Source organism: Sarcophilus harrisii, chromosome 4 (genome assembly GCF_902635505.1).
Source record: "Sarcophilus harrisii chromosome 4, mSarHar1.11, whole genome shotgun sequence".
In the NCBI taxonomy this organism is placed as follows: Eukaryota; Metazoa; Chordata; class Mammalia; order Dasyuromorphia; family Dasyuridae; genus Sarcophilus; species Sarcophilus harrisii.
Window position 1 is genome coordinate 145905718 of NC_045429.1, and position 144179 is coordinate 146049896.

Sequence of the window (144179 nt, forward strand, 5' to 3'; positions counted from 1 at the left end):
ACCACATGTGAGGTTATACAAAATATTTCCATAAAAGTCAAATTGTGAAAGAAAACATAGATCTCCCACCTAATAAAAATTAAAAACCCTCAATAAAAATTGTTAAAGAGAGAGATAGTGAGAGAAATAGAGACTACTTCAAAATGTATTCAAACATTATCAGTTCCTTCTCTGGATATAGATAGGATTTTTCATCATAAGCCTTTCAGAATAGTTGTGGATGATTATACTACTGAGAATAATAGTCATTTATAACTGGTCATCCCAAAACATTGCTATTACTTTGTATACAGTATATTTCACTTTGTTCATGGAGTACTTTCCAACTTTTTTTTTTCCTGAGAGCATCCTGCTCATCATGTCCCAGAGAACAATAATGACATGCAGTTTTATAGCCCTTTGGGCATAACTCCAAATTGTTCTCCAGAATGATTGTATGCAGTATCTTTGACAAGAAAACCCTACATGAAGATTTGGAGAAAAAGCAATAACAATCAATAATCAACAACCATTATTACCGCCAACAAACAATACTATTTATTTTCAGGAAAACCCAGCAAATTATCAGATCTCCCAGCATCCACCTATTTCTTCTAAAAATGGATTGAAATTAAGAATAACTGAGTTTTCAAATGAACTACAAGCAATATAATTATAGGAATGTATTACAATGTTTTGGAAGACCTTTTGGTTCCTTCTTTTAAGTTTAAACTTTATGTTTGATCCAAAGAGAAATAATTTATCCTGGGACTTCCATGGTCACTAGTTTATCAGTCTCTGGTATAAAGTTTCATTTTACCTCTTCTCTGAGCTTCTTTTAGGTTTTCTTTTGCTTTTTGAGTGCTGTACAAATGGCAAATCCTTGCAAAATACAGTTGTCTGATTGGAAAATAACTACTACTTTCAGGTCAGACCAGGGTCTGAAGATACTCTCAAAGTTTTTTAAGAGGATGTGTTAAATTTGGATAGATTTGGCTTTAGAGAGTGGATGTCTCCAGGGATCCTCTGAGTTGGTATACTACGACAACTTCTGTGTTACACAACTGTCTGATAATGCATTAAGTTTGAGATCCCAAGGTTTTAGCCAAATCTGTAGGGAACTTTTTTTGGCTTGGAAATACATAAATCTGACATAAACTTGATTCTTCAGTAATCTTTTTAATTTTTTCTTCTGTACTTTCAACCTACATTTAAATAACTGGAATGGACATCTATTTACCTACTATTTATACAGTAGATCCAAGTTAAAATATCTTCAAACATCTACTGCAATAAATAATTTGCCCAATAGTTAATTTTAAGGATTCTAATGGAAACAGTTTTAAAAGAGTTTTGGGAAAACATGGTATGAATCTTATGCATTAACAGCCACATAACTAAAGGACCTTTAAAACAGATGGAGCATTGGATTTGTAGCAAAGTTCAAATCCTGGCTCTGCCACTTATTTCCTGAATGACCCTGTCAAAGTCATTTAACTTCCTGCATCTCAGTTTACTCATCTGTAGTGCAATGGAGTTGGACTGGAGTTCTTCCAACTCCAGATTTATGAGCCTAAGAAATTTTTTTAAATAGCTTTTTATTTACAAGATATACATATGGGTAATTTTTCAGCATTGACAATAGCAAAACCTTTTGTTCCAACTTTTCTCCTCCTTCCTCCCACCTCTTCCCCCAGATAGCAGGTTGACCAATACATGTTAAATATGTTAAAGTATAAATTAAATACAATATATGTATACATGTCCAAACAGTTATTTTGCTGTACAAAAAGAATCGGACTTTGAAATTGTAGATGGCTGAAACTATTGAGTCGATGCACTGAGGTCAGGACTGCTGAGCACTTGATTGGACAATACTCTATGGGCATATGCTTGGAAAATGGTCCTTTCCACTATCCGTGCTGGCTCAATGATTGGTGTATATGGAAGATTGTAGGAGGGACTAGGGGGTGGAGTAAGACTAGCCAGAGTCACTCTTTGGTGGTAGATGAGGGAGAAGGTGGTCACGAAGATTCTGCTCCCATCCTGTTCAATTCTGCGTCTAAGGACCAAGAATAAAGACTGAGGACTTTTGCTTATCCTGACTCTGGCTGATTCTGAAGTATCCTGGATGCTAGCACAGTCTTCACATTTGGTGCCCAAGTGTGGGGCTCAAGGACCCTAACTTCACTAAAGAAGTCTCCGGTGACCAGGAAATAGGGTGAGTATTTAAATAGACAAACAGGGAAGTTACTTTGCTAAGGGCTAAACTAGTAACCTTTTCTGGCTGAAATGGGGCAGATATTAGGAAAAGATTCTCCCCCAACTCCAGTCCCACCCCCAACCCCAATCCCAACCCCACCCAAAAGGAGATCTGCAGGAAGCATACTCAGACTGATAAAGAGACAGGAATCCAGGGATTCCTGGATACATTAGAACATAAGTCCCCTTGGTTCTTAGGAGAAGAAGAGATAAGCCTAAATAATTAAAAACTTGTAGGAGATCAACTATGGGAATATTATAATGATAATGGTTCCCAGTCACTTTCCAAAGAAACACTATTTATATATATACAACATAATACAATTGACCTTAAAAAATCTTGCAAGTTATAGAAAAAAGAAAAGTTTTCAAAATGGCCAGATGAGGAAATATGAGGAAAATGAGGAGGACAAAGGAGGGATTAAAAGTGATATCACCAGAGGGCATGGGTAGTTAAGTGAGAATGAAGGGCATGGTGAAGGGGGAGGTGATTCTCACTCTTGCAAAGCAGCTTCAACCCTGCTTAAACTGGAACTGGTTCTTGACACACACCCATCAACTTCACCTTCTGGGATGGAGGGGGGAGGAGTAGTGAGAGAGGCAGTGACACCACCAGCACCTTTCCCCCCCACACCAAATCACCACTTCCTATGACTAGATTGCAAAAGGCAGTACTTAAAGCCAAGGAAGAAGGCCAGAATTTAAGTGATTTGCAACTGGAAATGTATCCAGTGATTCAAGAGTTTGACTCTTCAGGTCAAGAAAGTAGAAGATATGCTCCTTTTGATATAGAAATCCTCAAAGACTTGAAAAAGGCTTGCACTCTTTATGGGGCTACATCAGCTTATGTTAAGATGTTAATTACAGAATTTGGCTTATGAAGTCTTAACCCCTAGTGACTGGAAATCTATAGCAAGGACATGCTTAGAATCTGGACAAAACTTGTTTTGGCTTTCTGAATATAGTGAGCTCTGTAGGATACAAGCCCAACAAAATAGTCATAGTGAACTTAATCCTCCAATCACCTGTGACCAACTAACTGGTGTAGGTTCTTGTGCAGAAATTTCAGTACAGATTAATTATCCCTTAGCAGCTTATGGGCAAATTGCTGCTGCTGCTATCGAAGCATGGACTGCGTTGCCCAATAAAAACGACAAGGGTGAAGCCTTCATAAAAATAACACAAGGGCCAAATGAACCCTTTGCTGATTTTGTGGGACGTTTGCAGACACTTATTGTACGTACTAATGGTGAAAATGCAGTAACAGACATTATAATAAGGCAACTTGCAAAAGAAAATGCTAATGAGGTTTGTAGAAGAATTATATTAGGACTGCGCAAGGATGCTCCTTTACAGGAGCTCATAAGACACTGTGCCACAGTGAGCACAAATGCCTTTTATAGACAGGCTATAATGCAGACTTCCCAAGATCCCAACATGGGAAGACAGAGTTCCATTTGGCAAGGGACTTCCAGAGAGACTCATCAATGTTTTCAATGTAGTAAAGTAGGACATCTGAAAGCTCAATGTTGGCATAGAGACAGAGTGAGAAAACAGGTGGGAGAACAAGACCCAAAACCCCATGTTGAAAATGCAACAGAGGCTTCCATTGGGCCTCAGAATGTAGACTGATTCAGGGAAATGGGATGAGGGGCCCAGCCGCAGGACCCAAGACAAAAACATTTGGGGCATGATGGCACCCGATGCTACACCCAGAGAGTGCCTAGAAGTCCAGTACCCAGCCATGACCAATCAGCCAGGAATTAATCTTATGGGAGAAAGGGATTACAATTGGGGAGAATAGAGTTGTATGCAGCTGGGACAACTGAGATACCCACTGGAGAAGTGAAATCTGTTCCTCTCCAGCCTATGGATCCCTTGCCTCCAGGCACAGTAGGCTTGGCCATTTCAACTCCTTTTTGTACATACAAAACAGTGTCCATCCACACACTGATGTGGGAAACTGGGGAATGTGTAGATAATATTCCAGTCACTAATACAGGTAGACAATGTGTGACTTATCAACCAGGAGAAGTAGTAGTATCAGGTTTACTAATACAGACTCCTAATAAGCTCATGATAGTTGCCCAGATTCTGACTCCAAGCAACAAAATCCAGGAATATACTTGACAGCAGCTGTGACAGCTGACCAACCTATGCTCAATATCTATATAAATGGCATACAATTAGAAGGATTGGTAGACACAGGTGCAGATCGTACAGTCATTAGAGGTGCCAACTGGTCCAGTCACTGGCCAAAGATTAAAGCAGACACCTACATGTCTGGTATAGGGGGATCAATAGCAGCTCAAGTTAGTGCTACCCCTTTGAGATGGATATTTGAAGGTGAAACAGGAGTTTTTATTCCTTTTATAGTTGATAAAATCCCCATCAATCTGTGGGGAAGAGACATTTTACGACAATTAGGATTAAAAATTAGTACTTCAGTTTTTTAGGCAGGGCTACTGTTGAAGGCCTGCCACCACTTTCACCTGTTCCTATCCAATGGAAAACTGATACACCAGTGTGGGTAGAACAGTGGCCCTTAGGTAGCAATAAAATTCAGGCCTTATTAGATATAGTACAGGAGCAACTTGACCAAGGACACTTACAACCTTCTCTAAGTCCTTGGAATTCCCCAGTATTTGTTGTAAGAAAGAAATCTGGAAAATGGAGGATGTTGACTGATTTAAGAAAGGTAAATGAACAGATGGAAACTATGGGAGCTCTTTAGCCTGGGCTTCCATGTCCTACTCAATTGCCTAGAGAATGGTCTCTTTGGGTTATAGACATTAAGGATTGTTTCTATGCTATCCCTCTAGATAAGAAGGATATGAAAAGATTTGCCTTTTCAGTGCCCAGCATTAACTTAGCTGAGCCTTATAAAAGATATGAATGGACAGTTTTGCCAGAAAGAATGAACAACAGCCTTACTATGTGTCAAATGTATGTTGCTGCTGCTTTTACTCCAGTAAGAAAAGCATTTCCAAAAGTTATGTTATTACATTATATGGATGATATATTAGGATGTGCACCTGAGGAACAAATGTTAGAAGCATGTCTACAAAAGACCATGGAAATACTAAAATACTACAAATTGCACATAGCTCCAGAAAAAATTCAAACACATGCTCCTTTTCAATATTTAGGATATGAAGTATATCCTAAGGTTCTCACAGTACAAAAACTTTTCTTAAGAACTGAGAAGCTAAACACCTTAAATGCCTTTCAGAAATTGATAGGAGATATCCAATGGATGAGTCCAGTGTTAGGCTTGACTACCTATCAATTACAACCATTATATGACATTTTAAGGAGAGACAGTGCTTTAAACTCACCCCACCAGCTTACAAAAGAAGCCCAAGAGGCTTTGAGAGAAGTTGAACTGGCTTTATCCAATGTGGTTGAAAGAGTCACTCAAAAACCCTTGGAAATACTGGTTTTTGCTACACAAGAGACATCCACAGCAGTCCTTCATCAAGGAGATAGTGTGATAGAGTGGGTGAACCTCCCAGCATAACCAGAATAAAGTCTTACTCTTTACACAGTGCTTGCGGCTAGAATTTTATTAAAGGCCATTAAGCAAGCAGTACAATTATCTGGAATAAGACCTGACAAGATATACACCTTTTATACTAATGCACAAATTAATATATGCTGTGAAACCATCCCAGAGTGGCAAATTTTATTGGCTATGGCTCCAAATTTTGCACATGGGTCTTCATTAAAGATAACCAGACTATTACATAATTGGCAATGGATTCTTGAAGAGAAGGTTTCTAAAGTTCCTCCTAAAAGACCAACTATCTTTACAGATGCATCCAAACATAATATTTGCATTGTATACTCTTGTAACTTAACTATAAAGAGAGTAGTCAGAACTCCTTTTCAATCCACTCAGCAGAATGAATTGTATGCAATCATTCTAGCTCTTACTTATTATCCCAGGAGATATAAATATAATATATGATTCGGCCTATTCAATAGGTGCGATACAAAGAATTGCCACAGCCCAAATAAAATTTGTAGCCTCTAATATATATCAGCTCTTCTAGTAACTACAAGATTAAGTGAGAAAGCATCCAGGTAAGATTTATGTTTTGCATGTCTACTCTCATAGTGGACTTCCAGGTCCCATTTTTTATCGTAATTCAAAGGCAGATAGCCTTCTAACTATGCTGGCCAATACTCCTTTATTTCAAGAAGCCCAAGAATCTCATTTTAAATATCATTAGGTTGCTCGAGCTTTATGTTTGCAATTTGGAATAATAAGAGAGGAAGCTAGGAACATAGTAAAAGCCTGTACAACTTGCTTTCCTTTCCATGCTCCTACACTGCCTCCAGGGAAAAACCCTTGTGGTTTGAGACCCAATGAAATCTGGCAAATGGATGTGACCCATTATAAATCTTTTGGTCGTCTATCTTTTATCCATGTTGTGGTAGATACCTTTTCAGGATTCACTTTTGAAATACCAGCAGCAAAAGAGACAGCCTGAGTGGTCGCTGAATTCCTTATACAAGCATTTGCAATTATGGGTGTGCCACAAGCCATAAAAAGACAGTGGACCTGCATATACTTCTAAACATTTTGCACACTTTTGTGCACAGTATAAGATTTTACACACCACTGGCATACCCTTTAATCTTCAAGGACAGGCAATAGTAGAGAGGAGAAACAGAGACATTAAGATGCTCCTCCAAAAACAAAAGAAAGGGGGAGCCACAGGTAACCCTTAGAGAACGTCTAAATCTAGCTCTTTATACTATTTCTTGATTTTTGACAAAGATGCACTGGCTCAGGCAGACAGGTTATAAAACCTGTTTTATAACCCACTTGAAGGGCAGTGTCCAGTGCGAGTGGCTCCATTATCTTTAAATAATCACCAGGTGATATGGAGAGACCCAAAAAGTGGTGCATGGAAGAGACCAGATAGGTTAACTGCTTAGGGGAGAGGGTTTGCTTATATCTCCACAGGTGGAGAAGGAATCAGATGGGTACCAATGAGCTGTATTTGCCTTGTCCATTGGAGAGAGCCAGAGCAGACCCTTGAAACAAAGGAGAAGACCCAAGAAACATCGAATGGTTCCATTGCTGACTATGCCCACCACTGAAAGAGCATGGCAGTTATGGTATTTGACTCATGGACATCAAAAACTCTTAGACTTCAAAACCCTCAAGAATCATTGGATTCTCTGAGACATGATAAGATTGTTGTAGGACTTCAGAACCCTCAGGAATCATTGGATTTTCTGAGAAATGGTAATACTGTTGCAGGACTTCAAAATCTGCTGGGATCATTGGATTCCCTAACACATAAAAAGACCATTGCAGGACTTCAAAAACTTGTGCGGATCATTGGATTCCCTGACACGTGAAGCAATGGACAATAGATTGGTTTTGGACTATTTCTTGGCTGCTGAAGAAGGCTTATGTATGACTATTGTTTACATACCCTCCTTCTAGGACTTCTGGAAATCTCTTATAATACCATATTAATTTATATTGTTCGTTTTATCACTACTTGCTTATACAATTCATGTTTGTTGCACCACATTGAGCCTGCACTGGTTGTGGGGAGAGTCATCACTAATAGCCTCTGCGTTATTATTATGTGCTTGTGTAATACCTCCCATGCTGATGGGTTTGTGCATACCTGTTTCTAATAAGAGCCTTCAGCCCAGAAACCCACTAGCAATTCCTACTTCCCTTTGGTGCTTTTCATCTCCCTTCCTGAGATGTTGGGGAGGGTGTAATCATCTCCTTTTTAGTGCTTTCACCTCCCTTCTTGAGAAGTCGGGGGGGGAGGGTGAGCACCTCCTTTTTGGTGTTTTCACCTCTTTTCCTGAGAAGTCAGGAAGGGCGTGATCACCTCCTTTTGGGGGCTCTCACCATCCTGAGAAGTCAGGGATGGCGTGACCACCTGTGTTCTAAAACAAAAGAAAGCAGATGTAGAGGGCTGAAACTATTGAGTCGATGCACTGAGATAAGAACTGCCGAACACTTGAGGCTAACTACCGATTGGACAGTACTCTATGGGCATATGCTTGGAAAATGGTCCTTTCCACTATCCATGCTGGCTCAATGATTGGTGTATACAGAAGATTGTAGGAGGGACTAGGGGGTGGAGTAAGACTAGCCAGAGTCACTCTTTGGTGGTAGATGAGGGAGAAGGTGGTCGCGGAGATTCTGCTTCCATCCTGTTCAATCCTGTATCTAAAGACTAAGAATAACGACTGAGGACTCTTGCTTATTCTGTCTCTGGCTGATTCTGAGGTATCCTGGGTGCTAGCATGGTCGTCACAGAAATAGTGTACAATTAGCCTGTGAAGGAAATAAAAAATGCAGGTGGACAAAAATAGAGGGATTGGGAATTCTATGTAGTGGTTCCTAGTCATCTCCAGAGTTCTTTCACTGGGTGTAGCTGGTTCAGTTCATTACTGTTCTATTGGACCTGATTTGGTTCATCTCATTGTTGAAGAGGGCACATCCATCAGAATTGATCATCATATCATATTGTTGTTGAAGTATATAATTATCTCCTGGTCCTGCTCATTTCACTCAGCATCAGTTCATGTAAGTCTCTTCAGGCCTTTCTGAAATCATCCTGCTGGTCATTTCTTACAGAACAATAATATTCCATAATATTCATATACCACAATTTATTCAGCCATTATCCAATTGATGGTCATCCACTCAGTTTCCAGTTTCTGGCCACTACAAAGAGGAGCCTATGAAATTTTAAAATGCTTACTGTGTTCTTCTGTTAAATGGCAATGTGAATTTACTAATAATAAACCCTATTCTTCCTTCCCCTTTTCAGCAAAAGTTACATATATAAGTCACCTACAGGTTTATGTATCACTTGAAATTTTTTTTTTTTTAAGCAAGGCTGTGACCCAGAAAAATATGAAGGGGTATAGATATCCTATGCACTTTACTGTACTCTCTTCTTATGGTAAATAGGTACACAGAGACTTAGAACAATGATAATTCGTGTTTAAAATTCTAAATTTAGAAGATTGACAGAGGCTACTGAGGGATTATAGAAGATAGGGAATTTAAGAAAGACTCATGGAAAGACTAGGGAGAGTTGGGATGAACAAAATTTCTCTCTGTCTATCTCTTTCAGTTCTAGCAATAGCAGTTATCAATATCTGAACCTGACAAGTAGAATTGTATTGAATACTTGGTCTGCCAGTTAATGTCTTTGACCTTAACTTAGCTACTAGATCTCTCTTCACTGTAAAAACCCAAGATATCCAGATATTGGGTAACTCAGTCATCACAATGTCAATCATCATTATCATCATCAAGATTTATTACATATCTACTAGGTGCCTGGCACTGTGCTAAATGTTGGGGATACTAAGAAAGGCAAAAATAGTCCCTGAACTCAAAAAGCTTAAATTATAAAAGTGGAAACAACATGTAAATATCTCTATACATGCAAGATATACACAGCATAAATGGGAGGTAGTCTTAGAGAAAATACAAAATGCTCTGTTGGCATTCAAAGTTCTTCATGTTGAGTTGATTTAGCTATGCCTCCCTGAGGGCATCGGGGTCAGCCAGAATCAGGATGAATTAAATTTAGTCTTTGGTCTTTTGGGGGAGAAGTGAAAGAGGCAGACAAGCAGAATCTTGGATTCAGGAGTCCAGAGTCACCAACTTCTCTCCTCCTTGTCCTGCGGCCAAGTACCTCTCTGGCCCCTTTCCCTCTGCCCTTCAATCCTTGACTATCATTATCTTAACACCAAACATTGAGCCAGCACCAATGGTGAGAAGAGCCATTTGTCCAAACATATGCTAATAGAATCATTGTCTCATATCAAATAGGTAATTAGCCATAAGTGCTCAGTTGTCTGATTCAAGCACATCTTTTTGGAGTTTCAGCCCTCTACAATTTGTCATTTCCTTTACAACTTATTTTACATGTTGGGAAACTGAGGCAAACAGTATTAATTGACTTACCATGGTCTCATAGCTAGTAAGTGTTTGAGTATGGATTTGAAGTCAGGGAGATGAATCTTTCACACTTCAGGCCTGGAATTCTATCATAAACTCTATCATCTAATTGCCCTCTTCATAATCCCCCTCCTACCTTTCTAGTTTTCTTTGACCTTACTCCCCAATATATTATTTATTGATGCAGTGACACTGGACCTCTGAATGTTCCACTAATAAGACACTGTCTCTCAGCTTTAGGTAATTTCTGTGGTTTTCCCCCATTCTTGGGCTGTTCTCCCTCTTATTCTCAGACTACTGATTTCCCTAACTTCCTTTAAGATACAATTCCTCAATTTCATTACCTTTCATCTGTTAATCATCTATTTATATTTTCTCTCTCTCTCTCTCTCTCTCTCTCTCTCTCTGTCTCTGTCTCTCTGTGTGTCTATTTCTCTTTGTCTTTCTCTGTGTCTGTGTCTATGCCTCTCTTTATAGACACACACATATACATATCTATCTTGTTTTGTATAATTTTTTTTTACATATTATCTCTCTTATTATATTGTAAGTTCCTTGAGGGCAGGATATGTCTTCTTTCTCTTTTGTAGCCCCAGCACATAGTGCCTTGCCTAGCACATAGTAACTGCTAAATATATATTGATTGTTTGACTGATTGATAGATGAGCAAATTTATAGAAGCTTCTGATGATTCAACAAGATTGATTTATAGCCCCAAAGAGGAAAAGAAGTCTTTCTTCGAAACTTCACATTTTAAAGGTTTGAGAGAAAAAAAGCAGAAACAGACAGAAAAAAGTTTTGTAGTACCATGAAAAATGAGAGACATTTCAAAAAAGAATTTGTGATTTTGGAGATGATATAATGAAAAATGAGGCCAGCTGAAAGTCCTGCTAGGTTGAGCTACTAGGAGGAGACAGAGGGAGAAATTCAATTTGTGGAATAGTCATTAGGCAAATAAAGATTAAAAACTTAATAGTGCCTGCCCTCAAGGCAATTGCTATTTACTTGAAGAAATAGAATGAACTCAGAATAAACACATACAAAATAATACCATGTCATTTCTTTAAATTAAAAAAAAAAATACTGTTGCTACTACATTCTTAAATCCAGGTGTCCTTAACTTTTTTTTTTTTTGGTGGGGGAGTATCATGAACCCTTCTAACAGTCTAGTTAAGTCTATGGACCCCTTTTCAGAATAATTTTTTTTAAGTAATAAAAGAAAAGGTTAAATTATAGATTAATAAAAGTATTCTTTTTTTTTCTCAATTAAATTAATGGACTCTGAAATGTATTCATGGATCTCAAAGAATTCATGAACCTCAAGGTGAGAACATTTGCCTTAATTTTTGAATTTATCTTATTTGGGAACTAATTCAAATTATCCCTAACAACAACAGCAAAATATATAGAAAAAAGCAACTAACAAAAACCCATCTTCTGTGGGGGTGCTTTTCTTCATTTCTTTTGCAGAGCAAAATTGCTTAGATACCAACAATTTCATTGCAAACTCAGGAGAGAGACAGAGACAGAGATAAAGAAACAGAAATAGAGTCAGAGAAACAGAGAGAGATAGACACAGAGAAATACAGAAACAGAGAGAGAGAGAGAGAGAGAGAGAGAGAGAGAGAGAGAGAGAGAGAAGAAAGAGACGAAGAAGGAGAAGAAGGAAAAGAAAGAGAAGAAGAAGGAGGAGGAGGAGGAGGAAAAGGAGGAGGAGGAGGAGGAGGAGAAGAAGAAAGAGAAGAAGAAAAAGAAGGAGAAGTAGAAGAAGAAGGAGAAGAAAAAGGAGGAGGAGAAAGAGAAGGGGAGAGAAAGAAACAGAGGAAATGTTAATTTTTTTATAGTCTTGGGCACAAGTTGATTTATTAGACTGTGAAGTAGTTTCTAAGGGAAAGGTTATGCCCCAGTGAGAAACTGGCAAAGCTGAAGACTGAAAAGGACACAATCCTTCCACTAAGATAGTGTCTCCAATTGCTTATTTTTTTTTAATATCAAAGTCTTTTTTATTCATCTGAATGGAAAATCAATACAGTGGTCTGAGACAGCTAAGGACATTGCAACTCTCAGAAAAAGTGAGGCTTTCTACAAGGTTCTGGAAAATGTCCAGTGCTTCCATTGATTCCAGATTGATCTCATGTAGAAAAGCTCATCTCCTTAAACATCAAAATTCTGTCAGGAATACTCTATGAATACAACCATGGTCTCAGAAGAATTAAAATGACAAAGAACACAAATAGCAATGGAAAAAATTGTAGTGCACATACATAGACTGCAACATGCTACAAAAGATTGTTTGCATGCAAGAATTGTTATAAAATTTATGAAAGAATCTGGGTGCCTGGAAAAAGGAGATGGACAGCTAAAACACTATTGGGATGGTTTTTTGTTTGTTTGTTTATTTTGTTTTAAATCAAGAGTAAGGCCTCCGGAGTGTTGGCTAGCTCCTCTATGGAGGACAAACTGATATGATTACACTAAAATCTTGTTGGAAACATATTAATAAAATTGAGAGGGTATAATAGCATTGTCATCTGCATTGATTGCTATAGTTAGTATCCATACAGAGGAAACTGCAGATCCAAGGCATCTAAGAGAGGAGAGGTAGGGAAAAGATGAAAAGAATAAGCATTTAACTGATAACTGTGTGCTAGGCACAGAGGTAAGCACTTTCAAATATTATCCCTTCTGATTATATAGGATTTTTAAAATAGATCCTTTTCAGAATTCTTTTTCATTTATATTGGCATAAAACAACTACAAAATGATCTGTTGGATGTTGCATAGACAGAAGCCAGTCATTAAAAAATGTTGACAAAGCTAACCATGGCTTTGCTCCCACTTGCCTGAGTGAATTCCATCTTAACCAGTTCTTGCCCAATGGGGCGATTCTACTTCAAGAATATTGGTCGCAGAGCAGCATCCCCAACCATCTGTGAAATCACCAGAAGGCACCATTGGTAATTATCCTGTTTTCTCTGAAGTACTCTTACCTTTAATTTCCTAGATCTATGTGGGAGAATTGGGGGTAGCTGAGAAGGTAGGACAATGGAGATGCAAAGCAGTTTCATCATTGGTGATACATTTCAAGATCAGGTGAATAAAAATAATGTATTGGAAGACAGGAAAACATTCTTCCTGTGTACCTCCTCGTGAGAGTGAAATCCAATCATTTCTATATGGCCTTGACAGACATTTTTCAAGGGAAAATGGGTATTCACAGAAATTTTAAGTACATTTTTAAGTTTTTCTTTTCCTTCTTGGTTCCTTCAGGTAAGAGTCTGTGGTTCTGAAACTAAACTTTGAATTGAAACAAACAGAAAAGCAGAGGGCTGTGTTTTGTCTTTCTTTGTATCTTCAATGTTTAGCAGAGTTCATGGTACATAGTTGGCACTTAATAAGTGATAGTTGACTGACTGACATTTTACATGAGGCTCATTTGTATATGTAGTTTGTATATATTAAGGACAGAATTTGATGTATAGCACCACAGAATCTGTGGAATAATTAGCCACAGCATAATCAAATCATTCTATGAACTAACAGAAATGCTTTCTTTTGTCAGTGACTTTTTGCTTCTTCAGTGAATATTTTATATAAGGAACTGATTTTCCACTGTATCAGGGCATATATACAAGAGATAAATGTAGCTTTATGATGAAACATATATAATTCATTATTATAATGACTACAAAATTATTCTTATCTATTTTGTTTTTTACACTTTCAGGTGATTATTGCAATCCATTCTTTACTGTGCCTTGCTTTTGCTATTCCGTATAGTCCCCCCCTTTTTGAGCCTATGGTGAACCTGTAACACTCATGAAAAGAGTTACCATGGCAACCTGTATTGATGTCACAAGCTCAGAATTCTGACTTCATTGCATAATGCAGTAAGCCAGTAGATATTGCAGGAAAACTGCCCTGTTTAACCATCAAGTTCCTCGATTTATACAGCAAAGGAGAGAAATGAAAACAAACAGTGGGTTGAGCCCTGCATTGTGAGTTAGATTGTCTGAGTTTTCCTTTTGACTCTGCCTTTCACTTGTTGCATGGCCTTTGATAATTCTACTTAATTTGTCAAAGTCTCAGTTTCATTGTTTATGAAATGAAGGTTATGTGTAAAGCAGACACAGCAGGGAAATCTCAGAGTACCTAATACTCTATCTGCTTTGGGCTCAATAAACCTAAATCACAAAGCACACCAAAATAAAAATTAAAAAAAAAACTGCCTGGAAAGAAAGCAATTCAACAGCATCTGCAAAAGGAGAAATCAATAGCATCTGTTGATAAGAATCCAACCAGCTGCCAAAGATAGAGGAAACTTCTAAAGAAAAAACCATCAGGAAATTCTTTGGTGAGAATAATGGATAAAGGAGTCAAGAAGTATGCTTAAGGTTTGTTCTTCTGATCTTTAAATAAAGGTATTATAAGCTGTCTTATTTCTTTTAAAATTACATTTGTTTATGGTGAAATTGAAGGTATGAGAGAGACCAGCGATTATTATAGCCCCAATCTCAAGACCATGCTGTATATAATAAATAAGGAACAAATGCTTCTGAGGGGGAGGGTCCTTCATAAATTTTGGGCATCATTAGAAAGCAATTGAATTAATGAAATGGCTTTGCTAATTCTAAATGAAATTCCTCAGTAAATACCTAAAACTAACCAATCTATCTATTTAAAAAAGGCCTAGAAAATATAACTTTCCTCAGAAATATCATTCATTCCATTTGGTTTTTCTTCTTTAGTCACAATTATGATTGTCACTATATGTCTGAAAATTTGCTTATCCTATTTAACTTCCATAATTAAAGAAAATATTACCTTTTGCATATTTTTACATTGCACATTTAAATTGAAAAGAAAGTTGAATATTTTTGAGGGAAAAATATAGTATTATTTATTTTCTAGAGATATGCCTCAATCATAAAATGGCATTTATTATAATCAAAAGAAACCTGTTTGAGGCAGTTTTAGGTTTATAAAAACCCCTACCAAGGAATAGAGAATTAATTCATCAACCTTTAGCAAGTCTGTTGTTACTGCTGAATGAATGATAGCAAGGCTGGAGCTATTTTCATTTTTAGAGGGATTTAAAGAAAATGAAAGGCTATATTCTATCATAACCTAAGAGTTATTTTATCTAGAATGCTTTAAGAAACGTTTAATTTGTTTTTGCTAGAGTAACAAGAGTCCTTGTGAGGTTACCCAAAAAGGTATTCTCACATTCTTAAAACTTGCTGATTATCAGTTGGTTGACATGAAACTTGAAGATGTAGTCAAATCTCAGGTGATCCATTCAGACATTTATCTTTTCTTTGTTTTAGAACTTGAAGAATATTTTCTGAGTTATACCTTTGGCCTAGAGTGTTATGAGTTTTTCCTCTTTGTTAAGAGCCTGACTACTTAGCTCTCCCTTGGTGATATCTGAATTATCAATTAATACCTCTATCTTCTTTACTTGCAATGTTAGTGTGATATAATAATACCCTTTACCCCATCTTAACTCAAACCAGATCTTGAGAAAGTGGGCAGCACAAGGTTGTGTTGAAGAGACAGATTTCTGTTGTTGATTCTAATTGATTCAAAACTGGAATATCTTTGGAGGAGGGGAGGGACATTCCTTTCTGCAATAAAGTTTGGCATACAGATGTATAATGTTGATTCCAGTTCTGAAGGAGATACCTGGGAGTATATGACTTGCCTGTTGGAAATATTTGGACTTGGTTTAAAGATACTCAATTTGACTCAATTCTTTATCTTTACACTTCTCTATTTTCCTCTTGTTTGAGGAGCAGAGTTTTGTTTTTTATGGGACTACTTTTCTGCTGGATCTGTTCTTTCTGTCTTTGATCTTTCTCTGGTAGTTAGTAGGAGATCTTGGTTGACCTGTGTGACAGATAAGGATGTGGATTGGTAATTCAGTTCCATCTTCTTTGGTAGGAATGTCTATGTGTCCAACATATCTAAAGACTTCTAAAGATTATCTAAAGGATTGCTATCCTTAACTTATCAATGCTATTTTTTGATGTATTATCATATTTTTACTGAGCTTGGAATTTCTCCTAAAGTCCACATGCTAATTAGTATCATTCTCTTTCTCTAAAGAAAAATCTTCTCCTTTTTGGTATTCACCAAGCATCCTACTAATTTTAACCTAAAATAGCCAAAGGAACTGGTCGGGAAGGGGAACAGAGCTCAATTTAAGGTAAAAGTCATTCTCAGAGAAAGATCATAGTCTAATGGAACTAATAAATAAAGGTAGAGCATTTAACTCCTTCCCCTTCTGGGATAGATTTAGTGTTACATTCTGTCAAAAATCACATAAACCTGACCTTGGTCCTCTTTCCAGTATACGTGATGTGCTATTGGATAATGTACCTCTAGCAGGATGCAAAAATAAGCAGATATTTATTAAATACTTGCTTTCTAACAGAGAATTATACTGGTGCAGATTGAACATTGTGATTCCTGCCTTCATAGAATTTAGAATCCAGTTATTTGTTATTTTTGCGTTGGTCTAATATACCCTAGTCTTTCCTCCTTCAAGGGCTGTATCTCTACACAAGTCAGCAGATAGAGTTTGTGAATAGAGTTACTCAATTCAATTTGCTAAGCATTTATTGAATGTTGGCTAAGCATTTATTGAGTGTTGGTTGTGTGCATAGCCCTGTTCCTGGTGTTGGTAGGGATACAAAAAAAGTCTCTGAGATCCCTTTTTAGCTATAAAATTTTATGATTCCAGAAGATTTTCTTTCTGCCTCAGGGAGCAACAGGTAATTTATTTGGGGGATAACATGACCCACATAAAGGAAACAAGTAAGGAACAAAAGCAAGTGCATGCTATGATCTTATTGCAGGCACACTATGCTCTTGAGTTCTGAGTGAATGTAAAGTGAGAGAATAATCAGTTTGCTTTATTAGATGAGGCAAGCCAGGGAAGACTTCTTAGAAGGCACGAGTCTTGAACAGTGCCTTTAAATAGATTGGTAGCAAAGAAATAGGGAGGCATCATAAGGGTGTTGGAAATGTACAAGCAAAGATATAAGCAAGTAGGAACTAGCAAGACATGTTTTGGAATGAATTCCAGGATATGCTGGAGGTGATTTGAAATAGTTCCAAAAAGTCAATTGTACAATTTTCAATGTGAGCACTTACATTTCAGAAATCAACAAATATTACATATCATGCCTACACTTAAGAAAGTCATGGAAATGTTAATAATGAAGATCAAATTTAAAAAGGTTGTCCTGCATTTTTGGAAGATCCAGTGGTTAACCATATACCAGCTTGTCCCCAGGAATATGAGTTTTTATGATTTCAGATCTGGTACTCTCTCCACTGTACCACCTAACTTCCTAATAATTATTTCTTATTTATCCTATATATAGCCTATATATTTGTTTGCATAGTGTCTCTCTTATTACATTGTAAATTCATTAAGGGGAGGGACTGCCTTTTGCCTCTTTTTTTATTCCCAGCACTTAGCATAATGATCTGCACATAGTCAGCCCTTAATAATATGTTGATTGATTGATTTTGATCATGATCCCATGACTTTTGAGAAAGGCATTCCTGAAAGAAGAGGGAAGAACTCTAAAGATGTAAAAGAGCAGTTGTCATATTATGACAGAGATATAATTAATCAAACTCTCATGCATTCTCTTTACCCAAAACTTCAGTTTACAACGTGATTCAGGTAGCCTGGTGTTTCTGGATACTATCTTTGTGGACACTATCTCTGTGTTGCACATGTTTCTGGAAGAGTACTATATATATCATGCTTCTCAATAAATTTAACCAACAATCCAATTAAAAAAATCCAAGGGAGTACATATCTTTTATCCTGAGCTAAGATTTTTTTTTTTTACTTAGATGATATTCAGTTAAGACAAAAGAAACATTCAGTTCGCCTGAGTTACAGATTCCTCAGTCAACAGAAGGATTTGGTGATGTCAATGTATCTTGACAATGTTGTCTAAAGAATAAAGATGGGCAACAGAATTGTGAAATTATTTTATTATTTCAGTGAAGAAGCAGACAGGTTTTTCTACTGGCAGATAATAAAGGCAGAAATCTAGGTGAGGAGGGTAGAGGGCTATAATCTTGCTTCAGTTACTTCTTTTGTATTTCTCAGGTTAATTTGCATAGTAAACTGGTGGGAATTTTGAGAGACAGAGACAGAAAGACAAATAGAGGAAAATGAGAGAGAGAAAGAAATGAGAGATGGGGAAGAGAAGGGAAGGAGGGAAAGAGGAAGAGAGAAGGAGGGAGGGAGAGAGGAAAAGAGAGGAAGGGAGGGAGAGACAGAGAGAGGCTGGGGGGCAGGGGAAAGGGGAGGGGGAGAGAGAAAGGGGGGGGATGAAGAGGAGAGGGAACTGAGTTCCATAGTCCAAATCTCATTATAGTTCTTAGGCACTGTTTTATGTCATTCCTAAAAATGGGTTTGGGAAATAAGAGTTACAAGGAATTTTCTAAATCTAAACCAGATAGTTTTCTGGGACAACAGATTTAATTACCACTAGGCAAAAAAAAAGTATTAATAATTAATAAAAAGAGTTAAAAGACTTATTTTTAGTCTAAAAGCATGTTTGGCTTTTCTTTAATTGCCTTCAGTTTGTTTAGTGAGTTATTTCTTCTTACTGGAAAAGTAGATGGTACAGTAGATAGAGTGCCAGGCCTGAAATCAGGAAGATCTGATTGATTCCAAGTCAACTTGAGTTCAAATCTGCTCTCAGACACTAACTGTTTGACCCTGAGCAATTCATTTAACCCAGTTTGCCTCAGTTTCATCATTTGTAAAATGAGCTGGAGAAAGAAATGGCAAAACATTCCAGTATCTCTGCCAGGAAAATTCCAAAGGGGGGTTACAAAGAGTTGGACAAAAGTGAGAAATTAATGAATCACAACAACAAATGCTATTTTCCATTTTTGCACTTAAAGAATTTTTCTTGTCCTTTTCAAGGAGTCACCTTCTAGCTACTAAACTATAGTTGATGAGCTCAGATAATGCCAAACAGAACTCTAAATTCAGCCCATGAGTGGCTCTGATGAGCTGAATGCAGCCAAGAAGGGCAGAAATATGCTATTAAGGGCCATTAGTTAGGGCTGAATAAGTTATGGTATGTCAATGTAATAGAATATTATTGTTCTATAAGAAATGATAAGCAAGCTGATTTTAAAAAAGCCTGAAAAGATCTACACGAACTGAAGCTGAGTAAAGTGAGCAGAACCCAAAAGACAATGTATAGTATAACAATAAGATTATGTGATGATCAACTGTGATGGAGTTAGTTCTTCTCAGTAACATGGTGATTCAAGACAATTTCAATAATCTTAGAATGGAAAATGCCAATCATGCAGAGAAAGGACTTTGGAGACTGAATGTGGATTGAAGCATAGCATTTTCATCTTTTGAGTGTTTTTTCTCTTTCTTTTTTTCCTTTTTTTCTCTTTTGGTCTGATTTTCCTTGCAGAACATGACAAATATCGAAATACATTTAAAAGCATAGCACATACCTCTATCAGATTGCAGATTGTTTGCTGTTTTGGGAGGGGGAAGAGAAGGAAAAAAGGTAGAAAAATTTGGAACACAGTTTTCCAAAAATGAATGTTGAAAACTATCTTTACATGTATTTGGAAAAATAAAAAAAACAACTGAGAATAATTTTTAAAAAGGCTCTACCGATCCTTAATTTTTTTTTATATTTTTAATAGGAATATAGGCGCTATATTTTGTTGAAAGCTTTTTTATATCTATTGATATATGTTTGAGATTTTTGTTGTTTTTCTATTGATGTTGATATTGATTATCAAATATACTTACAATTTTCCTAAAATTGAACCAACTCTGCATTACGGGAATAAATTTCACTTAGTCATCATATATGACCTTTGTGAAATATTGCTGTCATCTCTTTGATAGTATTTTATTTAAAATATTTGTATTGGTATTCATTAAGGAATTCTCTGTTTTTGCTTTCCATGGTTTAGGCATGAGAACATATTTATTTCATAAAAGAAATTTGAATAAGACTCTTTTTTTTATCAATTTTTTCAAATAGTTTATACATTGTTGGGTTATTTCTTTCTTAAATGTTTGATAGAATTCACTTATAAATATAGATGACACTAGGGATTTTTTCTTAGGAAGTTTGTTTATGACTTTAATTTCTTTTTTTTTTAAGATAGGGTTATTACTTGTCCATTCAATTTCCTCTTCTGCTCATTTGGGCAGTTTATAGTTTTGTAAATATTCACCCATTTCATTTAGACTGTCAGTTTAACTAGCATGTAAGTGAGCAAAATAACTCCTAAAAATATAATTTTATTTTCAGTCATGGTGCATTCATTTCCATTTCCATTTCTTATGATGGTGATTTGACTTTTTTCTTTCTATAAAAATGGAAATCAACCAATGGCTGACTTGTTTTATTGGTGGGTTTTGTTTTTTTTATAAAACCAGTTTCTTTTTTTAAAAGAAGTTTTTCTTTTTCTTTTCTTTTTTTATTTGCTTTTTTCTTAATGTTATTTTTATATAATTTTTATTTTTCTTTATTTTGTTTTTTAAATTTTTTCAAAATTTTTTTTTATTCAAAGAAACAGAATAAACAAAAAGAGAACAGAAAAACAATACAAAACAAAATGAAACAAAACAAAAAAGAACATTATTGTGTGCCCAGCAGAACATCAGGGATGATTCAAAATATATGACAATAAATACCAATTTAAGAAAGTATACATATACATACATATATATATATATATATATATATATATATATATATTAGTAGAAGAAATTATATTCACAAGTGTCCATCTTTTTTTTACTTCCTTGTAAATTGTTCTTTTGTTCTGTGCTGCATACTTTATTTACTTTATTCTTTCCCCCCTTTTCATCCTCCACTATCCCCAAGCAGGCTATAGTTAAGAAAAGATATATTTATGTTTTCATATGTAAATATATACATATATATACACACTCATATACACATATCTAAGAGGTACATGTCTTTCTTATTCCTGCTGACTCTTTTTTTTCTTTTCTGAGGCAATTGGTATTGTGATTTGCCTAAGGTCACACAGCTAGGAAACATTAAGAATCTGAGGTCACATTAAACACAGGTCCTCCTGACTTCAGGGCTGGTGTTCTCTCTATTGCACCACCTATCTGCCCCTCCTGCTGACTCTTATTAAATTCTGTTCTATAACTTGACTTACTATTACTTAATCTCCCTCCCCCACCCCCATTCAGGTATCCCTTCCTTGTTTTCTTTCCTTATCCTTTGCTTCACCATCTACCCATCCTTCCCTACTTATTTCTCTATAGATTTTGGAGGGGGCTATACCCTTCATGGCATATATGTAGTATTGCCTATTGAATCCATTCCTTATGTGAGTAGTTGAACCTAATTTCTAGATTTAGTAGTTTAATGCTTATTTTTTACTTTAAATTTTATTAATCTCCTTCAGTTTTAGGACTTCTATTTTGACCCTTATTTGGAAATTTTAAATTTTTTAAAATGTATATCAAATTCATTGATCTGCTTTGTCTCTTCTTTTTAATTGATTTACATATTTAGAGCTATAATTTTCTTCCTAAGTACTGCTTTGACTACCTACAAATTTTGGCATGTTGTTTTATTGTTGTCATTCTCTCTATTTTAAAAATTATTTTTATTTATTTTTAATACACGTTGTTTTATGAATTATGTTGGGAGAGAAAAATCAGAGCAAATGGGAAAAACCATGGGAGAGATTAAAAAAAAAAAACAGAAAAAAGAAGTGAATATAACCAGGTATTGATTTACATTCAGTCTCCTTAGATTTTTCTCTGGTTGCAGATGACATTTTCTATTCAAAGTCTATTAGGATTTCTTTGGATCACTGAACTACAGTGAAGAACCGAGCCTTTCATAGTTGATCATAACACATTCTTGCTGTTATTGAACAAAATGTATTCCTGCTTCTCCTTGTTTCATTCAGCATCAGTTAATATAAAAATTTCCAGACCTTTCTGTAATCAGCTTATCATTTTTTATAGAATAATAATATTCCATTATCTTCATGTACCCCAACATATTCAGCCATTTCCCAATTGATGGGTATCCAATCCTTTTCCAATTCTTTACTACTACAAAAAGAGCTGCTATGAACATTTTTGCACATGAGTCCTTTTTTCTCCTTTATGATTTCCTTGGGATGTCATTCTCTTTAATAAAATTACTGGTTGTGTATATGATTTGTTACTTGACCTACTTATTAGATTAAATTGTTTCATTTTCAATATTTATTTTTACAAGTAACTTTTTTGAATAAATTTTTATTGCATTATAATTTGAAAGAGGTGCATTTAATATTTCTACATTTTTTCCATTTATTTGTTAAGTATTTATGCCCTAATACATGGTCAATTTTTTAAAGGTGTCATGTGCAACAGAAAAAGATATTCTCCTTTTTATTCCCTTTCAATTTTCTTCAGATATCTATCATATTTAACTTTTCTAAAATTCTTTTCATTTCCTTTGCTTCTTTTTTTTTTTTTTAAGATTAGCTTTATTTAGTTCTAAGATGGGGAAATTGATGTTCCATATTAGTATGGTTTTACTATTTCCTCCTAAAATTTAAATTTTCTTTTAAAAATTTAAACACTATGTTATTTGATGTATATATGTTTAGCATTAATATTCATTGTTTATGGTTCATTTTAGAAAGATGTGATTTCCTGCTTATCTCTTTTAATTAGTCTATTTTTGCTTTGTTTAATATCATGATTACTTTTCCTCCCTTTTTCACTTCAGCTGAAGCATAATATAATCTGTTCCAACTCCTTGTTTTAACTCTGTCTCTCTGTTTCAAGTATGTTTCCTACAATCAGCATATAATTAGATTCTAATTTCTAATCTATTCTACTGTGTCCTTACATTTTGTAGTTGAGGTAATCCCTTTCACATTCATGGACTGTGAATTTTGCTCCATCCTGGTTTCTTCTGTTTATCTCTGTTTGTCTGTCTCAATTTGTGTTTCTGTTTCTTTGTGTGTGTCTATGCCTCTAGTTCTCTCTTGTCCCTCCTCTAAAGTCTATTGTGCTGCTTTTGGTGACTGCATTCCTTTGTTTTCCCCTTTTTATTACAGTATCCCCTTTGCTCCTTCTTCCTATTCCTTTCTATTACCCTTTTAGTTAAAATATATTTCTATATCTGAGAGAGATAGTGTGTGTGTGTGCATGTGTGCACACACACGTGCATGAATATATTTTGCCTCATCTGAACTAATTCAGATGAAAGCAGGGTTCAAGTGTTGCCTAGTTCAAACTATTTTCCTCTCCAACATAAAAGTTCTTGTTTTCACACCTCTTTCAAGTAAGGTTTCCCCAATCTTCTTCTCCCATCCCCCTTTTTCTCATCCTTCCATTAAAAAAAATTGATTCATTTCTGTATCTTCTATGTAGAATCCTTCTAATTGATTTAACAATGATAAATTATTTAGAAGTTACATCTATCATCTTTATAGAAATCTTATAGAAATCATATAAAAATCTTAACAATTTAACCTTACTGAGTCCTTTATGATTTCTTTCATATTTTACTTTTTATGCTTCTCTTGAGCCTTGTATTTGAAAGTCACATTTTCTATCCAGCTCTGTCTTTTCATCAGGACAGTGTGAAAATCCTCTATATCATTATATATCATTTTTGTTTTTGTTTCTGCTTAAAGGATTAAGCTTAGTTTTGTTCAGTAGGTTTTTCTTGATTGTATTCCTAACTGTTTTATATTCTGGAATATTATATTCTAAGCCCTTTTCATCTTTAATGTGGTAGCTGCTAAATCTTGTTTGATACTAACTGCAGTTCCATAATATTTGAATTGTTTCTTTCTGGCTATTTAAAATATTTTCTCTTTTATATAGGCTCTTTCATTTTGTTTTCATTTTGTGACGTCTTTCAGGTTGGGATTGATGGATGCTTTCAATTTCTATTTTGTCCTCTGGTTCTAGGATATCAGTGTAGTTTCTTTTATAATTTTTAAAAATTTTTTTAAAATAATAATTTTCAATTAATCCAATAATTCTCAAATTATCTTGCCTAGATCTATTTTCTGAAACAGTTGTTTTTCTGATGAGAAATTTCACTTTTTTAATTTTTTATCATTCTTTTGACTCTGTTTTATTGTTTTTTGAAGTATTATGGAGTCATTAGCTTCCACTTTTCCAATTCTAATTTTTGAGCAATTATTTTATATAGTGAAGTTTTGTACCTCTTTTTTTATTGGCTCAATTGAAAAAAAATTATCGAATTTCTTTTTATTTCCAAAACATATGCAAAGATAATTTTTCAACACTGATTCTTGAAAACCCTTGTGTTTCAATTTTTTCCCCCTTTCCCCACCCATCCACTTCCCTAGATGGTAAGTAATCTAATATATATTAAACATGGTAAAATATATATTAAATCCAATATAGGCATACATAATTATCCGATTATCTTGCTGCACGAGAAAAATCAGTTCAAAAAGAAAAACAATGAGAAAGAAAATAAAATTCAAAGAAAACACAACAAAAAGAGTGAAAATACTACATTGTAATCCACCCTTAGTCCCCACAGTCCTCTCTCTGGGTATAGATGGTTCTCATTAACCCAAAATCATTTGAACAGGCCTGAATCATCTCATTGTTGTAAAGAGCCACATCCATCAGAAGTGATCATCATTTAATCTTGTTGTTGCCATGTAAAATGATCTCCTGGTTCTTCTCATTTCATTTAGCATCAGTTTATATAATTTTCTCCAGGTCTCTCTGAAATCATCCTGCTGATCATTACTTATAGAACAATAATATTCTATAACATTCATATACCATAACTTATTCAGCCATTCTCCAACTGATGGGCATCCACTCAGTTTCCAGTTTTTTGCCACTACAAAAAGGGCTGCCACAAACATTTTTTCAGATATGGATCCCTTTCCCTCCTTTAAGATGTCTTTGGGATATAAGACCAGTAGAAAAAATGCTGGATCAAAGGGTATGCACAATTGGATAGCCCTTTGGGCATGTTTCCATAGTGTTCTCTGGAATGCTTGGATCAGTTCACAACTCCACCAACAACATATTAGTATCCCAGTTTTCCCACATCTTCTACAACATTCATCATTATATTTTCCTGTCATCTTAACCAATTTGAAAGGTTTGTGGTAGTACCTCAGAGTTGTCTTAATTTGCATTTCTCTGATTAATAGTGATATAGAAATGATTTCAATTTCTTCATCTGAAAAATTTCTGTTTATATTCTTTAACAATTTATCAATTGGAGAATGGCTTGAATTCTTATAAATTTGAGTCATTTCTCTGTGTTTTAGAAATGAGGTCTTTATCAAAACCCTTAATATAATCAAAAGTATCTATTTTGTGTTCAATAATGATCCCAGTTCTTTGTTCACAAATTCTTTCCTTTTCCACAGGTCTGAAAGATAAACTATCCTATGTTCTAATTTGCTTATAATATTACTCTTTATGTTTAAAACATGAACCTATTTCACTTTATCTTGGTGTACAATGTTAGGTATGAGTCAGTGCCTAGTTTCTGCCATACTAGTTTCCAATTTTCCCAGCAGTTTTTGTCAAATAGTGATTTTTTATCCCCAAAACTGGGGTCTCTGGGTTTGTCAAGCACTAGATTACTGTAGTCATTGACTATTTTGTCCTGTCAACATAACCGATTCCACTGATTGACTACACTATTTCTAAGTCAGTACCAAATAGTTTTGATGACCGCTGCTTTATAATATAGTTTTAGGTATGGTAAAGTTAGCTTTATTTGCATTTTTTCATTAATTCCCTTGAAATTTTTGACCTTTTATTCTTCCAGATGAACTTTATTATTTTTTCTAGATCTGTAATGATTGATATGGCATTGAATATGTAGATTAATTTAGGTAGTATTGTCATTTTATTATATTTGCTCAGCCTACCCAAAAGCACTTGATATTTTTCCAATTGATTAGCTCTGACTTTATTTGTGTGGACTTTATAGTGTTTTGTCATTGTGTTCATATAGTTCCTGACTTTGCCTTGGCAGATAGACTCCCAAATATTTTATATTATCAGCAGTTATTTTAAATGGCATTTCTCTTTGTATCTCTTATTTCTGGACTTTGTTGGTAATATATAAAAATGCTGATGATTTATGTGGATTTATTTTGGATCTTGCAACTTTGTTAAACTTGTGAATTATTTCTAGTAGTTTTTTAGTTGATTTTCTAGGGTTCTCTATGTATATCATCATCTGCAAAGAGTGATAATTTGGTTTCTGTATTACCTACTGTAATTCCTTTAACCTCTTTTTTTTCTCTTATAGCCAAGGCTAACATTTCTTTTTCTTGTTATTATTATAGCTTTTTATTTACAAAACATATGCATGGATAATTTTTCAACATCAACCCTTGCAAAACTTTTGTTCCAACTTTTCCTCTCCTTCCTCCCACCCCCTCCCCTAAATGGCAGGTAGCCCAATATATGTTAAATATGTTAAAGTATATGTTAAATCCAATATATGTCTACATATTTACACAGTTATCTTGATGTACAAGGAAAATCAGATCTAAAAAGAAAAAAAAAACCTGAGAACAAAACAAAAATGCAAGCAAACAATAACAGAAAGAGTGGAAATGCTCTGTTGCAGTCCACACTTATTTCCCATAGTTCTCTCTTTGAGAGTAGCTGATTTTCTTCATTACTGAATAATTGGAACTGATTTAAATCATCACATTGTTGATGAGAGCCACATCCATCAAAGTAGATCAGCATGTAATCTTCTTGTTGCCGTGTATAATGATCTCCTGATTCTTCTTATTTAACTTAACATCAATTCATGTAAGTCTCTCCAGGCCTCCCTGAAATCATCCTGCTAGTCATTTCTTACAGAATAATAATGTTACATAACATTCATATACCACAATTTATTCAGTTATTCTCCAATTGATGGACATCCATTCAATTTCCAGTTTCTAGCCACTACAAAAAGGACTGCCACAAACATTTTTTGCACATGTGGGACATTTCCCTTCTTTAAGATCTCTTTGGGATATAATCCCAGCAGAAACACTGTTGGATCAAAGAATATGCACAGTTTGACAACTTTTTGAGCACAGTTGCAAACTGCTCTCCAGAATGGTTGGATCCGTTCACAATTCTACCAACAATGTATCAGTGCCCCAGTTTTCCCACATCCCCTCCAACATTCATCATTATCTTTTCCTGTCATTTTAGCCAATCTGAGAGGTGTGTAGTGATATCTCAGAGTTGTCTTAATTTGCATTTCTCTGAACAATAATGATTTGGAACACCTTTTCATATGACTAGAAATAGTTTCAATTTCTTCATCTGAAAATTGTCTGTTCCTATCCTTCGATCATTTATCAATTAGAGAATGGCTTGATTTCTTATAAATTTGAGTCAATTCTCTTATTTGGAAATGAGACCTTTATGAGAACCTTTGAATGTAAAAATGTTTTCCCAGTTTATTGCTTCTCTTCTAATCTTGTCTGCATTAGTTTTATTTGTATAAAAAACTTTTTAACTTTATATAATTGAAATTTTCTATTTTGTGATCAATAATGATCTCTAGTTCTTCTTTGGTCACACATTCCTTCCTCTTCCACAGGTCTAAGAGATAAACTATCCTATGTTCTTCTAATTTGTTTATAATATCATTCTTTATATCTAGATCATGAATCCATTTTGACCTTCTCTTGGTAGATGGTGTTAAGTGTGGGTCAATGTCTACTTTCTGCCATACTAGTTTCCAATTTCCCCAGAATTTTTTGTCAAATAGTGAATTCTTATGCCAAAAGCCAGGATCTTTGGGTTTGGCTTGACTGATTCTTGATGTCTCATTGAGTCATTCATTTCTATTTGTTCAGTTCTGATTTCTAATGAATTATTTTCTTCATTTACTTTTTTTTTTTTTTTTACTACTTTTTTTAATTGTCCAATTGCGTTTTTAAATGAGTTGTTTTTGTTCTATGGAATTTTTTCCAATTCACAAATTCTGTTTACTGGGAGTTCTTTACCTTTTCCATTTCACATTTCAGGGAGCTGTTTTCTTTTTCCACTTTATCAAATCTTTCTTTTAATAGGAATAGGTGTTGGATTTTATCAAATACTTAGTCTGCATCCATTGTGATACTCATATGATTTTTGTTAGTTTGGTTACTGATATGGTTAATTATGCTAATTGTTTTCCTAATATTGAACCAGCCCTGCATTCCTGGTATAAATCCTACTTAGTCATGGTGTATTATTCTGGGGATGATTTTTTGTAATCTCTTTGTTAATATTTTATTTAAGATTTTTGTATCTATACTCATTAGGGAAATTGGTCTATATTTTTCTTTCTCTGTTTTAACACTACCTGATTTAGATTATCAGCACCATATTTATATCATAAAAGGAATTTGGTAGGATCCTTCTTTCCTTATTTTTTCAAATAGTTTGTTTGTATAGTATTGGAATTAATTGTTCTTTAAATGTAATCCATCTGACCCTGGAGATTTTTTTTTAGAGAGTTGATTCAATTTTGTATTTTAAGATTTTGTTTTCTTCAGCTGTGTGTGTGTATGTGTGTGTGTGTGTGTGTGTGTGTGTGTGTGTGTACAATGAGTTAATTTTTTTCATGGTTTTTCTTTCATTGTTTTTATTTATTTATTTATTTTCTTTTTAATATTATTAGGTTTTGAAGTTAATTATTTTTAACATTTCCAGGAGTTTTTATTTGCTTATGTTCAATTTGTGTTCCTCCTTCCCCTTCTTTGATACTGTGCCTATAGTTATTTTGACTTTTCTTCTGAGTTTGTGTCTTGATCTTCCCTGTCACCATACTAGCTTTTTATGTTTTTTTTTGTTTCTTCATTTTCCAACCAATTTCTTCACTTTGAATTTATTTTGAAAATGAACTTTGTTCCCAGAGTAAAAAGGGAGGGACATTGGCTAAGCTTCAGACTTCTCTATATTCCTGTTTTCAGGGCTGGGTTTGAGATTTTGAAGCATCTGGTGCTTCCAAAGTTAAGTGATGTGTGGAGAGATGTAGTAACTACCCTTTACTTTAGTTTTCCATGGGAAAGGCTCTTGATCTCTTAGGATTATAATCAGCATTATTATTATTATTTTTAAATTCATCAGCTCTTTTTTATAGCTTTTTATTTACAAGATATATGCATTGGTATTTTTTCAGTATTGACAATTGCAAAACCTTTTGTTTTTTCCACTTTTTTCCCTCCTTCCCTCCCCCCCACCCCCAGATGGCAGATTGATGTTAAATATGTTGAAGTGTAAGTTAAATACAATATATGTATATATGTCCAAACAGTTATTTTGCTGTACAAAAAGAACTGGACTTTGAAATAGTGTACCATTAGCCTGTGAAGGAAATCAAAAATGCAGGTGGACAAAAATAGAGGGATTGGGAATTCTATGTAGTGGTTCATAGTCATCTCCCAGAGGTCTTTAGCTGAATGTAGCAGTTCAGTTCATTACTGCTCTATTGGAACTGATTTGGTTCATCTCATTGTTGAAAAGGGTCACATCCATCAGAATTGATCATCATATTGTATTGTTGTTGAAGTATATAATGATCTCCTGGTCCTGCTCATTTCACTCAGCATCAGTTCATGTAAGTCTCTCCAGGCCTTTCTGAAATCATTCTGCTGGTCATTTCTTACTGAACAATAATATTCCATAATATTCATATATCACAATTTATTCAACCATTCTCATCCACTCAGTTTCCAGTTTCTGGCCACTACAAAAAGGGCTGCCACAAACATTCTTGCACATACAAGTCCCTTTCCCTTCTTTAAAATCTCTTTGGGATATAAGCCCAGTAGTAACACTGCTAGATCAAAGGGTATGCAGAGTTTGATAACTTTTTGAGCATAGTTCCAAATTGCTCTCCAGAATGGCTGGATGTATTCACAATTCCCCCAATAATGTATCAGTGTATCAGTTTTCCCACATCCCCTCCAACATTCCATGTTATCTTTCTCTGTCATTCTAGCCAATTTGACAGGTGTATAGTGGTATCTCAGAGTTGTCTTAATTTGCATTTCTCAATCAGTATTATTTTTAGAGTCCTTGCCACCTTTGGACAAGAAGTAATCCTATTCCTCAGGAGCCTGTTCTCCACTAAAGCAAAAGTGATCTTTCCACCCTTGAACTGTGTTTTCATAGTAAATATTGGCAGTGAAATTGCCAAACAGCTTTCAGTCTTATATTCATTGCTAGCATAAGAGTCCCTTGGTATTTTTTTCTGACCATTTGTCACATTCCCTTACTATCTCTAGCGTGAAAGCTCCCCAAATTCTGCTGCTTCTGTTATCTTTATAGTTCCACTACTGGTGCTATATCCACATGAGCTCTAGGCCAATCTCAATGCCCATGTCACAGGAGTTTCTTTCCAACCTCTTAAGTTATCTTGAGCCGGAAGAATATCTCACCCTGATCTTTTATTGGCTCTGCCACTCCAAATTTTAATTTGTTGTATTATTTTAAAGTTGCTTGGAGAAAAATTCTGGGAAAAGTCAACTGGGTGCTCCATCTATTCCACCATTCTGGTCATAAATCCTTGATGACATATTTTATATCACCATGTGTATTAGTCAACACATTATAGCCCTTTTATATCAAGCACACATTTCTCCATTGCTGTTTGAATGATCCATAATTTTGATTCTTTAGAATTGTGATATTCCATGATTCAGCATCAAATAGTAAAATACTTAGCACAATAGCTGATATATAGTAGGAACTGCATAAATGCTGGCAATGATGATGATGATTAACAAAAGAATATTTCTGATTAAAGAGAAGAGTTTAGTTTTCAGAGAAAAGTTTTGGGTCACCTAAAACTATTACCATTTATTCCCAAACTACTTTTATTTTGTTCTTACTTTACATTTTTAATATTGCATGCTTAAGGAAGGAAATATAAAATTGAGAATCTCTCACTAACCAAATAAGGTTTTCTTATTTATATCACAGACCCCCCCCTCTCCTCCCGTTCTCTTTTCCTTTCTCTCTCTCTCCCTCTCTTTTCCTCTCTCTCTCTCTCTTTCCTCCTTCCTCCTCCTCTCTTTCTTTCTCTGTCTTCTGCATGTCTATCACTCTCAGCTTACTTAAAGTTTATTTTAATGCTGCATCAGATGTTTTATACATATATTCTCTGCAAAGAACTATTATAAATTCATTAAACAAGATCCATATATTCCTTAATAACTATGATTTAAATAATCATTTCTTTAAACATGTCAAAGGTCCATGAGAGTATAGGCAAAATACATGAGAATAGATGAAGAAGTGGCAATAAATAGAAATTTTGTTATATAGAACGAAATAGGAACATTTTGACTTGGCAGGTTTACTGCATCAAAATCTGGTCTTACATCCAAAGAATTATTCACATGCATCAGTGAATAGCACCCTCAGAGAGTCCAAATTCCTTTTACTCTAAGCATTTCAGCCTTTTTCTTATCAGTTCTGTTACTAGTAGGGAAAAATTAGTTTGGTTGGCATAAAAACCTCTGAACTTGTGCATAGAAAGTAAGTACAGAGGACTTACAATGAAATAATGCTAATAAATTTTTAATAGAGTATTTGACAGTCAGAAGTGAATGAGAAAGGACAGCCATCTGGTCAAAGAGTAATGGTTGCAACATCTTTGTGACATTGTCTTCTTGGTTAGACATAGGTTACATTGTTTGAAGTTAACCTTGCCCCAAGCCATTCCTTACCTCCAATATTTTATATTTTGCTAAGCAGAGCAACTAAAAAAGAGCTGACATTTTGTAAAGATTACATTATAGATCCAAAAGCCCAATATAAATGTGAAGGTATAATCTTGAGATAAAACAATGGGAAGAAATAGACTATTCTGCCAGCCTGTCTTATAGTTTGTCAGTAATTTAGGAGTAGAACTATTAATATAGGTAGCTGTTCCAAACTGTATCTGATTAAGCTCCTCACTCTTCTGTTAAATCCTAACAGAAGCCATACTTTGTAGATTTGGTTCAGATTACTTTTTTTTTTTAAATCCCTTTAAAAATTTTCCATAGTGAATTTAATAATTATCTATATACAAACACCAATATTTAAATATTATTTATTATTATGTAAGAACAAAGAAGAAGATTGTATAGAAATTAAACTTGTCTAATTAATTCATTTTTGGTTTTTGTTATATACTTTCCCAATGGTTTACTGCAATTTTTACCTTAAAACTGTATATAGACATACATGCAAATATAATATACGTATAAATTAAGAGTAGTAAAAAAAATCATTTTGTTAGTTTCTGTTACCCACTGTATTTCTTTTTTGCTTTCTTGAGTGAATTTTTGGAAAAGTGCTTTACTGATTTTTTTTTATTTGCATCTCTATCATCTTCCCATATGCTCCCCAAATCCTCTCCAAAGGCCTTTATTTTTAATATGTATAAACATAGCAAGTTAGTACAAAATATACAAGAGGAAGGCCATAGCCTTCAATAGGGACACTGAAGAGTGATCCAGAAGAATATATCAGGGATCAGAAAAACAGGAAAAATGATTTAGAAGCTGGGTTCTTCATTTTCCTTCACCCACATGTGAAGTTACCTTTTTGGAATTCTGTGATTTATAAGGTGATTCCTAATTCCTGGAGCAGGGAATCTAGATAGTAAATGGGTGCAGCACTAGACCTGGAATCAGAGAGTTCAATTCTGGCCTTAGACACTTCTTGCCTATGCGACCCTGACCAAGTCTTCTAGTCCTACTTGCCTCAGTTTCTTCAACTGTAAATATGAGTTGGATAAAGGAATGGCAAGACACTTAAGTATTTTTCTAAAAAAAAACCACTAAAATGGGGTTATGAAAAATCAGAAACAATTGAAATGATTAAACATTTCCCAGAATAAAACCAAATTTAAAAAAATGGTGGGGATCAGGGATACCTGGACAGGGTGGGCAACAATGCCTGTCCTCTTCCTGTTACTATGGGCTTTACTTAGTTTTTATCAGAAAGCTTTCACATAATAGTTACTGTGGCATTTAAATGAAACTAAATATGAAAGTGAATTGTTCCGTTTCCTTGATGGAAAGTTTAATTTCATTCTACAGTATGTTGTTCCTCACTTGTTTGGAGACTTAATTGTTTATTAAATGAGGATATACACTTCCTTTCTTTTAAAACGAGTTTCCATAGATTTACATAAATTCCCTGGGGAATCATCTTAATTTGAGCAAGTGAGGATTTGTCCAGATGTGCACTGATTTTTATGGGATTGTGAAACTTTAGGGTGAGGACTATGGGAAGGACAATTTGGGGAAAATAGTCACTCCAACTGTTTGGAGAAATGGTTCAATGAACATGCTTTCACTATTGCAGAATGGAAGTTTGAAAACTAGCCTCAGTAGCAAATATTTATTAAATATACAAGAGGAAAAAAGCATGGGAAATTGCCATACAGTTTAGAAATCACTTCTTGTATTTGGGAATTATAACGCTTAATTAAAAAAAGAAATTTGTTTCATTTACTCTCCAGTACATTTAATTAATAAAAGAATGAAAAGTTAAAACTCTATTCCCACCTTGTCAACCTTGATCTAATATGACCCACATTCTCTGCTCCTAATAAACTGCATTTTAAAATTTTTTCTTCAATGTAGGGTAATTTCCTCTACAGAGACTGAAGACAGACAATTATTGCTGTTTTTAGAAAGCTGTCTCAGGCTCATAGTCTATGTGCTATCTGTGGGCATGCAACTAGTTAAGTATCAAAGGCTAAATGTAGAATACAGATCTTCCTGATGTCAGTTCCAGCATACTGTCTTTCTACCACTCTACACTTCTTCTCCTTAATTTGTATACAGATATATGATTTTATGTAAAAAGGTAAAATGTAGGAGAGAGAGCAATAGAATGATGGAAATAAGAGAATCAAATTCTGGATCTGTTAATTACTTACTCAGTGGTCCAAACACAAACCATTTAATCTCTCTAGGTTAAAACCTCTCACTTTCTTTCTCTAAAATGAAGGGACTTGAATTAGAAGACCTTTCAATTCTAAATCAAGGATCTAGATGTGTATCAGGTTCATTGTATATTTCAATTTTTTTGTATGTCTTTCACATATTACTTTCTGTGGTTTGTTGTCTAACTTGTTTAAATAATTTCTTGGGATAATTTTGTGGGTTTAACTATCTTTATGAAGACTGGTATTGAGCCACATATATTAAATGCTAATGTGTGTAACTATTAGATCATGTGGTTAGAATATTTGCTACTAAAGCCAAGGTCATGGTTCTGTCCCCACTTTGGTAATTTTGCTTTGATTTGTTTGTTTTTGTTGTTGTTGAGTTGTGTCTGATTTCTTGTGACACTTATTTGGTGTTTTCTTGTCAAAGATACTGGAGTGGTTTACCATTTCCTTCTCCAGTTCATTTTATTGATGAGAAGACTAAGGCAAACAGGGTTAAGTAATTTGCCCAGGTCACATAGCTAGTAAGTATCACCAGATTTGAACTCAGGAGGATGAATCTTCCTAATTGCAGACTTGGCACATTATACATGTTACCTTCTAGCTGCCCCTTTTGATCTGTTAGGTGACTATAGATTGTCTCTTATTCCTAAGCAATTGTCTTATAAGATCATATTTTTGAAATATGAGGGGGGGGAATACAGAGGGGACCTTGTTGAAGGTGCGAATCAATATCAATTAATCAGCACTAGTGGAAAATGAACTCCATGTCACATTATTCTCATAGTGGGTCCACTTATTTCTAGAACTGAAGGACAGTGCATCAATTAATATGAATCAAGTACCTACCGTATGCCAACCATTGTGCTAAGCCTTAGAGATACAAAGAGAGTCAAATGACAACCCTGCCTTCAAAGAATTCACAAAAGAATGGAAATAGATAGCATGCAAACAACTATATACATGATAAATAGGAAATAATAAACAGAGGGCATTAGAATTAAAAGCAGTCAGGAAAGGCTTGTAAAAAAATGGGATTTTTGGTTTATTTGTTAGTCCTTCATTTTTGAAGAGGAATGGGAGGATGAACAATATGTTCCAACAGTCTCGATGGCAGGATTTTGGTTGTTACTTAATGAAATCCAGGGAAATCAGTAGGAGGAATTGAAGAGGGCAAGCATTCCAGGAATAGGAGATAGCCAGAAAAAAAGGCCTGAAGGCATAGGAATCACAAATTTATTAAATATCTTCTCTGTGCTTAACATTGTGTTCAGCACCTTAGTAAAATCATCAATAATACCCACCCCAGAAAGAAATTGACTTTACAAGCATTTTAAAGTTGTGAAGTTCTGTATATCTATTAACTCATCTGATCCTATCAACAGTACTGTGAAGTAATAGATGCCTATTATCTCTGGTTTACAGATCAGGAAAATGAGGTAACAAGAGATAAAGTAATTTACCTATGTCACATAATTATGAATTATCTTGGGTGAGATTTGAACCCAGGTTTTAGATACTGTATTTTTGTAAATAATAGCTTTTTATTTTCAAAAAATAAGCAAAAATAATTTTTAACATTTACCCTTTCAAAAACTTGTTTCAATTTTTCTTTCTCCCTTTCCCCTCTCCTGTACAGCATGCAATCCAATATATGTTAAGCATGTGAAATTCTCCTATACAGATTTCCACATTGTCATGCTGAACAAGAAAAATCAGATCAAAAAGGAAAAAAAAAAAAGGTGAGGAAAAAAAGCAAGCAAGAAACAACACAAAAGGTGAAAATACTGTTGTGATCCACATTCAATTCCCACAGTCCTTCTGTATGCAGATGGTTCTCTCCATCACAATAGAGTCTATGTCTTACACTCTATCTACATTGCTATCCAGGAAAAAAATGATATGTTATGTTATAATAAAGATGCCCAGATGGAGTCATGTACACACAAAACATTGTGTAATATTTATGAGTATAATCTTTGACTCCAAAGAAATTCTACTCTTGTTCTCCTCAACTTTATCTACTGAACCTAAGAAGGTTACATTTGAACAAAATTCCCTCTCCCTTAATACATTTCTGCATAGTAATCATCATCATCATTATCATCACTATTATTGTTAAGAGCTCTTTAAAAATATTATCTCATTTTATCCTCACAATCACCTTATTCTATTATTATTCCCATTTTACAGATGAGGAAAATGAGATAGAGTGACTAGCCCAGAGATGCATAACTAGCAAATGTCAGGAGCCAGATTCAAACACAGGTTTTCCTCACTCCAAGGCTAGTATCCTATCTGTTATGCCATCTAACTGACAAAACCAATGGCCCCAATATCTCAAAGCTCTTCATTGGTTAGAGTAGTATTATCTAAATAAAGCCTACCTTCTTCTACAGCCACATTTTCCAGTTCAAAGACTGGAACTCAACTAAGAGTAGAAGGTAGATAAAAGTTGTTAATATCTTTTTTTACTTGCAATTTAATATTTTCCCCAATTATGTGTAAAAACAATATTTTAACATTAGTTTTAAAAATTGTAAGTTTTGAATTCTTTCCTTCCTCTCTTCTCTTTCCCCCACTGAGAAGGCAAGCAGTTTGATATAAGTTATAGATTTGTAGTCACAACATTTCTTCTTGTATCCTTCCTGCAGAAATGTCCTCATGCTTTTTTCTATGAGACAATGAACTTGTAGTGAAATGAGCTTTAGTGTTAAGCTTTCTTTGTGATTCCAGAAATCCTGATACTGACTAAGCAGAAGTGACCACTCAGAGAGAAAAGAGAGGGAATAGATTTAGTAGCCTTATTTAAGATGTGAACAAAAGGGGCCTGGCCTAAATGACCTGTATCAATTGTAACTTTCAAGGGATTTACAATCTAATGGGGGATAGGGGATTTAGAGTAATAAGCATGAAAAGCTGAGGTCTGACCCTTCAGACTCTTACCCACTGTCCTGGCTTTGAGATGGTTTCAGCCCTGGGAAGGCTGGTTAGGCTAACCCTGTCCTAGCCCCAGTCTCAGTGATGGATGTCAGGAATTTGAATGTTCCAATGGGGAGAGGTGGGCATGAGTAGGCTGGTCCTAAAGAAAATTCCAGATAACTGTATTCTGTGCCTATTCTCACCCTTTGGGGAAATGGTCCTCTAATTTGGGAGATGATTCTAAAGCAATGACAGATAAGAGATGATAATATGATCCCAATTTTAAATTATATATAAACTATTATGGCTCTAAGTTCAAAATAAAAGGAGATTAATAAAGATTTAAAAGGCTTTAATGAAGGAAGTAGCAGTCACAGGTGTTTTGATAAATACCTCGTGATTATATTTTTCATTTTAATAATCATTGTTACCAAAGACATTTTCTTGGAATGCTTTCTTTAGATGGGGTCCCTTAAATCATGATCCTCTATTGCTTACATCATTCATCCTTGGACATAGCTGAAATGGTCTGGGATGGAGCTGGCAAGCAGAAATCTGTGAAGATACTGCCAGAGAGCTTTTCTGGTCAAAATTTTTGTTATAATTTCTTTTAAGAGGTAAAATAAAATCTTTCCATTGACACATCTACATGGCTACCAGTAGCTACAAACTGGCTTGTTCATGGAGTTAAAAGCATGGGTGAATGTGACAGTGGAAAAAGAGAGAAAGAGGGGGGGGAAGGGGAAAGGGGATGGAAGGCGGGAGGAGAGAGAATCAGAGATAGAGACAGACTGATCCTACACGCAGATGGACAGAGAAGGACAATCAGTGATGGAAACAGAGACATGGAGACAGAGAGAAAAAGACAGACACAGAAATAAAAAAAGGAAACAACCATTCTCTTCTTTGGTTACAGAATACAAAGCTAATATACCCTTGACTGTTACTGAGTCTTTGTTTCCCTCTATTAGAAACTGATGTGATTCATGCTTGAAATTAGAGATTTTTGTCCTGGTGGTATACTTTTTCCTCATTGCCATCCCCCACCCCAATCTGTTTTTCCATCTCCTTCCCTCATGATCTTCCTGTTGTAGGATTTATTTTATGTTAACTTTTTTACAAATAAAATTTATCATTTTTAGTTTTTGTAAAATAGGAGTAATTTTTTTCAGCATCTCAAATATGATGCAAAGTGTAAATAAAAAAGCCAATCACTAAGTAATCCCCTTCCCCTTTTAAAAATATAAAGAATAATTTACCAGTTTTTAAACACATATTTACTTTAGGATATGTGTGTGTGTGTGTGAGTTTATATACATAATATATGAATTATAAATTACATTAAATTATTATATATAATATAAATTATGTATTATATGTGTTATGTAATAACCACATATTAATTAAAATATATTAAAGCTTTGCAAAAATCATACATACAAATATATATGCATATAACATGTGATTTTTTTCAGAGCTTTAATATTTCAAACCTCCATAATCTTCAAGAAAGTTTCATAATTATAATCCAATTTGTGATGTCCCTAGACCTCAGTCATTTGGAAAAGAAAGAAGAGACAAGCAGTGTCCATACAATGACTACAAATTTAAGTGGTGGCAAGGATTCTCCGAGGTCTGCCAATACAGCATCATTTGTGGCTTCTTTAGACCCAGAAACCATTCCATTCTGATGCCATATCTTAGCATAAGCCCACACAAACATTTTCCTGGCTTTTTACTTCCAACCCATCAGCTTTCTTCATTTAACTTAGTGACTGGTTTTTCTAGCTGGACAGGCCTTTATTCTAGTCTCCTAACCTTTCCTAGGCCATTTCTCACCTCTCAGAAGGTGATGTAGTGTAGGGGAAAGAGCACTGATTGGCATTACAATCCCTAATTCTTTACTTCCTTTGTGAACTTGTCCTCCCTGGGCCATAATTTTCTTATCTGTAAAATGATTATATGATCTCTGAAATCTTTCTAAGTTTATGATTGATTTTCTAATCTGACATTTAACTCCTACCTCTTTCCAAATTTTGCCAGCTTTCTAAATCTTGGGGGTGAGGGGGAGAAAGGAGTAGTAATTTGGGGAGAAAAAAAGTTGGTAGCATCAATAAAGAATAGTTAATGACCTTGCTGAAAAGCAGAGGAGCTGCTATTCTACTCACACTTTAGGCCATTCACATAAGGCAGACATAGTCTGTCTGCACATTAGTTGATAGTCCTGTTCACATGATAAATGAAAATCTTATTCTTTACATTTGGTATTTCTGTCACCTTATCCAATAGCACAGTTTGCTAAAGAGACTTAAAATGCAGTTTTCACACTGATCATGGAAACTGGCAGTGGAGAGAATTGCTGCACAGGTGGAGAGAATGCCATTCAGTTGCAATGAAGGCAATTTGCAAGAGAGAATTGCTACTTTTCTCTCCGAAGTCATCCATTGAATCTTGGCTTCTTTGTTTCTTCTCAGAGCCTACTTCCCGACATATTTTTCACTCAACAGCTCTAGTTTTGGGGTGTGTTTTTTTTTGGCAAAGTCTCTCTTCTTTTCCCTCTAATGATGATTTTATTCAGTATCAGTCTCATAACTTATTTGTCTTTCAGCCAAAATCCAATCATCAATTATGGAAAGTTGAGAGTGTTATTTGTTGATTTGTAGAGAAAATAGATTTATCATGTTTTAATTATTCTTGCATGGATTGATTTAATCAGAAAAACCAAATTAGAGTTAGAAAATGTACCTGGAAAATATACTTTACACAATTCAATTCAACTAACATTAAAGACCTACTATGTGCCTAGTGAGAGGCATCACGGTAGAGAGCTTAGAGTGTCAGTGTTAGAGTCAAGAAGACTTGATTTTAAGCCCTACTTCTGACATATACTAATTGTATTACCCTAAACATAGAGCCACTTACCATTTCAGTGATTGGAATATTGTTCTAAGACTATAATTTATTGATGCATTACTGATCTGTAGGGAGGCAATTTCAAGAGAATTTTTAACCCAAGACCCTCTCATTGTTATGACATAATCACTGGTCCTCAATTCAAAAGTACTGAAGGAATCATAAGATTAAATATATATATCATTCCTGCTGTCAAGGAATTTATGATCTAAAAGAAATATAATATTCACGAATAACTATTTTTCAAAATAGAATGTGACCATAATAAAGCATTTAAGTAGAGGTATTAGAGCAATGATTTCACTGATAGAGAAAACTTTAGGGTGAGCCAAACTCCCTCTCCCAATGCAGGTTGGGTTCATTTCTGTGATTTATCATCTTAAAGAATTTTACCACTCTTGATTATTTTTATACAAGCTAATGTCATGCTTTTATATTTATCCTTTATTATTTGCCCTTTCTTTTACCTTACCTAAACCCAGTTTTCCTATCTACTATTACAACATTCAGCAGAGGAAAGCTGGACACAATCTGACAAAACACTCTAGGTCTGGGGAAAGTAGATTTTAGAGGTTCAGAAGGATAATTAAGATCCCATGAACTAAAATTTTATGAAATTGTACAAGGGAATTCATTCAGGATGAATGGAAATTGCAGGAATGAAATGCTAAGGGCACAGTGAGGACGGAGAATGCACTGATTTGAGAGAGTGGGTAGTTGACTAATCCCACGTGTTTTCATCAGTAATACTACTTAGTATATAGTATCAAAATTATGGAACATTGTAGAAGTCCTGTGCTGAGGTTGGGTTTATCAGAAAGAGAAGAAAATTGTCTTGACTAATTATGGATATAAATCTTTTGTTATTTTGGTGGGATTAAAGCCTATTTTATATTCAATATCTTGTTAGCTTTGGTGCTTCATGGGAAGTAAGACTTCTGTCTCTTTGTTTCTCTCTGTTGCTCTGAATCTTTGTTTCTGTCTCAGTCTCTCTCTGTCTTTGTTTCTGCCTCATCTCTGTTTCTCTCTGTCTCTATCTCTGTCTGTCACTCCCTTTCTCTCTGTGTCTCTGTTTCTGTCTCTATCTTTCCCTCCCTATCTCTCTCTGTTTCTCTGTCTCTGTCTCTGTCTGTTTGTCTCCCCCACCCCTCTCTCTCAGAGACTTAGATATCAGAAAAATTCTGATGGTCCCAATGGGCAGAGGTGATGTTTTATTGAGAAGCCCTTAAGATTTAATTCATTTTTCATAAACGTTGGGTAATGGTTGTGAAGCATAAGTTCCATAAATTGTGTCAATCTCATTATATAAATATGGAATTCAGAGTTTCAAAGAAGTTAGATAACTTGCCTGTGGTCATACATGTCAAATAGAGAAACTTGGATCTCATGGGATCATAGGATTTCAGATCTAGAACAAATCTTGGAGAACAACCTTCTCCTTTTACACATGAGGAAACAGGCTTAGAGAGAAAAATCATTTTCTCAAGGTCATATTAGATTATGTTAGTCTCAACTCCAAATTCAGTGTCCTTCCCATTATATAATTTCATTGGATAAGTATATAAGAGAACTACATTGTACTAAAAGATTTTTGTGGAAGAAAGAGCATTTCTGATGAGGGAAGAAGATTCAAAAAAGGTAGCTATTTTTAATTCAGAAGACGTTGAAATTTTCCTTCAATACTGTAGTATGAAATTCTCTTACTACTAATATTTTTATATAATTTTTGTGAAATTATTACATAGGTATTTTGAGGCTTCTTTGGGGATGGCTATTCTTATGAAAATTTATTAGATAGGAAGTGTTTTTACCCAACTATGGGAATATCCATTAGCCATCTTTCAGAAGCATCTGCCAAATAAAGATTTTGAAGGAGGTAGAAGTGTGGCTAAGCAAAAGCTAGTTCTCTAAGATCTACCAATGTCTTATTATGCATGGTATCAAAATGAAATACATTTTTAATTTGATTAATATAGTTAGGATAATTGTTCAGTTAGTCAGTCATATCTGGCTTTTGGTGACCCCATGGACTTGTCCATGGAATTATTTTTGGCAAAAATATTAGAGTGGTTTGTCATTTTCTTCTCCATTGTGCTCCCATTTTACAAATGTGAAACTGAGGCAAATAGGATTAAGTGATTTGTCCAGGGTCACACAGCTAGTAAGTGTATGAAGCCAGATTTTAACTTTGATTTTCCTATCTCTCAGTATTCTATCTACCCATTCTAGTAATACCTAGCTGGTATAATAACATACACACACACATATTATTTTATAATCTATTATATACACATGAATATATATGTACATATATATTATATACATATATATATATATACACAATATAGGAATACATTCATACATACCTTTATGTGTATTGTATAATACACACATGCATATATACACATTTATATAAACATGTAGGTATATTTATGCAGTGTGTGTGTGTGTGTGTGTGTGTGTGGACTATGACTTGAACAAACACAATTTTGAAGTTAAAATTTTCTTGGAAGCAACAATTCTTTAACAGCTTTAAAACAACTTCAGCTCTGTGTATATTTTTTGATACTCAAAAGCTTAGTGTTTAAAAAATGACTTGGGAAGCATTCTGATTTTGAAGTGTAACAAAGTCCTAAGATAGAGCTTGTTTGGCCAATCAATTTGTTATAAATGTTTCATTCTCGGTGCATCACAGGTGGTAATGTTGAGATATTTTGTTTTCTTTGTATCAAGCGTATCCTGCTAGTGATGCTGTGTAATGACCACCTTGGGTCATGAAATTCAACAAGCATTTATTACATGCCTACTATGTGAGATGCACTGGACTGGACATTAGAAATAAAACGCTAAAAATGATAAACTCTGGTCTTGACAAGTTTCCATTCAAGTATATATTATGTTCTATACAGAATAATTCCTATGTAGGGGCTCCCAGTACTATATCTCTACCACTCATATGCATACTTTCTAGGGTCCTAACATTAAGCCATTATAATTATTGATGGAAAATATTTTATTGGGAAGAATTTATATGTGTGTGTGTGTGTGTGTGTGTGTGTGTATTTGAAGTGGGAAAATAGTAAATAGTCAAAAGCAAAAGAAGGCTGCTCCTGCTCTCTCAGAGCTAGACCTGTCACAAACTATTGCTTGCAGAGTTGTCTAGGACTTTGAAAGGATTAGGAGGTGATGGGTCTCTTCTACCATCAATTCAAGCCTCTTTTGGCTATGTCCTTCCATTTTAAGAATTCCAATAGTTAGTACTCAGTTTTATTTAATATCTTCAGTTCTACTTAATATAAGATTAACTTTGACAAAGAAAAGTTTAGTCTAAAATATTGAAAGAACATATATACAAACATTTTCTACCTACTTTACCATGGTCTCTGGGATGGGGAGTTGTAGATCAGGCTCAGTTTAGTTCATTGTATTAGTCCCACTATGATCAAATCCAACATCAGATCAATGCTGAATTTTTCTAAGCTGAGCTCTTGCTATCCTTGCTCCTTATGGTCCTGCTGTTTGCAATATCTGGCCTTGACTCCTCGATTTCCTGATACCTGTGAGTTGAGTTTTCAGGATGGATCAAAAATTTCCTCTCCCTTCACCCCAAACAGAAAAGAAGAAAGAAAACTTCAAAGACCCAGACCTGATTTTTGAAACCACATGACCTAAAGTAGGAGGATTGTGAGAGTGGTGATAAGAGAATCTAAGGTTATGCTCCCCTTTACTGTCTAGTGTTAGTAATGCACAATGTCCTTCAGTCTTCAGTCTTCCATTCTTCCATGTATTTAAAACAATTTTGGGTGATCTGTTCATGCCTCAGATTCCCTTCTATCCCATTACTTGTGAAATGGAAAAAATGTGGAACTTTCTATTCATAATCTCATTTTAAAGATCAGTGATCTATCTCTGTTGCTGTCTTCACAGTTTTAGTATTTTTGCCATTTTCTTCAGTTTACCAAACTGAGTTTCCTTTTTACAGCTCTTATATCACTAAACTTTCTCTAGATATCTGGTATCCTTGGTCTACATTTGCATTCTTTTTCTTCTCATTTTAAGGAAAATTTGTTGCCTATGTTTAATTCTTCCTCCTCTTTCTTCTATGCCCCATTACTCACTATTCCTATCTAGATGAACTTTATGTGAGGGAAAAGATATTGAATGTAGAATCAGAAGAGTTGTTTGAATCCTGACTTAGCCAATAACTGCCCATGTGACTTTGCTGATGTTACTTAATGTCCTTTGGTTTTAGTTTCTTCAACTCTAAAATGAGCAGGTTGGATCATTTAACCAGAGAGGGGATTTGAATCCAGGTTTTCCACCTCCATCACTAATGCTATTTATTTCCATTTAATCACTTGACTGCTTTCTGCCTGCTTAGGAAGTCAAAGAAGTTCTTGTCATCTACAATTAATGGGAGGGGAATTTCTTCACCAATCATATCACAGATCATTGATGTATTTAGTAATCTGGACTTGTTGGATTATAGTTAATAGCTAATATAAGTCTATCCTTGCTATAATACTTATGCCAGAGGTAAAAAAAATGCATTAAGAAGTGTGTTGGTTTTATAATCGTAGGAAACTCACTGACAGGTTAAAAAAAAGCCAGTGACTTGATGAAGAGTCAGTCTCCATCCAGGGTACAAGTAAATAGTAAATATTAAATAAAGATGATTAGATGATTATGTGTATTGCTAATAATAATGTCAACAGTGATAACATGGCATATTTAAAATATACAGTCTTTTACTATATTATTTTTGTCCTTGATATATAAAGAGAATAATGACATCATGGGGTGATGACTTGTACATGAACTGAATTTAAATGAGGTGGAATTGTGCAGAGTTGTCAGTCTCTCTCTTCCTGAATCACTGAAATCCAGTGGCAAGGCAAAAATCAAGGCAACTGGTGATGACCTGATATGTATTAGATGATTTTGGTGTCTTTGAAGCCTTTACAGACCCTAAGCATTCCAAAGTGCTTGTTTCAGCCACCTTCATGGAGTTATTCTCATTTTCTTACTCCACTGAGAAAGTCTTAGCATGCTTGGAGTATTTATCTCCCGAATTCACCAATACATTTATGGCCTGCCAGATACTCTCAACCTGGTTTAGCCTGTCTGTTGGGACAATTTTACCAGGGTGTGGCCATTGTGCATATTACACTTTCTTGCAGTCACAGGTAAGAGTCAGGTAAATCAAGTGAATACCAAAGGTGGATGAGCAGTCTTTGAAAAGGGTTCAGCAAGCCTTCACACCAGAGGTGCTAGTCCTCCTGAACACCTCATAAATCCCTCTTACTATATAAGTGGACAAATGAACCTAGTACTTTAGAATACTTAAGATATAAATATACACATAGATATAGATATATGTATATATATACATAATACATATATGTGTATATATATATGTATTTGTATATATGTGTATATATATATATATATATATATATATAATATGTTTTCCCCTAAAGAATCTTTTATCTCTTTAGTTTAGGCATGTGCATATAATTAAATGCACTTTTGTTTATCTCTGAAATTTGTAAAGAATATGCTAAATTTAATCAGTTCAGAGGATATCTATATATATAATTAATTGCAATTTTGTTTATCTCTGAAGTTGTAAAAGATATGCTAAATTCAATCAATTCAGAGGAAATCTTCAGTTATCCTCATTATGTTTGATCTGTGAAAATGATATATTCCTCATTTATAGATATTATTAGTTCATCTTATGATGACTTAATTCTGCTCATTTTAAAACCAAAGAACATTTCTTCCTACATAAAATTAAATTTTCAATTACAAAGTTATTTTTGCCTTCAATGAAAGTATATAAGGAAGAGAAAAATCATTTTCCCAAGCATTTAGAAGATATTCTTCAAAGTCCTTTCACTGTGGCATGAAGATGACCCTGAATTCTTGAAGCCTCTGTCAGTGAAATGAGAGTTTACTTAACCATATTAGGTGAAGGATATTCAATAAGAATAGACACTGAAGACATCTTGAATTGATTCAATTGAATGAAGCTCCTGTATAGTTAATTGAAGTTAGTCTATAGAATATCAAAGCCCTTCTGGAGTTCCCTGGGGCTACCTGATACCCAGTGAACCTAAGAGGTGATATCAATAACCTCAACCTTTAGTCTTCTGAGGCCATAAAGTTTTGAGGATGTTTTCAATCCATTTTAAGGAAAAAAATCAGTCTAATTTGCATAGACAAGAATTCAAGATATTTTTCCTACCCCAACTTATATTCTCATTTATATAATATTTTATGAGTTTAATCTATATATTGAAGATATCATTACTATATTAAGGAACAGATTTTCCTAAAGAATATTTCTTGTTGCCACATCTCTATGTCACAAAAGATGCTGGGAATGTAAGATTCCATTGTGCTTATTATTTATTGATTCCATATTTATATTTATCTATTACCTATTGATCTAAAGTATTTTATGTGGAGGTACAAAAAGTCACTTTAAAGGTTACAATAAAGGTATACCTAATGCAAATGTTAAAATTTACTTTTGGGTATTTGAAAGATACAACAAAGATAATTTTATTCATTGATCATCTGATAATTAATATCATATAATACATTAATTAAGGGGATGTATACTTACTCAAGCAGCTTGCCCTTGTCATGGAGGAGACCCAGAATAATGTCTAAATCAAGAACAATTTTCCTAATTGCTCCTATTTGTTGAAAACATTAAGTTTCCTGAACACTGCTAATCCAGTTAAATAAAATTCTTACTCAAAAGAATGTGTCCCAACTATCAAGAATACTGAACTTATACATGTGTATATTTTATCATCTATCTCTTCATATCTATCTCTCTACCTATCTACTTATCTGTATTTCTATCTGTCCATCTACATATAAATCTTGCATATACTTCGAATGGATAATGAGTTGGGTCCAGAATTAAATAGAAAGTTGACAGTGGGTTGCATTGTCTTTGGTGAAACATCAAAGTTCTCCCTGAAACAAAAGTCCCCTTTTTAGCAACTGATATTCTTCTAGTGGTTTATTATTATTATTATTATTATTATTATTACAAGTCTCTAAAGAAATCAAACTTAATATCTTTTAGGGTAATAGAAATAGGGGCATAAGTAGGACATGTGTAACCTGTTATAAATGGCAAATATCCTAGAGCAGGGGCCCTTAAACTTTTTAAATAGGGGGCCAGTTCACTGTCCCTCAGACTGTTGCAGGGCCAGACTATAGTAAAAACAAAAACTATGAACAAATTCCTATGCATGCTGCATATATCTTATTTAGAAGTGAAGAAACAAAATGGGAACAAATACAATATTTAAAATGAAGTAAAGTTAAATCAACAAACTTACCAGTATTTCAGTGAGAACTATGGGCTGCTTTTGGCTAATGGGATGGTCAATGTCTGGTTCCATATTTGTCACTGCTAATCATAACAAGTCATGCAAGTGTGCATCCGTTCATCTTGATCTGGTTGGAGATTTCAAATGTTTCATTCTAGAAAAAGTCTGTTCACAGACATAAGTGCTGCCAAAGATGGTTGCCATTTTGAGTGCATGGTTCCTGAGATGAGAATATGTCTCAGGGGGGAGAGATGCATAGAAATTATGAAGGCTGCTTGACTTGAATGCGTCTTTCAGAGTCACAATTCTGCAGTTCAGCTAGTTCCATTTGGTAAATTGTAGCCACATTTTCAATGTCAATAGAAAATGGGTTACGGAAAAACTGTATGTCCTGTTCATGGAGATGAAACTCTTTAAATCTAAATTGGTACTCCTTTTGCAATTTTTCCAGTGAATCCACACATGTTTTGTTTGGGAATGCAATCAGCAGTTTTTCTGCTAACAGATTTTGAATTGTGGGGAGATGGCAGAAGTTTTCCTCCTTCACTTGTTTGATGAGGAGGCCTAATTTTACTTCAAATGCTTTGATATGTGATTGCATATCACAAATGAGCTTCCTCTTTCCTTGAAGTTGCATATTGAAATTGTTGAGTAGCTCTGTTACATCTGTCAGAAAGGCAAGGTGCCATTCCCGTTCTGCATCATTGAGCTCTGGTACTTTGTTTTTTGAAAGCAGAAAAGTTGTAATCTGTGGAAGTAAGTCATAGAAACGTTTCAAAACTCTCCCTCGACTCAGCCAATGGACTTCTGTGTGATATAGAACATCTTCATACTCAACATTATATAGAACATCTTCATACTCAGCATTATATAGAATATCTTCATATTCAACATTTAGCTCAGACAGAAATTCCTGAAATTGTCTATGATTTAGTGCATTAGCTCTAATGAAGTTAACACAAGATGCCACAATTTTCATAACAGAGTCCCACTTCAGTGATTTACTACACAGCACTTGTTGGTGAATGAGGCAGTATATGGCTATTGGATGAGAATGGTTATGTTTGTCCATCTCTTGGCTAATGCAATCAATTACTCCTTTCTTAGATCCCACCATGCTAGGAGCACCATCAGTTGTCATGCTGGCTAGTTTAGCCCAGTCCAGCTCTAAACCATTCATAGTTTGACAAACCTTTTCATAGATATCCTCTCCTGTAGTTGTTCCTTTGATGCTTTGCAGTGCAGCAAGCTCTTCTATGACTTCAAAATAATCATTCTTTCCACAAATAAAAATTAGAAATTGTGCAGAATCATGAACATTATTAATTTCGTCAAGTGCCAAGAAAAATTATGAAATTTTTTTTATGGAGTTTTGCAAATGCTGATGCAGATTGTCTCCCATTTATTCAATCTTTCGTGTAATTGTAGGTCCTGAAAGACTCACTGTACTAAATAAATCAGCCTTCTCTGGACACATCTCTTTGGCAACAGAAAGAAGGCATTCTTTAACAAATTCTCCCTCCACAAAAGGTTTGCCAGTGCTGCTATTAGCTTGGCAACTTGAAAACTGCTCACAGTGATGAAATATTTAGCTGCTTCTGCTTCACAAAAGTATTTTGCTGAGTTGTCAATGTATTTTTCATTTTTAATATTTTATCTTTTTTCACTTCTCCAACCAAACAATTATATTTATCTTTATGTTGAGTTTCATAGTGTCGATGCAAATTATATTCTTTGAATACAGAATATAGTGTCTGGCATATCAGACATACAGCTCTTTCCTTGTACTGCATGAAAAAGTAATCATAAGTCCACTGTTCTTTGAATATCCTACACTCTGAGTCAATTTTTCTTTTTCTTGACATTATTTCCTAGGGATTCCAAATTGCTATTAGTAAAATACATACATACATACATATATGTATATATATATATATGTATATATATATATATATATACATACAGCCCTAAAAAAACAATATACCAGCAATAACTTTGCCCACACAGAGATATACAGACTGCAATGCCTAACTTCCTCCAAGCTGCCTCTGTGCTGTGATGCCTCTGTTTCCCACACTCTCTCTCCTGCTCTTCACACTCCCATTTCCAACATTCACTGCAGTGAATTCCCCCTGCAGCAGCCATGACATGCACAGCATGCACTGTACATCCCCCGCACCTGTTTGTTGTGGTGGCTGCCATTACTGTACAAGGCTGTGGGCCATCAGTTCTCTGTCTTCTGCATCTCTCTCCCTTCCCCACACCATACACCCCGGCCTGGGAACTCATATCACCTTGGTATCGCCTCACACTCTGTCTCTGCCACCTCAGCCCAGTGCCAGAAGTGTGTGTTGCTAACAGGAGTTTAGGTCAAACGTCACTTTTGGTCTGATTTTGCCATAACCCAGCAGGCTGTGTAAATGTCCTCAGTGGGCCACATCTGGCCTGAGGGCCATAATTTGAGGACCCCTGTGCTAGAGAAATGATAATATAAAAGCTGTCAGAGAATCAATAAATGAAAAATATCTTTTTCATTTATTCCAGATCTTCCATTTGGCAAGGACCAAGGATAACTGATGGAAAACCTTCATGCTCCACTATACTTCCAATGTTGAGAGAACATGAGGAAGGAACTAGTCTTGTTGAGTGAACCCTTTCTAGTAGGTAGGTCATGGACTAAAAGCCATTTAGTCTGGGCAGGTGTGGGTGAATCACAATCTGCATTCTTGGAGGCAATATTCATGCCAAGGAGAAAAGTAAGCATTTGAAAGTATAAATATATCAAATGTGCACTGCTATTTTCAATGAACTGATAGGTCATGTCACAATGTACAATACTGTATAATAAGAATACTTTACAATTAAATAGCATTTCATACTTCACATTATTTCCACATCAGTAACTGATCTTGAAAATTGACAGGATTTTCCTTGATGCATTGAAAGACTTTTAACATGCTATTTTGTATCGGTCTTCAGGCTTATCTGATCATTTGAGAATCTCATTGTGATAGCAGTTAATCTCAGTTTTCTTATCAAAAAATGTGGATAATAATAGTACCTATTTGTGAGGATAAAATTAATTAATACTTTAAAAGCATTTCATAAATGCTAACTATTATAATAATGAAGAGAAAAATGAAAAATTGCCCTTAGTCCCATGTGCTTTACTCTTTGAATAGAGGAGTGGAGTATGATAATACAAAATCTTTAGATTATCTTAAACATAAAATTAGTTGTTGCTACTCAAAATTCCCAAATGGAAATAAAATAGAAAGAAAAATAAGCTAGTTAGTAAAGTTGGTTTGATCATGTGTCCAAAGGTGGCAAGAAATATCATTTCATGAGACACTTAGTCATCCCTCGTTACAGTGTTCATGATGAGCATAAGGAAAAAGATCAAAATGTAATCAGAAAAATCAGCAACCCATATGCTTACTTTCTCATCTTAAAATCTTTATGAGAATAATCTATGCACACCAAAGGCATCTTTGGAGAGTGTCTTAGAAGGGAACAGGTAAGTATTTATCAATGATGTTTTGGAATAAACCACATCTCTGTATTCACAAAATTGACTGACAGGTACAGAACCTATTGTACTTACTATTTGGTAAGCAAAATGCTGCATTCATACCTCTTTCTCCAGTATCATAACTCTGTATGTAAAAATCAGACAACATTCCTTGAAAAGTGCAATAACAAAAAGGATTTTTCAAGATGCTCGTTATTAATCAAGATGGGCAAGACTCAACTTTACTAACTACTCTCTATGTGGGGTATAGATGACCATTTAACATTACTCTTTGGAGTAAGAGAGGCTTTTTTGCTTTAGTATGCTTCTTTGATAATTATGTAAAAAAAATTTTTTTTTGGCAAAAAGGGGTCCCAAGTGCCTGACCTAGATAAAGCACTTTCCCATGGTCTCATCTGGACTCATCTACCCCCCCCCCCCCCCCCCCTTCTAAGAAAAACAAGATTATGAAAATAAAGTCAACCAATAAAAAAAAGCAGATCCAAAATCTTAAGGAAGATTATATAGTGTTCTTGTGGTGTTTTAATGTACTTGCTTCTAGGTCTTGTGTGATTTTAATTGTGGCTCTGTCATATTTAAATTATTTTTCTTCCTTGTTGTTTGTAATATTTTTCTTTTTGACTTGGTGGTTTGGCGATTTGGCTGAGATGTTCCTGTAGATTTGTCTATCCCCTCCCCACACCCCTGTCCATCTAGGATCAAATATAAAATCCTCTGTTTACAATTAAAAAATTTTATAGCATTCCTTCACATCCATGTCTTTCCAGTCTTCTTACATCTTATATTTTCTCCCCTACATACTCTTTGACTTAGTGACACTGGCTTCCTTGTTCTTGTTTGAAAAAGACATTTCATTTCATGGCTCTGAGAATTTTTATTGACTATTCTCCATACTTGGTACAATCTTCTCCTTTATCCCCATTTTCTGGGCTCTCTAACTTCTTTCAAGTTTCAGCTAAAGTCTCTTTCTAATGAAAGCCTTTCTTGATTTCCTTTAATTCTAGTGCCTTTCCTCTGTTGATTGTTTCCAACATATCATATCACATGATATCATATCATATCAATCTATCATCTGAGTGTCTATTATATTATCTATCAGTATGTTCTCATTTTCTCTCCTTCTCCCCCTCTTTCTCTCTTCCTTTACTTCTTCCTCCTTACTTCCCGATCTAATTTTATATATGATTGCTCCCCAATTAGATTGTAACTCCTTGAGAGTATGGAACATCTTTTGACTTTTTAAAATCCTCATTGCTTTGCATAATAAATAGCTTATAGTAGGAACTTAACAAATGTTTATTGAGTTATTGCCTGGAGCCTTTTCAACCTAGGTAGACTTCCCTAGAGCTTTGCTATTCTTTGATAAGATTGTCAAGACTTGTGTTCTATCTTGAAAAACTGAGGGCCACTTAGACTCTATGAGCCATCAGAGGACTTTAATGGAGACCATGCGAAATGCTATGGTCAACAGGGTAACTAAATTATCCATCCAAGTAGCTTCCCTGTTACTTTAGTTGCAGGGCAGATTTTCAGATATGATGCCATGTATGATGCCAACTTTAAAAGATCAGACATGTCAACCAATCATGTTTTCAGAAGCCCAGGGAAATTCCTGGTTTTCTTCCTTCTCCTGAAATATTTCCTTAGTCTCTAAATTATGGTTGAAATTCAATAGAATCATTCCTTTGAGCTAAATCTTTGTCTAGAGCTAAACTACAAATTCCATTTAATGAAAGGAACATTTATTAAGATCCTACTATGTTCAAGACATTGTACCAGATGTTCATGCAACCAAAATGAAAAATAACACTGCCTTTGAACATATAGTTAGTATACTATTAGGATAAAAAACCAAATACACAAATACTCTTGGGAAATATTTCTCTTATCAATCATTGGCAATTTAGTGTAAATGAGTTTATAGGAAGCTAAGTGACTATAGAGAATAGAGTCTTGGACTTGGAATTAGGAAGATCTGAGTTCAAATTTGGCTTCAGACCTTTCTTAGTTCTGGTTCCTGGTACACTGCAGAATTTCTTATCCTTAGTTCATTCATTTGTAAAATGGGGATTATAATAGCACTTACCTTGAAGGGTTTTTGTGTCATTCAAATAGATGAAAGTTGTGAAGCATGTTGCAAACTCTAAAGCAAATATACTGCTAGTTGTTATTATTAAAAGACTTTCCCAAGAGTAGGTTTTGTTGAAGACATATAGAACTGGAAATAGGGAAGGTCTGGAGGAAAGAAATGAAAGGATGAAACTGTAGAAGGAAAACTAAGAAAGGACAGGAAATAACAAAAAAAAAGAAAACTATCTACTTGACAATTCTGTACATTGTAAGTCTTATTTATAAGAATTATTTTTAAGGAAAATAGGGAGACTGGAAGATTTGCTTTGAAAAGAATAACTTTACCTGTGGATTTCTTGCCTGTTAATTATGAGGGGAAAAAACCCTTTAGAAGAAAACAATTCCAATGGCTTTAGGTCATTTATTCTTTCAATAGTCTTTCTATTGATATTTGGTGGAAAAAAATATACAATGCTAAAACCAGAGGCTGTTTTATAAATTCTACCCCTCAAAATTTTTTTTACAGTGAATTTTTGTAACTATATTTTTGCTAAGGACAAAAAATGTCATGAGAAACATTCAATGAAATGACAATCTCAAAAATTTGTTATCTTTAGTCTTTGTATTGTATTAATTATATGTCATTTTTTAAAAAGGATACAAAAGTGAACATCAGACTGACAGACCATTGCTTCTGGCTGCAAGAAACCCAGTTTCAGAAGCAGTGTAATTACAGATTCACTTAAAAAATTGTTTTGTCATCCAGTGTCTCAGGTAAATAATGGGCACTTCAAAGTAAGAATTGTTTCTACTTCTGCTATGCAAATGTGAATATGTTTAAGTGAAAGTAATGTTCAGGAGACAATAGAATTCTAATCCCTAGAGAATGCCGTTTCCTGCTTATTAACAAAGGGAGTATAAATTTCTTTGTAAATTTTTTTGCAACTTGTTTTTTAGACTTTCCATATCTGGAGAAATTGTGACAATAAAAAGCTAGAGTATCTGAAATCTGACTTTGCTGATGCAGTTGGTCAAAATGCCATTTCTCATTCCAGTTATGTGGAAGGTTTCAGAAACAGACTCATTTATGATTTTGAGTTCAATTAAGACCACCCACTCATTTCACTTAAGCAAAAGCTAATGACCTGGGTTCTAAGGACTTCTCTTTCAAGATGAATTCTTAAATAACGCAAATGTGAATCATGGATATTTATAGTCAAAGATTGTCCAAACCCAGCATTTCCTGAATTGTAGCAGCTGGGGCTGAAAAGGGCAAATCTCAGGAAAGAAATGTTTGGAATTGAGTTCTTATATTGACTCTAGAGTTCAGGTGAGTTTTCAAAGTTTTTTTGTTTTTTTTTTTTCATCTTTTAGGAGCTTTTTGGATCAGGAATGAATGGAACTGGATGGAACTTGATGAAAATCTTAGGAGAGATTCAGGGTTTCCTTTTCCCTATGAAGTTAGAAATACTCTGAGAATAGACTGTCTTGGAATTTTGGCACATTGTTTTCAGTCCTAATTGAAAGTAGGAAGTGTAGAGAAGTGTGATAATAAAAATAACAGGAGCAAGATAGTGTGGAAATGAGGTGCTTCCTCCTTCCTAGTTCTTTCACCCCACCTCCTCCACATCCTTAAAAACGAACCAGCTAGAATCAGGAATGTGATTTCTGGGCAATATGTGAGAAGAAGACTTTTGTCTTATATGATCCATAGCTCTATAACTTATTCTATACTAAGTGGATGTGCTGGTAATGAGGAAGGTGAGAGAGATGTGGAAAGCAATGCCTGTTACAGAGTAAGTACTAAATAAATGTTTGTTAACTAATAAGTCTCTCTCCCTCCCCTGTTATGAGTTCCCTTTGTTTTTTCTGATGATGCTTATGAAGAGAATTATGGGATGCAAGAGGTCATTTAAGCTTAAATCTTTTTTTTTTAACAGAAGAGAAAACAAGTCCAGAGAGTGTGGCTTATCCAAGGTCACATAGGTAGCAAATATTGGAGCCATAATTTGAACCTAGTTCTTCCAACTCCAGGTTCAGGTTCTTCTCCTTTCTATTGTTCCATGCTATTTCATGTATTATTCAAAGTCCTTGTGCTTGATAATAATCTTGAAAATGCAACTCCAAAAGTAGTGATGAGTTTGGAGTTCAGTTTGAGTTTGTACACAACTCTGCTCCTTGGTAGAGAGTGCCATTATGCTATTTCTGTATTAGAAAACATTGCTTCTTTATGGAAGGCCATGGTGTATTAGCAACAAAGAAGAAAAACTTTTCTTTATTCAGCAATAAAAGAAAAGAATTTACAGGTTTGGCAAAACCTAGATTTTCCCCATCTGGAGAGACACTTGGCTAGTAATTCAATTCAATTCAAAGTCTCTGGGTACAAAGACAAAAAGAGCCCTTGGGGAACTTAATTTCTTAGAAGAGATAGAATGAGCCCCCAAAAGGTAAATGTAAAGTATATTCAGTGAATAACCCTCCAAAAGCTTATGTTCTAATAGATGTAGCAGATAGGTGGTAAAGAAAGGAAGTTTTGGTTCAGTTAGTCACAGGGCACTTTAATGGAAACATAGAGTAATGGATTGTAGTGATTTTATAATTGTTTCCTGAGGTAGTATTAGAATGGGTGTGAGATGGCAAAAGGCTACTTGTGGGGTGACAAGATTGACAAGATCTCTGACTATGGTGAATAGCTGAATAAAGTGTGAAGTATGATCTGAAGCCTTCTAAATAACCCTGGATTACCTACTCAGCTGGGGAGCTTAATTCTAAGGCAAAGTAGAAAGATGAATGAATTAACTCCCTGAAAGTTGGGTTAGGGTCTACAAAAGGATTAGATCTGGGATTTTTAAAGTCTTTTTGTTTGATGAAGCCTGTGAAGTCCTTAAGATTATGTTTTTACATGCATAAAATAAAATGCATAGGATTCTAAAGGAAATCAAAGATTAATGAAAACAAAGAATTATGGTTCAAAGACCATTGTTCTCCAGATTTATTCAGACTCCTTGCAAGTTCATGAGTCTCAAGTCTAGAATCACTAATTCAGAGGAATCACATATCATGGAGATCATTTAGTTCAATCATTTTACTTCCCCTAAGAGAAAACTGGCTTAAAGGGATGAAACAACTGTCCTAAGGTCACCGCTTTGTTTGGATTCAAATTTACATTTTGAGTATCTAATTTCAATACTCTTTCCTCTGTATCATATTGTTTACTAGACATGAAGCTTTTTGACCACAAGAAGAAAGATCAAGGACAACTTTTAGCTCAAATTTCAGGGTGTTTCAGTAGGAATATGTAATAATTATTAAACCTAAAAGTATCTATTTTGGAATTTTAAAGGGAGAAAAAAACTTATACAATGTTGTCAATTATAACACATTTCTGAACCTGAAAACAATTTCTATTGAACAAGGTTGAATTAGAAGTAGTTAAGCAGTTAAGGCCAAGGTCTCTTGACTATATTGAAGAAGGAGAGGGTGCGATGACAAGGATCACTTTGGGGTGTAACACATTCTCATTTATCTGCAGGAGAGTGAAGTTCTCACAATATGAACTGAGCTAACACAGTTTGTCAATGGAAAGGGACAAATCTAAGCAGGTTTCACAAGAGGCACTTGATTGCTTAACTTAATACAGTCTGTGGAAAGCTGGTCACCAAGGAAACAACACCTTCCTGTCTATAAGCAAGGAATAAGGCCAAGTTATGAGGTCAGGACTTCTTAGAGCCTTTAAGGGTAACAGAAGTTACCAAGGCTGGAAGGAAGTAGTGAAAAAACACAAAAAGTTTCTTCACTTTTCTCCCCCAGTTTTCTTTTTTTCTGTTATTTCTTATATTTTCCTTCTCTTCAGCCTGTGTGGGAAGCACTTGAAAAATGGAAAGTCTCTTTCTTCATATGGCTTCAAGCATTTAGTATGATTTTTGTCAATATCTATGCAAAGCAAAAGGACTTCCTGGTTTTGACAATGTATTCGAATATTGTCAATTAAATTCTTTTTTAAAAAATCCAACACCTACAGAACCAGAATCTCAGAATTTGAAGGGACCTGAGGTGCAGTCTAATCCTAATCATAAGCAAAAGGAAATCCCAATTCCACACACTTTAAAAAGGTCCAGAAATGGGAATTTAATAGATTCCACTTCCTTATTTCACAGATAAAGAAACTGAGCACAGGAGATAGGATAGGACTTGTCCAGAGTCATATACATCACAGAGTTAATATTGAAACTGACCCCTTCTGATTCCTAATATACATCACAGAGTTAATATTGAAACTGACTCCTTCTGACTCCTAAACAGGGTAACCTATCTTCACTTGAGACCATCTATTCTACTTCTGAACAATTCTAATTGACAGGAAGTTTTTCTTGATGTTAGCTAGCTGAACCGGTAGTATAAACACAGAGTTCTGAAGATAAATCAATATTTACTTATAAAAACAAGAAGGAACTGGAAATTAATTGGTCAAGCAAGAAACTGCCAAGATACTGTGAGTATCTCACAGTATCTCAGGCCCTGATCTTAGCTCTAGGATTAGCTGTTCTATAAAGTTTCCAACTTATTTAGAATTGATCTATTTGTTTCTTCATTGCCTTCATTGCTCTTACATGATCAAATGAAGTGCATCACTCTTCTGGCAAAGAGATACATTTGTTGTGATCGTTAAAGAGCATATCTTTCCTAGGGAAAGATGAAGAAGAGAGAAGGAAAATTACTCCTGAGGGCAGAGAGGAGGTTCTCATAATGCTGTGGACATGATGGGATTATAATATTGATCAATATGTGATCCATATTTTATTATTTGTTTACTGCTTGTTAAAAATAGAAAATGTCTTATCAATAAACATATTTTACTTACTCTAAAGGTCTGCACATGCTCGCTACCAAGCAGAGCTACATATGCTACATATGCTATATGCTACATAGGAAAATCTGTATAATTTGATATACCTGAAAAAGAAAATCTCTCATTCTGTTAGTAATGTAAAGGCTTATGTCAGACACTCAATCTGGCAAATTGAGATTTGAAGCCTTTCAAGTAGGCTACCGGTGATTGGCTTTGTCTGGTATACTCTGAGTGCCCAGGATCCCCACTAGGCCATGATAAGGCACAAGGGTAGGATTGAACATGACCTAGCAAAATTCAATTGGAATCTTTCTGATTTCAAGTAATTAAAATATCTGTCATCAGGGCAATCTTAAATGATGAAGAATACTTTAAACATATATTTAGACTATAAAGAAATGCCTAGTTATAGAAAATAAACATTAGACACATATTGGATAATTTTTCTATATGATTATTTTTAAAGATTAAAAAAAGTTTTTAGGAAAATGTTTTTATTTTCTCCTAAAATTTAAAATTAAAGACACTTGAATTAAAGCTAATTCTAGGATAGTTTATTGGACATTTTAATCTTCTGGGGGGAAAAGAATAAAAAAAAAACTCTTGAAATACAGGGGACAGGTAATGGTACAAGTAAATTTGTCTTTATATTGTTTTGTCAGATGTTTTCATTTATAAAGCAAATACTGCAACAATGACTTTATTTATTTAATTATTAGAAAATGAAGAAGTCTCAAAGCTTCCAGAATCAGTCAGGATTTCTAGCAGTTTCTATTGAATTATCACTAAAAGAAATATTTTAAGAGGAAAATGTATGACATGAAGGGGAGAATGTTTGTAAACAGTAAACAGAGGGGAGGGAGACAGTCAGGTAAAGTGAGACAGAGACAGATAAAGTGAGATAGAGACAGACAGAGAAATAGAGATAGAGACATACAGAGCAATTATTAAATACTATATGCTTGTTGTTATTTGTCCTTTGTTCTGGGAAGAGGACCATGATATCAGGAAGGTGATGCCATGACATGCAAGTTAAATGGACTGAAGTAAGGATGAGCTGTTCAAGGTCACCTGCCTTACTTTCTCCTCCAGAGCCATCTGTGTCCAGTCAAGATATGGATCAGGATGATGGAGATGGCCTTGAACGCAGTGGGAAATCTCAGTCTTCTTAAGCTAAAGTCTTCAGTTTGAGACATTGTATTAAGCAAGACAGTCTTTGCTCTCAAGAACTTACATAAATGATGATAGAAATTAGGGTGGTGGTAGTGGGGTAGACTTGCATTCACATAGACTATGCAGAAAAAATGGAAAATGACCCGTTAGAGTTGAGGGACCCAGAAACGGAGTTCTGGTTAAGGAAGGATGAAAATGGGGGGTGATACTCTGAGATGAAATCTAGAGTAGACCTGGCAGTGGCACAGATATGTGGTCCCTGGCAAGATAAGGCAAAAGCTGACCTCTCAGAGTCGATTAACGTGTCTATACATTCAAAATGTATTATATGATTTAGAATTGGAGGAAAACTTAATGATCATTTTACAGATGAGGAAATTGGCCCAGAGAGGAAAAATGATTCGTCTTAGGTTACAAAGATGGCAAAGTGGACATTTGATTCTCAGTAAAATGAGAATTTTGCTATATCATGTTGTCAATTGTTGCAGAAATTACCCTCCGAAAGAATGTTACATTGTGTTCTGTGGTTCATTGGGATTCATAAAAAAAAAAAACAAAAACAAACAAACAAACAAAAAAAACCCCATGTATTAACAGGAAAACACTTTTGGCTAGTCCATGCATTTTGTTGTCTGTTTCAGTTTCCATTTGCCAAAGCTGCTTCCGGTAGAGGTATAGTCACATCTGGGGAGCACAGCTGCTATGCTAGAGAGTACAGCTGACTCTGCAGGGTGCCCATTCTCCACCATGCCTTATGACTGTCCCTCCTGCTTTACTGAAAGGTAATGCCAGGATGAGGGGCCTGCCTGAAGGCCCTGGCTGACAGTTGATTGACTTGCCACACTCTGCCACACACAGAATTTTAGGTCAGATTTGGGCTCAATATAAGAACAGCAGGGCCAGTCTTGCTATTTCTGCTTCTTATCCCTGCATTCTAAGTCTAGTCTTAAGCTTGTACCAAAACAACTTCAGAACATCAATCAACTCTTCTCTCTTAGTTTTGGGGATTTTCTATGACTTTATATTTGAATCAGGTCAGAGTAAGGAGCATTTAAAATTGAAAAAAAAATAATCGGAGACAAATTTTTACAGGTTCTTCTGTTTCCTCAACTGGGTCCCAGGTTCTTTTAGTCACTTTTCAAGTTGTTAGTTCATTTCTATTAAGGCTAAAATATCAATGGTATTTTTTGTTGTTGGAGGGTGGGATTGGGAAAGGCAGGTAGTGTTTACTGCTCTTTTGGTTGCATGATGAAAATGGGACTGGGTTTAAAATGAGAGGGTCTCATTTAGAATTATATTTTTGTTACTTATTATGATGTGTGATTTCTTTGGATCTTAGTTTTCTTATCCATCAAATGAAGCAGTTAGAATAGATAATTTCTAAAGTTGCTTCCAATTTATAAATTCTATCATTCTATTGATCCTATAATTCTAAATTCTAATCTCCATCCCTTCTTTTTTGTATTGTTTTTTTGCTGAGGCTATTAAGGTTAAGTGGCTTGCCCAGGGTCATGCAGCTATGAAGTGTTAAGTGTCTGAGGTCAGATTTGAACTGAAGTCTTCTTGACTTCAGGACTGATTCTCTATCCACTGAATCATCGAGCTGTCCCCTCTTCATCCCTTCTGCATAAGCCTTATCTTTTTCGTCCTTTTCTCCTGCTCTATCAACTTTTTTCTTTTTCTTTTCTTTTTTTTAAAAACGTGATTGTTCCATACTCCCTTCTGCATGTCTGCTTCTTGCCAGATATAGCTCGAATGCATCTCTTCCAGATAAGCAGACTCTTTCTCCCCCCAAATAGCAATAATCTTTTGAAGGTTGTCCACTCAAGCTGAACTTCTTGTTTGTCTGTACCAAAACCCAAGTCCATGACTTTGCAGTAATTGAGTTACTGGCTGAAGAGGAAGGGTTATTGACCAGAAGTATCATTGCAATACAGCCTTCCTTTCCTATGGGAGAAGTCATTTTATTTAATATATCCTGGCCAGAAGAAAAGAGTTCAGTAACCAATCAAATGTCCATTTCTTTGTGTATCTTCTTAGAAACCTAGGAACACAATACAAAACAATTGAGGCATATTGCTAAATGATTTTTTCAATAATTTATCGCACTGTCATCCCCAAAGTCCACAGCAGTGTGCAAAGTCCTGTTACTGATGGCAGTCAGTAATTAGTAGCTACCATGTGATATGCATTGTACAAACTCTGGAGATACAAAGAAAGAAAAGAAATCCTGCTCTCAAGGGACTTAGAGTTCACTGGGGAGTTATTTTGAAAATTGTTATGTACGAATAAATTATATACAGTATATCTATCTATAATCAACAAAGAGCAGGTGTTAACATCAAGGGGGTTCAGAAAAAGTTTCTGGTAGAATTTTCACTGGGACTTAAAGCCAGGATGCAGAGGTAAGAAAGAATTGGATTCCAGTTATGGGGGAAAGCCAGTGAAAATGTCTGGAATAAGAAAATGGAGTGTTCTCTGAAAGGAACACCAAGGAGGCTAGTGTTGCGATATCATAAAGTATATAGTTTGGTTGAAGGTGTAAGACTAGATGAGTATGTGGGGGAGAGAAGTCAGGTTATGAAGGCTTTGAATGCTAAATAGAAGATTTTGTATTTGATTCTGGAAGTGACAGGGAACTACAAGAATTTAAATAGGAAGGTGAGATGGTCACACTTCATAAGCACTAGCTAAAATAACAGTTCTAGATGTGGATCTGTATACATCAAAAAGTACCAGCTCTCATTAATTTTTTAAAGAATAAAATGACATTGGAAGAGCATAATACTTCTTAGACATTTCTGTATTCTCATTCATGAATGTGAATACCAGTTTTCTTAATAACTGAGTAGCCATGGCAACAACTTACCCCAAATATACAGTAACAATGCTCTCTTGAATTGCGTTTATTTTTGTATTTGCAAGGATGATACTTTGATGTGATTGCTGCTAGTATAGAGTATTTAGATCCCACTCTCACAATCATTCATCCAGGATGAATCCTCCAAGGTGGAGACCTAGTGCCTAAAGTTTTGAAAGGGAAAGAATATGTGGTGAAATGGAGAGTACAAAGCCTGAAGACAAGAAGCACTGAATTCAGATCACACCTTAGACTCTTGTTAGCTGTGTGACCCTAAGCAAGTAACCTATCCTCATTCATAGTTGGTTTTTCTATAAAATGAAGGGGTAGACTTAGTTTCTAATGTATTTTCTAGTTCTAAATCTATTATGCTATGATCTATAATAATCATAATGGTCTTAATTGTTACCCCTTTCCAAGGATTTAATAGTGAATCAGTGGCTATGTGGATATTGTCCTCACGTAAATGTGGTTGGTGACTGCAAAGAAATGAATTGAAAAGTAAAGAGATTCTGATAAAGGCCTCATTTCCAGAATACATAGAGAATTGACTCTAATTTATAAGAAATCAAGCCATTCTCCAATTGATAAATGGTCAAAGGATATGAACAGACAATTCTCATATGAAGCAATTGAAACTATTTCTAGCTATATGAAAAGATGCTCCAAGCCATTATTAATCAGAGAAATGCAAATTAAGACAACTCTGAGATACCACTACACACCTGTCAGATTAGCTAGAATGACAGGGAAAGGTAATGGACAATGTTGGAGGGGATGTGGGAAAACTGGGACACTGATACATTGTTGGTGGAACAGTGAACAGATCCAACCATTCTGGAGAGCACTTTGGAACTATGCTCAAAAAGTTATCAAACTGTGCATACCCTTTGATCCAGCAGTGTTACTACAGGGCTTATATGCCAAAGAGATTTTAAAGAAGGGAAAGGGACCTGTATGTGCAAGAATGTTTGTGGCAGCCCTCTTTGTAGGGGCCAGAAACTGGAAACTGAGTGTATGCTCATCAATTGGAGAATGGCTGAATAAATTGTGGTATATGAATATTATGGAATATTATTGTTCTGTAAGAAATGACCAACAGGATGATTTCAGAAAGGCCTGGAGAGACTTACCTGAACTGATGCTGAGTGAAATGAGCAGGACCAGGAGATCATTATATACTTCAACAACAATACTATATGATGATCAGTTCTGATGGATATGGCCTTCTTCAACAATGAGATGAACCCAAATCAATTCCAATAGAGCAGTAATGAATTGAACCAGCTGCACCCAGCGAAAGAACTCTGGGAGATGACTATGAACCACTACATAGAATTCCCAATCCCTCTATTTTTGTCTGCCTGCATTTTTTATTTCCTTCACAGGCTAATGGTACACTATTTCAAAGTCCAGTTCTTTTTATACAGCAAAATAACTGTTTGGACATGTATACATATATTGTATTTAACTTACACTTTAATATATTTAACATGTATTGGTCAACCTGCCATCTGGGGGAAAGGTGGGAGGAAGGAGGGAAAAAATTGGAACAAAAGCATTGGTAATTGTCAATGCTGATCCATGCAAATAACTTGTAAATAAAAAGCTATATATAAAAAAAAGTAAAGAGACTTGGAGGTGTCAGAAGTCATAGCAATAAGTCAAACTAAATTATGAACTATAGTAAAAATATGTCTTCTAGGGCAAGGCAAAGTGATCCCCAAATCTTATAGCTGCTACATTTTCTGTAAAGAAAGGCTAGCCTGAGGGGTCCCCACTAGATGTTTCTGCGGAGTTAGCCTAAGGGTGTCTTCACTCTAGACAGATTAATATCCAGCCTGGAGTCTTTTGTCAGATCTTCTTGGATTATATGAAGAGGATTCCCATTCTTCCCAAGTCTTCTTGATTTTTCACCAGTCTATGTTTGCCTTGAAGAGCAAATTTGTTCTATTTGTGGGGAAAATTGGGAGAGCTTTAAATTTATCAACCTACTCTGCCATCTTCCCAGAATCTTCTGTGATAACCTCTTTAATGTATATATTTAACTAAATTCCAGTGTAAGTGGTAAGAATAATTTGATTTTGATGCTTACTGCCTAATGATGCTTATTGCCTAAAATAGTGAGCTACATTTTTATATTTTTAGGCCAAATATCAGTTTTAACAGAAATATCTAAAACATGGCAGTATTCATGTTGTTTTTGCAGAACTCTATTGTAACATTATTTGGCATGGTATCCATTTATGACAGAGTTCTTACGGGTAAATATCAGAGATGAGAAGCCATCTTCTTCCAATCCCAATTCCAAGTCTAGCATTCTCCATCAAACTCCACTTCTTTTGATTTGACAATGTTAAGGATAAACACCACTGCTAATTAAAGAAGAGATGTAGAGGATGATGAAGAATGTAGAGATATCACTGAATTTGATGATCAGATGCTGTCAAGTGTCTTTGAGAGAACAATTTGAGTAGAATGATGAGCGTGGACTCCAGATTTCAAAGGGATAAAAAGGAAAAGGCTGATCATTGTAGTATCAGGGAAATAAAAAGAATATGAATGAGAGATTCTACAAGGAATTAACAAGGTCAATAATTTTTTGTTGATTTTTAGGTTTTTTTATTTTTGATTTGCATTTTTAAGAAGGTGATAGAAATATATCTGTATTACAATGCAATAAAGTATAAATGTATATAATGTAGCATCTATAAATACATGCCATTTTAAATACAAATTAGAGTTCATTGAAAAAAGTTGGTAAGCCAAAAAAAATATCAGATCAGAGAGGAACATGAATGCAACTGCAAATATTGCTCAGTTTATTCTGGGTAAAATGCCTTTCCTTTCCAAATATATTCTTTCCTTCTTGTAATGGCAAAGTGGTAGTCTTAAATTTATATTTACATATATGTATTATTTATATAATTATTATTATATATATAGGTATATATAGCTAATTATCATGATATATGATTAGATATTTATATTATTTATATATATAACATAATGATATACATGATAATAATAATAATGTATTTTCACAGAGTTCAGGAATATTATCTAGAACGATTCATAAAGTACTTTGCTCCAATACATTAGATGATTTTAGTGAGTGATTCTAAATGTCTATGAATTGAAAATAAATTGTTCTATACAGTATATTTACCAGAGAAACTGAATTGTATAATGGATAGAGTGCTGAAACTGGAATCAGAAAAATCTGTGTTCAAATCTGGGCTCATATACACACTTCATTCCTTCAACTGTAAAATAAGCTGGAGAGAAAAAAAATGACAAATTGCTCTACCTTTTTTCCAAGAAAACCATAAATGAGGTCAAAAAGAATTGTACATAACTGAAATGACTGAAAAACAACAATAATAAGAATATATACTAATTGCATATGGTTATCTGAAAATAGTTTTAAAAATACTTCCCAATATAGCCTTGCGTCTGTCTGAAACAGGCTGATAATAAAGTGGTATTTGGGGGGAAGGAATGAGAACTGTTTTAAAAATAGCTGAGATACTATTTGGGAAAAAAGTATCACAGATGAAATAATTTGTTCATCACATTCTGAATATACTGCATAAGGTAAAACCAATTCACAGGAACTGGGAGTTTATTCTCAAAGCTAGCTCTCCAGATGATTTTGGCACTGGTCTCCAGAGACCTCATTACATTGCTGTTACAAATAGACCTGCATAAGGCTATTTACTTCCTCTGGCCTGGGAGTTGAATTAAGCAAGTGACTAATAGCTTATGTTATGCCAGTACACTCATGTAGCCATATACAAACAGCTGTGCACATGTACATATGACCAGATGTAGTATGTGCAGTGCATACACACACATGTGCAAAATGGACCTTACCTAAGTCAATAGATCTAAATGTATGTAAAATTTAAATAGATCAAATCTTATTTCAAATACACAAGAGCAGCTTGCCTACTTAAAGGAATTATATAACGAGCAAAACTTGTGTTCAGAGGCTCTTTCTCCCCCTTTAAGGTTCCTCATCCATTTCTTTGATTGGACTAATCAAGGCCTCTAGTGCATTGGACTATATTAGCCTCTAGTTGCTTAGCCCTTTCACTAAGGCTCACTACTCAAGTCTGTTCTTCTTGGAATCATTCCCAAACTCTGACCTTTCCTGATGTTTTCTCACCACCAAAATTTAACCATTCTGTGTTCAGAGGAACAGGCAGGAGTGACTAAACTTTACATTCCTAGCTTCTACCCATTACTAATATAGAGCTAACAATGTGGGAACTTCTTTCTTTCTCTTTATCCTCATATTATTCAATTTCAATCTCAACCATCATAAGAGCAAATAATCCTTCATCTCCCCTCTTTCTCACATATCTTTTTCTCCTCTTTTTCCTCTATCCTAAACCATCCAAGACTGCACTCCAACTCTACTGATCACTTTTATGGTAATTCCTGGTATTCTATTTCATAGTGAACAAAAACCCTTTTATTCTAGGTCTCTTTCTCTCACAACTCTTCTTTCCATAAACTTTCACTAAGACCAGGATTTCTCCAAATACATGACTTCTGTCTTTTTTTCTTATTAAAGATTTTTATTTACAAAACATATGCATGGATAATTTTTCAGCATTGACCTTTGCAAAGCCTTCTGTTCCAAATTTTCCTCTCCTTCCCGCCATCCCTTCCCCTAGAAGGCAGGCAGTCCCATACGTGTTAAATATATTAAAATATATGTTAAATCCATACATATTTATACAGTGATCTTCCTGCACAAGGAAATTGGATCGAGAAGGAAAAAAATAAAACTGGGGAAGTAAACAAAATGCAAGCAAACAACAACATAGTTCTCTTCCTGGGTGTAGATGGTTCTATTCATCACTGAACAAGTGGAACTGGTCTGAATCATCTCATTGTTGAAGAGAGCCATGTCCATCAGAATTGATCATTGTAGAGTCTTGATGTTGCCCTGTATAATGATCTCCTGGTTCTGTTCATTTCACTCAGCCTCAGTTTCTGTGAAACTCTCCAGGCCTTTTTGAAATCATCCTGCTGGTTGTTTCTTATAGAATAATTATATTCCATAACATTCATATACCATTACTTTTTCAGTCCTTCTCCAATTGATGGGCATCCATTCAGTTTCCAGTTTCTTGCCACTACAAAGAAACCACTACAAAATTAATAAATATAACTTTTTATTGAAAGTATGTATGCATGGGTAATTTTTTACAACATCCCTTGTACTCACTTCTGTTCAGATTTTTCCCTTCCCTCCTTCCACTCCCTCCCCTAGATGGCAAGCAATCTTACACATGGTAAATATAGTATAGTATATCCTATATAAAATGTATGTGTGCAGAACTGAACAGTTTTGTTGTTGCACAGGAATAATTGGATTCAGAAGGTAAAAATAACCTGGGAAGAAAAACAAAAATACAGTTTACACACATTTCCCAGTGTTCCTTCTCTAGGTGTAGCTGATTCTGTCCATCATTGATCAATTGGAACTGAATTAGATCTTCTCTTTGTCGAAGATATCCATTTCCATCAGAATATGTCCTCATACAGTATTGTTGTTGAAGTGTATAATGATCTCCTGGTTCTGCTCATTTCACTCAGCGTCAATTCATGTAAGTCTCTCCAATCCTCTCTGAATTCACCCTGCTGGCATGACTTCTGTCTTAAGTATTAGCTGTGTCCCTTCATTAACACTTCCCAAAATATTTGTCCTATAGGGTAAGTCAGAATAATCCTTGTTCCATACTGACTCTTCCATATTCTCCTTTCATTGCTATCACTCAGCATTATCTCCTCCTTTGAACTTCAATCCACTAGATTAAAACTATCCATACTAGGAGGAAGGATTCTGGGAAGAGGCAGAGTAAGTTGGTAAATTTCAAATTCTCCTGATTTTCCTCACATATAGAACAAATTTGCACCTCAGGGTGAATGCAGACTAGTGAAAAATCAAGAAGACTTGTGGAGAAAAGGTTCCTCCTGATACAATCCAAGAAGATTTGAAGAAAGACTCTGGACTGGGGATCAACCTGTTTGATCTTTGCAGACTATCTTTGCAGAAACATCTAGTGGGACCTCTTGGGCTAGCTAGGTGTGGCTAGAACCTCATCAGGAACCACAGAAACTTTCACCTCCTGGACTGTTTGTTGAGTAAGAGTTTGAGTCCTGGAAAATGGAGGCTGATTGGGAATGTCAGGCCCAGTTGTGCTATGGAGATGTGACCCTGGGCAAGAAAGAACCAGAAGAGTGCTGAAACAGAGGGGCAGGAATGCTGCTGGCTGTGGCCTCTTGCAGGAGCGTGAAGCTCTTAGCTGGGGTTCTTGCTCAGAGTGAAGAATTGAAGGGAACCTTGAGGCACTATCCCCAACCCCATGATTAAAGATGCTTACACTAATATCTCTCATTAAAAAATGAACCTGCCAAGAAGAAAGAACCCCATCATTGAAACATATTATATGAACATGGGTTCATCTTCAGAGGAGGACACTTTAGTAAACAAAACCTCTACACCAAAGAGTACCATGAAATGTTTGCCCACCCAGAAAGAATTTATAGAACTCAAAAAAGATTTAAAAATAAAAATTATCCAAACTATTCAAATCATGATAACATAATGTAAATTGGCTCCCTCATTTCTCTGGGAGTTGAATACCTTGCTTACTGTTTTCTCCTGTTCCCCAACTTCTGTCTTTATAATAAGAGATTGTAGTATTCATGCTAATCCTTCTTAAAGTTCTTTAATTTCCCAATTCCTCAATCTCTTCAGATATCATAACCTCCACCTTGGTTCCACTTCAACTATACACAGGTTTGGATAACCCATGATTCTTATCATTTCCCATAAAGAAAATTTTCTTTCCTTAAGAAAAAATTCTAATATTGCTCTTCCCAATCATAACTGCTTCTTAAACTTATTCTTTGCTCTTTCCTCAATCTCTGCCTCTTATTATTTGTGCATGCTATTATTGCTGTTTTAACTGCTTTCTTCCTTTTCCAGTTTTATCTATGGTTAAGGATTCAACTATACTATTTAATCTCCAAGTTCTTGCTTTCCATTTCTTAATAGTGCTAACTTTCCAAATTCTGAACATGGATTATTCCCAGCATTCAACTATTCTACTCCGTAGCAAAAAAAAAGTTGGAAGAAGTCATAGCACCATGTTAATGAGTACACCATAAGCTTATATTACCCAAATAATATTGAGCTTTCACTACTACAAGGAAACCCATTTATTCCTCTCTAATTATTTCCTTATCTTTGTCCCCAGAAAATCTTTTTCAAACCACTCATTCTTTTCTCATATCTCCCCCGATTCTTCTTCCTCCTTTGTCTCCCAGATGAGTATGAAAACTCTTACTTTCTTAAGAAAACTGAAGCAATCCTTTCTGAATCTGTCCTTCTTTCCAATTCAAAAGCCACTGTCATCATTCCTTACTCTCTTCTTTCCTCTAGGTTCTCATAATAAAATTGACCTTCTTCTAGTCAGGCTTTTTAAAAGTGTTTTTATTTTTTTTTACATTATTATCTTTCTTTTTAAATTAGCAAGCATTTTTATTAATCCTTTTCACCACCCCCCAACTGAGTGAACTTTTAAAATTAATACCACAAATATATAGTTTCATAGTACAGCAAGAAAAATTCTCACATTAGCCATGACTGAAAACATACATTCCTTTCTTTAAGTTTATTACTTCTTTGTCAAGAGATGAGTGATATGTTTCATTTTCATTCTTTTGGTTTATCAATGTATTAAATCAGAGTTTTAAAGTCCTTCAAAATTGTTTTTTTTTTGCCCACAATATTCCCATTTTATAATTTGCTCTCCTATTTCCCAACCTCCTCTGAAATATTACATTTTATAACTTCTAATGATTCCATGGTATTCAATTAAATCCATATAGCACAATTTATTTAATAATTGTCCAAGAGAAAGATACCATTTTCATTTTCAATTTTTGTTGAATTTTTTTTTATATAGGCCCTTTTCTGGTTTCTTTTGATTTTGGGAAGATATCAACCTAGTAGTAGTATACCTGTGGCAAAAGTTACTAAATACTGAAGTCTGAGTCTGTTTTCAAACTGTAAGTATATATAGTTATCATGAATTTTGTTTTATCCCTCCTAGTCCAATGTTCATTCTCTTTGGAAGAGAAAATATTAGCAATATAATAGGGGAGCAGTTCAGTATTTATTACTATCACACATATAACTTTCTCCTGACTTCAGATAGTAGTCTGCTCCCTCCTTTACTTACTTGTCCCTCACCAATACTCTCAGCTCATTCTAGTCCTTAGCACTCCCAATTCATTTTATATAGGACTGAGTTGTGATTTTCTATTCATCTTCAGTTACTTATTCTTGCTTCTATTTTTTGAGATATGCATTTATTCTCCTTGTATTCACATTGTTCTCTTTATATAACTTTCCTTTTTTCTTAGGAATTGTTTCTGATTTTGCCTTCAGAATTTAATTTCATCCCCTTGGGTCACCTTTTATTGAAAAGCATTAGGTTGTTGCATTTTACCTTTCCTTCCTTTGAACCTTATTGGAATATACTCTCCTAAAATTGAGGAAATCTGTTAGATTATTCCCATGCTTTTCTCTCCAACAAAGTGTATTTAACCCTTCTTTAACTTTAAAGTATCTTTTTATTCTTTCACCTGAATTCCATCTAATGCCTTTTCTTCAGGGTGGAGTCTTAAAGTACAGCTTTGTTGGTATGTGAAACTTCTTCACAACTCTATGTATCAAAATAATCTGAGTGTAGATGAAACAAAATTAGAAATTAATTAATATATTTTTTTCATCATTTGGTGGTCAAGTCTCAGTTCATAGTTGGGAATTAGTAAATCATTTTAAAAGTATGCATTAGTGTGGATAAGAATCTAGATGATCTTCCTCATACCATAGTATCTTACATTTTTGTGGTAAAGATTTATAAAGTGCTTTTATTATTCTGAAAAGAAGTAGCACAAATATTAGTATTCCCATTTTAGTAGTGAGGAAATTGGAAATTGAATCACAGATAGTTAAAGTGATTTATCTCAGAATCATATTGCTAGTGTTAAAGCTTATATTTAAATTAATGTCTTCAAGTTCAATACTAGTGATATTTCTCCTGTTCCGTATTTTCTTTTGTGTTCCTAGAGGAAAAGAGAAAGAAGAAAATGAAGACATATAAAAAGAAAGGAAAAGAAACTGAGATAGAGAGGGGAGAAAATGGCAGAAAAAGACAAAGAGAGGAGAAAAAATGAGAGGGAAGATAGAGATGGAGAAAGGGGGAGAGAAAAATAGGAGAGGGAGAAGAGGGGAGAATAAAAAGAAGGAGAAGAAAATAGAAAAAAGAAAATGGAAAATGACAAAGATTTGAGATAGAAGACAAAAGAGGAAATTAGAGAAGAGACTAGAGGAAAGAAAAAGGGAAAGAGAGAAGGGTAAAGACAAGGAAGGGGGGGAAGTGGAGGAAGGGAATGAAAGAGAAAATTCTGTAAGGGGAAGAAATTCTGAGGCAGAGATTAATATAAGGCTTTAAATACAATCTTTGGCTCTTTGCCTTATCATTCATTCTTTTGTTTTAGGTGAAGGAGATGAGGAGATAAAGGAAAGAAGAAAGGAAGAGGGAAAAGAAGCAGAAGAGAGAAAAGGAGAAAAAGAAGGAGGGAAAGAGAGAGGAAGAAGGAAGGATGTTCTCAGATTTATGATGTGACATCTGAATCTGAAAGTTTCTAAGATATTTCACAAAGAAAATGAGTAAAGCTTTTCATTTAAACCTAGTAATTTAGTATTATGTGTCATGAAAGTTAATAGAAAGCTTTCATAAAGACTATAATCATCATGAGTGATATTATATAATCAGCAATATCTTAAATGAATTGGTATTCTTATAGTATCTCATCTGTTAGACTATGGAGCCCTACATTGCTGGGAGTGTTAACCTATAAATTACCAATAAATTAATTAGCACCTTTGCATCAAGGATAAGATCTGAGGTCTTATGAAATTCTCAAGATGGAAATAGTAAAATTTGCTCAGAGCATTTATGACACTTTTAAAAGAATAACTAAATCTATGCTAACACTGACGCTGCAGTTTTGAAGTGATGGGGAATAATAGAATTAGGGAGGAAAAAAACTAAAAACAACAACAAAAAAAGGTCCTTGAAAAAAGGTCTTCTATGGCAAAGTTTTTTCTTCAAATCCACAAAACTATTTATCCTTCAAATCTCCTCCTGACCTCCAATGCTAATACATGGAGTACATTATTTAGTTGTTGAGTTATTTTCAGTTGTGCCCAATTCTTTATTGCTGAAAACAGCAAACTGTCCCCCTTTTCAGTCCATTTTATAGTTGAGGAAACTGAGGCAAACAGAACTTAGAAAAAGGAGTCTTCTGACTCTTAGCCTGGCACTCTACTCACTGTGCTATCTAGATGCACTCATTATTTTTTAGCAAATACAAGCCAAGTAATTCTCATGGTATGGGGAAAGATTTGATTCATTCCCTGCCTTCTACTTTCCCTTGTTTCCTCCATACCTTGGCTTTTCACTTTCCTGAAATTTCCTATCATAAAATGAAGTTTGCTTGTTTGAAAAGATAGAGAATTGGATTTATCAAGTCAGGAGTAGGTTCATATCCCACATCAAACACTTAATGATTCTAAATTTAGAGCTGGAAGAAATCCTATAAATCCTTTAGTCCAGGAGTTGAGGCAGCTAAATGGTTTAGTGTATAGAGTTCTGGGTTTAGGAAAACTTATACCTGGTTCAAATCTAGCCTCAAACAGTAGTTGTGCGACCCTGAACAAGACACAACTACATTTACTTCAATTTCCTCATCTATAAAATGAGGTGGGAAAGGAAATGGCAAACTATTCCAGTATCTTTATAAGGAAATAGGATCAGAAAAAGTTGGACATGACTGAAATGACTGAACAATGGCAAGTCCAGGAGTTTTTAATGTTTTTGTGTCATGGACCCCTTTGACATTCTTGTGAAGCCAGAATCTCCAGACTCCTCAGAATATTGTTTTGAAAAGTATGGAATAGAGATGATTCAAATCAGTTCCAATTGTTCAGTAGAGAAGAGAATAAACTACACCCAGAGAAAGAGCTATGGGAAATGAGTGTGGACCACAACATAGCATTTCCATTTTTCTGTTATTGTTTGCTTGCATTTTTGTTTTCCTTCTCAGGTTTTTTCTTTCTTTCTAGATCTGATTTTCCATATGCAGCAAGATAACTGTAAAAATTTGTATACATATATTGGATTTAACATATACTTTAACATATTTAACATGTATCAGACTACCTGCCATTTAGGGGAAGGGGTGTGGGGAAGGAGGGGAAAAGTTGGAACACAAGGTTGTGCAAGGGTCAATGTTCAAAAATTACTCATGCATATGTTTTGTAAATAAAAAGCAATAATAAAAAATACAAAATAAAAAGCCTACTATTATAAGTAGAAAAAAATCCCAATAGAAAAGAACTATAAAATACTTTTAAAAAAGTTCATAGGGGAGGGAGGCAAAGTAAAGATGGCAGAGAGTAGATAGGTCTTTGAACTCTTCCTGGCTTCCCTCAGATCAATAGTAGATCAAGCCTCTGAATGGGTTTTGGAGTGACAGAACTCTTCAAAAATTTGGAGTGTTAACAAGTTTCCATCAGAAGATTTTGGAAGAACTTCAAAAAATGTCTGTCTCAATCAGGCAGGAAGGGAGGTAGCTCAGAGCAGGCCTAGCTCAGGGACCCAAGGTGGAGAGGTTTCTACATGTTGGGGGAATTTACTGGGAAGCTCTTAGCTAAAATACAGAAGTATTGGTTACTCTTCAGAAGTCAATGGATCAGCAGTGAGACCTTCTATTCAACTACAGAAGACAAATATTGAGCACCTGAACCCCAGAATATTGTAGGACTTGGCAATGCTCACCATCAGCACTGGTCCCAGGACAGTGTGAAGATACTGTTGCTTGTAGAGGAAGCTTGGAAGAAATCCACCCTTTGCCCTAAGAGCAGATCTTAACCTTTAAAAATGAGCAAACAACCAAAAAGAACTCTGACCATAGATAGTTTTTATGGAGACAGGGAAGAACGGACCTCAAATCCTGAGAATATTAAAGACAAAATGTCTCCAGATGAAACCTCAAAGGGTGATATGAGTTGGTCTTCAACTCAAAAGGCTCTCTTGGAGGAATTGAAAAAGGATCTTAAGAATTGGAAAACAGATGAGGAAATGAAATGACAGCTTTGTAAGAAAGTTTGGAAAAGGAAACACAGAAATTAACTGAAGAAAACTACTTAAAAATAGACCTGGCAAAGTTGAAAAAGAATACAACTTCTTGAAAAATAGAATTGGGGAAATGAAGAAGAGAACAACTCCTTAAAAATAGAATTGGTAAAATGCAATAAAAATCCAGTGAACAAAACAACTCATTTAAAAGTTCAATTGGCCAAATGCAGAAGAGGTAAAAAAGCTAACTAAAGAAAATAATTCACTAAAAATTAGAATTGAACAAATGAAAGTGAATGACTCAATAGGATATCAAGAATCAGTCAGACAAAACCAAAAAATGGAAAAAATAGAAGAGAACAAAATATCTCATTGGAAAAATAACTGATCTAGAAAATAAATCTAGGAGAGACAATCTAAGAATTATTGATCTATCTGAAAACTATGATGAAAAAAAGAGCCTAGATAACATCTTTCAAGAGATCATCAAGAAAAATTACTCTGATATCCTAGAACCAGAGGGTAAAATAGCCATTCAAATAATCTACTGATCACTTCCTGAAAGAGACCCCAAAATTTCAGAATTATCAGATAAAGGAGAAAATACTGCAAGCAACCAGAAGGAAACAATTCAAATGCTGAGAAATCACAATCAGGATCACCCAGGATCTAGAAGTTTGCACTTTAAAGGATAAAAGGGACTGGAATACAATATTCCAGAGGCAAACGAGCTTGAACTGCACCCAAGAATCAACTATCCAGAAAAATTAAGCATTATCTTTCAAGAAAAAAATGTACATTCACTGAAATAGGGGGATTTCATTTATTTTTGATAAAAAGATCAGACATGAACAGAAAATTTGATCTTTTAATACAGAATTCAAGAGAAGCACAAAGAGGTAAAAAAGGAAGAAAAATAAGTTTTTTAAAATGTTTACATCTCTATATGGGAAGATGACATGTTTAACTCTTTTGAACTGTATTTTAGTTAGGGGAATACTTAAAAGGAATAAGTTTAATTTGACTTTATTGTGATGATATAAAAAACTAGGGTTGGAATAGGGATTATACTGGAAGAAGAGAAAAGGGGAGGTAAAATGGGGTAAATTACATGAAGAGGCAAAAAAGACCTATTACAATAAAGGGAAAGAAGGGAGGAGGATGAATATTGTGTGAACCTTAATCTCATTGGATTTGACTTGAAGAGAGAATATCAGATATATATACAGTTTGACAGAGAAACTTGTCTCAACATATAGGAAAGAAAAAGGGGAAAGGGAAAAGCCAAGCAGGAGGCTAATGGGAGAAAATAAGTAGAAGGGGAAAGGGATTAGAAAGGGTGAGGGGCTGTAAAAAGGGAGGGCTGATTGAGGGAGGTGTGATAGTCATAAGCAAAACCTTAGGGAGGAAAGAAAGGGGGAAAGAAAAGAAAAAAGTATAATAGGGAAAATAATATGGCAGGGAATACAGGATTAGTAATTTTATCTATAAATATGAATGGGATGAACTCTCCCATAAAACAGAAGCAGATAACAGACTGGATTAAAAGCCAGAATCCTATAATAAGTTGTTTATATGAAACACATTTAAAGCAGAATACTTACAAAGTAAAGGTAAATGGCTGGAGCAGAATCTATTACACTTCAGCTGAAGTTAAAAAAAAAAAAAAAAGCAGGAGTAGCAATCTTGATCTCAGATCAAGCAAAAGCAAAAATAGATCTAATTAAAAGAGATAAGGAAGGAAACTACATTTTGCTAAAGGGTAACATAGATAATGAAGTAATATCAATACTAAACATGTATGTTCCAAGTGGTGTAGCATTCAAATTCCTAAAGGAGAAGTTAAAGAGAGCTGCAAGAAGAAACAAAAAAGCAAAACTATATTAGTGGAACATCTCAACCTCACTCTATCTGAACTAGATAAACTGAACCTCCAAATAAATAAGAAAGAATTTAAGGAGGTAAATAGAATTATAGAAAAGTTAGTTATGATAGACCTTTGAAGAAAATTTTTTTTTCTTTTTATTTAATAGCCTTTTATTTACAGGTTATATGCATGAGTAACTTTACAGATTAACAATTGAGTGGGGGCGGAGCCAAGATGGCAGAGAAGACACACACGACTTTCTAAGCTCTTCTCTTACCCTCTTTATCAATATTATATCGAGCCTCAAAAATAGTCTTGACTGCCACAAAAAAGATAAGAAGAGAACAACTCACGGGGAAGAAAACTGCAGTCCAAAAAAAGGTTGGTTCCGGGGGAGGGGGGACACAGACTGGGAGAAAATTAGGTTCCCAGGGGCCCAAACCAAAGTGAAAGCACAGATCCAGCACAAGCGGGCAGCCCCAACCCGCAGCGGGCTTTTCCCTTGGGCAGTGTGATCCTGCCCGGGGAGGATGCAGCCCCGGGTTACCCCCAATTTGGAAGTGGGGGGCCCTGGCGGGGCCATGGCTTTTCCCAGGGGCCGTGCATCGGGCAGAACACTGGGGGGCAGAGTCGGGTGGTCCGGCCGCCAAACCCAGTCCCACAAGGGCCCGCCCGGGGCAGCATTTCTTTCCAGCCGAGGGCAATCCCTCACCCGAACTGGCACTTTGATACTCCCAGTGCTGAACCACCCCTGTTGGGGGAAGGGAAAACCCAAGAGCACCTGGAGGGGAAACGGTTTACATCTTCCCTGCCCTGCAGAGGGAAGCTTAACCCCCCTTGCCAGAGACCCACCCTAAAGGCTTTTAAAACATGAATAAAAGATGAAAAGAACGATCACAGCTTCTATGCAGAAAAAAGACAGGTCAGCAAACCCTGAAGAGACCCCAAACAGCAAACATGCACGACTGTCCTCCCCTTTTACATGATTCTTAGAAGAGACCATTAAAAAGCCAAAAAGAGAGTTAGAAGATAAATGGGAAAGGAAAGAAGCCCCTTTAAAGAGAGCAACAACTTCCCTGAAAATTGAATTGGAAAAAGTAAAAAAATTTTGGGAAAGTGAATTGTGAATTAGAAAATAAAGAATCACCAGGAAAGTGGATTTTGGAATTGAAAAGACAAAGAACTCCAAGAAAGTAGGATCTGTGAATTGAAAAAAAATAATCACAAAAAAAAAATTAGTGAAATGGAAAAAAATCAAGAAAAACAATACATTTAAAACCAATTGGACATATACAGAAAGAAGAAAAAAATAAGAAGAAAAAATTTTAAAATTAGAACTGAACAAATAGAAACTAATGATTCATTGAGACAGCAAAATATCAAAAAAACCAAAAAATGACAAATGAAAAACCATGAATTATCACTTGCAAAACGAAGACTTGGAAAAATAGATTAGGAATAATCTGAATTATTGGACTTTCCAAAACTATGATGAAAAAAAGAGCCTAGATACATTTTACAAGAAATATCAAGAGAACTCCCAGGAAAGAATCAGGGGAAAATAGGCATTAAAAATTATAACACCCTTCTGAAAACCCAAAATAAAACCCAAGGAAATTGTCAAATTCCCGAACTATCAGATTAAGGAAAAAATTTTAAAGCGCAAAAACCATTTAAATACCGAGGTGCCACAATAAGGATCACCCAAATCCCCCCCATTAAAGGAAAGAAGGCCTGAAATGATATTCCGAAAAGGCACAAGAACTTGGATGCAGCCAAAGAAAAACTACCCCAGCGTGGCATTTTCCCAGGGAAGAAGATGGACATTTAATGAAACAAAGTTCCATTTGTTTCTGAAGAAAAACCAGAACTAAACAAAAAGATCTCCAACCAAGAACTCAAGAATGCAGAAAAGGTAAAAATAACCTTGAGAATTGTATTTCTGTATATAAAAAAAGAATACATGTATAATTTATTAAATGAATAAAAAAAAAGGGAAGTAGAATGGAAAAGGGATGATGGCGAATAAGGTGGAAGGAGGGTAAAAAGGGGAAACCACATCCCAAAAGAGGCAAAGGAAACTTATAATCTGAGGGAATTTGAGAGGGGGAGGAACATTTGGAATCTTCCTCATCAGAGTTGGCTCAAAGAAAAAATAATTGACATTTGTTTTAGAAAAAATTTCCTCCTTCATTAAAAAGGGGGAGAGGAAAAGGGAAAAAAAAGGAAAAAGGGAAGGGGGGAAAGACCTGGGGGGGGAGGGATTAAAAGAGGTAAGATCGTGAACAAGAGGGGCCATGTTTAAAAGGGGAAAGAGGGTTGGGGAGGCAAGAATAAGTAAAGCATAATCGGGGGTTATTGGGATGGGGAAATAAATTTATTTCTAACGAAATGTGAATGGGATGAACCCCCCAAAAGAGGGGAGGCAGAAGCAGACTGGATCAAAAGTCAAACCCTACAATATTTGTTTCAAGAAACCATTTAAAAGCAGGGAGAACATATAGAGTAAAGGTAAAAGGCTGGAGCAAAACTTTATGTTTGGTGAAGTTGAGGGGTAGCCATCCCCCAGAGCAAAAGAAAAATTGATCTAATTAAAAGAGAATGGAAGGAAACACATCCTTAAAGGGAGATAAACAAGAAGCAATATCAATATTAAAATATATACACCAATGGTATGGCATTCAACTTCCAAAGGAAAGTTAAGGTTGCAAGAAGAAAAGACAACAAAACTGTAATATGGAATCCAACCTTGATCTCAGAATTGACAAATCAAACCACAAAAACAAATAAGAAAGAAAATTAAAGAAGTAAATAGAAAAGAAAATTAGGTATGTTAATTTGGAGAAAATTGAATGGAGATAGAAGGGGAATACTTTCCTTAAGTTCATGGAACCTATTCAAAATTGACCATATATTAGGACAAAGACCAAATTAAATGCAAGAAAGCAGAAATAGTAAATGCTTTTTTCAGATCATGATGCAATAAAAACCTTCAACAAAAAGTTGGGGAAATAGACCAAAAGTAATTGGAAACTCAATTCATCTTAAAGAATATTTGAAGCAGAAATTAAGATACAATTAATAATTTCCTCAAGATAATGACAATGATGAGACTCATACCAAAATTTGTGGATGCAAAAAGGAATAAGAGGGTTTATATCCTTGAGGCTTACTTGAATAAAACAGAAAAAAAGATTAATGAATTGGGAAAACAAAAACTAAAAAAAAAAATTAAAAACCCCCAATAAATACTAAATTAGAAATTTAAAATTAAAAGGAGAAATTAAAATATTGAAAGTAAAAAAAATTGAACTAATTAATAAAACTAAAGTTGGCAGAAAAAGCCAATAAAATAGTACCTTTTGGCAAATCTGATTAGAAAAAGGAGGGAGGAAAATGGGGTGTCTTAAAGAAAAGGGAGAACTTTCCACCTGAAGAGGTTGAGAAATAATAAGAGTTATTTTCTAACTTTATGCCCAATAAATTTGATAACCAAGTGAAATGGATATACCCAAAAATAGATTCAGACTAATAGGGAGGAAGTAAATTGTTGAATAGTCCCATTTCAGAAAAAGAAATAGAACAGGAAAAAAAACTCCCTAAGAAAAATCCCCAGGACCAGATGGTTTAATGAATTTTAAAACATTTAAAAGAAAACCCCAATCAAAAATTTTTAAATGGGATCCACCAAACGAAGAATTTATTCCCGAAACAAAAAAAAAGAACCCCAAAATTGATGCTAAAATCTTAAAAAGATATTAGCAAAAGACTACAGAAAAATCATCTCCAAGATAATACACTATGATCAAGTAGGATTTATACCAGGAAAGAGGGCTGGTTCAATATTAGGAAAATATAATATAATTGGCCAAATAAACAAATTAACAAAAAACCATATGATCATCTCAATAGATGCAGAAAAAGCATTTGAAAACCAACATCCATTCCTATTAAAAAACACTTAAGTTAGGGAAAATGGCTTTTCCAAAATAATTGCGCATCTATTTAAAACCTCAGTAAGCACAATGTAATGGAGACAAACGCAACCATTCCCATAAGTCTGGGGAAACAAGGTGCCCATATCACCGATATTTAATATTGTATTAGAAATAGTATAAATAAAAGCGAGAAAGAGAAAAGGAAAAGAATAGGCAATGGGGAAACCAAATTATCACCTTGCCAATGACATGATGGTATACTTAAGAACCCCAGAGATTTCTAAAAGTTTAAAGAAATAATCCCAACTTTAGCAAAGTTGTTTTATAAAATAAACCCAAAATATCAGATTCTTATATATCACTAAAAAAATCCAAATAGAGTTACAAAGAGAAATTAATTTAAAGTAACTACTGATAATATAAAAATATTTAGAATCTATCGAGGAAAACTTAGAAATTTATAAAATACAGACCATTTTTCACACAAATTGTCATCTAACCAATTGAAAAAATTAAATGCTCTTGGATAGGGCGAGAAAATAATAAAGATGAAATATTTAAAACTAATCTATTTATTTAGCCTATACCAATCAGACTCCCAAAACATTTTAATGACCTAGAAAAAAATAAAAAAAGTTCATATGGAAAACAAAAGGTCAAAATTTCAAGGGCATTTGAAAAAAAAATCAAATGAAGGTTTTAGCTGTACCAGATCTAAAATTATATTATAGGCAGCATTACCAAAACCTTTGGATCGGCAAGGAATAGATTAGTTGATCAGTGGAATAATTGGTTCAGGATAAAACACAACAAAATAGCAACCTATCGTAAACCCAAAGATCCCAGCTTTTGGGATAAGAACATGTTTGATAAAATCTGGAAAAATTGGAAACAATAACAGAAACTAGGCATTGATCCATACTTAGCTGTATACCAAGATAAGGTCAAAATGGGTTCATAACCAGGCATAAGAATGAAAATTTTAATAAATTAGAGGAAAAGGATATTTACCTCCAGACCTTGTGGAAGGTCTTTATGACCAAAAAGGAACTAGAGATCATTACTGATCACAAAATGAAAATTTCGATTATAAAACTGAAAAGTTTTGTCAAACAAAATAATGGGAAATTAAAGGAAGAATAAATTTTTTTTACAGTCAAAGGTTCTGATAAAGGCCTCATTTCCAAAATATAAGAGAATTAATTTAATTTATAAAAATCAAGCCATTCTCCAATTGAAAAAATGGTCGGATATGAAAACAATTTCCAGATGAAGAAATTAAACTATTTCAGTCATATGAAAAGATGCTCCAAGTCATAATTAATCAGAGAAAGGAAATTAAGCAACTTAAGATACCACTACACACCCCAATTGGCTAAGATGACAGGAAAAAATATTATTTGGAGGGGATCGGGAAAACGGGACATTGATGCAAGGGGAGTTGTGAACGAATCCAACCATTTTGAAGTAGTTTGGAACTATGCTAAAAAGTTACAAACTTGTACCCCTTTGTCCGTGTTACTACTGGGATTAATCCCAAAGAGATTATAAAGAAGGGAAAAGGGACCTGTATGGAGAATGTTTGTGGCAGCCCTTTTGTGTGGCTAAAAACTGGAAACGAATGGATTCCATCAGTTGAGAATTGAAAAATTGTGGTTATGAAAATTATGGAATATTACTGTTCTGTAAGAAATGAAACAGGATAATTTCAGAAAGGCCTGGAGAGACTTACACAACGATTGAGGAAATGAGCGGGCCAGGAGATCATTATATACTTCAACAAAATCTTTATGATAAGTTCGTGGACCAGGCCATCCTCAGAAGAGATCAACCAAATCATTTAATGGAGCAGTAATGAATGAACAGCTATGCCAGAAAAAAGAACTCTGGGAGATGACTAAAACCATTACATTGAATTCCCAATCCCTATATTTATGCATATGATTTTATTTCCTTACAAGTAATTGTCAATATTTTGAGTCTGATTTTTTTGTACAGCAAAATAACATTTTTTGTGGTATCTTATTTGGTATCTAATTTAATTTTAATATATTTAAATCTACTGGTCATCCTGCCATCTAGGGGAGGGGGGTAAGAGGTGAAAAATTGGAACAAGAGGTATGGCAATTGTTAATGCTGTAAAGTTACCCATGTATGTGTCCTGTAAATAAAAGGATATTAAATAAAAAAAAAAATGATCAGTTAAAAAAAAAAAAAACAATTGCTAAACCTCTTGTTCCAGTTTTTCACCTCTTACTACACTACACTACAGAAGTGTCTTGATTAGCTTTAAAAAAAATAGGCACATCTCTAGGTTTGCAGCCCACAAAGCCAGATCGGAATCAAATTGTTGACATTTCATTGGTGCTTGTTGCTGTTGGTTCTTCATTGTCAGAAAAGGCTGGTGACATCACAAGGGTGATGTCTTCACTTGCATGAATTGGATATAAAACAAAAAATTATCACCTCACTCACTCCTCTAGAGCCATTGAAGGTTACTGTTGATGGGCAAGGATGCAATGGTTGACCTTGATCTTTCAAAATTAAAGTCCTCCCAAGGCATTCAATGACTTTTAAAGGCTAGGTGACAATTGAGAGAAAAGTTGGCTCAAATGATCATCACAAAGTTGAATCTACTTGTGAATGACTCCAGAGAGGAAACTACCTTTGAGGACAGAAAATAAAATTTCTTTGCATTGGGACCACAAGAAATAGAAAATCCATAGCCTATTAGAACTGGGGGTGTATCCCTGAGCTGCAATCGCACTGTCTGCATTAGGAACTGAGATAACTAATGACAAACTAGATGTAGTGAGGAAAGGCAGCTCTAAGATTCTCTAAGGACACTCCTACTACTTAAAATAATATTTTTTTATTTATATAATACTGCAAAGTTTGCAAAGCACTTCATACATAGACACATGGTCTGGCGCTTTCATGGGATACATTTTTTCTGTACTCTGAATAATTCTGAAGGACACATGACTAAAGTTAAGCATGGCCAAGGCCCAAGATAGAGAATGGCTTTCATAATTCTCTAGAAGTATAATGATTAGCTCTGTAGTTTTTTTCTTTGTGAACCTCTTTTATATATGAGATTTTTTTTATAGGGATTAACAGGGAATTTAAAGAATGACAAGACTCCTAGAAAAAATTCATTTGATTGTCTTCTACATTCCCCTCCCATCCCCCTTACATAGAGAATGTGTATTCCTCCAAGGAAAATAGAAAAGCCAGTTCATCCTTTAGCTGAATTGTGATTGTATTTGAGTATCGATTTATGTTAGTTATTTGCACTTGCAGAACAATACTTCTGCTATACACAATTGTAGCAGTATGTCACCTAATATTCTATGGAAGCAAATTCAGTTGTCAAATGCATGAACATAGCTCCTGATTAATTTAATGGGAGTTGTGACCATGCATTACAGGCAAGAATTTGGCCCCAAGCATCTGTATATGAGGCAAAACAAGATAGGAAAAACAAAATGTCCTGAAACCCAATAAATAGGAAGTTTAATAGCAGATTAAAAATAAAATGAACTTTTTCCTTTTCCTATCAATCAGTAAGCACTGCCTGCTAATGAAGAATTCTTATTAATACTTTTCTTTCTGACTTGTAGGTAACAGGTCCCTGACCTGAAAGATGGGATCCCCCATTTAACTGTTCCGTTGTAAAAAGTAACCTATACTCCAGATCTGGAACAATCAAATTCACTCAATTTGAATACAATCAAAATGAGTCCCATCCATACTAAGCACCTACTATATGCAAATCATCTTTCTAGATACTGGGAATTCCAAGACAAACTTTGTTCCTGACTTCAAGGAGCTTACTTTGCTGTGTATTGTGGGTAACTGTGTGTGTGTGTGTGTGTGTGTGTGTGCCAATTTAAGAGAGGAGAGAGAGAGAGAGAGAGAGAGAGAGAGAGAGAGAGAGAGAGAGAAGAGAGAGAAGAGAGAGAGATGGAGGGAAGGGGAGAGAGGGAGAGAGCATTAATCCCTTGGAAGCTCAAGAAAGGATACCTATCCAAAGGTACATAAGCTGAGCCTTGAATGAAGCAGGGATTCTTGGAAGGAAACAAGCCATTTGGGATCTCTAGACAAAGTTTGAAAAATATATCCCCATCTGTTGTTGTATACCAGAAGCTATGAGCTTTCATGATAATGCCTGTAGCTTTATTTCTCTTAAAATAAAGATGTACATGAAATGAGGAGCAATATTTTTTGACATAAAAAATATGAATGCTGTTTTTTTGGATTTCAGCCTGCTGCTTTCCTAGTTTCTAGATCTGTTCCATCCTCATTCTGAGGAATAATAGGATGCCTAGCTTCCACAATTAGGAGGGTGGGTAGGGGTGGAGGCAGAGTTAAAACTGTACAAACATGCCCCTGAATGTACAGTGGATGTTAATGATGATAGCAGAGAATTGCTTCTTTATATTTAATGATGCCAAAGAGCCATGAGTAATCACCTTACTTCTCTGTGTGTTTTTCCAGCTTTATACAGGGTGTCCCAAAAGCCTTATACAGTTTAAAGCTATTTTGGGAACATTGTCCTGGCAAAGACAGGAAAAGGGAAGTGTTGAGAAAACTGGAGCAGAATCATTGACATGCTAATTTAATCTATTAACAGATTTTTTTGAGTATCTATTTTGTATGAGGTACCATACAATTGGCCAGTAGGAGATAAAAAAGGGTTGCTGGTTTATTTGGAAAAATAAGGCATATAGGCACAGAAAATCAGTTTTTAAAAAAATCAAGGTATATAATTAGTATCACTAATTTTAAGACAATAAGTGCTAAGTAGTTTATCTAGCTTAATCTCTGATTCCTCTCTACCATATCTATGAAGGCAGGAACTACCTAGTGACTTTTGTTTGTAACTGAGTAGTCAGGAAATGATATAGTTTTAAGTCTGAAGTGATCAGAGAATTCCTAGATTTAAAGGATATGAATAGAAAACTCAATGTTCACATGGTCATTTTAGATAATTGAAAAAGACTTGCCCTCCTGCCTGTCTTCCCTTCAGACTTCTTTGCGGGGTATTCTGAGGGAAGGGTATTCTCTAAATGGTATCAATTTAAGTCCCAATCTGGTGGGTTTTCACCAGAATTTGCCACTAGTTTTTGATGACTTACTTCCATTTAACTAATAAACTGATTGATCTTAGCTTTTACAAAACTTTTTTGTTTAATCATTTCAATCATGTCTGATGATGAAAAAAATCATTTACTGTGAAGCTATATTTCAAGATCAGATGTAAAACATTTCCACCTGGCATCAGTGCATGCCATCATGTTCTACCTTATACTACCTTGGTCCTTAGGAAGAGTGGGTTCAGACATCATGTAGTCTTTACTTAGCATTCTTCCCATCAAGTATACTTCCAAATGAGTCATGAATGATGGATGGATGGATGAGTTAATTTCTACTACTACTAAACTGGCTTGAAAAATCACTTGGGAGTTCACTCCTCATTGTGCAGCTTCAGTTGAAGCTTGGCATGAATTCTAGCTCCAAGACTTTGATGGTTCAGTTACCTGACTTTCAAAATTCTCCAGACCATGTTGTTATTATTTTTCAGTTATATCTTATTCTTTGGGACCCCATTTTAGGTTTTCTTGGCAAAGACGTTAGAGTGGTTTGCCATTTCCTTCTGCAGTTTATTTTACAGCTGAAGTAACTGAGGAAAACAAAGTTAAATGACATGTCCCAGGGTCACACAGTGCAACTGAGGCCAAGTTTGAACTTGGCTTTTCCTGATTCTAGGCTAGTGCTCTATTTACTGCAACACTCATCTTCCCTTTAGTTCATACCCATCTTAAATCTACTTCATCTAAAAAAAAAGGAAACAACAATTACAAAATGCTAAAATGTAGAAGTTTATATTGAAAGGCCACATGTCAGCCTCAAATGAATGCCTGCTTGAGACTTCTCCCTTCAGTTTTGACTGATCAAAGTGATGCGGGTGTGGTCCCTTTAAGATTCCTTTCTTTCTGATCCCCAACCCCTCCTAGTTGACTTTTTGATTCACAAATCCTGGTCCCTTTGAATTCCAATAGAAGATCCCTATCCAGATCTGAGTCAACTTGGGGCTACACCCACAGGCCCCTCTAGCTAAATCTCCCATTATAAAAGGGCCAAGCTGGGACCCCCTCTTTGCAGAGGTTCCAAATATGGCAGCCATATGCCTGGCATGTCAGGACTTTCTGTCCGTGGACACTCTGTCTGGTGCCCTTTTTATCTCCACCTTCACCTATTTCCTAAACTATGCTTTAACCTTGCTTCCAAACCCAATAATAAACCTCTTTTATCAATCTAGCTTTTCGGGCCAATAAATGCTTTTATTGGGGACTCGCACAACCACTAGACTTCATTTAACTCAGTATCCTTGTGCTGAATCCAGGGGTGTTACAGAGGAACTCTATTTGACTCCCTGTACCCCAAACCTGCCACTAGACTTCAACTAAACCCTAATTTCATTTAGGTACCCCATATCTAGACCTCAACAAAAGTACCGGTCCTTGTTGAATGGCATCTTTTGAATATACTCTATTTCCAGCTTTATAGGTCAAAATTAAAAAGGAATATCAATGTAAAAATTTTCTGGCAAGTGGATTATAGCAATACATAAAAAGTAAATCTGATGAAAAATTAGAATTTATATCAGATATGCAAAGATAGTTTATAATTAAGAAAATAGTATAATAAATTATATGAACAATTAAATTCATAGATAAAAAAAGAAAACAGTAGATATAGAATTTGCTTTTGATGAACTATAAAATGTATTAATAATTAAAACCATCAAAAATAGAACAGAAAAAAATCTTTTTCCATGACACAATAAAGAGTGTTTATTTACAAACAATTTGTAGCATAATATGTAATGGAAAAATATTAGCATAACTAGTTTTTGAAAGAAGTCACATAAATGAATAATAACCTTATGTGAAGGAGTTCAACTCTAATAGAGAATACAAATCAACGTTATTCAGGGATATTTCCATATACTTGCTAAGTTATTGCAGAGTATTAAAAATGATAAATTACAAAGATTGTTGTTAAAAAATTGGGCAGACTGCTACTTAGCATGTAGAATTAAGAATTTGTACAATCTTTTTTGGAATGGAATTTAGAATTATATGATAACATTTATAGACCTGTTCATGCCTTTAAACTAATAAACCTGTTAGTGGAGCTATACTAAAGTTTTATTGCTAGGGGAAAAAATTCTACAAAAAGTATTTTGAGTAGAATTATTTGAATGGCCAAAAAAAGAAATGGAAGAAAAAACTTAGATGTGCAGTAATTGGGGAAAACCCAAACAAACTGTGATGCAATTATTTTTTCTTCACTGGGAAATCATTGTGCCATAACAAATGACAAATCTGAAAACCATAAATAACCATGAAGAGACAGGTAGTTATGAAAAATGAAGAAGGTAAAAATAGGAGCAACTAAATCAATAAAATATGAAAACTTAATGAAGATATATAAACAATGTGATAAATTTATAAGAATATGTAATCTTGTCTTTAATAATTTAATAATTATTATAATTATTAGTCTCTTTCAAGCCTCTCATGTTACTTTCAATCATCTTCCAACAGTATCTAATGGGAGAAAATTATGGCTATCCTGTCTACAATGCTATTATATAAGTACATTGTATTGTTGATAATTTCTTACTGGTGCATTTATACAGGAAGTATGGGTGTGGCCTCTTATGGTTTCTTCACATGAACTACTAACAACAGTAATTTCTGGCTCTTGGAATTGCTGAAGCATTATTTCTATTCCATTGGCAAAAGACACAGGAGACCTCATAAAATGTTTCCTCTTTGTTAATTAAAATATCACATTATTTAGAGGGATTGTGTCTGTATTTCAGGGATCTCTATGGTGAATGTAATGATATTGTATCTTGAAGTCATTTCATGTCTAGTCCCTTTGAGTCTCCAAAGATTTGGTTCTATAGGGATTACTGACAAGTTGTGCAGTAATAAATTTCAAGAATGTTGAATGTCTGTTTGTCCCTTGCTTGTTTCAGATATGAATGATGAATATTTTTGAAAAATGAAGTTTTAGTGCTTTCAAGCATTGCACAAATTAAGAAAGAATTAAATGGTGATACTAAGAAGTAAAATTAAGTAAATGAATGAATAAATTATGGTCCACCCTAAGGCTCTTTGTGATGTAATGCTGTATCTAGTGTACAGGTCTTTTGGCAAAATTGGACTTAGAAGTTTGGAATTTACCAGTGAATCCTTCAAAAGAACACGGCAAGAGTTTGGTGGTGATGTTTTTTTCTTCTTTTTGTGCATTCCAAGATATTAAACACATGACTGGAGATTGGCCAGGGTGGAATATATGACTATACAAATTAAAAAAAAAAATTGCTTTTGTCTACCATTGCCCATTTCTTTTGGAAATTTCCTTGTTTAGATGTAAAGTTTTAGGTAATATTAGACAGCTATCTCTTTCTGAGGAATGCTGACAAATCAATTTTGTTTTTGTTTTTAAAGCAAGTTGAGATCCACAAAGCTGAATATGATTTATGTTCATAGTAACCTTTATCTCCTGGTGTTTGTGATTGAAACAGTGTGCAAACAATGTAGTGTAATTTGGTTTGGTTTATCTCTTGCCCTTCTCCACATTTCATGTTTCATTATTTAGTTTCTCTTGTACACTGAATCTACTCAACCATTCATGCATATGCCTGGCAAGAAGTGCATTTGACAGCTCAGGGAATATAATCAAGCAATGTTGTCAAATAGCTATACCAAAAGTACAAGGCACTCTGACTAAGCTGTCAATAAGTAATGACAGGACAATATCAGTGTAAATTACCATATCAAAATATTCTTTACATACAGTGAAACCAGAATGTACCTGGCCATCCTCAGCAATGAGATCAACCAAATCATTTCCAATGGAGCAGTAATGAACTGAACCAGCTACACCCAGAGAAAGAACTCTGGGTGATGACTAAAAACCATTACATTGAATTCCCAATCCCTATATTTATGCCCACCTGCATTTTTGATTTCCTTCACAAGCTAATTGTACAATATTTCAGAGTCTGATTCTTTTTGTACAGCAAAATAATGGTTTGGTCATGTATACTTATTGTGTACCTAATTTATATTTTAATATATTTAATATCTACTGGTCATCCTGCCATCTATATGTGGAAAAACAGGCCTAGCCTGAATTAATCAGAATTTGCTATTTGAAAGCATTAAAGAAAGTAACAAACCAAAAAAAAAAAAAAACTCATAAAATATGTATTTTTTTAAAGTAGTTTTGAAGATTTTCTGGAGTCCATACACATTCAGTTACCAAATTTAAATCTTTGTTATCTATAATAAGAAGAACATAGTGCCATGGATAGGACATTAGACACAGAGTAAGAAAGGTCTGTGTACAAATCTAGCCTCAGAAACTTATTACTATTGAACATTGGGCAAATCACTTAATTTCTCTATGGCTTAGTATTTTTATTTGTAAAATGAGAGGGTTGTATTATTAGATAATCTCAAGATCATATTCAATTCTAAGTTCATGATCTTATAAATGAGGGCTCTGTAACACGACAAAATCCTTAATAATTTTTTTTAAATCTACTCAATTTTAAATATTGTCCATACTAAAAAAAATGAAATGCTTAAAAAAGTGGGAAACAAAACTTTTAAAAATTTACCCCTTTGATTTACCCCACAATTTGCCTCTAGAAAATTCAATTAACTTTTTTAGCATTCTGGTTTATAATTGGTTCATAGTTCTAGGGTTGGTTAAGATTTCCTAAGACTCTTTTTCTCTTAAAGGTTTTTTTTCTGAATGGTAATATATACATAGAAATTCCTCATTAGAGAGATTAAAGAACCCCAATGTTTTAATCTCTTTCACCAATCACTTTCATTTTCTTCTTCTAAAGTCCTTGCACAACAAATAGCATTGAAATAATTTATTGAGAAACATTTATTAACTTGTATTGTAAAAATCACATACATATTTGTCAATGACCTAGAAGAAATATAGACATATTTATGTACAATGAACCATATCTAGGGTAAAGCAATCAGGATTATGCCTCAGGGTGCCATATTTAGAGGGTACCAAATGTTGAAGATACTGACAACACTTTCAGGCCTTGAGCAGCATGGAAAAATATAGTTTAGCAGTTTGTGAGAATAATTACTTTAAATGGGAAGTTATCAGATACAGGTTGAAGTGACTGTATTTTTCTGCCCCTCCCACCAAACTTAAAGGAGTGAATATTTCATTCTGCTTGCCCTAGATATAGTTTATCATGCTTGCTTAAGGGCTAACAATTCCTAGTTGCAAGATGGATAGATACAAATTTGCTTGGAGAGCCTTCTTCTTCCAAGCAGAAATGCAAACATTTGTGTCATTGAGTTTTTCTGCAGAACATTTTTTCTTCTTTTCTCTCTGTCTCTCTCTCTTTCTCATAATGTAAAGATTTCTTTGCAAATTAAATTATCCTTTGAAAACCGTCAATGGTTTCATTTTGGCCTTACTTAAGTTTTGGCTCAAGCATTACATTATGATCTCTGGCCCTTATTTCATAGCAATATTTGCTCACTAATTGGTAGTACCATTGAAGCATGTTCTATTGTGTTCTATAATTTAGCACATTCATTGCCATTCCTGTCGCATATCCCTTTTTAGGAACATCAATATTTGTAAGTTAAGGAATCCTTTTCTTAATCCTCAGGTCAGTATTTAAAGGCAGGATTGGCTCAGTAAGAATAGCACAATTATTAAAACCAAGGCATTAAAGTTTTTTTTTTTCCTTTTCCAAATTTTCCTATTAGATGGGAAAGGCATTCTGCAACCATTTTCAAGCTATTGAAAGGATTTTTCAACCATGAAAGGACAGATAGGTATTCATTAGTTCAATTTGTGAATATATACAATGTGATCTGATTCTATTTCATGGCTTCAGGTTTGAATTTTTGCAGGAATGATTATCTATTTCCAATAGATCTCTTTGCTTATTCCTATATAAATAATGAAAATACCCTAAGTCAGGAGAATGCTCATACTTTTCCGATTTACAAATAAGGACTATTTGTAGTGATTGAACCTCCCAGTACCTCTATAGTTGGTTTCTTTATCAGAATTACCACTATTTATACACTCTGGCTAATGGGGGAAAAATGAAATCTGGTTGAATGATGAGTTGTCAGTTATAGTGAAATCTACTTAGAATATCCCTCTATAAACTTACAGCTAGGCTCTTTGCTCAAGAAGTCCTTTCCTCAATTCTGTTTGCCCAGTTACAGGGACCGTAATGAAACTGAAGGAGAAGATCATTACAAAATACATGGCTATGAGACTCCAACTCTTCAGTCCATGTTCTTTTATTTAAATCAAAGGACTGGATAAATTATGGTTTTTTAGCTAGTCACTGGAATGACATGTAAATGTCTTTTTGTAGCTAACCCTGAGTAAATAACTTTAAAATATATATCAGGAACTTACCCTGCAGGAGAAATAGAGAGTGAACTTTATGAGCTATGCATAACAAAGGATCAGAGATCCAATGCCAAATTGGACTTAAGTGCCTAAAGCCTTCTCCACTGCTTATAAGTTCTCTCTTTGTTCTCTTCTTTGTTTAGACTTTACTTTTTTTTTCTATACTTTTACTCTTTGCCAGCTTTCTTAGCCATAATGCCTAGAAAACAGAAAGTGGAAAATTTTTAAAAGTTGTTGTTTTGTTCACACAACAACAAATTATAACGTAGATTTCATTTTCCCCCCTGTTAGCCAGAGTGTATAAATAGTGGTAATTCTGATAAAGAAACCAACTATAGAGGTACTGGGAGTTTCAATCACTACAAATAGTCCTTATTTGTAAATTGGAAAAGTATGAGCATTCTCCTGACTTAGGATATTGTCATTATTTACATAGGAATAAGCAAAGCGATCTATTGGAAATCTCTTCTATATGTGGAAAAACAGAATGATTCAAACAAAACTACCTGATGTGTCTCCCTGGGACTATCTGGGCCTGTTAAAGAAAGCATCGTCTATTTTTCTATATACCTGCTCCTTTCTCCTTGCAACATGTTGACAGAATATACAGATAGAAATTTGTTATTCCTTGCAGAATATTGCACATTAATAAATGTTATTATTTTCTATTTGAAATACAATTAAACATATTCACTTGTTTTCCCACTTGCAGGAATTTGCTTTTGAAATCTAGGAGAATTTTTTTTTCTCCAAGGGCATATTCATCATTCACCTTTCTTTAGTTTTACTCATGTCTGCCAATATCATGATCTTCCTTTGCTTAGTTGTCTGTCTAGGATTATTGATAGTTGCAACAAGAGGGCTAAAGGCCAATGACAGAAGCTCTTGACCTACTTTTTACTTGGCTTTGAAGGACATGTTTACCTGCAATGTCAATAATTACTCAAGGAGCAGTCATTTATCCTTTAAATCTGGCAAGCTACTTTTTATTTTAAATGTTTCTTAACAGCTTTTTAAATCAAGAAGTTGTCCTTAACTGAGTGGATGCCCATCAGTTGGAGAATGGCTGAATAAATTATGGTATATGAATATTATGGAATATTATTGTTCTGTAAGAAATGACCAGCAGGATGATTTCAGAAAGGCCTGGAGAGACTTACACGAACTGATACTGAGTGAAATGAGCAGGACCAGGAGATCATTATATACTTCAACAACAATACTATATGATGACCAGTTCTGATGGACCTGGCCATCCTCAGCAATGAGATCAACCAAATCATTTCCAATGGAGCAGTAATGAACTGAACCAGCTACACCCAGAGAAAGAACTCTGGGTGATGACTAAAAACCATTACATTGAATTCCCAATCCCTATATTTATGCCCACCTGCATTTTTGATTTCCTTCACAAGCTAATTGTACAATATTTCAGAGTCTGATTCTTTTTGTACAGCAAAATAATGGTTTGGTCATGTATACTTATTGTGTATCTAATTTATATTTTAATGTATTTAATATCTACTGGTCATCCTGCCATCTGGGGGAGGGAATGGGGGGTAAGAGGTGAAAAATTGGAACAAGAGGTTTGGCAATTGTTAGTGCTGTACAGTTAGCCATACATATAACCTATAAATAAGGCTATTAAATTAAAAAAAAAGTTATCCTTAGTTGAAAATTGGTTTAATGGCCACACTGTATCAACCAACCTAAAGAACAGAAATTATTTATAGGTAATCAGATATCTTTACTATCTTCTATTTGACTTAGTGAGGCAAGTCCAATCTTCTCATGATAGCCCAGGGACAAATCTGCTCAAAGTTCTTATTTATTGATCAATTTTAGTTCATTTAAGTTCTCTTTAAATTCCCTCTCAAAGTCTTCATCATTGTTAATTAAGCCATCTTCTAGAATCACGATCTGTCCCTAAATAGTCCCAAACTCCTGCTTAGGTAAGTAACCTAATTGAGACTAGTCAGTCTCTTAGCCTTTATTAAGTAATTATGTACCAGATACTTTGCTAAGCATGGAGATACCAAGAAAGGTAAAATACCAAACATCCCTGTTCTCAAGGAGCTTGCTGTTTAAAGGGGAAAAGTAAAAAATAAGATTTTTATGAAAAAAAAAATTAGGAGGAGCCTCAGGGACCATTGCTTGGGATCTATAGACATACTCTATTCAATTTTTCCCCTTTCTGTAAGAATCATAGAATCTAGGGGTAAAAGGAGGTTTATTTATTTTCTTGCATTGTCATCTCTTAATCAACAGTTACTGCCCACCATGCCCAACTCTATTGCTTTGTAAATATATTAAAACCCAATCTTTGACCTCTTGACTAGAGAATTTGCCTTATCCATAATCCTTTTAGGAGATTTGCTTTTGCTTACTTTGAAGGTTTCATCTTCAAATTTATCATACCATTTACCTAGAAATGAAATCTTCATGCTGGACCATCTGATTATTGCTGCATTGTGAAGGAAACTCTTCCAAATGGATACATAGCACATGGATGTTCTATTTCCAGATATATCAAAAGGCTCAGAAAGTCCAGTTGATTTCTTTGGCTTCCCTGCACCATTATTAAGCAAGCATTTATTAAGTACTTTCTGTGTCCCAGATGGAGGTAGGTAGGTGGTTCAGTGGCTAGAATGCTGGACCTAGAGTCTGGAAGACTCCAGTTTAAATCTGAGCTCAGATAATTACTATGTGACCCTGGGCAAATGACAACCCCTGTTTGTTTTAATCCATTGGAAAAGGAAGTGGCAAACTACTCCAATATCTTTGCCAAGAAAAACCCATGGACAGCATTTGAGGGCTGTAGTCTGTGGGATTATAATGAATGGGAAACATCTGAACAACTGAACAACAACATGTCCCAGTACTATACTAAGTATTGAAAGTCAGAAGAAATATGGTCCCTCTCCTCAAAGAACTTATATTCTAATGGGGACATGGATGGGCTGATAAATGTTTAACAACCAGATTTCTGGGAAAAATGTACTCACAACACTTAAGTTTATTACACATTATTAAAATTTTCTCCATCATTTAAATCTAGACAATCAACAAATTAATAAATTATTAATAAATGATTTGTAGCAGTTGCCCATTTTTGAAATGCAGAGATGTTCACACTAAAACTTAACGATTGGTTCTGGAGAAGAAAAGAGTTAACTTTGACATATCACAAAGGGAAGAGACAGTATGTAATTATAGATATCCATATAAGTTAACATACAATGTAAGTTCGAAGTGATCTCTGAAGAAAGGTACTAGAGTATATATAGTGATGGGGCATCTTATATAAGGTGAGCCTGAAACTGTGTTTTTATAGAAACCAGGTACTCTTTTCTTTATTTTTATTTTTATTTTTTCCTTCCTTCCCCCCCACCTTTCCCCAAGATGGCAGGTTGACCAATACATGTTAAATATGTTAAAGTGTAAGTTAAATACAATATATGCATACATGTCAAAACAGTTATTTTGCTGTATAAAAAGAATCGGACTTTGAAATAGTGTACAATTAGCCTGTGAGGGAAATCAAAAATGCAGGCTGACAAAAATAGAGGGACTGGGAATTCTATGTAGTGGTTCATAATCATCTCCCAGAGTTCTTTCGCTGGATGGTTCAATTCATTACTGCTCTATTGGAACTGATTTGGTTCACCTCATTGTTGAAGAGGGCCATGTCCATAAGAATTGATCATCATATAGTATTGTTGTTGAAGTATATAATGATCTCCTGGTCCTGCTCATTTCACTCAGCATCAGTTCATGTAACTCTCCAGGCCTTTCTGAAATCATCCTGCTGGTCATATTCCATAATATTCATATACCACAATTTATTCAGCCATTCTCCAATTGATGGGCATCCACTCTGTTTCCAGTTTCTGGCCACTACCAAGAGGCTGCCACAAACATTCTTGTACATACAAGTCCCAGCTATTCTTTTCAATCCTCTCATTTAAAAATCAACTTTTCTTGCATCATTGTGGTTTTTTTTTTTTACTGTAAGACTGCAATATCAAACATGAAAAATTATTCCCAATACTCTATAACTTTGCCTATTCATGGAATAGTCAACTTTCTAGGAATTAGAAAACTACAAAGACTGGGGGAAGTTAGAAAAGGTCCAAACTTAAAACCACATCCCTAGCTCCAATTCACTTTCTATATGACCTTAATCTCTGGATCACATCTTTATCTACAAAATGTTGGGGATGGGCTAGATCTTTTAGCTCTAAATTTTTTATCCTATCATCTCAGAAAAGATGGAGATTAAATAATACTTCCATTGTTGAGAGTTCAGATGCAATTTCTGGACCATCTGAATATATTTCAGGTGCCTGTTTTCTTGAATAAATACTTACAGCCTATTCACATATTCAATGAAGTTCATTTTCCCAGTCCACATTCCTGTAGAGCTGATAATGTTACTTTTGTGGTTCAATTCTTCAAACTGGGCCATGGACATCTCTGGCACTTTGCATTCAATATTTCTAAATCTGAATTTATCATAATCCCTCCCCCTCCCAAATATTTTTTCTTAATATCCATGTTTTTGTGAATGACACCATTATTCTCTTTGTCATCCAAATATAAGATAAAACCCTCAAAACTAAGTGTTTCTGATCTTTTTGTGTGTGTTGTGGAGTATCTTAACAGGCCAGTGAAGCTTACAGACTCAGAATAGTGTTTTTAAATACATAAAATAAAACACATAGGATTACAAGGGAAACCAAACACATTGAAGTACACTGATTTGTTTTAAAGTCCAGATCCCCACTTAAAAACTTCTGCTTTAAGTTATCTTTGACTCTCTTGACTCCCCTTTTTTATCCCTAATTATGAAGTTCTATTTCCAAATGTCTTTCTCAATGAATATTTTCTTTCCATTTCTCTTTCCTCTAGGCTCTGGGTCCTCATTGTCTTGTTCCAGGTTATTTCCATAGTTTTCTAACTAGTTCTCCAGCTTCCAGTTTTCTGCATACCATTCTGTTCTGAATACTACTTCCAAGTTAATCTTCCTAATAGACAGCTTTAATTATGTAACTTAAAAAATATCAACACATATACCAGTTGGATTCTGTATTTGAAACATGTACATACAAGCTATACATAAGGCTAGCTTACATTGTTAAATGTATTTGTAGTGGAGAGGAGGGACAACCATTTAATAGAGCTCTTAGAGCTTGCACATTGCAATATATTCTCTGTTTTTAGTGTGTCTGTTTTTAGAGGTATGCAATGGAGGAGGGCCCCAGGCCATTCCAGAATCAGAACAATGGATATATTCCATAACTTTTCATGTAGTTTTATTATTAGGCCAGGAAAAGTCTTTTAATTAATTATTGTGCCACAATTGAATGTATAAGCAAAAGATTTGAATGAGTGGAAAAAATCTCTGTTCCCCAGAAACTTTTTGAGTAAGGAGGAAAAAGAAGCATATAAGCAGGAAAAATATTCTTGTATTATCTTCCTCCTCCACCTGTCTCCTAGATGAGTTGTTTTTCTAATGACATGTTTTAGATTCTTTTCTATTTTTTGTAGTTTCCTTATTTTTTGATGTCTTACAATGCCATTTGATTCCTATTGCTTTATTCTAGCTTTCAGTGAGTTATTTTCTTAAGATTTTGTACTTTTTTCAAAAAAGTCTGGAAAGATTTACATGAACTAATACTTAGTGAAATGAGTAGAACCAGAATATTATGTAAGTAAGAGCAAAATTGTGTGATGATCAACTATGATAGATTTAGATCTCCTCAATAATACAGTTATCCACGGCAATTTCAGAAGACATATGATGGAAAATGACATCTACAGGGAGTCTGAAAGCAGATTGAAGCATATCATATTCACTTTTTAAATTTATGTTTTCTTTTTTGTGGTTTTTCCCTTTTGTTCTGACTCTTCTTTCACAATAAGACTAATATGGGAAGATGTTTAATATGATCATACATAATTATAAACTATATCATATTGTTTTCTGTCTTGAGAATGGAGGTGGAAAAGCAGGGAGGGAGGGAGAAAATTTTGCAAATTATAATCTTGTAAAAATGTATGTTGAAAACTAAATTTTACATGTAATTGGGAAAATATGTAATACTTTAAAATTCAAAAAAGGGGGGGAAAGATATGGGACCCCTTTTCCAATTGGTTAACTTCCTTTTCTTAATTTTCTTGGATTGTTTTCATTTTTCCCAAAATTTTTCATCAATCTCTCTTATTTTATTTTAAATTCATTTTTAAAGTTCTTATTTTGGGGCTAGGAGTGGCTTTTTTAAATCTCATTGTCTTTCTCTGAATATGAACCAAGATCTTCTTTTATACCATATGGTCAAATTATTTTTCCTTTGCTTACTCATTTTTATTTTGTTTTAAGCATTTTTTAAATTATTATAATCAGATTTTAATCCTGAGTTGTAGATAATGTTAGCTCACATCCTTCTTACTGTTATTTTAAAAATTCTGTCTAGGAGCTCTACCTCAGGAGTTCTTCCAGGGGTCCTCAAACTAAGGCCAGCAGGCCAGATGCAGCAGCTGAAAATGTTTATCCCCCTCACCCAGGGCTATGAAATTTCTTTATTTAAAGGCCCACAAAACAAAGTTTTTGTTTTTACTATAGTCCGGCCCTCCAACAATCTGAGGGACAGTGAACTGGCCCCCTATTTAAAAAGTTTGAGGACCTCTGCTGGACCTAAACCATAGTTACAGCCCCAGCCAAATACTACCCTGAAAATGTTCTTGCTCCCTGCAGTACAAATATTATACTCACTAGACCTGTGCTCACATCTCTTCATTCACAGCCTGTCCAGGAATCATATCTGGTCAATATTAGGAGACTAGGCATTCAGAAACAGTGGGATTGGGCTTAATGAGGTGGGAATGTCTTTTTTATAGCTCTCTGCTGTTCAGAAAAGTTGTGAGGTAAAATTTCCTGAGGTAAAAGTCCCTGAGGTCTTGAAGTTGAAGTTGTAAAGTGAAATTTCTAATCATATTCTTGTCAGAGTTGTCCCCAGGGCCTATTATTTGTTAATTCTCTGGAGTCAGCCTGGAGATATTTATACTTCACTCTAGGCAAAAATCAGCCCCTAGAAATCAGAGATCTTCTCAAGTTGTTTTAGGAAGACTGCTTTACCCCCTTTATTTTTGCTACTCTACATTCATTTCATGATGATACTCTGTTTATACAAGAAATCTGAGGAGCCTGGAAGTTTCTGATCTACTCTGTCATTTTTTAGAATGTTCCCTGGAAAGAGCTGGAAATTGCAGGGGTGCCTGTCAATTGGGGAATGACTGGACAAATTGTGGTATTTTGATGGAATAATACTGTGCAATAAGATGGATAGGCTCACATAAAATAATAAAGATTGAAATAAGCAGAATTACGAGAATATTGTGCGTCACCTTTGGGTGACTAAGTCATTTTAACTGTTATAAATATTTACATCCACTACAAAGGATATGAAGGAGGGCATTATTTGTATCCAGATAAAAAACAGATAAGTAGAAATATGTATAAAATGATTTTATACATATAAACATATTTGTGTCTAATGGTAGCCATCTCTATGGTGGAATGAGGAAGAAAAGGAAAAAAAGAAATTTACATGATAAATTTATTTTATATTTAAAAGGAATAGTAATTAGTATATGTTAGATTTGCAGTTTCGTGTGCAATCATATTTTATTATACTATGTTATAGAAATGTTTGTTTTATTTCATAAATTAAAATTTAATTAAATAAAAAGACATATTTGGCCTAGTTGATACAGACATATGAGTTCATTGATTTAGAAAATTTCTGGTTCAGAAACTCAATTTGTTTCTGTATTTCTGTATGTAACTCATCATCTTAGGGACTTGTAGGGGGCTCAGAGTACGAGTGTGGGGATAGGCCTTAAGAAATTAAGTGACTACCCCAACAGTTATACAGTTTTGGTTTAGAGAGAGTCTATGAACCCAGGTCTTTCTAATTCCAAGCTAACTGGATTATCTTTCTCTTGTTGTTTAATACTCTAGATTAAACAAATGAAGCTGGTCTCCTTTCCAAGTTTTCTAGTCTAGGATAATCAAACACCAGGCTTGCTTGAATAATTTAATCAGAATGCCTGATAAGCATATACATTTTATTTTAGTTTGTTTTGGAGATGTATGATCCTAGAATCAATATACCTTTGTCTATCAGAATATATCTTGGAATCAATAGACATTTTCATCATTTCTCTCAATATGTCTTCCCCACCATATCAATCTGTCTCAAATTATTCTGAATAGATTGCATCATTGGTCCTCAGTACCTACTTATTGAATAAATTCTAAGCTATTTAAATTGGCATTGTCAATTGGATGTTTTGTTACAATAAACTCAACACAAAGTTAGAGTGTAATGTACCTGCTAAAGAAATAAAAATTATCTCAAGAAAGCTGAAATGTTTCCAGACAATAGATAAAAATTTGGAGAGATTAACTTGAAATCACAGAATATCAGGAGGCAGAAAAGCAGCAAAAATGCTCTCAATTGGGAATTAGGTGACCTAGGTTCAAGTCATAGATCCAGGGATGAGTACATTTTGCTTTGGGGCAATATTAGTAGCAAACCTTTGTTTGCTAAGCAAATACCTAATGGTATCATGCTGGAAAAACTTTAAAATTATGACACTTTAAAAATGGAAAACAGGCTTATTGTTCAACTATTTTATTTATAAATTGTTTTAACAGTTTAATTTTAATTTCAAGGTTGAAATATAAAAATGTGCCACTAATATTGCTCTATTTTTATTTTTAGAACATCACAAAGACATGTAAAATTACAAAAGAAAACTACTTTTAGAAAATGAAAATTGATTGGAAATTTAATGAATTCTAGAAATACAAAATCAAAAGAAAAGCATTAGAGAAAAATTAAAGATAACAATGAATAGAATTCTTAATACATATTTTTATAGATGAAATAAGAATATAGTCTTACATTAATTACAATAGCATAAGAAAGAAAAAAAGGAAAATAAATGAAAGGGAAGAGAAAAAGAAAATTTTAGCATGTAATATAATTACTTTATTGGGCTAGTTACATAGTAATAATAATCATTTCCTTCTTCATATTTGCTTTTAGAATACCTCATTTTCTTCAGGTTTCCTCTCAATTGCTACCTTCTTTAAGATTTTTCAGATCTTTCTCAGATGGCAGCATATCCTCCTCCTAGGTTACTTTATATCTACTATATATCTTGTAGGTACCTATTTACTTACATGCAATCTCCTCCTCTAGCATGTGAGTTCCCTTTGGATGTTTTATTTTGCTTTGTAATCTCAGCTTTCAATATAGTGCCTGACATTATAGTAAGCACTTAATAAATATTTGTTTATTGTTTGATTTATTGATAACTCATGGATAGTTTCAGTGTTGCATTGGTAACCATAAAATATGAGAAAAGACCAAAAGAAAAACATTAAACATGTTGGGTAGATACTCTGTATGGGATTTGTGGAGACATAGACATGAATTACCTAGAACGAGAACATAGAATTATTTCTGATTAATTGTGATTGAAAGAACACATATCAGAGGATCTCTAGTTTGATTCATGTCAAATATTTAGTATTTATTAAGCACATATTATATGTCAGATACTTTGCTAAGTGTCTCCTCCATAGAGTGTTTACCCAATAAACTTAGGGTATTCTCTGATCTTTTAAGATATTTCATGAGTAGTAGTACTATTTATTAAGTGCTATTAAGACTGTTCATTGGTTAGTCCTCCCTATTCTTACATGACTGGCCCATATTCATTTTCAAATCATATATGTCCTTGATGTTTGTACACTGCTCATCTTTAGTAATATGACATATTTCATATTCAACTCTGTCTATTATAGCTTTTAGGGTCAATCTATAATTTTGAATCTGTTGCAATTATTATACTCTATGATTCATAGCCATATGGCATAACTGCTAGGATACTGATGTTAAAAACCAGTTGATTAAACATTTATTGAGCACCTACTATGTTCCAGCCATTGTGCTAAGGTCTGCATAGACTTTGTATCAGGGAACAAGTGCTGATCATTGAAAGCACTATTTGTTGTTGTTCTCCCATTTCAGTCATATCTGATTCTTTGTGACCCCATTTGGATTTTTTCTTGAAGAAATTTTGGAATGCTTTACCATTTCTCCATCTCATTTTACTGATGAGGAAACTGAGGCAAATAGGATTAAGTGACTTGCCTAGGGTCACACAGCTACTAAGTGTCTGAAGCTGAATTTGAACTCAGGTCTTCCTGATTCTAAACTCAATACTCTATCTACTGCATCACCTAGTTGTCCAAAAACATTTTACCTTTTTCAAATTTAACCCTGCCTTTTCTATTTCTATTCAGTTCAAAACAACATGTAATATCTGTCATAAATATATATATATGCATATATATAAACTTGAACATATACCAATACAATATAAACACATAGGTGTGCATATAATACATATATGTTACATGAATTATATGTTATATATACATATGCATGTACACGCATATAACTAAATATTGATAGACAAAGTCAGTGGACTACCTGCCCAACTTTGTTATAATCCAAATGACAGGTATTCATACACTTAGTATGAATGAGTTTTTGGGCCAAACCAGATTCAGACTGGAGTGATATTTCAAGCTTTGGATAGGAATGAAATGAGACACTTATGGCCTATATAAAATTTAACAATTTTGTTACTTAACAATAATGTAGAAAGAATAATCATTTGGGTAAACACATTTTTTTTTTTATTTCTAGGCCAAGAAGCTATTTGGGTTAGAAGTATGTATTGACCCATACACAGCAAGGTATAGGTATATCAAGCTTGAGTAGTACTGATTCCCAATGGGCTTAGTTTTCAAATCTTAGATCATTGGTCTCCAATATTTTTAGCAGTGCATTATATCAGTAAAGAAATACATTCTTAATATTGTCTTTACTTATTAACAATTTATATACATATGCTATTGAACTAATAATTGTATACATTAACATGCATTCAAGATAGACACTAAAAAGAATTTATTTAGTAGAGGCATAATAGTTTTTAGAACTGATCTTTAGGAAAATTACTCTGGCAGCTAAGTAGAAGATAGATTGGAAAAGGGAGAAATCTAAAGCAAGGAGAACAAATAATAAGGTGATTATTGTAAGAGATAAGTGTCTGACCTAGAGTGGTAGAGAGCAAATAGAGAGGATTCAAATGAGAGAGATTTTGTGGAGGGGGAAATGACAAGATTTGGCAACTGATTTGATATGTATGTGAGCTAAAATAAGATGTTAGATTTGATCACAAGGTTATAAATCTGTATGAGAGGAAGAATGGGAATGTATGATAGAAACAGGGAAGTTTAGAAAGGGTATATGAATAGAGGGAGAGATAATGTGATCACAACACATTCTTGCTTGCTCAAACTGTGTTGTTTGGTCTTTCCCATCATAAAACAGGTTTATTTCCCAGATTCCTCTGCTGAATGTAAAGCTGATTCTTGAGGGTTTCACGCTACAGTGATGGGTTAATAGGGAGAAGCAGGTTAAGGTGACTCTGAGAAATTTTGAAGGATGCACTTATTATGGATATCTTGGTTAGAGTAGATTCTAAATAACCCACACGATGGGCAATTTATAATGTTGAGCAGAGTTGGGAAACTATGCCAATGGTTCTAACCATATATGTTAGATAAATTCAACTTTGAGGATGGTTCCCTCTTTTTTCTTGGGAATAATCTAATCTAGCCTATGAGAAGTATCATTTTCTTTCCACAGATAGTTAGACTGATCCCTTTTAAATCAGTTCAGATCTTTTTGAAGAAGTATTATAGTGTTTCAGGAGCCAGTATAATCAATACAGTGTCCTCTGTATTCAAAAGCATTTGGAGAATAAGAGAGAGAATTCCATTTTCAATTGCATTCTGACTAAGACAACCCTTCATGACCCTGGAAAATTGAGCATGTTTCTTCATTTTATGCTTCAGTAGCCATTGCTAATCAGAAGATTTTTGTTTTTAAAAAGCCATATCTATGATTTCATATATCAAGGAACCTTGTATAATCTTTAAATATGTGCACATGCATGCACACACATGTAATTATAAGACATTGATTAGCACTGAATAATCTTATCAATCAAAATATATTTGACCTATGTTATTTGTGACAGAATGATGGTTAGTTCACAAATGAAGTTATATAAAAATCATGATTTAAATGTACATAATTATTGCTTACATTTTCTATTTTTATTTGATGGGATAGCCTTTAAAAGATTACAAATATTTCATTTGCCTCTTTTCGATCATTTAAAATTTCATTAACTGTTATGGTCTTTGGTGATTTCTGGATAAATATCAAAATGCATAAATATTAAACCATTACCATACCAGTTATTCACAATCAGGTCAAATAAAACAGGCAGAGGCAAAAATTGTCTTAAGGAAAGCAACTTTCTGGCATTCAAAATTAAAAATATTGGTGCAGAAGAAAAAAACGATCTTGTCATTGAATTTATATTCTAAGGAAATCAAAGGCAGAATGAATATAAATCAATATTTTATATCTATCTCTCAATCATCAATCTACCAAAATATTCACATTTATACTTTTTGTAGTAACAGCAGCAGCAATAATAATGACAACAAAGTGAGTGTGCATTAATTGAGCAATGGTTGAACAAACACTGTGACATGTGAATGTAATGGAATATTTTTGTACTATGTATGAGGGTTTCATAGAAATATTGGAAGATTTCTGGGAGAGTAAAGCATTCAGAGCCAAAAGAACAATATGAATGATGGCTGCAATACTATGAGCAAAAAGAATTCTATAAGGAACTCAAACTCATCATAATTATATTACAGAATTATATTATAGGAAAAAAAACTATGAAATATAACTCCTTTTCATTAGAAAGATGGAAATCTACAGGTATAGAATATTATATGTGCAATCACACATAATCAGTGTGTTTGTTGATTTTAAATATGCTTTTTTTTCAGTTATAAGGAAGGATTTGATATGTGTATATCTTGCATTGGGGTGTGTATGGAATTGACAGTGATGTGTAAAACATTGTAAAACAAAAATAAAACAAAGCCAGGCCCTATTAGAAATGGAAGGGAGATGTCCAACTAGAGTTTCTTTAGAAGATATTTGAGGTAATGTGGCCTCAAGTACCTAGGCACAAAAAGTTGCACGTGTCTGAATGACTAGTAATGCAGATGACAGATTTTCTCTAATTCTTTATAAATTACCGGCTTGTTTGTTGTCCTGGAGTCTGGAACTTTAACCTGACTTTAAACCGTGTCTCTGTCATCTCACTGATTTATCTGGATCCTTTGGTATCATCTCACATCTGATCTGCACTGTGAAAGAAATGGCTTCTCTTTCATTTAGACTGGCCTGGTTTTCCTTTTGGGTAGCAAAGAAACATGTTTTGAGAATTATCAGTGGTTTGGATTCCTTGTTCTGTGAGGCATTCAAGACCCAACTTATGAGGAGTTGGTATCTGAGATTTTATTGAAATTCCCAAAGTTCTGTACAGATGCCTTTCTGATCTTGTATGGTTCTTGGTATGATGGATGGTGGTATTGGAATAGGAAAAGTATTTTTATTTCAATGGTATCTTTTATATTTTAAATAAAGTTGTTTTATTGAATTTATTTTTTTGTGGTTTGGAAGTGTTTCATTGTACTCTAATCTAGGCATAGGAAAACAAAGTCTTTCTCCCATCCCTGTCTACATTTGTATAGTCAATGAACTAAGAATGAATTTTACATTTTAAAATAAAATTTCATCTGAATCCTTATTCTGAATCACTAGATTCAGCTGGCCTTGACCAAGGATAGGATTTTGTCAGTGGCCTCTAGCTCCTAGCTTGTATTCCCAAATTTTGGTAACTAATCTTTGTATTACTGAACAGAGTGTGAATCTTCTGATTGCAACTATCTCTGGGCTTATAAAATCTCATTTTGCATGGAGGGCTGAGGGTAGGGGTGGAGAGATTATCAGACCAGCCAGTGGAAAGAGTCATTAACAAAAAAAATCATGGTATTAGAATGCTTATTTAAGGTCATTAATGACTACATAGTAAAGGGTATACAAGGAATCTTTTCATGTGGTTTGGGAGAGAAATAATGAATAACAGAAGATTTATCAAGTACTTAATATATTCCAGCAACATCAGCTTACATTACAGAATTAAGTTGATTTGCTGACTTGGGGATTTTAAATATTATGCTATGTTTTATCCTCAACTTCTCCACTCCTTCTGGCATTGAGCATGGAACAGTTATTCAAAAGTGTTTAGTGGAACCCTGTTGTCTCACAGACAAAATACAATTTGGTATTAAAAAACTTCCACAATTTGTCTTCTACTCAGATTTCTAGTCTTATGTAATTAATTACCCTTCAAGAACTCTATGTTCAATTAAGCCAGCTTACTAGACACTCTTGAAGCAGGATATTACATCTCCCATTCTTGGGCCTTTTCACATGTGGATCCCCCTTGCCTGTATTGTATTTTCTTCCACCCATTTCCAAAAATCCTTAGTTTCCACAAGGTTCAATAAGATGTATCTTTCAAAACAAAGTCTTTCTTAATCCTTCCAATTGTTAGTTTTCTCTCCTTTCTGGAAATAACTTTTAAAATTTAGTGTATGTTGTAAATTTATCTTTGTATGTGTTGTTTGCCTATGCCTACAGAACGTTCCTTGGTGACAGAGATCTTTTGCTTTCCATTTTTCCATATCACCTTCCACCTAGTAGCTGCTCAAAGAATATTTAACTGAATTATATTGTAGATGGGGAAAAAAACCTATTTTGAAGCTTGGATTGATTTAGTGACATTTGAAAATGCTATAATTTTGGCAAGTTTCAATTCTCTAAACTTTGACTTCCTAATCAGTGGGATAATAATTATTTTCTTCTATTGATCTTTGTAATCTAGCCAAACTGGACTACTCTTTGTTTTCCAAACACAACTTACCCTTTTCCCCCAAGAAATTTCATTTTTTCCCTATATTGGTGAGTTGAAATTCCATCCATCTTTGTGATTTTGTTTAAATGCTGTCTATTTCATGGAGATTTCCCCTGATTTGTACAGGATAAGTGAGTTATCTCTCATCTGAATTGGTGTCTTATTTTGTGTATTCCTTTCTAATGGCATTCATCCATAGTTTTATTTTTTCAGTTTCTAATTTTTTTTATTTATAGAATAAAACAAGCATTTCCATAACATAGTACAAAAAAAAGAGAGTGTATGAAATCACACACAAATCTACTACTATAGGAGATTTAGATTCAGAAAATTAAATTTTCCCTCCTTTTACTTGCAAAGGTTGAGAGAGGTTATAATACTCTTTAAAGATTTTGGCAGAACTTATCTTCATATACAAGTTCCCTAAGGGTAGGATTTAAATTTTCTTCTTGATTGTATTTTTGACAACAGCTCAAGATCATGCATCTGTTAAGTATTGTATGCTTTACTACAGGGCAATAAGGGAGTCAAAATGTGCCAGTGATTGAGAGTAATCAGCAAAGTCCTACCAGGAAAAGGAATTTGATATGATCCAAACCATTGTCCAAGAGAATAAACCAGAGACCAAGTTGAGAGAAGGGAAGGGAAAGGACAGGAAGAGAAAGGATGGAAAAAAGGAAGGGGGAAAAGAAGAGAAGGCAAGGCAATTTATATAGCACCCACTATATGTTTTAAAAATGTTATGCCATTTGATCCTCATAACCACCCTACACTGTAAATGCATGCTATTATTATTGATATTTTACAATTGAGGAAGATGAGGCAAATAGAGTTTAAAGTGACTTGCCAAAAATCAAAAAATAAATGGCTGAACCTTGATTTGAACTCAGGTTTTCTTGATTCCAGGCCCATCACTTGATCTTCTATACTACTATCTGGATCTGGCCACAGTATAATGGCAATGATAGAAGTACTAAAAAAAGTTCCTGATCCCAGAAAAAGACCTTATAAGTGAGTCAATAATCATGTATTAAGCATCTTTTATGTGTCAAACTTTGTGCTCAGTGCTAGAAAAAGGGATAAAGACAAAGAAAGGTAAAAGACAATCCCTGTACTCAAGAGCTTGCATTCTAATGGGGAAGATACATGATAACAACTAAGTACAAAGAAGATACGGATAGGATAAATGAGAGCTATCCAACAGTCAACAGAAAAAAAGCATTAGAATTAAGGAAGAAGGAATGAATCAGGAAAAATTCATAAGAAGTGGAGCTTTATCTGAAGCCGATTTCGTGTCCAGAATTCTAATAGGTGGAAAGAAAGAAGTATGAGGTAAAGTATTACAACAATGATTCTATAGCAATAACCTTGACTTTGTCATTCATTGGTAGGGTAAATCACAAGGACTGTGCAAGTCTAAGGCAGGCAGGAATTTTACAAGGAAACCTCAGTGTTGGAATAATACTATAACTCTGAAAGCCTCTTGGGAAAGGGATAGGCTCATTGATGAAGGGAAGGAACAAACTTTTATATGTTTGGATAAGAGTCTCATGTTACTTGTTGCACAAGATAAACTATTTTATGTTTGCTATTTCTTAATCTAAGAACTTATATGAGCGTTAAGAACTCTTTTAATTTAATGGGAAGACCTAGATACAAACCAAATTCTTATGTTCCCATAGTAGAAACTTGGAAACTTGGATGAAAACAAAATGAACCACTACTGATGTTCTGTGAGAAAACCCTAAGTGGGAATACAAGTACCCCAAAGTATTTATTGAAAATATCTTTTTTTTTTTTTTACCTATACACCCCAGCCCACAACAGTAATAATGATTGACCTGGCTAGGGTTACTTCAGAGTTGCAGCTCTTTGCCATGGGCTTCATTTGTTGTTTGTCCTTCATTCTCAAAGAGGACCATGACATTGGGAAGATGATTTTGTGACTCGCAAGTGAATTGGATTTAAGTGAGGCAGGGTTGTACAAAGTCACCACTCTCACTCTCTCAACTTGAAAGGTTATTGTGAGAATGAAATATCATAATATTTTAAAGAAAGTACCTGGCACAACACCGGGAAAATACTAGGTGAATACGAATGCTTATTCCCTCTCTTTCCTTTCCCACCATCTGTGCCTCACTTTTAGGGCAATAGGAAATAAGATTAAGGACAAACTTGTTACCCTAGAGACAACTAGTAAAGGTGAGCTACAAATTTATGCTTGTTAAAGAGAATATTACAAATACTGGGCCCACCTAAAGAGGAAGGGTTGCAAAAAAGCTATCTAAGCTGTTTTCAGATATTTGACAGGCAAAATTCATGCCCAGCTAGTGTTTAGATTAAATGATCTCTGAGATTCTTCCACACTGATTTGATCTTTTTCCTGAGACTACCTGGGATTTGAAAGATGCATCTTCAGAAGCAACAAAAGAAACCTTCAGCTTTCTATTACACAATGCAAAGACCTTATGAAAGACCTTATGCTGGAAAAGTAGGTAGCAAGAAGACCCTGTCTCTTGGGTATAGGAGAGCAATATTTTCCTCTTTCTAATAATCTGCATGTTTAGTTGAGTGTTGCATGTAGCACTGAAAGTACAGGAAAAGTGGTCAGTGAGCTCAATGTAGAGGTCAATTTATACTTGTTTATTTTTAAATCTTTTGGACTCCTGGATATCCTAAATCAAGTAGATAGGGTAGCCAGCGACACGGTGGGTACAATGCCAAGCCTGGAGTGAGGAAGACTCATCTTCCTATCCTCAGAAACTTACTAGCTGTGTGATCTTGGGCAAGTCACTTTATCCTATTTGCTAAAGTTTCCTCATCTGTAAAATGGGCTAAAGAAGGAAAAAATAAATCACTTCAATATCTTTGTCAAGGAAACTCCAAAAGGGGTCACAACGAGTCACACAGAGTGGAAAAATGAGTGAACAACAACAAAAATTATATAGACAGTTGAAGTTGCTTTATCTTTTTTTTATGTATTCATTCATTTTTTATTATAGCACGGGTAAATTTTCAACATTGATCCTTGCAAAAACTTCTGTTCGAACTTTTCCCTTCCTTCCCTCCATCCCTTTCCCTACATGGCAGGTAGCCCCATACATGTTAAATATATTAAAGTATATGTTAAATACAATATATGTATACATATTTATACAGTTGTCTTGCTACACAAGAAAAATCGGATTTAGAAAGAAGGTAAAAATAACCTGGGGAAAAAAAAACAAAAATGCAAGCAAACAATAACAGAAAGAGTATAAATGTTATGTTGTTGTTCAGACTCATTTCCCAGTGTTCTTTCACTGGGTGTAGCTGGTTCTGTTCACTACTGATCAATTGGAAGTGATTTGGATCCTCTCATTTTTGAAGATACCACCTCCATCAGAATTGATGCTCATATAGTATTGTGGTTGAAGTGTATAAAGATCTTCTGGTTCTGTGCATTTCACTTAGCATCAGTTCATGTAAGTCTCTCCAAGCTTCTCTGTAGTCATAATATTCCATAACATTCATATATCACAGTTTACCCAACCATTCTCCAATTGATGGAAATCCATTAATTTTCCATTTTCTAGCCACTACAAAAAGGGCTACCACAAACATTTTTGCACATACAGGTCCCTTTCCCTTCTTTAATATCTCTTTGGGATATGAACCCAGTAGTAACACTGCTGGATCAAAGGGTATGCACAGTTTGACAACTTTTTTTTTTTTTTTGGTTTTTATTTAATAGCCTTTTATTTACAGGATATATGCATGGGTAACTTTACAGCATTAACAATTGCCAAACCTCTTGTTCCAATTTTTTACCTCTTACCCCCCCTACCCTCTCCCCTAGATGGCAGGATGACCAGTAGATGTTAAATATATTAAAATATAAATTAGATACACAATAAGTATACATGACCAAAACGTTATTTTGCTGTACAAAAAGAATCAGGCTCTGAAATATTGTACAATTAGCTTGTGAAGGAAAACAAAAATGCAGGTGTGCATAAATATAGGGATTGGGAATTCAATGTAATGGTTTTTAGTCATCTCCCAGAGTTCTTTTTCTGGACATAGCTGGTTCAGTTCATTACTGCTCCGTTGGAAATGATTTGGTTGATCTCGTTGCTGAGGATGGCCTGGTCCATCAGAACTGGTCATCATATAGTATTGTTGTTGAAGTATATAATGATCTCCTGGTCCTGCTCATTTCACTCAGCATCAGTTCGTGTAAGTTCTCTCGGCCTTTCTGAAATCATCCTGTTGGTCATTTCTTACAGAACAGTAATATTCCATAATATTCATATACCACAATTTATTCAGCCATTCTCCAACTGATGGACATCCATTCAGTTTCCAGTTTTTAGCCACTACAAAAAGGGCTGCCACAAACATTCGTGCACATACAGGTCCCTTTCCCTTCTTTATAATCTCTTTGGGATATAATCCCAGTAGTAACACTGCTGGATCAAAGGGTATGCACAGTTTGATAACTTTTTGAGCATAGTTCCAAACTACTCTCCAAAATGGTTGGATTCGTTCACAACTCCACCAACAATGCATCAATGTCCCAGTTTTCCCGCATCCCCTCCAACAATCATCATTATTTTTTCCTGTCATCTTAGCCAATCTGACAGGTGTGTAGTGGTATCTTAGAGTTGTCTTAATTTGCATTTCTCTGATTAATAATGACTTGGAGCATCTTTTCATATGACTAGAAATAGTTTCAATTTCTTCATCTGAGAATTGAGTTTGACAACTTTTTGAGTATAGTTCCAAATCACTCTCCAGAATGGTTGGATCTGTTCACAATTCCACCAACAATGCATAGTATCACAGTTTCCCCACATTCCCTCCAATATTCATCATTATCTTTTCCTGTCATCTTAGCCAATCTGAGAGGTATGTAGTGGTATCTCAGAGTTGGCTTAATTTACATTTCTCTGATCAATAGTGATTTGGAACACCTTTTCATATGGATAGAAATAGTTTCAATTTCATCTGAAAATTGTCTGTTCATATCCTTTGCCCATTTATCAATTAGAGAATGGCTTGATTTCTTATAAACTTGAGTCAATTTTCTATATATTTTGGAAATGAGGCCTTTCTCAGAACCTTTAGAAGTTGCTTTATCAGGCCTCATGACCAGCAGGATGAATACAGAGAGGCTTGGAGAAACTTACATGAACTGATGCCCAGTGAAATGAGCAGAAACAGGAGATCATTATATACTTCAACAACAATACTGTATGAGGATTTATTCTGATGGAAGTGGATTTCTTCCACAAAGAGAAGAGCTAACTCAGTTTCAATTGATCAATGATGGACAGAAGCAGCTACACCCAAAGAAAGAACACTGGGAAATGAATGTACACTGTTTGCATTTTTGTTTTTCTTCCTGGGTTATTTTTATCTTCTGAATCCAACTCTTCCTGTACAACAAGAGAATTGTTCGGTTCTGCACACATATATTGTATCTAGGAAATACTGTGACATATTTAACATGTATAGGATTGCTTGTCATCTGGGGGAGGCAGTGGAGGGAGGGAGGGGAAAAGTCGGAACAGAAGTGAGTGCAAGGGAAAATGTAAAAAAAAAATACTCAGGCTTGGGTTCTGTCAATAAAGTTATGATTATTTAAAAAAAAAGTTGCTTTATCTTTGATGCACTAAATGGGACCTTCAGTAAATCACTTAGCTGCAGTTTTCTCAACTATAAAATGGAAGGGAAAGGCTGGATTAAAAGAGTTTCTAAATTCCTTTAATTTCTTAAAAGTCTATTAATGCAGTTGGAAGAAAGTCTTTATACTGGATAATAGAATCAGTTCTAAACTGACCTAGGTTATTGAGTAAAGCAGTGGAATCTACTTTCCCTGGAATTTTGGGCTGAATTTTTGGACAACATGTCAATATGATTTGGTTGGTTGGGAATATAAACTTTCTTAACTATGTATCATACCTTATTTATGGTCTTAGAGAATTACCTAATGTTTATGAAGTTTAAATGGATGGCTCTTCATCATATATCTAAGTAATGAAAAAGTGGGATTTAAATCCAACTCTTCTTGGCTCCAAATGCAAACATGATTCTTCGTTGGGGGCAGTTGAGTGATATGAATAGATTACTGAACCAGGAAGAGTTGAGTTCAAATCCAATTTCAGCTTAAAGGTTTTCAAAGCATTTTCTGTGTTACCTTATTTGATTCTTACAACAATCTTTTGAGGTATATTCTGTTATTATGATATCCATTTTTCAAATGAGGAAACTAAAACTGAAAAAAGTTAAGTGCTTTCTTCAGAGTTTCACAAATAATAAGTATCTGAGATCAGATTTGAACTCTGGTTTTCCTGACTCAAAATAAAGCACACTATCCACTGTACCACTTTATTTTCTTGCACTAAAACTCTAGGACCAACACTGTGTCTCATGCAGGTTTGTACTTTTGAATCAGCATTCTTTCCACAAAGAAAGAGTGTATCATGCAAAATGCAGCATAATTGACTGTAAACCCAAGTTTCATGTGAATAATTAATTTGTTGAAAAGTAACCAGTTATATTTAGTTTAATTCTATTTGCCCTGGTGAGTGGGATTGCCTCCTTTCTCTAAGCTGATTAATATGAGGATATAAGCATTGCCTACCTTTAAAAAAAAAATCTCCCTTTGTCCCCACCAAAACCAAACCCTTGTCTTGGGGAGTTGAGCATAATTTTGCTTTACTGTTGGTGATTATTTAAAATAATTTTTAAAAGCTATTCTGCAGCTGAGTGTCATTTAACTCATGATATTATTATTGGAGAAAAATAAATCTTTATTTGAAGGATTATCTTTTTCCTTTTTATTCTTTATTTTTGATATTGGATAATTTCCTTTGTTCTATGGATTTTTTTTTCCTCCTTAGGGACCAAGTTATGGAAAATCAGGTAGGCCCTTCCTCTTCCAAGTTCTGTCCCCATCTAGTCTAATATTTTCTTTACCCTGAGATTCTTGATCTTGTCTTGTACCCCAGGTATAATGTTCTCTGCCAAAGTGATCCATTTTCACTGCCTTCATTTTATTTTAAACCTAATTATCCCAGCCAGAATCAAAGTCATGAGATGTGGCACGGACAAAAGATGAAGTTTAAATTGGCCTCTAAGAGGCAGTTTTTAGACTCAGTTGAGAAAGGATGATCTTTTAAAAGCTGACTGCTTTTCAGGATAAATTTCTATAGCAATTTTGCAAGCACTTTACAGTAGGGGGAAAAAAGTATTGCTTTTTTTGTTGTTAATGCCTCCAAACTTCCTCCAAACAATATGGTTTATGTCTCTTTATCAATCTCTGTAGTCATGGTTATTCTGCTCTTACATTACTGGAGTAGAGCTGAATCTCTTACAAATGACAAATGATTCCTTTTGGAGAGCAGATAAGATGCAGCTTATGCCCTTTGCCTCTCCCTGCATGTTTTCTGCCAGTCTCTCCTTTTTACAAAGCTTCCAGCTAATTGTTGTAGGGACCCCATGGCATGAGTTAAGAATAGACAAGGAAGAGTCTCAAAATGTTGGCAAACAAGTTGGCAGCCTGAACCTCACAGATCAGTGAATGTGCCAACAAAGGCAACTGCTTCATCCACCTTCCTCTTAATAACCTGCTGTTGCAGAAAGACAGAATCTGTGACTTTCACCAGGAGACTTTTTTTTAGCCCCTGTACTGAATAAAGAAGTTACAATATTTAGTTCTCGGTTGTTCTAATGTGTTTGGGAAAAAATTAAGATGTAGAGAAATTCAATTAGTGGCAATGCATTCAGAAAGTTTTGTAAATGGTCATCTGTGGATTACAATCAGGCCTGTTGGATAAAAATAAAATGTTAGACAGTTATGGTTCCTCTACCTGGCTGCATTGAGAATAAAATATGAAAAAAATATCAGTTTCATCAGTAAAGAATGAAAAACATCAATTCTACTAACACACTAGTATATAGCCACTACTATATACAAATTACACAAATCAATTTTTAGCATCTTGCCTCTAAATATGGAGGTGATATTGTATAGTGGATAGAGTACTGTTCATGTAATTAGAAAAACCTGTGTTCAGATCCCACTTTTTGTACCTACTACTGTCGTCCTTGACAAGTAAAGTCAAACCTTAAATACCTTAGAAACCTTCCTAGAATTTAGGATCAGAGATTTATAGCTGGGGTAAATTTTAGAGGCCATATTTCCCAACCTCTCAATCCTAAACCTTCTATGGACTTTATAGTCCATAGAAGGTAAGTGATTTGTCTTTCATCACACAATCAATTTATGAACATTTATTAAATACCTGCTTTGGTCTAGTTATTGGACCAAGTGCTGGAAATACAAAGATGAGAGAAAGTAAAATATTTCCAATCCTTAAGGGTGTGTGGGGTGGAATGAGTGGAAATAGTGGGATATAATAATATGTCTTCTCACTCCAAATCTATGTCACCACCCTACCTCACTAAATCATTGCTGAGTTATTTATCTGTCTTACTTTCTATTAATGGAGAGAGTTCCCACACTAGGAATTTCCCATCCTGATGATATCTCAAATCCTTGCTAATCTTGTTCTGAAGAGAAATGATGACCACCTATGGCTATTAATAGTTTTGGACATAGAATAGGGGCTTTTATGGATCCACAGAATTTGGGAGTTGAAAGGGGGACATTAGCAGCTATTTAGTCTAGGAATTTTTTTAACCTGGGATCTGTGAATTTAACATATTTTTAAAAATGCATTGATAAGGGTATTTCAACATGAATCAATTTCCTTTGGAACTTTTGTGTTTTATTTTATGCATTTAAAAACATTCTTCTGCCATTTCCAATGGTCTTGTGATGAAGAGAGTCATTTATACCTAGAGAGAGGACTGTAAGGACTGAGTTTGGATCGAAACATAATATTTTCACTTTTTGCTGTAGTTGGCTTGCATTTTATTTTCTTTCTATTTTTTTCCTTTTTTGATCTTATTTTTCTTGTGCAGCATGACAATTGTGGAAATATGTATAGAAGAATTGCTTATGTTTAACATATATTGAATCATTTTCTTTCTAGGTAAGGGGAAGGGAGGGAAAATTTTGGAACATAAGGTTTTGCAGGGGTGAATGTTGAAAATGTCAATGCATGTGTTTTGAAAATAAAAAGTTTTAATAAAAATTTTTTAAAAGATTTTCTTGACTTAAACCTGAAAAAAACCCCAAAGGTAGTTTTCCTTGATGATTTCTTGAAATATGTCATCTATACCATTTTTTAAAATGTTGGAATGGATGAAGTGGCAGTAGCCTAGTGCAATGGGAAGGTATTTAATCTCTTTATTTTTATTTTTATTTTTTTTTACTTTTGAAGGTATCAGCATATCTTTGCATGTATTTCCAAGTATATTTAAAATATGTATTTGTGCATGTATTATTAATACTGATGGTGATAAATCATACCCTTTTACAGTTTACATATGAACTATGCCATTCGTGCTTATTTAATTTATAATCTTGGATTAATCACTGAATGTCCCTAGCCCTCATCTTTATTTATACAATGAAGGTGAACTTGGTGATATCTATTTCCATTTCTAAGTCTAAGTTATTAAGATTAATAAAACAGGCAGAAACTGAAAATATTATCAAGTCCATTTGATATACGATAAAATTGCATCAGAAAGGTGAAGTGATTTGTTCAAATGTAAATAGCATATACGGGAAAGCATGATCTGTGATTCATGTCAGGAGCTCCATGTCTAGTGTTGTGTCCAATGGAACATATTGTCTTCCAATGGCAATTGATATATATGAATCATCTCTCTACACATTTTCATTTGCAAAGGTAGAATTCAAAATTATATTCCTCTCTAAAGAAAGTTTGAAACAACTTCCAACAAGTGAATGGTGGTGCATGGTTTATTACTGTGTGGACAAATAGTTTTTGACTTTTCTTAATAAAGATATTTGAATATCAGATTGTGATATAATACAGGAAATTATGCTGTTATTCCTATTACAGTAAACTTTATTAAAATAAAGTATGATAGTTAACATATAACTTTAAAAAATAAAATAAAATAAATTTAAAAAATAAAAACATTCTTCTGAGGATTTTACATAGACTTTCCCATGACACAAAAAAATTAAAGAACCTGGCTATAGTTTAAATCATGCCCTAGGTGAATTCCTACCATAACATAGCTTCTAAAGACCTCTAACAAAGGGAAATTGACCAACCAGTAGGTTAATTGTTGTATTCTTATGTCATATTCAGGTTTGACCTGGACAGTTTTTAATATTAGGTTACAATGAGATAATTAGGTTAAAATGAGATAATGGATCCACCTAAAATGAAAACTATATCCCCACATTTTTTGTTGTTATTGTTGACAACTTTGATGGAAGAAAGCACTGCTTCTTCATAAATTATATTCTATAACCTGAATATCTAAACAAAAGTATTGTTTCTGCCATCAAAAATACCAATTCTATCTCTAGAATCCTTGGAAACTTGTCTATGTACCAAACAATGGCATCAGCTTTCTCAGAAATGAATTTGCTCCTGGGCTGATATCTCTTAGTGAAGGGCATGCTAAGCATGACAGAGCTAACTATGTCATCACTTCTGTAAGCAGTAGAAATATCCATCTGAAAGTACATTTGCATCCCTACATTTTTTCTGAAGCATATGTACATTTAGGGTTTTTAAAGTTTTATAGCCATAAGAACCATCTTTTATTTTTAGCTCCCTGCTAATTTTGCATGCTATACTACCATCATTGGATCCAATATTATTCCTCTACATTCTTGTTAGGCTTCCTTTTCAGGTCTATAGTAACTCCATACAAAGAACTTTGCCTGACATCTGGAAATAAATCAAACTTTTTCCTCTTAAAGAATTTTCTGGTTCTCCTAATGGAAATTCATAAATTTCAATGTATAGTAAGTGCTTAATGAGCTGGAAGTTACAGTCAAGCAGTCTAAAACATCTTGTAATGGAAATGCATTAAGTCACAAATGTATAAATAGTCTCTAATAATATTTTTCCTTTCAAAGGATTAGTTTTTAAAATATGCAAATGATCTCTCAGGTGTGAGTCATTGTGGGTTTTTTTTTTTGTTTTTTGTTTTTTGTTTTTTTTTTAGCACTAACCAATATTCCTACATTTTATATTCTTAGGATCTTTTTGGAAAATGTACCCCTACATTTTGATCAGAAATGTGCTTGTAATTTTTAAAATATGAATACTCAGTTACAACTGTTATGGTCTACACTATACATCTATATGCATCTATACACTGCATGGGATCATTGTACTTAGAAGGATCATATGATAATTCTTCACAAAATCCCCGTCAAAGTATGTAATGTCATTCTACAGAGATGTTGAAGCAGTATAGTACAATGAAATAGCTCTAGAATAAAAAAAATTTGCTTTCAAATACCACCTCTGATTTGTAATGTCCAAGTGACCTTGAATATGTCACTTAGATCTCTATGGCCATTTCCTCTTCTGTAAAATTAAGGGATTGGATTAGATAGTCTCTTCCACCTACATGAACTATGCTAAGTAAAATGAGCAGAACCAGGAGATCATTATACATTACAATCAATTCTGATGGACATGGTTTTCTTCAACAATGAGAGGATTCAAACCAGTTCCAGTTCCACTTGTTCAGTGATGAAGAGAGCCATTTACACCTAGAGAGAGAACAAAGCGTGGAACACAATATAGTATTCTCACTTTCTCTGTTGTTATTTGCCATTTTATTTTCTTTCTCAGTTTTTCTTTTTCTTCCTTCTTGTGCAGCAAGATAACTATATAAATATGTAAACATATATTGGATTTAACATGTATTTCAATATATGTAATATGTATTGGACTACCTGCCAGCTAGGGGTGGGGGTTGGGGAGAAGGTGGGGATAATTTGGAACAAAAGGTTTTGCAAGGGTCAATGTTGGAAAAATTACCCATGCATGTAAATAAATAAATTTTTTAAAAAGATAGTCTCTCCTAGTTCTAGAACAATGGTCCCATGATTCCAAATGATCATATAACAAATTTGATGTAGAGATTATAATGAGAATGTTAGAATTAGAGATTAAAATTTGATAAGAATTTGTGACCCTCTGATTTCTGGCATAATCTGAATTGGTTGGTCCACCAAAGCCAAGTCTTATTGAGAGGGAAGAAGAATCTATCTGTAGGGGGTTAAGGATACTTCCTAGTCATCTGACACCATCTTCTCCCTAATGCTTAAAATGCATAGCTGATTTTAGCATGATAACTGGAGAATCCCAGATTTTGTAGCAGAGAGATGATCTAAGCCAGCATTTTCTTTTACAGAATAGGAAATGAAGTTAACTGACTTGTCTAAGATCCTAATATGACAGAATTGTGATCCCAACGCAGGCCTTCAGATGTCATATCTACTGTCCTTTCTTCTACCTCTTAGTTTCAGACCATGTCTACATTTCATTCTCTTTGGACTAGAATTGCAGTCTTCTTCAAACCCTTTTGTAGGTTAGCTACTTCTACATCATCAAACTGTGGTGATATTTCAATTATCAATGTTCTGTTTTGTATACTGGGGAGGGCTAAACCTGATGATCTATCAGTGTTTAATAGATCATCAATGATTTAGTCGTGAGATTATAAGAATGGGATATCAGGGTGTGGAAAACATTGAAACAGAGTGGGGGTGGTGGAGATTTCCTACCAGTTACAAAATTATTCTAATTCTAATCCTAAATGATGGAATAGTGGATAGAATTCTGGGCCTGAAGTCTGGAAGATTTAAATCTGCTCTCAGATACTTACTAGCTATGTGATCCTGAACAAGTCACTTAACTCTTATATGCCTCAATTTCATAATTTTTAAACTGGGGATAATAATAATACTTATCTTTCTCAGATATTATGAGGATCAAAAGTGATAATATTTTTAAAGTGTTCTGAAGACATTAAAGTGCTTTATGAATACTATTTATTATTAACATGGGGTTACCCACAATCCTAATGGACATAGTATTTGTGGTATTATTCTAAATAACAACAACAAAAAAAAACTCTGCTGGGCCCATTGGGAAGTTAATATATTCAAGTAACATACATAAAAATGTTAGAAATTCAAAGGATTATTATGGTAGTATCATCTAGTCAGAAAAACTGAAAGTTACAGGTACTTTTAGCACAAACACTTACTTCATACTCTGAAAAATGTTAATTACAATTTTTGGAATAGCAAATCACCCAACTTGCTCCATCTTTCCTTTTGCTTTTTCCTTTCCATTTCTATCACATCATCTGTGGGACACTAGAAACCTGAATAATAAGGGTAAAATAATGGAAATATTATGCCCAGATCATGGAAGATAATTGTTTTACTTTAATCTGTGCCATTTAGGCCTTTAGGAGTATTATTTTAAGTTCTGGAAACCCCATTCTAAGAGACATATTGACAGAGAGTATCAAAAATAAAGTGACCAGTTTGATGGAAAGTATGGATACTTGCCATATAAACAACAGTTAACAGAGTTTATCATAGAGAAGAAAAGATTAAAGGGAGTCATGATAGCTACATTTCTATATTTGAAGAACTGTTATGTAGAAAAGGAAACAAACTTTTTTATTTATTTCACCAAAAGAAAAAAAAATAATACCAATTAGTAGAACCAAAGGGTAGGTAAATAGAGGCTTAACATAATTTGAGCCAGCTAAAATACCTTGGATTAATTTGTGATATCATGAACTCCCTGACTATATTTAATAAAAAGTTGTATGATCTGCTGTCAAGAGATGTTGCAATGAGAATTACTGTACTGTTTAAAGTCTGCAAAAGAAAAATCATTAAAACTGAAGTCAGAAGATGAGGTTCAAAGAACCCTCTCTGTTACTTATATATGACTTCAGACAGTCAGAATATGTTTGTTACATACATGTTTGATGCATTATTTTAAATTCTCTGAACACAAAGACAAAAATGCAACATTTCGATTTCAAGAGATTGCAATCTATGACAAGCACATGATTTAAAGCCTCTGGGGATCACTTTCCTTATTTGTAAAATGATATGTTTGAAAATGATTTCTAAGGTCCTTTTTAGTTTTAAATAAGGTTGGGGTAAATAATCTCTAAGAGCCTTTGAACTCCAAATTCTCAGCCTCTCTAAGTGGAAACTACCTTGTCATTCACCAACCTTATTGTTCTTTCTCCTCTAATAGATTTTGAAACTGGAAAATTGCCATTTGGCTAGTGGTCGATCAAACACAGCTGTTGAAGGTGTGATGTCACAAAAGGGGAGCAGCATCAAGGAAAGAAAGAATAATTAGCCAATAATGATTGAGACATAGGACATTTCCTAGGGGGATTGATAACCAGCTGGGAGGAGTTAATGGACCAAGCTGTGCTACAGGTCATTAACTGCAGCAGTCGTTATTCCCCAGGAAATGTCCTATGTTGAAGTTATTACTTGAATTTGAATATGCATATTTAAAAGGAATCACTTGACACTTAGCACACATGCTAAAGATAAGGGAAAAAATCTGGGATACCATTAGAAAAGGAAAATATTTTTTCAGCTTCTTAGAGCAAGGTATGAGAGTGTAAATAGGCATATGTATGCATGTGTTTACACAGCTTAGTCTCTGAGAGGGAGGATTTTATTTGGACTCATTCTCTCTCTCTTTCACTGGCTCTTCTTCCTCACCTCATAAAGCAAATTCTCCCCAAGGTTTTCTTGTTAGTTCTTTATTCTGTCTATACTCTCTCTCATGGTAATCAATTCAGTTCAACACACATTAGCACCTACACTGTGGAAACTCATCTATAATTGTCATCATAGATTAAAAGCTAAGAAAGATATTGTAGGCTAGCTAGTTCAAACTCCTCATCTACATACAGTGGAAAATAAGGCACGAAGTGATTTACTCAAGCTCACACAATTTGTGAATATTATAAGTGGGATTTGAAGGGTTCACCTTCCTTCAAGGTGCTCTTTTCACGGTTGGAGCATATTATATTATCTGAGGGTTTCAACCACCACCCAAATGTAAATTCCCAAATTTCCATCATCATCTCTTTTGTGCTGTCAGCTCCACCTGTTTAACTGTCCATAGAATGTCTTTTTTCCAAATGAGTGTTTTGGGGTTTTATATTATTATTTAAATAAAATATTATTTTATTATTTAATATTAAAATTATTACTTTTATTATTATTATTATTATTATTTTATTTTTTCTCAGTTACATGTAAAAAATTTTAAAATTTCTTAAAACTTTAATGTCAAGATTCTCTTTCTTCTTCCTTACCTCCCTCCCATTGAGAAGACATATGTGAAGTCATGCAAAATGTTTCTATAACATTCATGCTGTAAAAGCCCTCCCCCCCCCGCCAAAAAAAGATCTTAAGAAAAATAAAGCAAAACATCTATATTCAGACACAATCAGTTCTTTGTCTGGGTATGGATAACATCTTTTATTAGAAGTCCCTCAGAGTTGTCTTCAATTACTGTACTGCTGAGAATAGCCAATTCATTCACAGCTGAGCAGCTTACAATATTTCTATTACTTTGTACTTAGTACATTTCCTTTTGCATCAGCTCATGTAAGTCTAGGTTTTTCTGAGAGCAGACTCCTGCTCATTTCTTATAGAAAAAATAGTATTCTATCATAAACACATACTACAATTTCTTCAGCCAATTTCCAACTAATAAGCATCCCCTCCAATTCCAATCCTTTGCCCTAAGGCTGTTTAAATATTTTTGTACATATAAATTCTCTTTTTTAAAATCTCTTTTGAGACACACCTAAAAGTGGTATTTCAAGATGAAAGGTTATGTATAGTTTTATAATCCTTTGTGATAACAATGTCAGTCAGAGATGATTGAAAAATGACGGAATGACCATACTACTTGCACCTAAAATTCAATATATCCATTCATAGCTTTTATTTCCTGTGCATATTCTTAGAATCACAGAGTCAGTAATAGAAGAGATTTTAGAAGCTATCTCACCCACCCCTCTCATTCTATATATGAGAAAATAGAGACCCAGAGAAATGGATTTTTATACAGGAATTAAATAACAGAGATAATGTTTCAATATGTTCTTTGACACCAAAATAATTCTTTCAGTGCAATGGGTTCTTAATATTCACAATCGCCAGGTGATCTTTGACTTGTCTTTGTTTTATTGATTTGCTTTCCATTACAACTTTTGAATTAATTTTATTTTTATTTCTACTGATATAAATCTGTATGATTCCTCATCACCATCCTTTTGGGCCATTGCAATTGCTTCCAACCTCTTTCCAATCTACCTTTCCTACAGATTGTTTTGCTGTAATGAAGACTGATGATATATGGCAATGGAAGAGATAATATGTAAACTGAACACTCAAAAGTGCATAGCAAGTCAGACGGTGGACATAAGGAGGAAGGGGAGATGGCATAACAGTGGGAAAGCATGGGGATTATTTGGTAGACAGTGAATAATACAGTTTGACCACAATATTAATTAAAAATGAATTTCAGAGATCAAATGATCAAACTTTACACTTGAACAAGTGATAGTGGTGGGGACATGGAAAGATAGATTCATCTGAACTCTGATCACTAGGGGAAGAAGATTGCCCTGGGATGACCCAAAGTTTCTAAGCTACACAAAGGAAAGGAAAATATCTTGAGACTTGGTTGCAATCAGAGTTGAAGGATAGGGTTTTGCAAAGCAGTAATTACAATGTAGGCAGGTACTACTGGTATCTGTTAAATTTTCTTCCTTAGGACAATGTTTCAATAGCACCACTATAGTTATGGTTCTGGGAAGTAGTATGAGATAAGGCTAGAAAGAGTGGTTAATTTCATAACCTTTTATTTATCTTTTCCACATTTTCTCCCACATCCAGCTTCAACTGTTCTCTTATTGAGATGGATTCTTCTTCTTCTGATTCTTTTCCTTTTCCTCCTCCTCTTCTTCTATCTATCCTCTTTTTCTCTTCCTCCTCTTTTTCCTTTTCCTCATTTTCTTCCTCCTTCTCCTCCTCCTCCTCCCACTCATTCTCCTCCTCCTTCTTCTTTTGCTGCTTCTTCTCCTTCTCCTCTTCCATTACCTTCTCCTCCTTCTTCTTGCCCTCCTTCTCATCCTCTTCCTCCCTCTCTATTTCAAGAATCAGGGTGAGGTCTTAACTGTGAAAAACAGAGAGAATTGCATCTTATATACTTAATGGCATACAAAATCATTAGGCATAGTGAGTGTTTCCAAGTTCGCAAGACACAGTTCTCAAGGAAAATCACTTCATTAATTTCCCAATACAGAAAATGTGAAGAACTATGGAGCAAAACAGAAAGCCTTGATATGCCATAGGCAAATGTAAGCAACACATCAGAGTCTGTGTTATTCTAGTCTCCAATTACTTGACCATGTACAAAAGCTCTGCCTGTTGTCATGGGAAATAACAATATAAACATACTATCTTCTGCTTTATAGGCAGAGGAGACCTGAGTAGTTGCATTTTCTCTCTCAGCTGTCAAATATATTCCTCTCATATAACATTGATCCATAATAGCTGCGTAAAAGACTGTGGGTTGACAGTTCTATTGATAGACTAGAGCAACACGCTTCAGTCTGTCAAGTCTTACATTTACATCTTGGGCTCTGTCTGTTTTCCTTTTTTCTCCAAGAGATCAATTCTGTAGCAATTAAATAAGCAGCCAACAAGACTTTTTAAGGACCAGCACATTTGTCTCTAAAGAAAGCTGGTTGTACCAAAGGTAATTAGAAATAACCTCCTCTAGTTGTTATTCTGGATTCCCTCATTAGACAAATGGGTGCATAGTTATTACTTTAAGGAAAAAAAAACAACATTGTACCTGCATTGATTTTAATTCATTCATTCTCTAGGACATATTATTCAGCCCTTTTGTTGGATACCTAGAAGTAGAGACTCTGAAATGGTTTGAATTATCCAGTATTTAGTTCTATTTTCAGGACATTTAAAGAATCAATATGATCAACGACATTTTTAGCCTAGATTGGTGTGGGGGTAAAGACCTGAGATTGTCAAGGAGACTTAGAATCTAAAAAAGTGTGCTTTGAGAAGAGCGCAAGGGTAATTGCTTTCAGGGCACTCATTCTCTGAGTCCCCTGAACTGTGAGCCATGTCAAGTGATTTGGATAAAACCTCTGCTGATTTGTCAATAGTGCTGCCTTTCCAGAAAGAACTATATCCATGGTTGCCTATCAATCAATCAAGCAATCATGCAATATTTATTAACTACCTACTATGGGCCATTTAATATACTAATCAATGGGGAAACAAGCAATAATAAAACAATACCTTTCCTCAAGGAGTATTCATTTTAGAGAAGGAACAAAAAAGGGACAGATTGTGTGTGTGTGTGTGTGTCTGTGTGTGTGTGTGTGTACATGCAAAAATTGATGTCAAGTAATATCTAGGAACAGAGAGAAGCATCAACAACTGGGAGATTAGGAAAGGCCTCATGTAAGAAGTACTACCTGAACTGAGTTTTGAAAAAAGTCTGAAATTCTATCTACTAGTTGAAGAGAAGATGGAGTATATTCCAGGCATCTGTACAAACACATGGAGATAGGAGATGAAATATTATTGCTTATGAAGAAGAAGTAAGGAAGTCAATTTGATTTGAATTTATAATATATATAATACACTTGGAAAAGTGGACTGGATCTCTCAATAAAGATGTTGGACTAAAGCTGATGAAGAGATTCAGAATGAGGGAAACTTTTTCAGATATGGATTGATGTAGTGATATGTTTTATGTAATGGTTTTTATTTAATACAAGGAAAATTCTTTGTGAACGGGGCAGTGAATCAGTAGAAAATGATAGAGATGCAGAAAAAAGGAAGGACGATCAATAAAAACATACACACACACACAAACAAATTCAGTAGGGGACACAGAAACAAGAGGGCAATTGTATTATCTTATTAAATAAAATACTCTTTAAAAACTGTACATAGGAGAAACAGTTTTATGTGGAATCTTCTCTTTTATGGTTATCTTTAATGTATTTGTTGATGATAATTCAATTTATAATAACAACAAAAGACAAAGATTTGTTTTGTTTTTCTCTAAGTTTTATTTTATTTTAAGCTTCAGATTATTTTCTTCCCCGCACCATCAATCAGTGAGAAGGCAAAAAAGAGAATCCTTTACAAAACAAATTTCTGCATTAGCCATGTTCTAAAAAAGAAAACATGAAAAAGAAGAGAAAAAAATAAATTTCAACTTATACTTTAAGTGTATGAAATCTCTTTCTCCTTCCCCTATTACCCCAACCCTGCTCCTTTCTAAGGCTGTCCATGCCAACATGGAATAGTTTTTAAAATTTTATTTCTAATTTATTATTTATCTTAAACAATTTTTGTATTTTTAATTTTGAGTTCTAAATCCTCAATATCAATTACATATGTAAAATCATTGAAAACATATTTCTATTTCAACCATGTTGCAAAAAAAGTAAGAAAACAAGTTGAAAAATAATTAACCTTTCAATCTATACTCCAAGATCAATAAATCTCTATCTGGAGGTGAGTAACATTTTTCATCATGAGTTGATCATCATTAAAATATTGTTATTAGTGTGTACAAAGAAATCCTGGTTCTGCTCACTTCTTTCTGCATCAATTCTCACGGTTCTCCCCATGTTTTTCTGAAACCATCACCCTCATCATTTCTTATAACAATAATATTTCATTACAATCATATACCACAACTTATTTTGCCATTCCCCAATTGATGGACAATTCCCTCATTTTTCCCAGTCTATTCCACCACAAGACAAGCTGCCATGAATATTTTGTACCTTTCATTACATTGCTGAGATAGCTATGTTTTTCAGAGTTGATCAAATACAATATTTCTTATTATATACAGTGTTCTCCTGGCTCTGGTCATTTCATTTTGCATCAATTTATGTAATTCCATTTTTATGAGAACATAATGCTCATCATTTCTTACATCAATAGTATTCTTTATTTCTATAAATTTGACTGTTTTCTATATGTTTGAGAAATGAAGTCTTTTTCAGAGAAATTCACTATAAATTTTTATACTAATGATTACCAATTAAATGTTTCCCTTCATCCTTATTGCTCCCATTTATACTTCTCTTCTTCCTCCTCTTCCTCCTCCTCGTCCTCCTCTTCCTTCTCCTCCTCCTCCTCCTCCTCCTTCTTCTTCTTCTTTTCTCTCTCTCTCTCTCTCTCTCTCTCTCTCTCTCTCTCTCTCTCTCTCCTTTTACCATTCTCAAAAGTGTTTTGCTTCTGACTTTTACTTAATTTCCCTCCTTTCTATTAGATCCACCCTTGTTTTTTCTCCTACTTTCCTACTTTCTTCTGCTTTCCCATATGGTGAGATAGATTTCTACACCTAACTAATGAATATATTATTCTTCCTCTGAGCTAATTCTGATGAGAATAAGGCTCATATGTTCCCCTCTCTGCTTCCCTAATTGTCCTCTGTTTCTCTGAAGGTGGATAGCATCTTCCTTCATAAATTCAAGTCTTTCCATATTTTTCTAAATCTACCAACTCACCATTTCCTACAGCATAGCAATAATCTAACATTACACTGTCTATTTATTTGAAGTAGTTTAAGATAATACTGATTAAAATGGTGACATATAGTGTAGTTTCCCCTTTTTCCTCTTTTGATTAAATTTATTTTAGTTTTAACTTTATCTGAGATCATGACCACTATTCCTACTTTTTTTCTAATAAATTCTGCTTCTGATCTTTATTATTATGTTTTTGTGTCTCTTATTTCCTATTCCTGTTGCTAAGTCTTATATGATTCTAATTGTGGCTCTTCCGTATTTGTATTGTTTTTTTCTTGTTGCTTATAACATTTTCTTCTTCACTTGGAGGTTTCATAATTTGGTTATGATAGTCCTCTAGGTTTTCCTTGTAGGATCTCCTTTAGATGATGATTGGTGGATTTTTTCTATTTCTATTTTCCCCTCTTGTTCTAAAAGAACTTCAGCAGAATTTTTAAAAATTACTTCTTGTATTAGTGTATCAAGATTCTTTTTTTTAAACTGTTGTAACTATCAGATAGCATGATTATTCTTTTGTTTTCTCTTCTTGATTTGTTCTCTAGGTCAGTTGTTTTTCTCATCAGATATTTCTTTTTGTAATTAAAGCTTTTTATTTTCAAAGCATATGCATAGATAATTTTCAACATTCACCCTTGCAAAACCTTATATTCCAATTTTTTTCTCCCTCCCTTCTCCCCACTCCTTCTCCTAGATAGCAAGTAATTCAATAGCAAGTACATCTTCTATGCACAAGAAAAATTATATCAAAATGGAAAAAAATGAGAAAGAAAACAAAAATGCAAGCAAACTACAACATAAAAGTGAAAATACTACATACTCAATCTATACTTAATCCCCACAGTCCTCTCTCTGGATACAGATACCTTTCTCCATCACAAGACCATTGAACTGCCCTGAATCATCTCACAGAAAAGAATCACATCCATAAGAATTGATCATATATCTTGATATATATCTTGCTGTTGCTTTTTAATGTTCTCCTGGTTCTGCTCACTTCAGTCAACATTAGTTCATGTACCAGGGGTCCTCAAACTTTTTAAATAGGGGGCCAGTTCACTGTCCCTCAGACTGTTGGAGGGCCAGACTATAGTAAAAACAAAAACTTTGTTTTGTGGGCCTTTAAATAAAGAAACTTCATAGCCCTGGGTGAGGGGGATAATTATCCTCAGCTGCCGCATCTGGCCCGGGCTGTAGTTTGAGGACCCCGATAAACTTTCTGAACTTTCTGACTTTATGAAATCACCCTTCTGATTGTTTCTTATAGAACAATAATATTTCATAACATTCATATACCATAACTTTTTCAGCCATTCTCCATCTGATGGGCATTCATTCAGTTTCCAGTTCCTTGCCACTACAAAAAAGATTATTACCAACTTTTGCACATGTGTATCTTTCCTCCCTTTTTATTATCTCTTTGGGATATAGGCCCAATAAAGACACTGCTGGATCAAAGGGAATACACAGTTTGATAGCATTTTGGGCACAGTTCCATGTTGCCTTTCAGAATTGTTGGATCAGTTCACGACTCCACCAATGATGTATTAGTGTCCTAGTTTACCCACATCCTTCCATCATTCATCATTATCTTTTCCTGTCATTTTAGTCGATCTGAGATGTGGGTACTCTGATCAATAGTGATTTACAGCATTTTTTCATATAACTAGAAATGGTTTTAATTTCATCTGAAAATTATTCATATCCTTTAACCATTTATCAATTAGAGAATGGCTTGTGTTTTTATGAATTTGAGTTAATTCTCTATATATTTTAGAAATCAGACCATTATCAGAACCCTTGAATGAAAAAAAAAACTTTCCTAGTTTACTGTTTCTCTTCTAATCCTATTCGCATTGGTTTTGTTTATACAAAAACTTTTTTAACTTGATGTAATCAAAATTATCCATTTTGCATTCCATAATGCACTCTAGTTCTTTGGCCACAAATTCCTTCCTTCTGTACAGATCTGAGAAGTAGATATCTTTTGTTCTTCTAATTTGCTTATAGTACCATTCTTTATGTCTAAATCATATACCCATTTTCACCTCATCTTGGTATAGGGTGTTAGGTGTAGGTCAATGCCTAGTTTCTACCATACTAGTTTCCAATTTTTCTAGCAATTTTTGTCAAATAGTGAGATCTTATTCCAGAAGCTAGGCTCTTTGTGTTTATCAAACACTATATTTGTATAGTCATTGGCTAATGTGTCTTTGAATCTAACCTATTCCAATTGATCAATTGATCTTAGCCAGTACCAAATGATTTTGATTACCATTACTTTATATTATAGTTTTAGGTCTGGTATATCTAGGCCACCTTCATTTGCCTTTTTTCATTAATCCTTTGAAATTCTTGATTTTTTGTGCTTCTAGATGAACTTTGTTATTATTTTTTCTAGTTCAGTAAAATAATTTCTTGGGAATTTGATCGATATGACTCTGAATAAGTAGATTAATTTAGGTAGAATTATCATTTTTATTATATTAGCTCAGCCATGAACACTTGATATTCTTTCAGTTGCTTAGATCTGACTTCATTTTTGTGTAAAGTATCTTGTAATTGTGTTCATTTACTTTCTGATTTTGTCTTGGCAGATAGACTCCCAAATATTTTATATTATCTACAGTAATTTTAAATTGAATTTCTCTTTGCATCTCTTGCTGCTGGATTTTGTTGTGTAACATGGAAATATTGACAACTTATGTGTATTCATTTTGTATCCTACAACTTTGCTAAAGTTGTGAATTATTTCTCGTAGTTTTTTAATTGATCTCTAGGATTTTCTGAGTATACCATCATATCATTTGCAAAGAATGATCATTTTATTCCTTCATTATCTACTCTATTTACTTTAATTTCTTTTTCTTTTCTTATTGCTAAAGTTAATATTTCTAGTACAATATTGAATAGTAGTGGTGGTAGTTGACAACCTTGTTTCACCCATGATTTTATTGGAAATGGTCAGAGTTTATCCCAATTACATATCTCATGCAATATTTCATACTTTCTCCTATTCATCCTTTATATTTTGTTTTAATATTTCTTGGCCTCATAATTTGCTGAATTCCCCCTTTTCAATTATAATTTTCAAGGAGTTGCTTTCTTACTTAAGATTCTGTATCCTTTTCCAGTTGGTTGACTTTCTTCTCATAGTCTTTTGTCTAGTAAGAGCTTCTACAATCTGGCTCCCAACCATCTTCTGAATCTAACTTCATGTAACATCCCTTCACAAACTATATAAGCTAGCTAAAATAGACTACTAGTGATCCTCCAAACTTAATATTCCATGTTCTGACACTTTGGATTCACAAAGGCCATTCTCCATTCTTGGAATGTATTCTTCCTCATCTGTACCTTTTGGAATGTTTGTTTTCCTTCAAGGCATAGCTCAGTGGTTACCACCTCAATGATGCTTCTTCTTAAATCCCCACCAAAAAAAATAAGAAAAACTAAAGTAAAAAAAATATGCTTCAATCTGTATTCAGACATAATCAGTTCTTTTTTCTGGGTAGGAATAGTAATTTTCATCCTAATTCCTTCAGAGAAGATATAGATCATTGTATTGCTGAGAATAGCAAAATCCTTCATAGCTGATCATCCCACAATATTGCTACTACTTTGTACAGTTTGCTTGAGTTCATGGAGTATTTTTCATTTTTCTCTGAGAGCATCCTGCTCATCATTTCCAACAGAACAATAGTATTCCATCATAATCACATACCACAATTTATTCAGCCATTCCTCAATTGATGGGTTTCCCCTCAATGTCAAATTCTTTGTCCTGAAAATAGAATGGCTCTTTTTTATCTAATCCTTCCTTGAAAGTCTTTTTTTTTATTCTGATTGCTACCTCTTTTAATCTATCCCCCCATTTATCATGCCCCCTTTATTCCCTTTCCCTTTTTATTCTATTATTTCCCTTACACTGTTGAGTAAGATAGTTTTCTATGCCCAAATGAATGTACACACACACACACACACAATTTTTCCTCTTTGAATCAATTCCAACATGAGTAAGGTTCAAGTATTGCTTGCCATAGCCACTCCAGTTTCTGCCTCCACTATGAAAGTTCTTCCTTGGATGCCTCTTTTATGTGAGAATTTTTTCACCATTCTTCCTCTCCTTTCTCCCTTCTTCTAATACATTATTCCTTTTAACTTTTTCATTTTTTAGAACACTCCAACACAACTGATTTATACCCAAGCCCTCTGTCTTTATAGATTCCTTCTAACCTATCCTAATAATGATAAAGTTCTTACAATTTATATGTATCATCTTCCCATATAAAAATATAAAACGTTAATCTCATTAACTTCCTTGTGAAGTCTCTTTCATATTTGCATTCTTATTCTTTTCTTGAATCTTGTGCTTAAATGTGAAATTTTCTATTGTGCTCTAGAATACTTAAAAGTACTCATTAAATGCCTGCTCTCACCAAAGGGGTTATACTTAGTTTTTCTGGGTAGGTTGTTTTTGGTTATAAATATAACTCCTTAGCTTTCAGGAATATCATCTTCTTTTAACATGGAAGCTGCTGAATCTTCTGTGATTCTGACTGTGGCTACATGCTATTTGAATGTTCGTTGTTGTTTTCTGGTTGCTTATAATATTTTTTTTTTTTGACCCAAGAGCTCTGAAATTTGACTATAACATTCCTAGATTCAATTTTGGAATCTCAGATGGTTATCAATAAATTCTTTCATTTTATATTTCACCTTCTGAAGGGTATTTTACCTTTCTATTAGGGTAATTTTTGTATGTAATTTCTTGAAATAGATTGTCTAGGCTTTTTTTTAAATCATGACTTTCAGAAAGTGAAAAACTCCTTAAATAATCTCTTCTTCATCTATTTTTCCATGTCAGTTATTTTTCCAATGAAATATTGTGCCTTTTCTTCTACTTTTCATTCTTTTGACTTTAGTTTTGTGTATGTGTGTGTATGTGTGTGTGTGTATGTGTGTGTTGATGTTTTATGGGCCCATTAGCTTCTGCTTGAATTCTAATTCTTAAGGAATTATTTATTTCTGTGAGTTTTGTGACTTTCCCCCCATTTGGCCAATTCTGCTTTTTCAGGAATTATTTTCTTCAGTGAATTTTTATGTCACTTTTACTATTTTACCAATTCTGTTTTTTATGTTCTTCAATGTTTTGTGCCTCTCTTACCAAACTATCAATTTCCTTTTCATATTTTTTTTGTATCTCTCTCTCTCATTTTCTCTCATCTCACTCTCATTTTCCCCAAGTTTTCTATATAACTTTTATCTTTCTTCTCTTTTCCTAGGAATTCTTGTTGGGCTTATATTCAATTTATATTTTTCTTTGAGGCTTTGCTAGTAGCTGTTTACCATTTTTATCTTTTTCATTTTGTGTCTTGATCTTCCCTGCTACCATACTAACTTTTTTATGGTTAGGCTAATTTATTATTGTTATTATATACTCATTTTTCTAGCTTGTTCTTTATATTGAACTTTATGTTAAAGTTGAGTTTTGCTTATCTGTGTGTGGGGAGGCACTGTCTCAATCTTTAAGTTTTTTTTTATGCTGCTATATTCAGAGCTAGTTCTGGGAGTTTGCAAGTTTTGATGCTTCCAAGGTTGTGTGATTTAGGAAAATGTAGTTGCTGCTCTCCTGGTCTCCATTTTGGTTTTTATCCAGGATGGATATCTGCTCCCTTACAGACTCAAGTATTAGAATTCTTTTTGGCCTTCGAACTGTTATCAGATTTTTTGTTTCTCTATACACACAGGTTCTAGTGCTCCTCTCTGCCCTAGAACTGTGACCCAGAACTGTATACAGGCATTAAAATTTCCATACATTGTAAATTCCTATACTCATTGCTAGAAAATGGTCTGCTGTAATCTCTTTATGACCAGTTCTCTGACCCTGTTACTGTCTCTAGGCTAAGAGCTCCTGAAACTATTGCTGTTGCCACATTTTTGGCCACCTCCAAGACTCATTGCTGATGATGCCTCTGATGCCACAGACCTTTCCTGTTGACTTTCTAAGTAGTCTTGAACTAGAAAAAAGTTTCAGCCCAATCTTTTATTGTTTATGAAACACCAGAATTTTACTTGAGGCTATTTTAAAGTTGTTTGGAGAGAAATGTTGAGAGAAGTAGTCTGGGCTGTGATCTCTATTCTATCATCTTGACTCGGCCTCCTACCCTCTCTCCCAATACTGACTCCTCAGAATCAACTCTCTCTCTCTCTCTCACTCTCTCTCTTTCTCTCTCTTTTTTTTCTCTCTCTCTTTATATATATATATATATATAATATATGTGTGTATATAGATGTTTTATCATGAATCATATGAATTTATGGTTTTCCATTATGTTGAACAGTTATTAAGTCTTTCAAAGTTTATTATAATATTGTTAATTCTATGTAAATTATTACCCTTGTTTTACTCACTTTTCTTTGCAGCAGTTCAAGCAAGTCCAGATTTTTTCTAAAATCATTCACTTTATCACTTTTACAGCACAAATACTAAATATATTAATATGCCATTACTTCTTCATCTTTCTCCATTTGATGACTATCACTTCACTTCTTACTTTTTTGTTACTACAAATATTTTTTACATGTGTATATATAGGTCGTTTTCTTCTTTATTTGTTCTTTTTGGAATATCAGGACATACCCTGAGTCAAAAGATATGTTTAGATTAACAGTTTTGGGGGCATAGTTCCAAATTGCTTTGCAGAATGCTAGGATTAGTTTACAGCTTCACCAACAGTGTACCTATTTTCATATGTTCCCTCCAGTACTTGTCATTTTCCTTTTTTGTCATTTTAACTAATCTGATGGGTATGATGTGGAACCTCAGAGATGTTTTAATTTGCATTTCTCTAATAAATAATGATTTAGAGCACTTTTTGGAAATGTGACTACTCTTAGTTCTGATTTAGTTCTCTGAAAACTGCCTGTTTATATTCTTTAACTATTTATCAATTGGGAATGATAAAACACAACAATTTGGGAAAAGTAGATTAGAATTATATCGTGAAGATATTTAAATGCCAGAGTGGTGGTGGTGGTGGTGATGTTCAGTTGTTTTTCAATTGTGTCTGACTCTCCATGGCCCCATGTGGAGTTTTCTTGGCAAAGATACTGTAGTGACTTGGCATGGGCTTCTTCAGCTCATTTTACAGCAGAGGAAATTGAGGCAAATGGGGTTATGTGATTTACCCAGGATCACACAGCTAGTAAATGTCTGAGACCAGATTTGAATGCAGAAATTTAAGTTTACCTGCTTCCACCACTCCCTTTACCAGTGTAGGTCAATACCTTGGATGCTGCTTGAAATACTGGTAGGTTTTATGACTTGCCAGCAAAGGTTGCACTAAAATCCAGGTCTTTCTGGTTTCCATCATGCTTCTCAGTGATTGGAGAAGCATTGGTCATATTCTTATTGGTACAAAGTCTAGAATAATAAAAGAATATAAATACCACCTAAGAAGGGGAAGACGGAAGGGCAGACTATCTTTAGCTTTCTAAAAGCAAAGGAACTTGAAATTAATTTAAAGTGTCTTGTGAATAGTAATATTAGAAAAGTAACCCCAAATACTTCAAGGTTAATGCTAGGACACTGAAGAGAGAATCAGGCAACTGCTTTCTGAGAAACCAACCTTCAATTGTTGATTGGGGTTAGGTTTGGGATGAAATGAATGTTCAAATAACTACTCAGTCTGTTATGGATTGGGCATTTTTTTTTTGGTAAGGGGAAGACTAAATAGCTTCTCTGATGTAGTGAACAATAAGAATACAGGATTTAGAATCACCCATCCTGAGTGCAGATTCTGTGAAAGCCACTTACCTCTTCTGTGACCTTAAGCAAATACCTGTCTAATTCTTAGACATTAAGAATTTCTAAGTTTCTTAAGTTTTCTCATCTGTAAAATGAAAGGGTTGAATCATGATCTTTCCTTTTAATTTCTTATTTTTGTTGATGATCATTAAAACTTCTTGTTGTTTAGTCATTTTTTCAGTTGTATCTAATTCTTTGTGATCACTTTGGGGAGGTTTTCTTGGCAAACAAATTGGCTTGTTATTTTCTTCTCCAACTCATTTTATAGATGAAGAAATTGAAGCAAGCAGGGCTAAGTGATTTTTCCCAAGTCATATGGTTAGTGTCTGAGACTTCATTTTGAACCCAGATCTTGATTCCACACCTGGTGTTCTATCTACTGTGCCACCTAGCTGCTCTAACTTCACTTTATCATTTAGCAATTCAGGGTCAATTAGCCAACTGGGCTTAATCAACTTAGAAGTGGATATTTACTAAGGTAGCATAGTAAAAAGTGGTTGGTACAAAATATTTCAAAACTAGCTGATGAGATACATTTTATTCCAGACAACCTCTAGAATTATCCTTCCTATTCACTGTATTTAATCTGTCAAGTATGAAATTCCACAGGCATCTAGACGGTTACAAAGATTGAGAAAACAGGTAGCATTAGGGGCTGGAGTCCAATTTCTTACTAGACTTAGAGCCTCATTCATTTAACAATATTTTAACATTTAGGTGGTAATTTGGGAGAAAAATATTGGATATTCATAAGGAACTAATGATGAGAAAGCTTTCAAAGGGAAATTGGCAATGAGAATGCATGCCGTGCATATTGATAGGATCTTTTGAAATTTTCAAAGCCAATGTTATATACATTTCTTACTTCAAGGATAATAAATCCTCAAAGCAACTGGCAGCTCAGTGGATAGAGCACTGGGACTGGAGTTAAGAGGATTGTTCAAATCTAGCCTCAGATACTTCCTAGCTACATGATCCAAGTCAGTTAATTTCTAATTGTCTAACAAAAAGAACTACTGATTTCACTGGAGAAAGAAATGGCAAACCACGCATGTCTTTGCCAAGAAAATACCATGGAGTCATAAAGAGTCAGATGTGACTGATGAACTCAACAAAGACAAAATCCTTTCATTTTTCTCCTGATTTCTAGATCTCTAATTATCCTCATATAAATACAATGCTTTCAGCAAGTCAAATACTTTTTAAAATTTTTTTTCAGCAAGTCAAATATTAAAAAAAATATGTTCTCACTTAGAATTTATACCTAATAAAACACAAAGGACAAATATCCTTGCTATGTATGTTGTATAAATGTAAAACTAATTAGTGGAAGAACTGAATTATTGTTGAAATACTTTACGGAATAAACAGTATAATTAATGACTTACTTTTGATTTGTTATGAGCCAGGTTTACTTAAGATTTGGGGGATATATGTGAATAAATCAGGTTTTATTAACTAATGAACATAAACTCAACTGATTTGAAATTTGATTGCAATATTAACAATGAGTACCCTTAGCCCCCAACTTAGGTTGAAGCTACCTAGTGAATAAACTAGGATTCCAGGATTCTGAGGATTGGCAAGCCTTTCTAGAATTTAGCTTTGTGTACATGTCTTTCTATTTCTCTTTTCAATATTTCTGTGTTCTCATACTGCAGCACCAGTAGATTAATGTTCACTAGTATGAAAGATAGGTTCAAATCTCAGTCATTTCTTAGTTATGTAAACTTGATTAAGGTCTGAGCCCCAGTTCCATTAGCTATAAAATAACCTTCCCTATAATTATATATATATATATATGTATATATATACATATATATATATATATATATATATATATAATCATAATATTCCTGAATCACAGATGCTCTTCCACAAGCAGAACTTTTCTTATACCTCCTATGTGGACTCTTAGGGAGTCTTTTCTACATCTCTTCTTCATCGATCAGCTTTCACAAATCAGAATCCTGCTCAAGCTTCCCATTTAACATAGAAAATCACTGGATCTTTATCTGATTTCCTTCCCTACCTTTGATGTTATGAGGTTTCATCTAGTATGTCTTTTTCCCACCTTTCTCTCAGTTCATTATTGTACTCAAGCATATCCTTTCCTAACAATCTCTCTTCCCATCCTCTTTACAAATCTTTACAAAGTGCCAATCTTTCTGTTCTCATTTTTATTGTTAGATAAAGAAGTTTCCCCTTTTATTCTGGACACTTCCACCTGGATAATCTATAGAAACTTTGAAAGTATCCAAAGTCATGTTATGGAATAAGACTTGAGCAAACAGGAAATTCTTAGTCCTCTTAGTGAAACTAAGGTAAGCCTGTGGCTAAATTTGGTTGAAACCAGGGTTTCTCCAGAAGACCAAAAATCCAAATAACTGAAATGGGGAAAGGAAGATGAAGGAGGACACATGGGTAGATCTTAATCCTAAACTCAAGGCATGTGGGAATGGAATATGAATTATATGAGAAAAATAAGGCAATGCTGGGGAGTTCACTAGATTTCAACTCAACTTAATATAAAGAAAATGCATTCAGGGCAGCTAAATGACACAGTGGATAGAGCACTGGCCTTAGAGTCAGTAGGAGTTGAATTCATATGTGACCTCAGACACTTAATACTTATTATGTGTACCATTTAACCCTACTTGATATGTCAGTGGGTCAAATATTAAAAACAAACAAAAACCTTCTTGCTCACAATATTTGTTAAAATATAAAAGATAAATGTCCTTGCTGTATATATTTTACTAATGTAAAACAAATTCAGTTTGTCTTTGTATTAAAGTAATTTGTTGTTATGACTCTTTGTGGTCCCATATGGGATTTTCTTGGCAAAGTACTAGAGTGATTTGTCATTTCCTTCTCCAGCTCATTTTACAGATGGGGAAACTGAAGCAAACATAGTTAAGTGCTCAGAGTTACACAGCTAGTAAGTTTCTGGATTTGAACCTGGACCTTCCTGATGCCTGACTAAGCAATCTATCTGTTTTGTCACTTATCTGACCCTCAAAAAAGTATGCTTCTTCATTGATCTACTTTGACATTTGAGGCCCGTAGCATGTCATAGGACCTTCATAAATGTTCATTTAGTAGTCTGCTGTCTTCCTGGTTATAGTTCAGTTCTACCTATTGCTATAAAATAATGCCATGGAGAGGTCTGTCAGTTTTTATGATTTGTAACAATAATAAGAAAACTCACAAATGTTGTACATGGATGCCATCAGTTCTGAAACAGTTATTTCCTCTCTCAATATGAGTGATTCAGTTGACAAGACACATATCCTTTGAGATGGACCAGTTTTATTTCACAAAGACAAAAAACCAATGAGTTGAGATTACTTCTAGCACTGGAAATTTTGCTTTGAGGTTGGGATTCTCTCTTCTGCAAACTAAAGAAACATGGCAATGGCAGATACATTCCTTATTTGGCTATTTGACAAATATGATAAAAATCATACCTGATAATGAATATCTGTTAAGTATTTTATTTTTTTATCATTGTAAAAACCCAATTTTCAATACTTTAGGATTTAGAAATTGTTGCAAAAAGGTAACAGGAAATTTCAACTTTTGATTGCCCATGAAAGAAAGTTAGAGGTTTGTTTTTTTTTTTTTTAACAGAATGAAAAAGTAGGCCGCTTGCAATGTGAAAAGGTAAGATTTAATAAATGAAAACTGCACTAGAGAGAAGCAATGTTCCACAGTAAGCAGAGAACTGACCTTGGAGCACTGGTGGAGGGAGTTTCCTCATCTGGAAGTTCCTAATAGTAATGTAATCTTAGATCCAGATCTTTTCCCCTGTGGCGGAGTAAATGATTTTCCTATCATTAACTTTAGGTGGACATGTTAATGATAATATATTTGTCATTAATAGTCCACTCATTTGGTTAGACATGGTGCTGAAAGGGCCAAGATCACAGATTTTTTTTTGAAGAAGAAGATAGCTTGGTTTTGTTTCATGGTTGAAGATAAGAGTGTGACATAATCAAAAACAATAACAACAATTTTTAAAAGTAAGAACTGTGTTGTAGTCTCAGTTCTGTTTTTGGTGGGTGGATGGCTTTGTCACTTTATTTTTCCATTTTATCAATTACAAAGTGAGGACCATTATTTGTCACTAGATAATCTCTATGATGTGGTTTTAATATTTTCTAATTGTGGCCACTTATGTGATTTTGAATAAGCCACTAATCTTTCCTGGACCTCAGTTTCCTCATTTGTAAAATGAACAGGTTGGACAAAATCATCTCTAAGCTTCCTTCCAACCTAAATGTAATGATTTAGATCTTGAAGAATAAAAGCATTCAGAAAGATAGAGAGAAGGGAAAGGAGCATTTCAGGTTAGGCATGGGAAAAGTTGGAGTTTTGTGGGGGTAGGGGTGTGTGATGGTAATAAAATTAAATTAAGCACAACAAAGGGAACATTTGGGGGCATTGTGGAAACTATTTGATGAACAGGATAAGATCAGATTATAGAAAATACTGAAAGTTAATCAGCAAAATTTAGAAAAACTGGTGCATGTTGTTCATGACTACACAAGTATAACTTAAAATCAGTTGTCTACATTCTCATTGAAGGGGGTTGGATAGGGAGGAAGGGAAGGAAAGAATCTGAAACTCAAAGTTTTAAAAATGAATATTAATACTTGTTTTTTTTTCAGATAACTGGGGAAAAATAAAATAATAAATAAAAGTGGTACATGGAAAAGGGCCAGTATGGCTGGAGAATTACAGTATTTGTGTTCTTATCCTGCCTCTGATTCTAATCTCTCTGGGCCTTCATTCCTTTTAGCTATAAAATAAGAGGGTCTAAGTAAATATCCTCTGAGGTCCCTCCTAGATAATCTATGATACCATGGTTCCCTCAGTTCTGTATTAATTTTTTAAATTTAAATTTAATTTAAATTAAAATTTCAAAATTTTTAAATAACTAAAAAAATCCTGGGTTTCTGAAGTTACCTATTTGACTTTTGGTGTAATGAAAGACAATTCAATTTGGAGTAAAAGGGCCTGAGGTTTAAATCCCAGCTCTGTTATTACTATCTATATTGGTTTGGGCAAGTCATTTTCCAACTCTGGGACATAGTTTCGTAATCTATAAAAATAAGATATTATACTCTACAACCTCCAGGCTCCCTTTCAGATATTGAGGATTTCTTGATTCTAACTTCCTCAGAAACAGACTTCACAACTATGTGTGAATGACTCAGTGTAAACTGAATCCTAAAAAAATTTGCCTTCTTTTATACTATACTTATCAGTCTCAATATCTTTAGGTACCAGGGGCAGCAGACCCTGAAAAAGAATGAAAATATTATTGATTGAAGAGCAAAAACTCCAATACTTTCCTACAAACTAATTGTCACTATGCACATTCAGAACAAGAAATAACAATTAGCTGTTTGATAAGCAAAAGAGCACCACTTTGGGCATTTTATGGATCTGTTTGCTCCTCTCCTTGAATGATGGCATACATGAGTGGAATAGAATGAATAAAAGGAAGATGCTTCTTGTAAGATTTTTTTAAAATCCAGAGTTATGATGTTTCTGCTGTAGGGAACTCGCATTGAGAAAATTCCTCACCACTGGAGATCTATGATTCTACAATTCTTGTCTTATACAGTAACCTTGAGTACTAAAATATGGTTTGCCCAAGGTCTTGCAGCCATTATGGATTAGAGGTGAAACTTGAACCGAAGCCATCTGCCATTCTGACTCGAAGCAAGACCTCTCTCCACTATAATTTGATCTTTCTAATTTGTAAAGTATGATCCTAAATGGTGATACCAGACCACTTCAAATAAAAACTTTGACAACAATTACAATGCTGTTAATTGAGCCCATGAAAATACCCTTTAATGTATCTACATTATTTATTTCCAATAAGGACTTCAAACATTCAGAGAGGAGAATATTAATATTAAAAAATATTAAGGAAATATTGTTGCTTGTATAATATTCTTCTCTGGGTATAAGTAGGAAAACTGTACCAAATCCTAATCTGAGAGAGAAGAAAGGGGAATGTGGGAGAAGGCATCCATATACTTTTTTCCTTCATCAAAATGTAACTTCATTCACATATAGTAAGCAAGCACCACTATTTCTGGTTTCCAAATGATACTAACCAAACTACCTGGCTATTATTCACCTTTCATCTTTGCCTACATACTTGTCAGCATTCAGAACTACTACTACTGCCCTTGCTCAGAATAATACAATTGTGAACAAATCTCCCTAAACAGGGAAAATAGATGTGTGCAGTCAGGTGGTATAATTCCCTGCCCCATATCCCTTTTCCCCTTCTTCTTTCTCATGGCTATAATCCATTTGGCACAGAGTTTTACATTGTCCAGATGGTGGCCTCTTCTCTGCTCCTGCTGTAGATCTTTTTCTGCCAAGGCATCAAATGCCAGGTTTCCGGTGAGAATGTGCATATAGATAGCTGTGATAGGGTGAGGTCATCTATCTTATGTTTTATACACATGGGTATGGGAAAACTAGGGTCTAGGCTAGATAGATAGATAGATAGAAGGATAGATGGAAAAAAAATCAAAGCTTAAATGACCTCTTAGTTTCTACACTCCCTACCTTCTTCCAAGGTTGTCATTTTTCTTTTCTTTTGTTGTCATTTTTCAGTCATTTTCAGTCTCATCCAACTCTTTGTGATCCCATTTGGGAGTTTGGGGCAGTGATATTGGAGTGGTCTGCTACTTCCTTCTCTAGCTCATTTTACAGATGAGAAAACTAAGGTAAACAGGGTTAAGTGATTTGCCCTGATTTATACAGCTAGTACTGGAAAGTGACCAGATTTGAATTCAAGAAGATAAGTCTTCCCAATTTCAGGCCTGCCACCCTGTTCACTGTGCTATTTAGAGCCCATAACATGAGATAAAGGAGAAAGAGTGAGAGCAAGAGTGAGAGAGCAAGAGCAAGAGAGAGAAAGAGAGGTGGGGGAAGAAGGGGGATGGAGGGAAGGAGGAAAGGAGAAAAGAAGGAAAGGAGAAACAAGGAGGGACGGAAGGAAGAAAGGAATGAAAGGAGGGATGGAGGGAGGAAAAGAGAGAAGGAGGAAGGAAAGGAATGGAAGGAGGAGAGGAGGGATAAGGAATAATGAAATAAGAAAATGAGATTTAATTGAGATATGGTACACTGGAAAAAGGGCTGGATTTGACATCAGAGAGTCTGGGTTCAAATTCTGGCTACGTTACTTAATACCTATTTAGTCCTGGGCCATTAATTATTTAACCTCTCTAGCTCTCAGTTTCCTCATTTGTAAATTCAAAAGTAAATTATAGTTTAATACTCTCTTTCATTTCTAAATCGAAAATCTCAGGAGGTTTTCTACTTTATGACTAGGAAAATGAGTTGGGTGAGACTCTGTGTATTAGATATATTACACTAAGCCCAAGTCTAAATTATGGCAGACCAACATTTTGGGAAGGAATAAACAGATGCAGATGAGCGTGGGAGGTAGCTTCTTCACAGTGAAACTAGGTCTGCCTGATGAAATATTTCAGTGAAATACTAATTTCAGACTGGTGTGTTCTGCTTAGTTGAGGGGAGGTTATCAGTAAAGATATAGATTTGCTGTTTTGCAGACAATTAAACAATGGTCTTTTACTGACTGGAGATCTTGGCTTAGGGTTAGCCTAGCCTTTACAAAGCAAGCTAAGCAAATTACCAACATGTCAAGCATTAGTCAGATTTTCCCAGTGTGTCACCTCTGTCCACCATTGTCAAGCTTCAGGTTACTTCATAAACCACTGGGGAAAATGTCCAATTGCTCTCTGTGTTAATCCTACCATATCTTAGGCTTCCTACATAGGATAGTCATGACGTACTGCCTAATAGCAGCAACCTGTGCAAGATGACTCCCAGCTTGGAGTGAAATCCCTCAATAGGCAGTCTGCTTCACAGAATATGGGACAGCATTTAGATGAGATTCCAAATCCCATTTTGACATGATTTTGATAATATCTTCCACAAAGTCTTACTGTGATTCCTCATTGTAGCATGGAGATAATCCTAGGTTCTTGAAGGTAGTGCTACTGGGGCATGAACTCTGGTAGTTTCAGGAGGAGGCTAAGAAGGCACTGAAAATAATCCTGTCAAGACAGAGTCAACTTTTTGAGAACTAGTATGGTTAAATATAGGAGGCTTATAGGCTGACCGCTTGGTGATGATGTTTTGCTTATGGCAATCCAAGAATGCAAGTTCCTTGAGAGCAGGAAATGTTTCATTTTTGTTTTTATAGTACCAGTGCCTAGAACAGCATATAAAGCATAGCAGGCATCTAATCGATGCTCATTAACAGATTGAGGAAGCAAAGAAAAATTTAAAAATGACCCACAGATTTAGAAAATCAGCTTCTACTTCTATAGTGATAGTACCAGAATTGCAGGAAAAGGGGAATGGACTTTTGCACTAAAAGTAGTTGTAGAGAACAAAAAGATAGAGGAATTCCAAAAGACTCTCTAAGTTCAATTCAATTAAATAAACATTTATTAAGTACCTATTATGTACTAGGCATTGTGCCAAGTGTGAAGATATAAATGAGAAAAATTAAGTCTCTGCTTTCAAGAAGCTTATAAATTAATGGAGTAAGACAATAAACAAAAGAAAATTTCAAAAGCAGCAGGTAAAGGTGCAGTAGAGAGAGATCTATCAGGAAGTGTGTTATTCCTTGGAGTCAAAAGCAAGTAGAATCACGTAGGGAAAATGGAGACTTGCTTGCAAAGTTTTGGTAAAAATTTATTGTTCTATGCCCCTAGCTTCCCAATCAAAGAGAGAAGCAACTAAAAGAGTTGAGAAGGCATTGAATATAAAAAATTGAGTCAGTCTTCATAGTATTGTGATCTTGGGGGATCAGTTTATTCTGAGGAGTCAGAATGTTCTGTGGAGTTGAAATTAAGCAGAGCTGCTGATGGGAAATCAATAAACTTTTATTGACTTCAATGTAAAAGTGAGAATAGATAAAGATTATAAAAAATATATGGGAAAGCATCATTAAAGAAAAAAAGGAATGAGGCTTTTTTGATTTATGGATTACACAGAATCCTTATGCCAATATATCATAAATCTTTTCTTTGCAAAAGAATTGGTAAGCAGTAAATATGATGAGCATGAAGTAATATCATAAAAATTAAAATTCTCGTTTTAACTGTTAGGGAATAAATTGTGATTAATATGAGACTCATTCTTTAATAAGTTATCTTTATTTAAAATTCCAATTTGTTAAATCAAAGATCAACGTTAGCACAAAGTTAGGAGAAATAATTTAAAATGAAAAAAAAAGATATAGCATTCAAGTAAACAATTAAATTCTATCCTATTTAAACATGTAATTGATATTGA

General features: G+C 34.4%; 1 long non-coding RNA gene across 2 annotated transcripts; it reads left to right on the plus strand.

Annotated features, from left to right (window-relative positions):
• Positions 1-14086: 14086 nt before the first annotated feature.
• On the plus strand, positions 14087-72718 carry LOC116419138. 2 transcript variants are annotated; one of them, XR_004229406.1, is made up of 4 exons: positions 14087-14601; positions 49947-50066; positions 69878-69980; positions 71478-72718. It is a non-coding gene; the product is annotated as an uncharacterized LOC116419138 (long non-coding RNA). The 2 variants fall into 2 exon arrangements; XR_004229407.1 differs by lacking the exon at positions 69878-69980.
• The last annotated feature ends 71461 nt before the right edge of the window (positions 72719-144179 follow it).